This window comes from Bubalus bubalis, chromosome 4 (genome assembly GCF_019923935.1).
Source record: "Bubalus bubalis isolate 160015118507 breed Murrah chromosome 4, NDDB_SH_1, whole genome shotgun sequence".
NCBI lineage: Eukaryota > Metazoa > Chordata > Mammalia > Artiodactyla > Bovidae > Bubalus > Bubalus bubalis.
This window is the reverse complement of record NC_059160.1, coordinates 89610359-89754537: the sequence shown is the minus strand read 5'-3', so window position 1 is coordinate 89754537 and position 144179 is coordinate 89610359. Positions and strand designations below refer to the sequence as shown.

At 42.6% G+C, this 144179-nt stretch overlaps 3 protein-coding genes, 2 long non-coding RNA genes and 1 pseudogene across 5 annotated transcripts; 3 read left to right on the top strand and 3 right to left on the bottom strand.

The window, feature by feature from the left end:
* Positions 1–12650: 12650 nt before the first annotated feature.
* On the bottom strand, positions 12651–20246 carry LOC102405836 (tubulin alpha-1C chain). Its single transcript, XM_025284082.3, has 4 exons — positions 20094–20246; positions 16085–16307; positions 15794–15942; positions 12651–13725 (listed from the first exon to the last, which is right to left on the bottom strand). Exons 1-4 carry the CDS (start codon positions 20094–20096, stop codon positions 12751–12753), a joined length of 1350 nt encoding a protein of 449 aa, XP_025139867.1. The 5' UTR covers positions 20097–20246; the 3' UTR covers positions 12651–12750.
* A 4906-nt stretch (positions 20247–25152) lies between these two features.
* LOC112584592 (tubulin alpha-1C chain) lies at positions 25153–32786 on the bottom strand. The gene is made up of 4 exons (XM_025284083.3): positions 32635–32786; positions 28593–28815; positions 28302–28450; positions 25153–26229 (listed from the first exon to the last, which is right to left on the bottom strand). The coding sequence occupies exons 1-4, from the start codon at positions 32635–32637 to the stop codon at positions 25255–25257; spliced, it is 1350 nt and encodes a 449-aa protein (XP_025139868.1). The 5' UTR covers positions 32638–32786; the 3' UTR covers positions 25153–25254.
* A 1853-nt stretch (positions 32787–34639) lies between these two features.
* LOC102405491 lies at positions 34640–110258 on the bottom strand. The gene is made up of 7 exons (XR_006640963.1): positions 110122–110258; positions 102686–102791; positions 79754–79885; positions 73691–73766; positions 67873–68027; positions 45052–45114; positions 34640–35898 (listed from the first exon to the last, which is right to left on the bottom strand). It is a non-coding gene; the product is annotated as an uncharacterized LOC102405491 (long non-coding RNA).
* LOC123333297 lies at positions 81668–82217 on the top strand. Its single transcript, XR_006550593.2, has 2 exons — positions 81668–81800; positions 82028–82217. It is a non-coding gene; the product is annotated as an uncharacterized LOC123333297 (long non-coding RNA).
* Positions 110228–114460, top strand: LOC102414462 (tubulin alpha-1A chain). The gene is made up of 4 exons (XM_025284081.2): positions 110228–110371; positions 112399–112621; positions 112765–112913; positions 113271–114460. Exons 1-4 carry the CDS (start codon positions 110369–110371, stop codon positions 114249–114251), a joined length of 1356 nt encoding a protein of 451 aa, XP_025139866.1. The 5' UTR covers positions 110228–110368; the 3' UTR covers positions 114252–114460.
* An 8314-nt stretch (positions 114461–122774) lies between these two features.
* On the top strand, positions 122775–124317 carry LOC102399432 (annotated as a pseudogene).
* Positions 124318–144179: the final 19862 nt, after the last annotated feature.

Here is a 144179-nt window from a genome sequence, read left to right as displayed (position 1 = left end):
CTCCCAGTTAGGGAGCACCCTGGGTATCTTTTCCATCTCATCACTTCTCTCTCTATTGTGGTTCAGTCGCTAAGTCGTGTCTGACTCTTTGTGACCCCATGGACTGCAGCATGCCAGGCTTCCCTGTCCTTCACTATCTCCCGGAATCTGCTCAAACTCATGATCATTGAGTCAGTGACCCCATCCAACTATCTCATCCTCTGCCAATCCCTTCTTCTCCTGCTCTCAATCTTTCCCAGCACCAGAATAATTTCCAATGAGTTGGCTCTTCGCATCAGGTGGCCAAAGTATTGGAGCTTCAGCTTCAGCATCAGTCCTTCCAGTGAGTACTCAGGGTTGATTTCTTTGGGGATTGACTGGTTTGATCTCCTTGTTGTCCAGGGGACTCTCAAGTCTTCTCAAGCCCACAATTCATTTCCTATGTGCCAATCACTATGCTAAGCATTTTACACATTATCACTTTTAATCCTCAGAATAATGCTATGACATAAGTATTGACACTATTCCCATTTTACAGTTGAAGAAACTGAAGCATGGAGAGGTTAAGCATCGTGCCCAAGGTCACACAGCTACGAATAGTAAACTAGTAATCTGTTTATATGTCTGACTCTCCTGCTCCCTGACAATACAATATTTGAGGGCAGCAATCAAATCTCATTCACTTTCATGTCCCTTGTGTCTAGTACAGGATCTAAGTCAAACAACTGTTGATTCAACTGAAGGGAACCCAGAGGCGCCTGAAAAAAAATTTTCCCATGGTTGTGGAGTCTGGAAAATAAAGAGGTGTGTTGCTGCCACCTTCTGGCCAGATGCTAGAATGACATGTCTGCAGTCTGAGCCATCCAGGTTTATTAAGTTTAACACTCAAAGCTCAGAAACACTGAAATTTGGAGGATGCTCCAAAACTATTTATCACCTCCTTTTTAAAGATGAGAATTATCGAAGAGTGTGTAAATTAAAATAGCAGCACTGGTATTAGGGGTTCCGAGCCCTGATTTCATTCTTCCCCTGGGCTTTAGAAACCTCTTCTGCACCCCCAGAAGCCAAAAGCCAGGGAAGGAGGCAGTCAGTCCTCAACTCCCCACCCGCCACCATCCTCCACTCTGTTCATTATCTCCAGGCCTGCCCGCATGGTAAAGGAGAACAAGAGAGCAGCTTATGGCCACAGGATGCTAAGGGTTTCCAAAGTGACATAGTGGCAAAGAATCCACCTCCCAATGCAGGAGATGCGGGAGACTCAGGTTCGATCTCTGGGTCAGGAAGATCCCCTAGAGTAGGAAATGGCAACCCACTCTGGTATTCTTGCCTGGGAAATCCCAAGGACAGAGGAGCCTGGCAGGCTACAGTCCACTGGGAATCGCGAAGAGTCAGACATGAATGAGCACGCACGCAATACCCTTTTCCCAGGTTATAACAATTACCAATTGTTAATATTTCCCCATAATTCCTTTGAAAGTAAGTTCCAGACATTATATTTCACCCCTAAATACTTCAGCATGCATCTCATAAGAATGTTTTCCTACACACCCACAATACTATTAATCCACCCAAGAAATTTCACATTGATACAATATCATCTAATATATGGTCCATATTCATAGTTGCCCTCCCCACAAAGATCCCAGTAATGTCCTTCATAATTGTTTTCCCCTGACCCAGGATTCAAAGATGAAAAATTGTATTGAGTTGCCACTTGGGCAAGGATAAGTCTGGGATGAACTTGGCATGTTTGAGGAACTGCAGAAAGGTGAGGCTGGAGTGAGATGGGTGAGGAGGAGAAAAACAAAGGTGAGTTAAGAAGAGTGAGGAGGAGTCAGACCACTTTGGGCTTTTTAAATCAGGGGGAAAAGTTTATAGCTTATTTTATTTGTTTGCGTGTTTCGGCTGCACTGTGTCTTTATTGTGGCCAGGACTTCTCTAGTTTGGTGCTTGGGTTTTAGAGCACATGGGCTCAGTAGTTGTGGAGTGAAAGATTAGTTGCCCCATAGCATGGGGCACTTAATTCCATGACCAGGGATTGAAACCTGTGTCCTGTGCATTGGAAGGCAGATTCTTAACCAGGGAAGTCCCTCCAGCTTACCCTTTTTGTTTCTTTTTTTTTTTACTTGATTTTCATTTTATATTGGAGTGTAGTTGATTTACAGTGTTGTGTTAGTTTAAGGTGTACAGCAGTGATTCAGTTATACATATACATATATCTATTCCTTTTCAAATTATTTTCCCATTTAGATTATTATAGAATATAGAGTTCCTGTGATTTAGAGTGGTCTTTTTTGGTTATCTAATATTTTACATTTAGTAGTTTGTTAATGTTAAGGGTGCAAATTTCTTTTCTTTTACATATGTGTATAGCGACCAATCGGAGAAGGCAATGGCACCCCACTCCAGTACTCTTGCCTGGAAAATCCCATGGACGGAGGAGCCTGGTGGGCTGCAGTCCATGGGGTGGCTAAGGGTCAGACATGACTGAGCGACTTCACTTTCACTTTTCACTTTCATGCATTGGAGAAGGAAATGGCAACCCACTCCAGTGTTTTTGCCTGGAGAATCCCAGGGACGGGGGAGCCTGCCGTCTATGGGGTCACATAGAGTCGGACACGGCTGAAGTGACTTAGCAGCACAGAGACCAATATTTGTTGTTTTTGTTGTTTAGTCGTTCAGTCATGTCCGACTTTTTTGCGACCCCATGGACTGTAGCCAGCCAGGCTCCTCTGACATGGAGTTTTCCAGGTGAGAATACTGGAGTGGGTTGCCATTTCCCTCTCTCTCTAGCTTACTTTATTATTATTATTTTACAGTAAACAACTTAGTCTTTTATTTGCTCAAGGCCAGCTGTTGCAGGCACTGAGGCCCCAAGACTTCCAGAAGGGATTGGGGGGGCAGTCGAGCCATCCTGCCTCCCAGGTGCTGCCTGCCCCATCCTGCTTCCTGCAGGAGATGGGAGAGTAGATAAAGTGTACATCTCTTCAGTTTTGTGTGTGTGTGTCAGTTGCTCGGTCGTGTCCGATTCTGCAACCCAATGGACTGTAGCCCACCAGGCTCCTCTGTCCAAGGGATTCTCCAGGCAAGAGGACTGAGTGGGTTTCCATTTCCTTCTCCCCTCTAGCTTGCTTTAAATACAATGAAAAGACATTGGAGGGTTTTAAGCAGGCAAATGATTTGATCAGGTTTATGACTTTAAAAGGTCTATCTGAAGACAATTTCAGATTTTGGATATTCTATAAGATGATTCCAAGAAAAGTGAGTGTATGAGTTTTCTAGAGATGTCATAAGAAATTACCACAAATGTGGTGGTTTTAAATAATAAAAATTGATTCTCTCACCGTTATGGAGATTGGAAATCAAGATGTTGGTAAGATTTACTCCCAAAGGCCCTAGGGGAGAGTCCTTCCTTGCCTCTTCCAGCTTCCAGTGGCTCCAGGCGTTCCTTGACTGCAGCTGAGAGATCTGATCTCTGCCTCTGCCTTCACATGCCCTTTCCTCCTTTGTGTCTGTGCCTTCCGCTCCTTCCTATAAAGACACATGTCACTGAATCTGGGGACCTAGGTAACCCAGAATGGGCTTCCCTGGTGGCTCAGACGGTAAAGCAGCTGTCTGCAATGCAGGAGACCCAGGTTCGATCCCTGCGTTGGGAAGATCCCCTGGAGAAGGAAATGGCAGCCTACTCCAGTATACTTGCCTGGAAAATCACATGGATGGTGGAGCCTGGTAGGCTACTGTCCATGGGGTCACAAATCTCATGGTCCTTAACTAATCTTGTTTCATTCTTCATGCGTGTGTACTCAGTCATGTCTGACTCTGTGACCCCATGGACTGTAACCCACCAGACTCCTTTGTCCATGGGATTTCCCAGGCAAGAATACTGGAGTGGGTTGCCATTTCCTCCTCCAGGGGATCTTCCTGACCCAGGGATCAGACTTGCGTCTCTTGTGTCTCCTGCATTGGCAAGCAGATGGATTCTTTACCACTGAGCTGCCTGGGAAGCCCAGCTGGTCTGGTAAAGACCCTTTTCCCAAGGTCATATTCACTGGTTCTGGGATGTAGACATATCTTATTTGGAGGGGGAGGGGCACCATTCAGCCCACTATAGTAGGAGATTGTTCTAGACAAGAAACTAAGAGATATAACAACTAAACTCACTGTTCAAACTTAAATTGGATCCTGGATTTGAAGAAGAAAAATGCTACTGGAGAAATTTGGGTAGATTATATGCTATGGAATGACTACTCCTGTTTTTAGATGTGAAGACAGGAATTGGTTGTGTAAGAGAATGTTCTAGTTGTTAAGAGGTGCCTGCAGGAGTGTTCAGGGGTGAAGTGCCATGATGTCCACGACCTTCTTTCTAGAGAGTCAGTTCTGTTGTCCTTTGATGTCACCTAATGACGTCTGATGTCGTCTAAGAGTCAGTCTAATGTCGTTTCAGTACAAGGCAGTGACTCTGGCTCCTGAGTCAGTGTGACCGAGAAGGAGCAGCTGCAGAGTTAGTCACACCGCTCATCAGAATAGAACCCAGGCTTCTCATCCTGGTCTCCACTTGATTCTGCAGCCCTCTTATAAGAGACTGTGTCTGATAAGAATTTCTTGAGCACATGCATGTGCATGAGATGCGCCGGCACAGGGCTCCTGCCCCTCAGGCCAGCCACCAGGAGACTCTTTTCTGCAATCATGACACTCTGCCATCCATGTGCCCCACCTCCTGCAGGGAGAGGCCAGGTGGCAGCTGAACAGACAAGTTCAAAGAGCTTGATGCCCTACAAACTGCCCTGCCTGCCCTCTGCCTGCAGGCCACGCAGGCACTCATCTGATGGCTGAGTCTGGCTGGACCCGAGCTTTCAGAGCCTGTGGGTCTCCCAGCTGTTGAGGGCTGACAGTCCGCCGCTGTTAGACGCTGTCTCAGTCTCCAGCGAATTCTTTCCGCTGCACACTACTGAGCTGACGCCAGAGCAGAGGGAAGGGAGGTGATGGAGGAAATGAGATAGGGAAGGGGGAGGGGAGGGAGAAATGGAAGTGGGAGAGGAAAGATGAGGGTGGGGTACAGAGGGGAGCAGGAGGGGAGAGCAGAAGAAACCAAGTGGGCCAGAGAAAGCCTGAGAGGACCCAAGGGCCCCCCAACACAAGGAAACAACCAGTCAAGTGACCCCTATTCACACCCTGGAGCCCCTAGAGTCTGGCCTGGTTCTTGTGCTAAGAGTCCCCTGCTACCACCCCCTTGTCTCAAAGGGCAGTTCAAAGCACCTCAGGCCCTGGAAGATTTAGGACTGGGCTTCCTGGAGGGAGATGCTCCTTCCAGAGGGGCCTCCTTGCTCTTCTGTATCAGAAGATACCCAGATCTCCGCAGACCAGGCTATGTCTCCATTCCCTGCTGCATGTAAAAGAGAAGGAGGTTTTCTCAGGCCTGCAGATATTCTCTGCGTGCTTTCAACTTGCAGTTTAAGTTCACCCAGAACTCCTAGGAAGACTGAAAAGCAGCAGCAGATCGGTTTGGTTGATCAGGCAGTACAGGCAAAAAAAAAGCCAAAGTAAGGAAGGGAAGCATGGAATCTTTAATCTCCCAGGCCAGTGCTTGCACTGCAAAGGGGAGTGTACCGTTTTATTTTATTAATACTTATTTATTGTGCTAAGAGTACACCCCTGGTGGGCTGCAGTCCGTGGGGTTGCTAGGAGTCGGACACGACTGAGTGACTTCACTTTATTTTTTCACTTTCATGCATTGGAGCAGGAAATGGCAACCCACTCCAGTGTTCTTGCCTGGAGAATCCCAGGGACGGGGGAGCCTGGTGGGCTGCCGTCTATGGGGTCATACAGAGTCGGACACGATTGAAGTGACTTAGCAGCAGCAGCAGCAGCAGCAGCATCCTATCAAGGACCCAGGGTCTTTACATCTTTCTGTTCCGTTAGGCTTGGAATGTTTGCTTTTGTCCTTGTGTTGAAAGAGGACACAGACAGAACAGGCTCCCTCTTGAAAGCGGGACTCCATCTTGGGCCAGACTGTGGACTTTGAGCTCTATGCCCAGTATCTATGGAAACGACATACCAACTGGAAAATCAGGCCCCCTGGATGGAAGAGCCCCAGGGCTCGTACCTAGACTCTCTGTTGCCTAAAAGGATACCCTAAATATCTGTGTAACTGAATAGAATCACAAATTCTATTATGCTTATCGGGGTATGACCACAGGCCTATTGATAATTGTCCACTATTAACTACCTAGGCTTAAAGCGTATGAATCACGGGTTAACTTTGATTGTATCTCTTTTCCTTTGTTCAGACTAGTTTCAGGGAACTTGGGGAGGTGGGTTTGGGCATGTACACTTAGGGTATATAAGGTTTTCAGAAAAACTGGTCAGGGTCCTTGGCTAAGAGGAGACTCCGCCTTGGGCCCGCCGGTGTAGTAAACTGCACTCCACTATCTGCATTGTCCTTCTGAGTGAGTTTGTTTCCCAGAACGTGTGGCTACAACAATGTCAGTTCCCTCGTGGTCACAAGATAACTGCAGCAGCTTCAAGCGTTATATGCTCACAAAATAATGTTAAAGTTTCGAAAAAAGGAAATTGTTTCCCAGTGTTCCTTTTTTTAAGAGCAAGGAAATTCTTCCAAGAACATCTTCCCACCAACCCCCTATCCAGCCAACTTTATCTCACCTCTTATCTGCATTATTGCATCATCTGCTGCTTCCTTAACCAGACCCTGGTGAGGGAATTCAATGACCTCGATCAGCTTAGACTAGGAGTCACCCTGGTGCTGGAGAGGCCCAGAGGTTATGTTGGCAGATAAAAACTACCAGCCAGGAGTGGCTTGGGGGTAGACACGCGATGGTGGCTGCCACATGTGCCTGCCTCTTCTGACATGTGGTCTGTTCTGCCTCAAATTAGGATTGTGCCTTTGTGATCTATCTCTAAAAACTGAGAGGAACAATAAAGCTAAGTATATTCCCTGTAGAACCTAGAATAATGACTTGAACCAGATAGGCTCTTTAAAAATAATGAATGGGAGTGGTGGTGGTGGTGGGAGGAATTGGGAAATTGAGATTGACATATATACACTATTGATGCTATGTATAAAATAGATGGCTTTCCAGCGGTGCTGTGGTAAAGAACTCGCCTGCCAATGCAGGAAACATAAGAGACATGGATTCGATCCCTGGGTTGGGAAGATCCCTTGGAGAAGGGCATGGTAACCCACTCCAGTGTTCTTGCCTGGACAATCCCATGGACAGAGGAGCCTGGTGAGTGGGCTACAGTCCATAGTGTTGCAAAGAGTTGGGCATGACTGAAGCGACTTAGTATGCATGCATAAAATAGACAACTAATGAGAACATATTGTGGAGCTCAGGGAACTCTACTTAATGCACTATGGTGACTTCAATGGGAAGGAGGTCCAAAAGGGAGGGGATATATGTATATGTATGGCTGATTCATTTTGCTGGACAGAGAAACTAACACAACACTGTAAAGTGACTATACTCCAGTGAAAATTAATCAAAAAGTGAATGAGAAGAGAATGGATGTGTGTATGTGTATGGCGGAGCTCCTTCCCTGTTCACCTGAAAATACCACAACATCATTAATGGGCTATACCCAAATACAAAATAAAAAATTTAAAGTTTGAAAAAAAATGAATTAAACTTAAAAACTGCAATAATTTTTATAATGGTACAATTGAACATGATTACCTTTGTCAAAGGCATTTCAGTATCAGCTTACTGTTGAGCTAGACATCTCCCTTGAGCCAAATGAGATATTTGATAAGAACAGAGTGGAGCTGACCCGGGTGGGAGGAGGGGAAAGGTGACAGCAAAGAGATTATGTATTTATACTCACCTTCCCTGGGGGCTCAGAGGTTAAAGCGTCTGCCTGCAGTGTGGGAGACCTGGGTTCGATCCCTGGGTCGGGAAGATCCCCTGGAGAAGGAAATGGCAACCCACTCCAGTATTCTTGCCTGGAGAATCCCATGGACAGAGGAGCCTGGCAGGCTGCAGTCCATGGGGTTGCAAAGAGTCAGATACAACTGAGTGATTTCACTTTCTTTCTTTCTTTCCCAATGAATTAAACTAATTTGTGAATGTAGATAAAATTTTCATGTAATTAGGAATGCTTTATATTCTGTTCTCCTTTTAATCAGAGAGAGTAAAAGAAGTCATCTGGTGGTGAGACAAGTGTTCAAAAGCATTTTCCGTATTATGACTACCGAAGACACAGCTCTAGTTCTGTAAGACTCCTCGCTGCTGAACAGTTCTCTCCTGCTGCAGTCAGAGGGAGCGTTAGAGGAGGAAATAACCATTTTCCAGAACCTGCTCAGGGCTGACAAACTCAGAGGAATGAATGGGGCAGTGACAGGCTAATGAGATGTCAGCCAAGGGGACTTTCTCCACGGGGCTGAAAATGGGAACGTTCCCCACACTGACGCACTGGGTGTATTTTCCCTTCACCTTCGTCTGCCCTGGGCCTCCCAGACAGGAACTCTGGCAGTGGGCTCCAGGAGCCACCTGCCTGGGTCATCCCTGCCAACCTCACAGTGTGGCCTTGGCTGGCAGGAGCTGGCCACCCTGGCCCGGTGCTCAGGGGGCAGTGCTCCGGGTGAGAGCTGTCCTGTCTGGGTGGTGGCTGGCGTCCCATCGGCACAAGTGCAGCCAGGCGACGGCAGCTGCCCTCCAAGGACAAACTCTGTGTCTGTATGATCTGAGAGCTGATTCACTGAGTTCAGAAGAAGACCGGAAAAAGGCCCCCTCACTCAGGAAGCTACAGCCTGGAGAGTGGGGGGCAGCTGACTTTGCTCCTCTGGGTCAATGTGCTCCTCTGGGTCACCCCGTCCCAGGAATGGGGCTCCTGACAACAGCAGGATGAGATCTCTGTTCTCCAACCGTGGCTCCACCCAGCGTGCCACACGAGGGCTGGCCTCCGTGTCCCTCCTCCCAGGGAACTGGGAAGACTGCCAGGCACAGTGACAACCTCCCTGGGGCTGCTGGGCAGAGTGGAGTACTGCTTTGGAGTCAGAGTTCAGGGATTCGATTTCAGTTTGGCTCCGTGCTCTGTAGCCTTAAGTTATATGCTTAATCTCTCCAAGGTTAGATTTCTTCAGCTGTGGAAATAAGTGTGAGCACGTCCTCTCCTCACAGGTGTTTTGAAGATCATGAAACACCCAAGAAGGGAAAGGCGTTCGTTCCCTCTACCCTGACAGAGCTTCCTCCTCCTCCCACAACCCCAGGCAGGGCCTCCACACACCTAGAGGCCTGAAGACACACTCTCTCTGAGCTTAACCCCACCTGGCCACCTCTGGCCTGAAAGGGGCCTGTTTGACAGATTTCCACTGGAGCAGAGACACCTGCCAGCTGCTTCCTGAACACGACCAGCAGACTGGCCAGCATCGCTGGTCCTCCCAGTTACTCTCTCTTCCTCACCCGAACTCGAATCGCAGCTCTGCCAGGGTGTCCACGGGATGGCCCCCAGGGTGGGCAGCCTCCATGGGTTGGGAACAGACTGTTCCATCGGTCAGGTCAGGTGAGAGCTCAGCAGGTTTGATCCCTGGGTCGGGAAGATGCCCTGGAGGAGGGCATGGCAACCCATTCTAGTATTCTTGCCTGGAAAGTCCCATGGACAGAGGAGCCTCGCGGGCTGCAGTCCACGGGGTCGCAGAGAGTTGGACCTGAAGCGACTGAGCGCACACGCAGAGTCTGGCGGTGATTTAGTCATTAAGTCCAGCTCTTGTGACCCATGGACTGTAGCCCACCAGGCTCTTCTGTCCATGGGATTTCCAGGCAAGTGTCAACTGAAAAAAGATGTACAACTTGAGAGTTGTGAGTGAAGTTTTATTTGGGGCAAAATGAGGACTGCAGCTCAGGAGGCAGCATCTCAGACAGCTCTGAGAGACTGCTCCAAACCGGAAGTGGGGGAAAGACAATATATAAGGTTTTGGTGAAGGGGGAATTCAATACCATGAAGCACTCCTTTGAAAAAGGCTTTTTGTTAGTCATGAGAGTCTGATATCACCAAGAAGGGATTTAATGCTTCTCTAGATATGAGGAGACGCAAGGACTGAGATCATAAAATCTGTTCCTAAAAACATTGAACTATCTAAAGACCTGTCCTACCAGATTCCCTGGAGCACAGAGTGCCTCCCTCAATGCTGAACTCCTTCAGGGGTTGTTGAAAGACGAAGCTATAGCAGCATGGGGTTCAATCTCTGTAGAGGCACGTGGCAAATGCCTTTGTTGTTCAGTTGTTGGCAATGCTCTTGTGCCAATTTGTAGTTGACACAAGAATACTGGAAGAGTTGCCATTTCCTTTTCCAGGGGATCTTCCTGACCCACGGATAGAACTACGGTCTCCTGCATTGCAGGCAGATTCTTTACCGACTGAGCTATCAGGGACAGCCAATTTGGGGGCTGCACTCTCTTAGGCTTTCTCCATTTATCCCCATCAAGCCCCGTGGCTTCAGCCCTGGGGGCAGTTCTGAGTGCAGACTTTCCATTTGTGCTCAAGGGCAGATGGGATGGTTGTCAGCCACAAAGCAGTGACAGACCTTGGGGTATATTTGTTCTTGCTGCAGGCTAACTTCTATTCACCCTCTCCCAGCACAGGGGTGGGGGGATCATCACTACAAGGACAGATCCCTCTGCAAGCTCCGGCACTTTGCCCTTTCCAATTCCCCAGGCTCTGTTATACTGGAATCTTTTTTCTCAGCTAAACTCTTCTTTCACCTTCTTTCACCTCCACACCATTGTGGCTGCTTAAAGGTTTCCAGCCCCTTCCACATCTTGGCAGATTATTCACCTGTAAGGCTTATGGAGGTAATTGGAGGGGCTTGCTCCTGGCCAGGGAGGTGCGGGGGGTGGGGATGTGCACTGGCCCCAGGGCTTCAGGCTCTGCAGGTGCTGCCAGGTGCTCCTGAAGGCTGAGGGAGGAGGAGGATAACAGGCAAGCCCTGAACCCCATTCTCAGAGTCTCCAGCTTGGCACACAGGCTCCGAGAATGGACCTTTCAGGTGTTGTGGGGTGCTGTGCTCAGCTGAAGCTGATGATCTGTCTCTTCCTTCTCACACCTGGATGTCCTGTTCCCTCCAGAGCTCGCACTGTAGCAATCAGCAGATACCCCAGGTTGGGAAGGTCTGAGTGCAGCTGGAGTGGCCAGCCTCTCCGAGGTTCATTGTTTCAGCCCAGGACGCCCATGCTCAGGCTGCAGAAGGGATCTAGCCCATCACTTTTGAGTAGCAGTGGCTGGCTGTACTCAAGGATGGGGCGGGTTGGGCATTGTCCTGAAAGTGTGAGACAACGGTTGCTCTCATGGACAACCCTTCCGAGCACAAAGCTGAGAGAGCTCAGGCTGGAAGCTGTGCCCCAAGACAGAACGTGCATTCGAGGGAGGGGGTTGCTGTGCCATGTGCTTTGTGGAATCTTAGTTCCCCAATCAGGGATTGGACCCGCACCCTCAGCACTGAAAGCGCCAATTCCACTGGGCCACCAGGGAACTCCCAGAATGTGCATGTTTCAAATGCTCTCCTTAAAGAGTAAAGGGGCAGAGGTTAGCAATGAGTAAGAGGTGAAAACACCAGTGGGAAAAGAAAGATGGTAGCTGAGCGCCATTGAATAAGCTCAGTCCTGGAGCAAAGGGGAACAGACCTGCACTCACCCTCACCTCCTGTCACTTGCTTGGCCTTCCCTCTCAGGCCAGGACCTAAGCATCAAAAATGGCTCCTCCCTTCCGCGTGACCTGGCCCTCTGATGATCGCTGTCCTCTTGCATTGCTCAGTTCAGCCTCAGAGGCCACAGCACTGGCCCCTGAGCACCAAGCTCTCGGGCCACCCGCGCATTCTTCCCCCACCCTCAGCTTCTCATAGTTGCCTCCTGCCCCGCTCAAGAACCACACAGCTTCCAGCAGCTGCTCAGAAAAGCATCCAAATTCGGGAGCTCTGGTCTTCAATCTTTCTTACGTACATACTCCTTCAATTTTCCTTATTATTCCCCTACTTCACATATTCCCCACGACATACACTGGGTCAGGGACCAATACCGTAACACCCGAGACTACTATACTTTCGTGTCTCAGCCTGCTCTACTTTCTCCAAGCAGTGACTTCTGAAAGCACCGTCCTAGTTTGCCATTGTAGATTTTGGCCAAGGATGAACAATCAGCACAGTTCCAAGCCCTTCCCATATGATTCCAACACTTTATGAACTAAAGACTGCAGTGGTTCTGGCAGTCAGCCTGGCGACTTGAGTTATGGCTCCACCATTTATTAGCTATGTTACCTAACCCCTCGCTCCTCCACATGTGGTCACAGCAGACCAAGAATACCCAGGAGCTTTGGGTGGGATGAGTTGAGAGAGTAGCACTGAAACATAGACATCACCATATGTAAAACAGCCAGTGGGAATGTGCCGTCTGATGCAGGCAGCTCAGACCCAGTGCTGTGTGACAACCTAGAGGGTAGCATGGGGTGGGAGGGTCAAGAGGGAGGGGACATATGTACACCTATGGCTGATTCATGCTGATGTATGGCAGAAACCAACACAATACTGCAAAGCAAATATCCTCCAATTACAAATAAAAACAAAAGAAAACCTGAGGTTTTAAAAAAAAGGCAAAAACCCCCCCCCAGAAGTTAAAAAAAAAGGCTGCATGTTTGCTGAAACTCAACTTCAGACCTAGATTCAGCTCTGATGTGCAAATATAACTTTTATTGACAATATAGGGCCACAGTGTGCAGCTCCACGGAACACAAATAATACAGTTCCAAGATGAAACTGCAGCAGACATGCTAATACTCGTCACCCTCATCATCTCCCTCTGCACTGTCGGCTCCAACCTCCTCATAATCCTTTTCAAGGGCAGCCATGTCCTCACGGGCCTCAGAAAACTCTCCTTCCTCCATGCCCTCACCCACGTACCAGTGAACAAAGGCACGCTTGGCATACATCAGGTCAAACTTGTGGTCCAGGCGCGCCCAGGCCTCAGCAATGGCTGTGGTGTTGCTCAGCATGCACACAGCTCGCTCTACTTTGGCCAGGTCTCCACCAGGTACCACAGTGGGAGGCTGGTAGTTAATGCCAACCTTGAAGCCAGTGGGGCACCAGTCCACAAACTGGATGCTGCGCTTGGTCTTGATGGTGGCAATGGCAGCATTGACATCTTTGGGAACCACGTCACCACGGTACAACAGGCAGCAGGCCATGTATTTCCCATGGCGAGGGTCACATTTCACCATCTGGTTGGCTGGCTCAAAGCAAGCATTGGTGATCTCTGCTACAGAAAGCTGTTCATGGTAGGCTTTCTCAGCAGAGATGACAGGGGCGTATGTGGCCAGAGGGAAGTGGATGCGGGGATAGGGCACCAGGTTGGTCTGGAACTCTGTCAGATCCACATTCAGGGCGCCATCAAACCTCAGGGAAGCAGTGATGGAGGACACTATCTGGCTCATGAGGCGGTTAAGATTCATGTAGGTTGGGCGCTCAATGTCGAGGTTTCTACGGCAGATGTCATAGATGGCCTCATTGTCTACCATGAAGGCACAATCAGAGTGCTCCAGGGTGGTGTGGGTCGTGAGGATGGAGTTGTAGGGCTCAACGACAGCTGTGGAAACCTGGGGGGCTGGGTAAATGGAGAACTCCAGCTTGGACTTCTTGCCATAATCGACTGAGAGACGTTCCATCAGCAGGGAGGTGAACCCAGAACCAGTTCCCCCACCAAAGCTGTGGAAAACCAAGAAGCCCTGAAGACCCGTGCACTGGTCAGCCTGCAAAAAGAAAAAAGTTTTAATTTTAGCCTTGGTGACAGCTGCAGTGATTTCTTTGAATCCATAATCACACTGATCAAGATCTTCAAAAAAAAACAAAAACAGAAAACTTCTGAACAATATTTGCTAAGAAAGCAGACCTAAAGAGCTTTTAAGTGCTAAGTGATTCAGAGAAACTTTCACAATCAACTCTTAGGGGCTGGAGGGAGGGGATCTGTGAAAAGGCTATTTTTAAAGAATTCTTTTCATTTCTGCAGGCAGAGGAATCACGAAGTCTGGAATGGATGCCGGGTACAAGTTTTGGTGACTGGGAGGCTCACCTCTGCTGCCCGTGCCATGACCACAGACCAAAGGCAACCTCTTATCAGTTGGAGAGCTACCAACAGCAGGCCTGAGGCCACACCGGCCCCATACAATGATGTCTTACAAAAATTCTGGCAGCTGCTTTCTGAGCTGGAATGCAACAGCAGAGTGAAGAGCCAGTGCCCTGGTGCTAGAATAAGGCTGTCTCTGGCTCTACCAGTTCCTTGCCATGTGCCTCTGACCAAATTCATTTCTCAGGCTCAGTGTTCTCATTTATTAAATGAGGAGAACAGTAATCTGCCTCAGGTTGCTGGGAATTGAATGAGTACTGGAACAGTGCCTGGCACAGTCAGCACAGGTTAGCAGCAAGTCTCTTCATTCCGGGAAAGGGGATTCACTCTCACAAATCCATGTCCTTGTGTCACGGGGGCTTTCCACCACTTAATTGAGCTCTTCTGGCTAACAAACTGCTCCTCTGTGAAAGGATGATCTTAACCTGACAGAGTATTCTCTGGACAGTCTTCACTTTAAGGTGCTCCAAGATTTGTGGACATTCTCTACTGAGCCCTTAGTCACTTCTCTCCACCCTCTGAATGAGATCAATGCAAGGGGCAGACTCTAGTTTACCCGTTTCCACCCATTGAGACTCTGTGGACACAGTAATAAATACCAGGGACAAATGCAATTGTTCTGGTGGTTAATGAACTTCACTCCAGAACCCTCAATGACTTTCACTAGTTTATTTGTCCCTAAGGCAGGTCCCGATTTCCAAGTCAGTGCTTGTAGCTGAAGCTTCACTTGCAAACAGAGGAACCATTAGCCCAATTTTGCTGCGAAGACTATGATAAACATCTCAAAAAGTATGAAGCCAAGAACAATGTAAGGCCATTATTTTGAAAATAGACCAGTTGTTGCTGGGCTTGGCGTTATAGGATTTTCCTGACAAGCTATTCCACCCAGGCCTTCATTCTTGATTTTACTTAATTACTTACAAGTTGCCCATATGCCTAAGGAACAGAGTCATCTGATTGCCAGACTCTTAATTAAAATGATCTGAACAGCACCCTTTTCAACCTTACCGATGTGAATACAGTTACCTTAGATTTTTCTGCCTCAAGGAAAGGCTAGTCTACACTGCCCTGAGCTCTAGTAGAAAAACAAGGGTACCGCTTTTTGTGGTTATATCTTAATACTTTCAAAGTTCCAGTGACTTATACTTGCTTCTGTAACAAGGGAGCTCCCTTGACTCCCCTTTCAGTGTTGCTGGACGTTTCCAATGGCAGCTAGTTCTAGTCGGTATTACATCAGCTTCTTTTGCTGTAACTTTCCAACATAGGGCAGCTGTCCAATTTTTATGAGTTTGACCAATTAGTTACATTCAGAGCCAGCCACCTACCACTGGACTAAGATGACCTAAACAGGGATGCCTCAGCTTGGAGGCAGGAAGCTGCCTGATTAAGATGAACAAGGATGTTTAATGGGCTTAAGTGTCAGTAAAACTGTTAAGGCTTCCTGGTACTCCCTTGACTTCAGGTAAACTGGCCTCACTGAGTGAGCAACTGCCCAAATCTGCCTTAGAAGACACAGGAGGCGGCCAAGCAGCACCGACTTCAGCCTCAAAAAGTTGTCCCATAGCACAGCACCGTTTGGTTTAGAAGTCAAGTTATAGTGGGCAGTATAAAGCTCATTCTAGTGCGCGAAGAATGATTCTCACAAAACTCTAAGAGAAAACGCTCATCCTTTTTTAAAAAAGTTCTGCGTTTACCAGTTTCCGAACTCGGTCCAAGACGAGGTCAATGATCTCCTTGCCAATGGTGTAGTGACCTCGGGCATAGTTATTGGCGGCATCTTCTTTGCCTGAGATAAGTTGCTCAGGGTGGAAGAGCTGGCGGTAGGTGCCAGTGCGCACCTCATCTGGAAAAGGAAAATGAAGCAGCCACCCATCATTAACAACCCACACAAGTCTGCTCCATCGCAGGGCATCAGTGGAATTCCCAGGACACACCTCCTGTCCCAGATCCCTGGGATCTCACTGGGGTTACCGAGGTCAACTCACCAATGACTGTGGGTTCCAGGTCTACAAACACTGCCCTGGGCACATGCTTGCCAGCCCCTGTCTCACTGAAGAAGGTGTTGAAGGAGTCATCTCCTCCCCCAATAGTCTTGTCACTTGGCATCTGGCCATCGGGCTGAATGCCGTGTTCCAGGCAGTAGAGCTCCCAGCAGGCATTGCCGATCTGGACACCAGCCTGACCAACGTGGATGGAGATGCACTCACGCTGTGGGAAGGAAGAAGGGAAGTGTCAGAATGAGACAGGTCGGATGGGACATTCAGGAATGAGTCACACGGAAATGACTATTAACCTTCCAGACAAATCAGCACCTTTCTGGAGGCCATGCCTGCCCAGGCACTATTTCACAAACAGGCCAATTCAGAGAAAAGGCTTTGGAAAACCACAGACATGTTAATGAACTACTAGACAAGGCCAGAGACCAGACTTTCGCTTTACAGCCACATTAGATATTCATGGTCAGGTTTCTACCTTCAGAATGACACAAGCTACTCGAGCCATAGATTTTCCCCAACTCCTGGGAAATATGCCTGCTGACGCCTTAGAGGCATGCAAAATTCCTCCTTCCAGCTCTGATTCATTCCCTGTGTGACCGTGTGACTACAGCTCATTCCCATCCCTCTTTATTCTGTTCTTTAAACAGCTTCTGCCTCTCCCTTAAAACCAGCTTAAACCAGCAAACTACAGCTGAATGACTCATGGAGAAAACAGCAGATAAGCAGCAGTTACCTGGACTTTAAAAACTGTGGTCACAGGCATCCTTTTATTCCTGTGGAAGTATTTAATCTTAGGGAAAAACATTTTCCTTCACTGCCCACACACCTTGAGGGCAGAGTGGGGGAGGGTCGGCAGATGGAGATAGGGTAACAAAAGCTTGAACTGTCACCAAGACTTCACTAATAGTTTAAGAAATCAGCTGTTTTCTAGTAAAATGTACATCTGTCTCTGGCACTGTGGAAGAAGAGTCTATAATTTCATAAATTTAATGATGTTAGGCAAGCATTTGTTTTCCTTTACTTGCTGAACAGGGTCATTTGTAAGTTACCAAACTCATTCTTGCTTGGCAAAATAAGGCAGTGAACATAGAATCTAAACCCACAGACATAAAAGGAAAACAGGATTTTTATTGTATTTCCATCATAAATCAAATTAGCTGCTTGAGAGTCTTTCAAGTATCCACATCAAATATCTCCTATTACATTTTCTCCAAATAAGAGTTTCAGGGTTCTGAAAGCTGCTAATAGGAATTTAAAGCCTTTGACTGTGTGGATCACAACAAACTGTGGGAAATTCTTAAGGAGATTGGAATACCAGACCACCTTACCTGTCTCTTGAGAAACCTGTATGCAGGTCAAGAAGCAACAGTTAGAAACAGACATGAAACAATGGACTGGTTCAAAACTGAGACAGGAGTACGTCAAGGCTATATATTACCTCCCTGCTTATTTAACTTCTATGCAGAGTACATCATGTGAAATGCTAGGCTGGATGAATCACAAGCTGGAATCAAGCATCCCAGAACTATCAGTAACCTCAGATGATACCACTCTAAAGGCAGAAAGTGAATGAGAACAAAAGAAAAGAACCTCTGGAAGAGGGTGAAAAAGGAGTGAAAAAGCTGGCATCTGGTCCCATCAGTTCCTGGCAGATAAATGGGGAAAATGTGGAAACAGCGACAGATATTATTTTCTTGGGCTCCAAAAATCACTGCAGATGGTGACTGCAGCCATGAAATTAAAAGATGCTCGCTTCTTAGGAGGAAAGCTATGACAAACCTTGATAGCATATTAAAAAGCAGACATCATTTTGCCAACAAAGATCCATATAGTCAAAGCTGTATTTTTCCAATAGTCATGTATGGATGTGAGAGTTGGAGTGTAAAGAAGGCTGAGCACCGAAGATCGATGCTTCTGAACTGTAGTGCTGGAGAAGACTCTTGAGAGTCCCTTGGACTGCAAGGAGATCAAACCAGTCAATCCTAAAGGAAATCAACCCTGACTATTCATTGGAAGGACTAATGCTGAAGCTCCAATACTTTGACTACTTGAGGCAAAGAGCTGACTCATTTGAAAAGACCCTGATGCTGGGAAGGATTGAAGGCAAGAGAAGGGGGAGGCAGAGGGTGAGATGTTTAGATAGCATCACCAACTCAATGGACATGAGTTTGAACAAACTCCAGGGGACAGTGAAGGACCAGAAAGCCTGGCATTCTGCAGTCCGTAGGGTCGCAAAGAGTCAGACATGACTTAGCAACTGAACAACAATAGGAATCTAAAGAAAATTCAACATCACCTAAGATGTCAAAGGGCCTAGTCTCATAACCCCAAGACAAAACCTCCAATTACTCATAACCTTGGACTTATGGTTCCCTCCTTCTCACCATATTCCCCATAAAGCAATTATTTTCTGCTGACCTCATCAGCATGCTCACTATTACATGCATCTACTTGCCCAGCTCTAAGGCTGTGGGAGAAAGGGGAGTTATTTCTGGTGCACCTATGACTTTTTACCACTGCATTGTGTTTACCTTAAACTGGGCTTTGGACATTTCACAGCCCTAGAAACCAAGAAAGAACCAGTCATTTGCACATGACATTTGCCCATGACAAACCAGGAAAACCAGTCATTTGCCCATGACAGTCCCAGGTCCCAAGGAGATACAGTATCTGAGAAGACCCTGCCATCGTAATGAAGCACTTCCAATGAAGCCTTTTGAGTTCAAAAACTTTTCATATTGTGCAACAGTATGGCTTAGGCTGTGGCCACTGCTTGCCCTCCACTCTCCCCTGGCCACTTGGAAGATGAAGTGAGATACCGGTGATGGTGTCACAGTCTAGCCTTAACGGGATAATCAGCACCTGTCCCTTGTGAAATAAGAGTCTAACCAGTGTATGTCTTAATAGGTTTGTTGCTACTGCTGATTTCCTGCCCTTTAAACACTCCCACTATTTTCTCAATTACACATTTACCAGTGTCCTTTGGTCTGGCTTAGTAAAAAGCACTCAAGCAATTGTTACAGTCAGACATCCTTTGATAACTGAAGTAGTCCGTAAAAAAGGTAACTATTTATTCACTATATTCCTTTTTAAAAAAAGGTATTCTGATACATGTGATACTCATGGCCTGCTTTAGGTAGACCTCCAGCGGATGTTTCCTAAGATACTTGTTTCCAAAACCTCTGACAGCTAAACAGAAAATACTCAAGTTGTGTGTAATTTCATGTTTCTTTAAAAGTAAGACTACTTTGTCAGAACTAGTTTACTCTGTGACTTTATAAGTAAATATCTCTTTTATGGACTTTTAAAAACCTGTAAGAAGAAAGTTTCAGCTATTAAACACCCCACTACATTAACACTAGAAACACTAGAAATGCAGGGTTAAATACGGGACAGTAATTTCCTTCAAAGGAGGAGCCTGCCTTCATCCTTCAAGTGGACTGGTGCAATTTCAAGAGCTCCCCTCGCCACCCAAACCCCGCCATCCCGGCCACAGGTGGCGATGCTGCAATTGGAAACGTCCCAGTCTAGCCACAGGTGGACTCAGCACCAAATCACAGGGCACAGGAGAGGGGTCGCTAGGAAACGTCTGCACCTACTATGCTGGAGCACACGGGATGCTCCAGGGGTCCTTTGAGGAAGGCTGTGGGAAGGTGAGATCACTTCAGGAAATGGGAGGGATTTGTAGCTTTCACAAGTCCTTGGGAGCCAGTGCGAAGGTTCTCCGACCTTCCTGGGGCAGTAGCGGCCCCGAAGGGATCAATGAATGGCCCCTCTCTAGGATCAAGTGGCTTTTCCACTTCCACTCAAGGCAGTACCCAGGCCGCGTCTTCGAGCCCGACGAGGAGTCAGCCAGGTGAACTCGACTCTCCGAACACGGCCACCAGAAACCAGTTTGCCCGGAGGCGTGGACGTGGCTGCACTCGCACTGGGGTCCCAACGCCCCTTCGGACTCCGCACTCTGCCCCCACACCACCGCCCGGGGACCCCCACTCACCATGACGGAGACTTGTACGGTTCTGCGGGGCTGGAACAGGGGAGGGGACGGCCGCGAAGATCTCCCACTGACAGACTACTAAGGAGTCCGGGGGAGAAGTAGTGAGAGGCCTGGGGCCGGGAGGGATCCTATAAACCTCTACCCGGGCCACGTGTCAGGAGGGCGGGCACCCGACCCCGCCCCGGCCTCCGAGGCCCGGCCTCCCAGCCCTACGCCGGGTTTTACCCTCCCTGCGGAGAGAGGAGGGGCGCACGGCGCTCATTGATGGGTTCAAAAGTTCAAAGCAAACTCTACGGAACCAGCCAGAAGAACCAGGAAAGGGAGGAGGAATCCAGGGGCCGCAAAATGGGCCGGTGGGGTGAGGAAGAGGATGCACTGGGCGACTGGAAGGAGAAGCGGGGCGAAGGGTGGGGACAGCAGTGGGCCACGCGTAAGCCAGGAGGGGCGCCAGGTAAAGGGAGGCGCGGCCACGGAGCCGTGGGGGCGCGGCTCCTCTCGCTGCCCGCCCGGTCCCCGGGCTCCAGACCCCCTACCCTGCACTGGAGGGCGGCCTAGGTGGCCTTCAGCCAGTTCCAGCCGCACAGCCCCCAATCAGGACCTCCCACACGATCCGGTGCTTCCACCGCGGGTAACCCCGGCGCCCGCAGCTCTCGCAGTTGAGGGACTTCCAAGAGGGAAGACCTATGGTTCCCCATTCCAGGTCCTAATCACCGCAAACCAACCTGAAATCTTGAATCTCACCTTTTTTGTTGCTTTTTCCCCCTTGTTTTCCTACCTCCTTTTAAATGAACCTTTTCGTTCCCAACAGCAAACTCCTTCCAGTTGGTGCAAAAGCAGTTTTTACCCGGCCTGGAATTAGTTATACTAACCCCAGCTTCCCAGGTGGCGCTAGTGGTAAAGAATCCGCCTGCCAATGCAGGAGAGGGAAGATAAGCATGTTTGATCCCTGTGTGGGGATGATCTGCTGGAGCAGGAAATGGCAACCCACTCCAGTATTCTTGCCTGGAGAATCCTACGGACAGAGGATCCTGATGGGCTTCAGTCCTTGGGTGTCTCTTAAGTCTGACATGACTGAGCACACGTGCATATAATAGCTTTCACTTTTCAGATGCTTACTATGCAGAGTTGTTTGTTTTTCAGACAATGTTAATCACATGTCATCCATTAGACAAATGCTGTGCTTTACCCCCGTTTTTACAGATAAAGAAACTAGGGTTTAGAGTAATTAAACTAGTTGCAGGTCACACAGCTGGAGCGAGTTAGGCCCTCACTGCCTTGCACTGCCTTACTCTAAGTATACCACTCTTTGTTATGGAACCCAAGTTCCTGTGTCCCTGGCACACTGAAGCCAAACAATCCAGAACCTGGGAGTTTGGTGCAGAGAAAGATTTATTGCAAAGGCTAAAAGCAAGAATAGATGTCGGGTGCACAAAAGACCTAACCGTCCAATCACTTTTAGACAACTGTTATGGAAAACGGTCATAGATTGCTTGACCAGCTCCTGGACCTTCTCATTGGTTGGTGGTGAGGTAACAGGGTGGTGTTTCCAGAATCTCAACCTTCTGGTTCCAACCAGTCTGGAGTCTGTGTGCTTGTGGTGGACTTGTAGTTACATCCTCCTTGGTGGTGGGGTCTTAGTTTTTGTGGAACAGCTCAAAGATAATGCATCAAGTTGTTATCTTTATGGCTTCAGGAAGAACTAGGTGTCCTGTGACTCTGTTGTCCTAATCAATAACTGCTTGGGCTTGCTCTTTTTCACTCAAGAAAGGCCTGGGAAACTTTTTTCTGTTTTCTATAAATAAGATACAAGGGATATGGAGGGCCTTTTGAAATTGGGCAGGACCTGCAAGGTCCAGCTTAGTTTCACTCTGACCTTCCATACAACGATTTATTCCTCAGAAGCATCCTTTATTTCATTTGATTTTCTTGTTTGTAGGATATAGGCTTCATTCAGCCTCCTTGACTTTCCCTGAATTCCAAAGGGCGGATTCAAACAGTTGATTATCAGGGAAGGGAGGGGATGCAGAAATAGAAGTAAAAAAAAATAAAAAAAGAAAAGAAATAGAAGTCAACTGGTTGTACAGCCTTGGAGCCTGGTTCCTACTCAAGGAATATGCATAGCAATGTTTCTGAGTTCTGCAGAACCAGGGCCCCTACCCAGGTGGAGGATGGTAACTTCAGGTTGAGCACAAGATTCCTGGAGCACTGCCCTATTACCTCACCACTAACCAATCAGAAGAAAGTGACACATTCTGCATTTACCACATTCAAAATTCAACTCATATTTTGCCTGCCTTTTTGGGCCCTGTTAGGCCTCCTGTGCATGCCTACGCCCACTTGTGCTAAGTTGTTTCAGTTGTGTCCGAACCTTAGCGACCCGATGGACTGTAGCCCGCTAGGCTTCTTCGTCCATGGGATTTTCCAGGCAAAAATACTGGAGTAGGTTGTATTTCCTTCTCCAGGGGATCTTCCCGACCCACGGATAGAACTACGGTCTCCTGCATTGCAGGCAGATTCTTTACCGACTGAGCTATCAGGGACAGCCAATTTGGGGGCTGCACCCTCTTAGGCTTTCTCCATTTATCCCCATCAAGCCCCATGGCTTCAGCCCTGGGGGCAGTTCTGAGTGCAGACTTTCCATTTGTGCTCAAGGGCAGATGGGATGGTTGTCAGCCAAAAAGCAGTGACAGACCTTGGGGTATATTTGTTCTTCCTGCAGGCTAACTTCTATTCACTCTCTCGCCAGCACAGGGGTCAGGGGATCATCAATACAAGGACAGATCCCTCTGCAAGCTCCGGCACTTTGCCCTTTCCAATTCCCCAGGCTCTGTTCTATTAGAATCTTTTTTCTCAGCTAAATTCTTCTTTCACCCCCACACCATTGCAACTGCTTAAATGTTTCCAGCCCCTTCCACATCTTGGCAGATTATTCACCTGTAAGGCTTACGGAAGTAATTGGAAGGGCTTGCTCCTGGCCAGGGGTCTGCGAGGGTGGGGGAGGCGGTGTGTGCACTGGCCCCAGGGCTTCAGGCTCTGGAGGTGCTGCCAGGCTCTCCTGAAGGCTGAGGGAGGAGGAGGATAACAGGCAAGCCCTGAACCCCATTCTCAGAGTCTCCAGCTTGGCACATAGGCTCCGAGAATGGACCTTTCAGGTGTTGTGGGGTGCTGTGCTCAGCTGAAGCTGATGATCTGTCTCTTCCTTCTCACACCTGGATGTCCTGTTCCCTCCAGAGCTCACACTGTAGCAATCAGCAGATACCCCAGGTTGGGAAAGTCTGAGTGCAGCTGGAGTGGCCAGCCTCTCCGAGGTTCATTGTTTCAGCCCAGGACGCCCATGCTCAGGCTGCAGAAGGGATCTAGCCCATCACTTTGAGTAGCAGTGGCTGGCTGTACTCAAGGATGGGGCGGGTTGGGCATTGTCCTGAAAGCGTGAGACAATGGTTGCTCTCATGGACAACCCTTCCGAGCACAAAGCTGAGAGAGCTCAGGCTGGAAGCTGTGCCCCAAGACAGAACGTGCATTCGAGGGAGGGGGTTGCTGTGCCATGTGCTTTGTGGAATCTTAGTTCCCCAATCAGGGATTGGACCCGCACCCTCAGCACTGAAAGCGCCAATTCCACTGGGCCACCAGGGAACTCCCAGAATGTGCATGTTTCAAATGCTCTCCTTAAAGAGTAAGGGGGCAGAGGTTAGCAATGAGTAAGAGGTGAAAACACCAGTGGGAAAAGAAAGATGGTAGCTGAGCGCCATTGAATAAGCTCAGTCCTGGAGCAAAGGGCAACAGACCTGCACTCACCCTCACCTCCTGCCACTTGCTTGGCCTTCCCTCTCAGGCCAGGACCTAAGCATCAAAAATGGCTCCTCCCTTCCGCGTGACCTGGCCCTCTGATGATCGCTGTCCTCTTGCATTGCTCAGTTCAGCCTCAGAGGCCACAGCACTGGCCCCTGAGCACCAAGCTCTCGGGCCACCCGCGCATTCTTCCCCCACCCTCAGCTTCTCATAGTTGCCTCCTGCCCCGCTCAAGAACCACACAGCTTCCAGCAGCTGCTCAGAAAAGCATCCAAATTCGGGAGCTCTGGTCTTCAATCTTTCTTACGTACATACTCCTTCAATTTTCCTTATTATTCCCCTACTTCACATATTCCCCACGACATACACTGGGTCAGGGACCAATACCGTAACACCCGAGACTACTGTACTTTCATGTCTCAGCCTGCTCTACTTTCTCCAAGCAGTGACTTCTGAAAGCACCGTCCTAGTTTGCCATTGTAGATTTTGGCCAAGGATGAACAATCAGCACAGTTCCAAGCCCTTCCCATATGATTCCAACACTTTATGAACTAAAGACTGCAGTGGTTCTGGCAGCCAGCCTGGCGACTTGAGTTATGGCTCCACCATTTATTAGCTATGTTACCTAACCCCTCGCTCCTCCACATGTGGTCACAGCAGACCAAGAATACCCAGGAGCTTTGGGTGGGATGAGTTGAGAGAGTAGCACTGAAACATAGACATCACCATATGTAAAACAGCCAGTGGGAATGTGCCGTCTGATGCAGGCAGCTCAGACCCAGTGCTGTGTGACAACCTAGAGGGTAGCATGGGGTGGGAGGGTCAAGAGCGAGGGGACATAGATACACCTACGGCTGACTCATGCTGATGTATGGCAGAAACCAACATGGTACTGCAAAGCAGTTATCCTCCAATTACAAATAAAAACAAAAAACCAGAGAGCTTTAAAAAACAAAGGCAAAAGAAAAAAATGCAGTATGTTTGTTGAAACTCTACTTCAGACTTACAGATTCAGGTCTGCTTTTTAAAATCTACAGGAGATTCACATCCATGTTAAAATTTCAAAAGCACTGGCCCAATGAGCCTGTTGCCTCACTTAAGATTTTATCTCCAGTCATCAGTTCAGGTCCTAGAGAAATAGACAAACCCCTTAGCACAGTACACAGAAACCACTAGAAACATTGAACAAATGATCAGATGGAAATTGCCAGCCTCCTCCATCCCAAACTGGCCTTCAATAAGTAAATATTTACTATGATACATTGTGACCTTGGAAGTGGAAATATCACCTTTATTGATAAGATAAGGCCACAGTGTGCAGCTCCACGGAACACAAATAATACAGTCCCAAGATGAAACTGCAGCAGACATGCTAATACTCGTCACCCTCATCATCTCCCTCTGCACTGTCGGCTCCAACTTCTTCATAATCCTTCTCAAGGGCAGCCATGTCCTCACGGGCCTCAGAAAACTCTCCTTCCTCCATGCCCTCACCCACGTACCAGTGAACAAAGGCACGCTTGGCATACATCAGGTCAAACTTGTGGTCCAGGCGCGCCCAGGCTTCGGCAACGGCTGTGGTGTTGCTCAGCATGCACACAGCTCGCTGTACTTTGGCCAGGTCTCCACCAGGTACCACAGTGGGAGGCTGGTAGTTAATGCCAACCTTGAAGCCAGTGGGGCACCAGTCCACAAACTGGATGCTGCGCTTGGTCTTGATGGTGGCAATGGCAGCATTGACATCTTTGGGAACCACGTCACCACGGTACAACAGGCAGCAGGCCATGTATTTCCCATGGCGAGGGTCACATTTCACCATCTGGTTGGCTGGCTCAAAGCAAGCATTGGTGATCTCTGCTACAGAAAGCTGTTCATGGTAGGCTTTCTCAGCAGAGATGACAGGGGCGTATGTGGCCAGAGGGAAGTGGATGCGGGGATAGGGCACCAGGTTGGTCTGGAACTCTGTCAGATCCACATTCAGGGCGCCATCAAACCTCAGGGAAGCAGTGATGGAGGACACTATCTGGCTCATGAGGCGGTTAAGATTCATGTAGGTTGGGCGCTCAATGTCGAGGTTTCTACGGCAGATGTCATAGATGGCCTCATTGTCTACCATGAAGGCACAATCAGAGTGCTCCAGGGTGGTGTGGGTCGTGAGGATGGAGTTGTAGGGCTCAACGACAGCTGTGGAAACCTGGGGGGCTGGGTAAATGGAGAACTCCAGCTTGGACTTCTTGCCATAATCGACTGAGAGACGTTCCATCAGCAGGGAGGTGAACCCAGAACCAGTTCCCCCACCAAAGCTGTGGAAAACCAAGAAGCCCTGAAGACCCGTGCACTGGTCAGCCTGCAAAAAGAAAAAAGTTTTAATTTTAGCCTTGGTGACAGCTGCAGTGATTTCTTTGAATCCATAATCACACTGATCAAGATCTTCAAAAAAAAACAAAAACAGAAAACTTCTGAACAATATTTGCTAAGAAAGCAGACCTAAAGAGCTTTTAAGTGCTAAGTGATTCAGAGAAACTTTCACAATCAACTCTTAGGGGCTGGAGGGAGGGGATCTGTGAAAAGGCTATTTTTAAAGAATTCTTTTCATTTCTGCAGGCAGAGGAATCACGAAGTCTGGAATGGATGCCGGGTACAAGTTTTGGTGACTGGGAGGCTCACCTCTGCTGCCCGTGCCATGACCACAGACCAAAGGCAACCTCTTATCAGTTGGAGAGCTACCAACAGCAGGCCTGAGGCCACACCGGCCCCATACAATGATGTCTTACAAAAATTCTGGCAGCTGCTTTCTGAGCTGGAATGCAACAGCAGAGTGAAGAGCCAGTGCCCTGGTGCTAGAATAAGGCTGTCTCTGGCTCTACCAGTTCCTTGCCATGTGCCTCTGACCAAATTCATTTCTCAGGCTCAGTGTTCTCATTTATTAAATGAGGAGAACAGTAATCTGCCTCAGGTTGCTGGAAATTGAATGAGTACTGGAACAGTGCCTGGCACAGTCAGCACAGGTTAGCAGCAAGTCTCTTCATTCCGGGAAAGGGGATTCACTCTCACAAATCCATGTCCTTGTGTCACGGGGGCTTTCCACCACTTAATTGAGCTCTTCTGGCTAACAAACTGCTCCTCTGTGAAAGGATGTTCTTAACCTGACAGAGTATTCTCTGGACAGTCTTCACTTTAAGGTGCTCCAAGATTTGTGGACATTCTCTACTGAGCCCTTAGTCACTTCTCTCCACCCTCTGAATGAGATCAATGCAAGGGGCAGACTCTAGTTTACCCGTTTCCACCCATTGAGACTCTGTGGACACAGTAATAAATACCAGGGACAAATGCAATTGTTCTGGTGGTTAATGAACTTCACTCCAGAACCCTCAATGACTTTCACTAGTTTATTTGTCCCTAAGGCAGGTCCCGATTTCCAAGTCAGTGCTTGTAGCTGAAGCTTCACTTGCAAACAGAGGAACCAACCATTATCCCAATTTTGCTGCGAAGACTATGATAAACTTCTGAAAAAGTATGAAGCCAGGAAGATGTATGGCCATTATTTTGAAAATAGACCAGTTGTTGCCGGGCTTAGCGTTATAGGATTTTCCTGACAAGCTATTCCACCCAGGCCTTCATTCTTGATTTTACTTAATTACTTACAAGTTGCCCATATGCCTAAGGAACAGAGTCATCTGATTGCCAGACTCTTAATTAAAATGATCTGAACAGCACCCTTTTCAACCTTACCGATGTGAATACAGTTACCTTAGATTTTTCTGCCTCAAGGAAAGGCTAGTCTACACTGCCCTGAGCTCTAGTAGAAAAACAAGGGTACCGCTTTTTGTGGTTATATCTTAATACTTTCAAAGTTCCAGTGACTTATACTTGCTTCTGTAACAAGGGAGCTCCCTTGACTCCCCTTTCAGTGTTGCTGGACGTTTCCAATGGCAGCTAGTTCTAGTCGGTATTACATCAGCTTCTTTTGCTGTAACTTTCCAACATAGGGCAGCTGTCCAATTTTTATGAGTTTGACCAATTAGTTACATTCAGAGCCAGCCACCTACCACTGGACTAAGATGACCTAAACAGGGATGCCTCAGCTTGGAGGCAGGAAGCTGCCTGATTAAGATGAACAAGGATGTTTAATGGGCTTAAGTGTCAGTAAAACTGTTAAGGCTTCCTGGTACTCCCTTGACTTCAGGTAAACTGGCCTCACTGAGTGAGCAACTGCCCAAATCTGCCTTAGAAGACACAGGAGGCGGCCAAGCAGCACTGACTTCAGCCTCAAATAGTTGTCCCATAGCACAGCACCGTTTGGTTTAGAAGTCAAGTTATAGTGGGCAGTATAAAGCTCATTCTAGTGCGCAAAGAATGATTCTCACAAAACTCTAAGAGAAAACGCTCATCCTTTTTTAAAAAAAGTTCTGCGTTTACCAGTTTCCGAACTCGGTCCAAGACGAGGTCAATGATCTCCTTGCCAATGGTGTAGTGACCTCGGGCATAGTTATTGGCGGCATCTTCTTTGCCTGAGATAAGTTGCTCAGGGTGGAAGAGCTGGCGGTAGGTGCCAGTGCGCACCTCATCTGGAAAAGGAAAATGAAGCAGCCACCCATCATTAACAACCCACACAAGTCTGCTCCATCGCAGGGCATCAGTGGAATTCCCAGGACACACCTCCTGTCCCAGATCCCTGGGATCTCACTGGGGTTACCGAGGTCAACTCACCAATGACTGTGGGTTCCAGGTCTACAAACACTGCCCTGGGCACATGCTTGCCAGCCCCTGTCTCACTGAAGAAGGTGTTGAAGGAGTCATCTCCTCCCCCAATAGTCTTGTCACTTGGCATCTGGCCATCGGGCTGAATGCCGTGTTCCAGGCAGTAGAGCTCCCAGCAGGCATTGCCGATCTGGACACCAGCCTGGCCAACGTGGATGGAGATGCACTCACGCTGTGGGAAGGAAGAAGGGAAGTGTCAGAATGAGACAGGTCGGATGGGACATTCAGGAATGAGTCACACGGAAATGACTATTAACCTTCCAGACAAATCAGCACCTTTCTGGAGGCCATGCCTGCCCAGGCACTATTTCACAAACAGGCCAATTCAGAGAAAAGGCTTTGGAAAACCACAGACATGTTAATGAACTACTAGACAAGGCCAGAGACCAGACTTTCGCTTTACAGCCACATTAGATATTCATGGTCAGGTTTCTACCTTCAGAATGACACAAGCTACTCGAGCCATAGATTTTCCCCAACTCCTGGGAAATATGCCTGCTGACGCCTTAGAGGCATGCAAAATTCCTCCTTCCAGCTCTGATTCATTCCCTGTGTGACCGTGTAACTACAGCTCATTCCCATCCCTCTTTATTCTGTTCTTTAAACAGCTTCTGCCTCTCCCTTAAAACCAGCTTAAACCAGCAAACTACAGCTGAATGACTCATGGAGAAAACAGCAGATAAGCAGCAGTTACCTGGACTTTAAAAACTGTGGTCACAGGCATCCTTTTATTCCTGTGGAAGTATTTAATCTTAGGGAAAAACATTTTCCTTCACTGTCCACACACCTTGAGGGCAGAGTGGGGGAGGGTAGGCAGATGGAGATAGGGTAACAAAAGCTTGAACTGTCACCAAGACTTCACTAATAGTTTAAGAAATCAGCTGTTTTCTAGTAAAATGTACATCTGTCTCTGGCACTGTGGAAGAAGAGTCTATAATTTCATAAATTTAATGATGTTAGGCAAGCATTTGTTTTCCTTTACTTGCTGAACAGGGTCATTTGTAAGTTACCAAACTCATTCTTGCTTGGCAAAATAAGGCAGTGAACATAGAATCTAAACCCACAGACTTAAGAGGAAAACAAAGAGGATTTCTATTGTATTTCCATCATAAATCAAATTAGCTGCTTGAGAGTCTTTCAAGTATCCACATCAAATATCTCCTATTACATTTTCTCCAAATAAGAGTTTCAGGGTTCTGAAAGCTGCTAATAGGAATTTAAAGCCTTTGACTGTGTGGATCACAACAAACTGTGGGAAATTCTTAAGGAGATTGGAATACCAGACCACCTTACCTGTCTCTTGAGAAACCTGTATACAGGTCAAGAAGCAACAGTTAGAAACAGACATGAAACAATGGACTGGCTCAAAACTGAGACAGGAGTACATCAAGGCTGTATATTACCTCCCTGCTTATTTAACTTCTATGCAGACTACATCATGTGAAATGCTAGGCTGGAGGAATCATAAGCTGGATCAAGCCTCCCAGGAGAACTATCAGTAACCTCAGATGATACCATAAAGAGAATGGGAACTAAAGAAAAGAACCTCTGGATGAGGGTGAAAGAGGAGTGAAAAAGCTGACATCTGGTCCCATCAGTTCATGGCAAATAGATGCGGTAAATGTTAAAACTGAACATTCAGAAAAACTATAATTATGGCGTCTGGTCCCATCACTTCATGGCAAATAGATGGGGAAAATGTGGAAGCAGTGACCGATTTTATTTTCTTGGGTTCCAAAATCACTGCAGACGGTGACTGCAGCGATGAAATAAGACACTTGCTTCTTAGAAGGAAAGCTATGACAAACCTAGACAGCATATTAAAAAGCAGACATCATTTTGCCAACAAAGGTCCACATAGTCAAAGCTGTGATTTTTCCAATAGTCATGTATGGATGTGAGAGTTGGAGTGTAAAGAAGGCTGAGCACCGAAGAATTGACGCTTCTGAATTGTGGTGCTAGAGAAGACTCTTGAGAGTCCCTTGGACTGCAAGGAGATCAAACCAGTCCATTCTAAATGAAATTAACCCTGACTATTCATTGGAAGGACTGATGCTGAAGCTCCAATACTTTGGCAACTTGAGGCAAAGAGCTGACTCATTTGAAAAGACCCTGATGCTGGGAAGGATTGAAGGCAAAAGAAGTGGGTGGCAGAGGGTGAGATGTCTAGATGGCATCACCGACTAAATGGACATGAGTTTGAACAAACTCCAGGAGATAGTAAAGGACCAGAAAGCCTGGCATTCTGCAGTCCGTAGGGTGGCAAAGAGTCACACATGACTTAGCAACTGAACAACAATAGGAATCTAAAGGAAGTTGAACATCACCTAAGATGTCAAAGGGCCTAGTCTCATAACCCCAAGACAAAACCTCCAATTACTCATAACCTTTGACTTATGGTTCCCTCCTTCTCACCATACTCCCTATAAAGCAATTATCCTCTGCTGACATCAGCATGCTCACTATTAACCTGCATCTACTTGCCCAGCTCTAAGGCTGTGGGAGAAAGGGGTGTTTGTTCTGATGAACCCATGACTTTTAACCACTGCATCGTGTTTACCTTTAACTGGACTCTGGACATTCCACAGCCCTAGAAACCAGGAAAGAACGAGATATTTGTCCATGACAGTCCCAGGTCCAAGGAGATAAGTATCTGAGAACATCCTGCCATCGTAATGAAGCACTTCTAATGAAGTTTTTGAACTAAAAAACTTTTCATATTGTGCAACAGTATGGCTTAGGCTGTGGCCATTGCTTGCCCTCCACTCTCCCCTGGCCACTTGGATGATATAGTGAGATACCGATGATGGTGTCACTTAGTCTAGCCTTAAAGGGATAATCAGCACCTGTCCCTTGTGAAATAAGAGTCTAACCAGTGTATGTCTTAATAGGTTTGGGGCTATTGCTGATTTCCTGCCCTTTAAACACTCCCACTATTTTCTCAATTACACATTTACCAGTGTCCTTTGGTCTGGCTTAGTAAAAAGCACTCAAGCAATTGTTACAGTAAGTCAGACATCCTTTGATAATTGTGGTAGACCCTAAAAAAGGTAACTAAATAATTTGCTATATTCCTTTTTAAAAAAAGATATTTTGATACATTTGATACTCATGGCCTGCTTTAGGTAGACCTCCAACTGGCTGTTTCCTAAGACACTTGTTTTGAAAACCTGTGGCAACTAAATAGAAAATACTCAAGTTGTGTGTAATTTCATGTTTCTTTAAAAGTAAGACTACTTTGTCAGAACTAGTTTACTCTGTGACTTTATAAGTAAATATCTCTTTTATGGACTTTTAAAAACCTGTAAGAAGAAAGTTTCAGCTATTAAACACCCCACTACATTAACACTAGAAACACTAGAAATGCAGGGTTAAATACGGGACAGTAATTTCCTTCAAAGGAGGAGCCTGCCTTCATCCTTCAAGTGGACTGGTGCAATTTCAAGAGCTCCCCTCGCCACCCAAACCCCGCCATCCCGGCCACAGGTGGCGATGCTGCAATTGGAAACTCTTCCCAGAGTCTGGCCACAGGCGGACTCAGCACCAAATCACAGGGCACAGGAGAGGGGTCGCCAGGAAACGTCTGCACCTACTATGCTGGAGCACACGGGATGCTCCAGGGGTCCTTTGAGGAAGGCTGTGGGAAGGTGAGATCACTTCAGGAAATGGGAGGGATTTGTAGCTTTCACAAGTCCTTGGGAGCCAGTGCGAAGGTTCTCCGACCTTCCTGGGGCAGTAGCGGCCCCGAAGGGATCAATGAATGGCCCCTCTCTAGGATCAAGTGGCTTTTCCACTTCCACTCAAGGCAGTACCCAGGCCGCGTCTTCGAGCCCGACGAGGAGTCAGCCAGGTGAACTCGACTCTCCGAACCCGGCCACCAGAAACCAGTTTGCCCGGAGGCGTGGACGTGGCTGCACTCGCACTGGGGTCCCAACGCCCCTTCGGACTCCGCACTCTGCCCTCATGCCACCGCCCGGGGACCCCCACTCACCATGACGGAGACTTGTACGGTTCTGCGGGGCTGGAACAGGGGAGGGGACGGCCGCGAAGATCTCCCACTGACAGACTACTAAGGAGTCCGGGGGAGAAGTAGTGAGAGGCCTGGGGCCGGGAGGGATCCTATAAACCTCTACCCGGGCCACGTGTCAGGAGGGCGGGCACCCGACCCCGCCCCGGCCTCCGAGGCCCGGCCTCCCAGCCCTACGCCGGGTTTTACCCTCCCTGCGGAGAGAGGAGGGGCGCACGGCGCTCATTGATGGGTTCAAAAGTTCAAAGCAAACTCTACGGAACCAGCCAGAAGAACCAGGAAAGGGAGGAGGAATCCAGGGGCCGCAAAATGGGCCGGTGGGGTGAGGAAGAGGATGCACTGGGCGACTGGAAGGAGAAGCGGGGCGAAGGGTGGGGACAGCAGTGGGCCACGCGTAAGCCAGGAGGGGCGCCAGGTAAAGGGAGGCGCGGCCACGGAGCCGTGGGGGCGCGGCTCCTCTCGCTGCCCGCCCGGTCCCCGGGCTCCAGACCCCCTACCCTGCACTGGAGGGCGGCCTAGGTGGCTTTCAGCCAGTTCCAGCCGCACAGCCCCCAATCAGGACCTCCCACACGATCCGGTGCTTCCACCGCGGGTAACCCCGGCGCCCGCAGCTCTCGCAGTTGAGGGACTTCCAAGAGGGAAGACCTATGGTTCCCCATTCCAGGTCCTAATCACCGCAAACCAACCTGAAATCTTGAATCTCACCTTTTTTGTTGCTTTTTCCCCCTTGTTTTCCTACCTCCTTTTAAATGAACCTTTTCGTTCCCAACAGCAAACTCCTTCCAGTTGGTGCAAAAGCAGTTTTTACCCGGCCTGGAATTAGTTATACTAACCCCAGCTTCCCAGGTGGCGCTAGTGGTAAAGAATCCGCCTGCCAATGCAGGAGAGGGAAGATAAGCATGTTTGATCCCTGTGTGGGGATGATCTGCTGGAGTAGGAAATGGCAACCCACTCCAGTATTCTTGCCTGGAGAATCCCATGGACAGAGGAACCTGGTGGGCTTCGGTCCTTGGCGTCTCAAAGGGTCTGACATGACTGAGCACACGTGCATATAATAGCTTTCACTTTTCAGATGCTTACTATGCAGAGTTGTTTGTTTTTCAGACAATGTTAATCACATGTCATCCATTAGACAAATGCAGTGTCTTATCTCCGTTTTTACAGATAAAGAAACTAGGGTTTAGAGTAATTAAACTAGTTGCAGGTCACACAGCTGGAGCGAGTTAGGCCCTCACTGCCTTGCACTGCCTTACTCTAAGTATACCACTCTTTGTTATGGAACCCAAGTTCCTGTGTCCCTGGCACACTGAAGCCAAACAATCCAGAACCTGGGAGTCTGGTGCAGAGAAAGATTTATTGCAAAGGCTAAAAGCAAGAATAGATGTCGGGTGCACAAAAGACCTGAACCCTCCAATCACTTTCAGGCAAGACTGCGAAATGGGTCATAGATTGCTTGACCAGCTCCTGGACCTTCTCATTGGTTGGTGGTGAGGTAACAGGGTGGTGTTTCCAGAATCTCAACCTTCTGGTTCCAACCAGTCTGGCGTCTGTGTGCTTGTGGTGGACTTGTAGTTACATCCTCCTTGGTGGTGGGGTCTTAGTTTTTGTGGAACAGCTCAAAGATAATGCATCAAGTTGTTATGTTTATGGCTTCAGAAAGAACTAGGTGTCCTGTGACTATTGCCCTATTAGTAACTGCTTGGGCTTGCTCTTTTTCACTCAAGAAAGGCCTGGGATACTTTTTTCTGTTTTCTACTAATAAAGTAGAAATAAAGTCCATTTGTGACCCAATGGACTGTAGCCCCTAGGCTCCTTCATCCATGGGATTTTCCAGGCAAAATTACTGGAGTGGGTTGCCATTTACTTCTCCAGGGGATTCTCCCCCCCGCCCACCCCCCCCACCCCCAGCCCAGAGATAGACCCTGGGTCTCCCACATTGCAGGCTGATTCTTAACCAACTGAGCCACCAGGAAAGCCCCAGCTCAGTTGGCAAAGAATCTCAGCAGGGAGTAATTACAGAAGAAAGAGACCTCTGCCTTGATTACCAAGAAGCATCTTGAGTATGCAGTGTCTGAATGGGGAGGTGTTAAGGGAAATACTGACTGGAATCGCCCTCCTGGCCAGGAACCATAGTAACCATTCATGTGAGTTACTTTACCACAGGAGGTCCTGGTAAGGAACAGGAAACTAAGCCACCACCAACCCGGAGAATTCAGGAAAGTTCAAAATTTCAAAAGGAGATGCCTAGTGTCCTACCAGCCTCCCAGGATCCTCCTTGCTGGAATCCATCCTGACTGAGTGATGTGCGCACCACCAGGAAGGACCCTGAGTCAAAAACTAATCCCATTACTATAAAATCCGGGTTGTGAGCCATGTGTCAGAGCAGACCTCCTGGGTTCCCTTACCCTCCTGCTCTCTGCCCAGGCACCCCTTCTCAATAAAATCTCTTTTTGCTCTATCAGCATGAAACTGAGCATGACCCTATGATCCTTCCCCCCAGCCATGTCTTCTGCCTGCCTGTTGTCTGTGGAAAACTTTAGCATTAAGAATACATTTCATCAGAGAAGTGAGAAATGCAGAAACAAAGGAAAACTGTCAAAGGAGATGAAATAATAATAATGTAGTCACTAAGCATGGTCAAGGACCTTTAGTTCCTTCTCAAGGACTACAGATAATATTCTGAGCCATATCCTGTGAGCTGTCTTACAGATACTGAAACCTCAGGTGGAAAAGTTAACTACATAATGACCAGACTGTACCCAGGACATGAGCTGCCACAATTCCAAGAACTGTTCTCAAACAAATGGGAACAAACAGACTCTGGAACTGAAGATTAACTGTACCTAAAACAATCAAGATGATGCTAGTCAGACTACCAATGACCAATCTGAAGATGACTGTCAGAGCTGACTATGCTGTTTCTGTATGTAGCCAAACCCCCTCCCTACTCTCTCCTGCTTGTCAGGGGGTGGGAATCAGCCTTTGGACAGATGTCCGCCCACCCACCCCCCACCCCCCTGCCAGCATCTGAAATAAAGCAAACTTTCCTTTCCACTAACCAGGCCTGTTTATTGACTTTTGGGCAGGGAGCAGCCAGACCCTACCTTTCAATAATAAGTACGTGTGTCTCCTTGGATGATTCATTTCTCAGTGTTAGACTGCTGGAAGGGGTTCCACTTCCTGCAACCCTTTCATCATGTTATCCTAATTCTTAAATTCCTCAGCAACCTCTGAATGATAGAATTTATGGAAATACTCAGACACAGACATAGAAAACAAACTTATGGTTACCTAAGGGGAAGGGAGAGGAAGGACAAATTAGAAGTTTGGGATTAATAAGTACACACTATGGTAAAGAATCTGCCTGCAATACAGGAGACCTGGATTGGTCCCTGGGTTGGGAAGATCCCCTGGAGAAGGGAATGGCTACCCACTCTAGTATTCTTGCCTGGAGAATTCCATGGACAGAGGAGCCTGGTGGGCTACAGTCCATGGGGTGGCAAAGAGTCGGACACGACTGAGCGACTAATACTTTATGTACAAAATGGATAATCAACAAGGACCTACTGTACAGTACAGGGAATTATACTCAATATGTTGCAATAGCCTGTAAGGGAAAACAATCTGAAATATATATATATATATATATGTAACTCAAGCACTTTACACCTGAAACTAACACAACATTGTAAATCAACTGTACTTCAATTTAAAAAAGAAATATTCTACTGAATAGTAGAAGAATATGTTAAAGAGCTTTTTCCTGAAGTAGAAAACGGCAAAATGAGTTTCAGATACTGAATAGGCAGAACTCAAGATACAATCCAACTCATACACACAAAATGGATGCTGTGGAAATGTGTGCAGAGATTCCTTTTCAAATTACAGTACATAATTCCTTCATTCATCAAATGCTTATTGAGCACCTATTGTGTGGCAAGATATTCTGAAATTTGGAATAACTAGCACTTTAGTCTGTTGTTAGATATTTTAGTCTTAATTAGTAGTGCTTTCCCATTTTTAAATTCATTCCACATATATATATTTAGCAGAGTTTCTAGGTGCTTGGAAATAAGTATGTGAACAAAACAGGTCTTTGTGTCATGGAGTGAATGTTCTAGAGCAGGATAGGGAAGAAAGATAAACAATGAACATAAGTAAACTATAGAAGAAAAGAGCAAAGTAAAGTGGAATGAGGGTGCTGGGAGGGGAGAGTGTGGGAGGAGGCTGCAATGTAAGCAAGATGGTCAAGGTTAGCCTTAATGTAAAGTGAGATGTTAACAGAGTTGACGATCTTGAGGGGCTAGTCAGGACCCTGTGAGAAGAGCAGTACCAGAATACTGAGAAGCTGGAACCAAGGCCCCCCAGGCAAGGGTGAGAGTTTAGTGTTCCTGGAAGGAGAGCAGGAGGCCAGCTTGACTGGAAGAGATGAACAGTAGGAGGTGAGGGTTGGAGAGGCAATGGAAGCCAGATCTTGTGGCTTCATATAAGCTACTAGAAAGTCCTGGGGTTCTAGAGAGAGTGCCATAGAGAGTGAAGTAAGTGAAAGAGAAATATAAACATTGTAGAAAGTGAAAGTGAAGTCATTCAGTCATGTCTGACTCTTTGCAACCCCATGGACTGTAGCCTTCCAGGATCCTCCGTCCACGGGATTTTCCAGGCAAGAGTACCGGAGTGGGTTGCCATTTCCTTTCCCAGGGGATCTTCCCGACCCAGGGATTGAACCCAGGTCTCCCACATTGTAGGCAGACACTTTGCCATCTGAGACACCAGGGATTGTATAGTAACACATATATGAGGAGAGTGAAAAAGCTGGCTTAAAACTCAACATTTAAAAAACAAGGATCATGGCATCCAGTCCTACTACTTCATGGCAAATAGATGGGGAAACAATGGAAACAGTGTCAGACTTAATTTTCTTGGGCTCCAAAATCACTGCAGATGGTGACTGCAGCCATGAAATTAAAAGACGCTTGCTCCTTGGAAGAAAAGCTATGACCAACCTAGATAGCATATTAAAAAGCAGAGACATTACTTTGCCAACAAAGGTTCATCTAGCCAAAGCTATGGTTTATCCAGGAGTCGTGTGTGGATGTGAGAGTTGGACCGTAGAGAAAGCTGAGCGCCAAAGAATTGATGCCTCTGAACTGTGGTGTTGGAGAAGACTCTTGAGAGACTCTTGGACTGAAAGGAGATCAAATCAGTCAATCCTGAAGGAAATCAGTCCTGAATATTCATTGGAAGGACTGATGCTGAAGCTGAAGTTCCGATACTTTGGCCACCTGATGTGAAGAACTGATTCATTGGAAAAGATCCTGATGCTGGGAAATACTGAAGGCAGGAGGAAAAGGGGATGACAGAGGATGAGATGGTTGGATTGTATCATCCACTCAATGGACATGAGTTTGAGTAAGCTCTGGGAGTTGGTGATTAACAGGGAAGCCTGGGTGCGCTGCAGTCCATGGGGTCACAAAGAGTCAGACACAACTGAGCGACTGAACAGAAGAGAATGTGGAATCTAGAAAAAATGGTATAGATGATGTTATTTGCAAAGCAGAAATAGAGACAGAGACACAGAGAACAAATATATGCATACCAAAGGGAAAAGGGGGTGAGATGAGAGGAACTGGGAGATTGGGACTGACACATTTACACTATTGATGCTATGAATAAAATAGGGAACCAATGAGAACATACTGTATAGCACAGGAAACTCTATTTAATGCACTGTGGTGACCCTAAGGAGAAGGAAGTCCAAAAGGGAGGGATATATGCATATGCATGGCTGATTGATTTTGCTATTCAGTACATAAAGCAACAAACCGAGAAAAAAAAAGTCCCGTGGTTTTACCCCTGACACAGGGAGCCAAGGTAGGGTACAAAACAGTGGTGACATGATCTGACTACCTTTTTTTTAAGATCCCTCTGGTGTGTTGAGAACAGATTATAGGAGGGTACAGGGAGAAGGAGGATGGTAACTTATTGCAGTGCCCTTTGAGAGATAATGGAAACTCAGACCAGAGTGGTAGTAGAGAAAGTGGCAGAAAGTGGTTACAGTTGGTTACATTCTGAAGATAGGGCCAAAATGATTTCCTGAAGGCTCACATATGAGGGGGAAGAAAAGCCAAGCATTTTTTCAGGATTTGTAGCCTGAATGAGTAAGAGATGATTTTGCCATCAACAGATGTAAAATGTTGGGAATGGGGCAGGCTTGGAAGGGGATGTTATCAGGGGTTTGTCTTTGGTGATGTTAAATCCAGACGTTGAGATGTCCATGTAGAGGTGGAGATGCTCAGGACATAGCTAGATATGAGAGTCTGGATCTCAAGGGAGAGAGATCTGCGTAGAGATATATATCTAAGTGCCATCCTAAAGGCATGACATGGGGCGAGATCACTAAGGAAATGAGTATAGAAACAGGAGAGAAGAGGAGCAAGGATTGAGCTCTGGGAGAGGAGGCAGATCCCATGAAAGACACTGAGAAGGAACAGTCAGTGAGTTCAGAGGAAACCTGAGAGTGTGAAGTCCTGGAAACTAAGGAAGGAATTATCAGCAGTGTCATATGCTACCAGTAGGCCAAACAAGATGAGAACTCAAAAATGACCAAGGATTTAGCCACACAGAAGTCACTAGTAACCTGGATGGGAATAGTTCAGTGTGGTGAGTGAAAAATTGACATTTAGTTTGGGGGAGAATGGATACATGTATTTGTATGGCTGAATCCCTTCTCTGTTCACCTGAACTGTCAGAACATTTGTTTGTTAACTGGCTATACTCCGATACAAAATAAAAAGTTTAAAAAATATATATTAATAGGCATTTTATTTTTAGATTCTGTTTTCATATGATTCATTAACAAAATACTTTTTCTTCCTCTAACTCCCTACCTCCTCACATTCAAGCAGATTGCCACTGAGGAATCACACTATCTTTAAGGGCTTTATAGTCCTGATTACCTTGTTTTGGATTCTGGCATTTTTTGCTTTCTAGCAAATTTTGCTTCAGCAAATTTCTTAATATCTCTGAATTACCTCCCTTATAAAATGGGGACAATGTATAACTCATAGGTCGATACACTGTTGTAGGGACTAAATGAGATACATAATACAGAGTGCATACACCTAGTAAGGCACCACGTGGTTCTAAGGTGGTGGTGGTGGCAGACAAATTCAGAGATGAAGCTGCATCTTGCATTTGAAAATCATTTTAAGCATCCATATTTAAGTTGGGATCCACATTTAAGTTTTCTGCCCCCTGCTGGATTTTATTTTTGGAGGGGTGGGGAATCTTTTTCCTGCGTGGACAGTTAAAATTTTAACCTTTATGTAAACAGGTCTTTATGGGTCTAAAAATTACTGCGTGAGGAAAGGCTTACTTTCTAGCTGACAGTTTCCAGAACTGATCACAAGCATATTGAGTTATTAAGAGAGAGCCAGTGCTCTGCCATTTTTGGCACTATAACTTTGGACAGGCACTCCTCCTCCTTGGACCCCAGGCTTTGTGTGTGCAGTATCAGGGGCATGGGCAGGGTCATCTCTAAGGCCTCCTCCAGCCCTAATATTCTGAAATACTCTGACTTGAGACTTCTGCTGTACATGAGAGTTGTACAAAAATGAGCAAAGTTGAAAACATGCTTCAGTCAGGGTCTTCTTGGAATCACCAGTACATTAGATACATTCTTATATATTGGACTTTTGTTGGAGTCTTACAATGCTTTAGGGAAAGAAGTGCTGAAGCTTGGGCTTTATGTCACCATATATAGGATCCACATATAGTAAAGAGAAGTGAATTCAGATAAAATCAAACCTTGAGTTTTTTAGTGTTTTCTCTGCTAGGCTACCAGTAATACTGAAGAACTTATTTCTGTCCAGTTACAAATTACATGTTACAAGTAATGTATACGGAGAAGGCAATGGCAACCCACTCCAGTACTGTTGCCTGGAAAATCCCATGAATGGAGGAGCCTGGTAGGCTGCAGTCCATGGGGTCACTAAGAATCGGACACTTCACTTTCATTTTTTACTTTCATGCATTGGAGAAGAAAATGGCAACCCACTCCAGTGTTCTTGCTTGGAGAATCCCAGGGACGGGGGAGCCTGGTGGGCTGCCGTCTATGGGATCACACAGAGTTGGACACGACTGAAGCAACTTAGCAGCAGCAGCAGCAGTAATGTATAGGGATATTTTGTGCTCATATAGCAATTTAGAACAAAACATTTCCTATTCCAATTGTGCCTTCAGTACTCAGCTTTCTTTATAGTTCAACTCTCATATCCATACATAACTACTGGGAAAACCATAGCTTTGACTAGACGGACCTTTGTTGGCTTTTTAATACGCTGTCTAGGTTGGTCATAACTTTTCTTCCAAGGAGCAAGCGTCTTTTAATTTCATGGCTGCAGTCACCATCTGCAATGATTTTGGAGCCCAGAAAAATAAAGTCAGCCACTGTTTCCAATGTTTCCCCATCTATTTGCCTTGAAGTAATGGGATGTCATGATCTTACTTTTCTGAATGTTGAGTTTTAAGCCAACTTTTTCACTCTCCTCTTTCACTTTCATCAAGAGACTCGTTAGTCTTCTTTGCTTTCTGCCATAAGGGTGGTGTCATCTGCATATCTGACGTTATTGATATTTCTCCCAGCAATCTTGAGTCCACCTTGTGCTTCATCCAGCCCAGCGTTTCTCATGATGTACTCTGCATATAAGCTAAATAAGCAGGGTGACAATATACAGTCTTGACGTACTCCTTTTCCTATTTGCAACCAGTCCGTTGTTCTATGTCCAGTTCCATGTCCAGAGCACCAAAGAACTGATGCTTTTGAGTTGTGGTGTTGGAGAAGACCCTTGAGAGTCCCTTGGACTGCAAGGAGATCCAAGCAGTCCATCCTAAAGGAAATCAGTCCTAAATATTCATTGGAAGGACTGATGCTGAAGCTGAAACTCCAATACTTTGGCCACCTGATGTGAAGAACTGACTCATTTGAAACCATCCTGATGCTGGGAAAGATTGAAGGCAGGAGCAGAAGGGGACGACAGAGGATGAGATGGGAGTTGGTGATGGACAGAGAGGCCTGGCAAGCTGCAGTCCATGGGGTGACAAAGAGTTGGACATGACTGAGTGACTGAACTGAACTCAACTCAATAGTGCCTTGGAAAAGTTTTCAAAAATAAGTTTTTAACAAGGATATTTATTTGGAACTGTGGGAAATAAGGTCTTGAGACTTGAAATAATTTACTCTGAACCACAAGAGGTGGAACCCAGAACAAATGCCTAAAATGGCAGTTGCCTCTTTTACTTCTTGGCCCTATGTTAGCCTGCTGCTGGCACCAGTTCACAAGGAAAGGACGTCCTAGAAGTCATTTGTTGAATTTTTCTTAAGGCAAGGCTAATATAATAAGAAAAAGAGAATCTGTCCTACTTTCAAGACCTCCAAAGAACAGCCAAGATTCCTCAGTTATGTCCAACCACCTTCTTTATGATAAGCATTTTAAAAATCTTGGAATTTCCCTGGCCCTCCAATGGTTAAGACTCTGTGCTCCCAATGCAGGGGGCATGGGATCCCTCTACATAAAATAATAAATAAAATAAAATAAATGTATTTTGAAGCATTTTTTTTCCCTTCTTCTCTTTACCCTTTGTAAATAGAGAAGAGCAGGACATTATCTTCTAGGTAATATGGGAAAAATAATCCTCAGATCCTTTAACTTTCACTTACTGTTCTCTGCAAATATTTTCTTTTGAATTTCTCCTTCCTCATGACTGGAGCAGGGTTTTGGCCTTCTCTTCCATTAGGACTTTATGTGAAATGTAAGCTCCATTCTGTGAGACTACCACAGAAGACTGGCTTTCATCTCTGAAAGTTCACATTTTATTTCCACTGAGACATCACATGGCTTTTTCAAACCTGCCTTACAATCCCTAAAAATACTGTATTTGGGGGTCATTTCCTCACACTGACCAAATGAAGCAACTGAGTAGGTTGTGTTTCCCCTGTATTCCCACTTTATACCCCAGAGCCAATCCTTCTTAAGCTTTTTCTGATCTTTCCTGTAATTAATACCCATTTCCATGATTCTCCTCCCCTGTCCCTTCAGGATAGACAGGTAATATACTCTTGCAGAAAATTAAAAAGAACTACTCACATTCTCCAATCATCTACATTATTATTTCAGTAAGTGGACCATATCCTGGAGCCTGGAACTCTTTTCTATTTATAGCAATGTTTATTTAATAATTTTATTTATTCATGTACCTAAAAAGCCCCTGGCAGCCCAAAGTGGAAAAGCCCCTGAGAAACTTCTTTCCTTGTGACTGCACCTCCTTGCCAGCAGCTGAGATGGTGGGGGCGGTTTACTCAGAGACTGTGAATCTTAGGATAATCTTTCCTCTTTCACTTTCCTGCTATCTTTTTACCTCCTCCTAAGACACAGAGCCAGCCATTTTCAAGTAGACCAATACTTGTTTTTTCCTACCTAATTAGTCCAGTAGTACCTCAATTCCAGGGAGTCACTGCATAAATTGTACACAGTTGGGAAATTTAGAGGTAAAACAGTCTCGTGTTACTCAGGTGAAAAAGTGAAATGAAAGTGTGAGACCCCATGGACTACAGCACACCAGGCCCCCCTGTCCATGGAATTCTCCAGGCAAGAATATTGGACTGGGTTGTCATTCCTTTCTCCAGGGAAATCTTCTAACCCAGGGATCAAACCCGGGTCTCCTTCATTGCAGGCAGATTCTTTACCATCCGAGCCACCAGGGAAGCCCATAATTGGTTTAATTTGGCCGAAAGCATTTGGCCTTTTCCAGTGTCTGTTTCCGGAGAAGGCAATGGCATCCCACTCCAGTACTCTTGCCTGGAAAATCCCATGGACAGAGGAGCTTGGTAGGCTGCAGTCCATGGGGTCGCTAAGAGTCGGACACGACTGAGCGACTTCACTTTCACTTTTCACTTTCATGCATTGGAGAAGGAAATGGCAACCCACTCCAGTGTTCTTGCCTGGAGAATCCCAGGGATGGGGAGCCTGGTGGGCTGCCGTCTATGGGGTCGCACAGAGTCAGGACACGACTGAAGTGACTTAGCAGCAGCAGCAGTGTCTGTTTCTCCCACTTCAAGTCAGTGGGCTGCTTCCTAATCTGAACCCCATATGATTCTTTTGTAATACTAATCCTCCTACTCATTGGTGTGTGAGAGAGCCTACTAGAGCCCACAATTTAGATTTTTAGGAATTTGGTGAGCCAGTTAGACATCGCATTGGGCAGCTGAAATCAGCAATGATGGATGTATTTACATCATGGAAACTGGTGAATACTACAAATTAGGCTCTCATCTCCACTGTCAGCTGGTTGTTAAAACATTTTTCCATTGCCCCTACTTCCACTCTAGTCCAAATCGGGACATTTCTCTTAGTTCTTTAGAGCTCTGATATTGGAAAAAAAAAAAGGACTTTTTTTTTTTTTTTGGTCTCAGAGCTTGATTCATTGCTCTCCTCATAGCCAGCCAAAGCCCAGAAGCCCAGCTTGGCTTCTCCTCCCAATTTCAGCTTTCAGAATTACGAAAGGGTTACTACCTCTTAGCCCCTCCAATCCCAATCAACATCTTCTTTTCCAGTGTTTTCATTTCTTTGATTATAGAAGTCCCCAACTCCTGTTTAGCCACACTCCACCCCAGCATCCCACCTCCAGGACCAGTGTCTCCACTCAGCTTCCACCCTCAGGATGAACAGTTTACACACCATCACTTGTTTACCTGTCACAATAAGTCTATGAGGTTATGAGGTAGAAACTACTGTTACCTCCACTTTACAGAAGAGAAAATTGAGGCTCGTGGGTTGAAGTAACTTATCTAAAGGCACATGCCGGCCCATGTTGCCTGCAGTCCAGCCTTCCTCGCTGGGATCCTCAGCCCTTTCCTCAGGAGGTTGGTTTTAAAGCTCTCATGTCTTAACCACTGTTCTTGTCTCTAAAAACATCCATATGAAACCACTTTTATATCTACAACTTTAATTACATGTTTATTTCTCCAAATCATCCAAACCTGTAATGATCCCATTCAGTTATAAGAATACAATGAAGGAAAGAGGCTGGTACAGAGTTCTAACAGACACAGGCCATACTCAGAACTCTATTTTTACAGCACTTTAATATTTTGATCCTCTAGTCTGTGTTCTTTTTTCCTTACCCTCCAGCAATATTCTGTTGCAATACAGTCAGGAATATAAACCATTTAGAAACCCTGGAAGGTCTTTGCTTGTTTCTGATCGATCAAGAGTTCCTCATTTAAAATTACACACCTCTTTGTTTTGGTAAGCTGTGGTCCCTACTGACCTTGTAAATGGGTTATGTGGAACAGCCTGTAACTACAAAAATCAGCTTGCTTACCCTTTTCCTTCAGCAGCTCCGTTTATTTGTACTGAACCCAAGGGACAGAGCCAGGTTCACACACTGTGGGAAAAAGAAAAAGAGAAGGAGGAAATTCTTTGTGTTCAAAACAAAGAAACAAATTTTATATTCAGGCTGCTCTTTCCCTTTATTGTGCCTGAAACAACTGATAGTAAACCACAGTTGTTTCAAAGAGGAAAAAAAATAACCTGGAACGTAGGTCACCTAACAAGCCATGAAACCTGTTTCCTTGATGCTGGTTTGCTTAATTGAGGGGTTTCATGGCCTCTGATCAGGGCCCAGGGAGCCTGCAATGGACTGAATGTATTCTGTCCCCTGCCCCTCTCCCCCAACCAACCCCAACCTAATTCATATGTTGAAATTCTGACCTTCACTGTAATGGTATTTGGAAGTGGGGCTAAGGGGGAATAATTAGGTCACGAGGTGGAGCCCTCATAAATGGAATTAGTGCCCTTATAAAAGGGACCCAGAGAGCTCTCTTGCCATTTGAGAGGATACAAGGATAAAATGGCAGTCTACAACAGGGAAGAGGGTCTGCACTGGAATTTGACCACGCTGGCACCCTGAACTTGGACTTCCAGCCTCCAGAACTGTGAGAAATAAATTTCTGTTGTTAATAAGCCACCCTGTTTATGGGATTTTGTTAGAGCAGACTGAACAAAGCCACAGCCTAACCCCAAGCACATTGTTGTGTGCGTGCTAAGTCACTTCAGTCATGTCCGATTCTTTGTGACCCAAGGACTGTAGGCCACAGACTCCTCTGTCCATGGGATTCTCCAGTCAAGAATACTACAGGGGTTGCCATATCCTCCTCCAAGGGTTCTTCCTGACCCAGGGATTGAACCCATGTCTCTTCTGTCTTCTGCACTGGCAGGAGGCTTCTCTACCACTAGTGCCACCTGGGAAGCCCAAGCTCATTGTTATGGAAGTCAAAGAAGATGAAGACCAAGTATAAGAAAAAGTTCAGTTCAGTCGCTCAGTCTTGTCTGACTCTTTGCAACCCCACGGACTGCAGCATACCAGGCCTCCCTGTCCATCACCAACTCCTGGAGTTTACTCAAAGTCATGTCCATTGAGTCAGTGATGCCATCCAACCATCTCATCCTCTGTTGTCTCCTTCCCCTCCCGCCTTCAATTTTTCCCAGCATCAGGATCGTTTCAAATGAGTCAGTTCTTCGCATCAGGTGGCCAAAGTATTGGAGTTTCAGCTTCAGCATCAGTCCTTCCAATGAATATTCAGGACTGATTTCCTTTAGGATGGACTGGTTGGATCTCCTTGCAGTCCAAGGGACTCTCAAGAGTCTTCTCCAACACTACAGTTTAAAAGCGTCAATTCTTCGGCACTCAGCTTTCTTTATAGTCCAACTCTCACATCCATACATGATTACCGGAAAAACCATAGCTTTGACTAGACAGTCCTTTGTTGGCAAAGTAATGTCTCTAAAGCTTTTTAATATGCTGTCTAGGTTGAAAGTAGTGGTTATTTATTAATGCTTAGACAGCAACAATAACAGGAAAACAATAGAATGAGAAAGACTAGAGATCTCTTCAAGAAAATTAGAGATACCAAGAGAACATTTCATGCAAAGATGGGCACAATAAAGGTCAGAAATGGTAAGGACTTAACGGAAGAGAAGATATTAAGAAGAGGTGGCAAGGATACACAGAACTGTCCAAAAAAGATCTTCATGACCCAGATAACCACGATGGTGTGATCACTCACCTAGAGCCAGATATCCTGTAATGCAAAGTCAAGTGGGCCTTAGGAAGCATCACTACGAACAAAGCTAGTGCAGGTGATGGAATTCCAGTTGAGCTATTTCGAATCCTAAAAGATGATGCTGTGAAAGTGCTGCCCTCAATATGCCAGCAAATTTGGAAACTCAGCAGTGGCCACAGGACTGGAAAAGGCCAGTTTTCATTCCAATCCCAAAGAAGGGCAATGCCAAGAAATGCTCAAACTACCACACAATTGCACTCATCTCACACACTAGCAAAGTAATGGTCAAAATTCTCCAAGCCAGGCTTCAACAGTACGTGAACTGAGAACTTCCAGATGTTCAAGCTGGATTTAGAAAAGGCAGAGGAACCAGAGATCAAATTGCCAACATCCACTGGATCACTGAAAAAGCAAAACATCTACTTCTGCTGTATTGACTATGCCAAAGCCTTTTACTGTGTGGATCACAACAAACTGTGGAAAATTCTAAAAGAGACGGGAATACCAGACCACCTTACCTGCCTCCTGAGAAATCTGTTTGCAGATCAAGAAGCAACAGTTAACTGGACAAGGAACAAGAGACTGGTTCCAAATAGGGAAAGGAGTACATCAAGCCTGCATATTGTCATTCTGCTTATTTAATTTCTATGCAGAGTATATCATGTGAAACGCTGGGCTGGAAGAAGCACAAGCTGGAATCAAGATTGCTGGGAGAAATATCAGTAACCTCAGATATGCAGATAATACCACCCTATGGCAGAAAGCGAAGAAGAACTAAAGAGCCTTTTGATGAAAGTGGAAGAGGAGAGTGAAAAAGCTGGCTTAAAACTCAACATTCAGAAAACTAAGATCATAGCACCAGTCTCATCACTTCATGGCAAATAGATGGGGAAACAATGGAAACAGTGACAGACTTTATTTTCTGTCTTTGATAAAATCACTGCAGATGGTGACTGCAGCCATGAAATTAAAGATGCTTGCTCCTTGGAAGAAAAGTTATGACCAACCTAGACAGCATATTAAAAAGCAGAGACATTACTTTGCTAACAAAGGTCTGTCTAGTCAAAGCTATGGTTTTTTCAGGAGTCATGTATGGATGTGAGAGTTGGACTATAAAGAAAGCTGAGCACCAAAGAATTGATGCTTTTGAACTGTAGTGATGAAGACTCCTGAGAGTCCGTTGGACTGCAAAGAGATCAAACTAGTCCATCCTAAAGGAGATGAGTCCTGAGTGTTCATTGGAAGGACTGATGCTGAAGCTGAAACTCCAATACTCTGGTCACCTGATGCGAAGAACTGACTCACTTGAAAAGACCCTGATGCTGGGAAAGATTGAAGGCAGGAGAAGGGGACGACAGAGGATGAGATGGTTGGATGGCATCACTGACCGGATGGACATGAGTTTGAGTAAGCTCCGAGAGTTGGTGATGGACAGGGAGGCCTGGCATGCTGCAGTCCATGGGGTCACAGAATCGGACACAACTGAGTGACTGAATTGACTGAGACAGCAACAGAATCATTCTGACCTCTAGAGACAAAGACAGAGTGAAATGCAAAGTGAAAGACGCTGGCAGGTTGGGGAGGCAAAGATTAGAATAACAACCTATTGAAGTAACAACTTTATTGACTCCTCACTGACAAGAATGTAAACTCTCAAAGCCATTATAACTACTAGGAACTGGGAATTCTGGTTTCTAGTGTGAATAGATAAGATGACCTTTGGTAAGGTCCCTTCCTATATTGCATCTGAGTTTCCCCATTGGCAGTGTGAGGATAATAACTGATCTAAAACAAATCTCTGAATAAGTAGATCCCTGGATTGAGGGTTGGGAGATCTAGATTCTAGTTCTAGTACAACTTACTGAATGGATCTTAGTTTCATCATTTGTAAAATAAAACATAGCTTCTAAGTTTCCTTATACAATTTAGTTACTTTACATAGTGCCCTGAAAACATAAAGATTTTCTAGAAATGCAAAATTACATTATTCTGTTTTACACAACATATATTTATCTGGCCCCTAGTGTGTACTAAGCACCGTACTAGGAATTAAGGAAAAGACAAAGCCTCTGAGGAGATCATACTGCATTTGCTGAAGAGAAGTGACGTAGGAAGAAAAATGAAACCTAGTGAGGATGCTAGAGAGTAATGAGTGCTGTTTTAGCTAAACACGAAGGCCTCTCTGACTTGAAGGAAGAGCTGAGCCATGTGACTGTCTGGGGGAAGAGTGTTCCAGGCAGAGGAAATGGCTAGAGAGTGAGAATGAGGGGAAAAGCAGCAGAAAAGGTTAGAGAGAGAGGGGAGTCCAGACTGTGCAGGTCCTTAGAGGCTACCATAAGGAATTTGGCTTTCTCTCTGCATGAGGTTGGAAGTCATTGGCCCAACATCATGATAAAATTAGACTTTTGTTTTAACAGGGTCACTCAGGCCTCTATGCTTAGAATAGACTCTAGGGAGCTAAGAATGGAAGCAGGTGACCAATTAAATGGCTACTGTAATAATCTGAGCAGGAACCCAGGGCAGCAGCTGAGGAGATGATGAGATGTGGCCCAATTCTGGTTAGGAGTTTCTGATGGATTGGATGTGGGTTGTGAGAAAACATTCAAGAATGATGCCCCCTAATCGGGGCTTCCCCGGTGGTCCAACAGTTAAGAATCCACCTTGCAGTGCATGGGACATGGGTTTGATCCCTGATCTGGGAAGACCCTACATGCCACAGGCAACTAAGTCCATGTGCCACAACTACTGAGCCCATGCTCTAGTGCTCTCCAGCCACAACTGGGGAGCCTACAGGCCCTAGAGCCCATGCTCTGCAACAAGAGAAGCCACCGCAATGAGAAGCCCATACACTGCAACTAGGGAGTAGCCCCTGCTCGCTGCAACTAGAGAAAACCCATGCAGCAACAAAGACCCAGTGCAGACAAATATAAATATATAAAATAAAATTGTAAAACTTTAAGAGTGACCCCAAGGGTTTGGGTCTGAACAACTGGAAAAGTGGAGTTGATACTAAGATGAGGAACAGTTTGCAAGGAGCAGGTCTAAGGGTGGTAAGGAACAGGAAGTTCATGGTTTGCTTTGAACATGGTGAGGATGAGATGCCTAACAGACATCAAGTGGAGGACTTAAGGAAGCAATGAATCAATATGCATAAGAATCCTAGGGTGGAAAGGGACCAGGACTTCCAACACGAATTCTCAAGTTTCTACATTAGGGAATCTAGCCTCGGTAGAACTAGGAGTGCTTGACAACAGCCCAGTGGCAGAAAAGGATCAGATCAGATCAGATCAGTCACTCAGTCGTGTCCAACTCTTTGCGACCCCATGAATCGCAGCATGCCAGGCCTCCCTGTCCATCACCAACTCCCGGAGTTCACTCAGACTCACATTCACCAAGTCAGTGATGCCATCCAGCCATCTCATCCTCTGTCGTCCCCTTCTCCTCTTGCCCCCAATCCCTCCCAGCATCAGAGTCTTTTCCAATGAGTCAACTCTTCGCATGAGGTGGCCAAAGTACTGGAGTTTCAGCTTTAGCATCATACCTTCCAAAGAAATCCCAGGGCTGATCTCCTTCAGAATGGACTGGCTGGATCTCCTTGCAGTCCAAGGGACTCTCAAGAGTCTTCTCCAACACCACAGTTCAAAAGCATCAATTCTTCAGTGCTCAGCTTCTTCACAGTCCAACTCTCACATCCAAAAAAGGATACTGAGACTCAAAACCGTCAGCAGAAAAGGATACTGAGACTCAAAACCGTCTTGAGGAAAGAAGTCTAGACTAGAGATGTATTTTAAGACATTTCAAGTATTAATACATTTCAAGTATTTTTTTAAAGTGTATGTTGTTGTTTCTTTTCTTTCTTTAATATTTATTTTGGCTGCACTAGGTCTTAGTGGCAGCATGCAGGATTTTTAGCTGTGGCGCATGGGATCTATTTCCCTGACCAGGAATCGAACCTGGGCCCCCTGCATTGGGAACTTACTGTGTTAGCTGCTAGACCACCAGGGAAGTGCCAAGGCCCCATGTATTGATGTGAGACCACATATTGTGCTCCTGTACAAATTGGAACTGGAGACTGTAAGCCCATTACAGTTTAGCCATCCAAGGAATTTGATCTGAGAGTTAGTTTCCCCTATGCCTGAGTTAGAACATAACTAATCTGCCTCATTCCCTTATGTCCCAATGTGGCATATGCAAACCTAAGATTCTGGACAGTGTCAATGAAAAATTAATCAATCAATCTAAGAAAGGAATGGAAAATTTTATTTGAGCCAAATTTGAGGATCATAACCCAGAAAGCAAAACTCAGAAAGCTCTGAGAACTCTTCTGTCCATTAGAAGTCAAGGCACAGTTATGTAAGTTTTTTGAGACAGAGGGCTGTACACTAAATGAAGTATTACTGACAGTTTACATGATCTAGATCTAGGTGTCATTGTGGTGAGTCATGTGACCCCTCACAAGCTCAAGAAGGAATATTATCTTTTAAGGAGTTGTCTTGTTGATGCTAGGAGAAGGTTTCTCTTTATGGTTGAGCAGGTATTCCTGCTGATGGGGGAGGTTTAGTCAATCATGATGTAGATATAAAATGCACAGTGGGAGGGGAGGACAACAGGCAGAAAGACTTTTTTATGTTTAGATTTTTCTTGTCTTGACATAAAATATGAATGTTATTTCACAACAGTTTATAAGTAATCCCAATAGGAGCATCAAACTTTTAGAGGTGTTTACAATGTAGAATTTGTAGAAATTAGTGTCTAATTGGATTGGGGAGTGAGGGATAGGAAAAGGCTCTGAATTTCCTATCTCGGGAGCCTAGGTTGGCAATCATAATAGGAAATACCAGAGGAGGTGGGGGTAGGGGTTACTTCTGTTTATTTATTAATTTATTATATAAGAGGCTGAAGCTAGATTGCTTTTGGCCTTCCAGTAGAGTGTTTTGGACACCATCAGAACAAACAAGTAGGTTTAGTAAGTAAGGGGGTCTGTATCTGGAGCTCAAGAATGATTTAAAGTACCATTGTTTCTATGTGATCAATTTTATAACCTGTTGCTGCTGCTGCTAAATCACTTCAGCTGTGTCCAACTCTGTGTGACCCCATAGATGGCAGCCCACCAGGCTCCCCGTCCCTGGGATTCTCCAGGCAAGAACACAGCAGTAGGTTGCCATTTCCTTCTCCAATGCATGAAAGTGAAAAGTGAAAGTGAAGTCACTCAGTCGTGTCCGACTCCTAGTTAACCCATGGACTGCAGCCTACCAGGCTCCTCCGTCCATGGGATTTTCCAGGCAAGAGTACTGGAGTGGGTTGCCATTGCCTTCTCCCTTTATAACCTGTTACATTATATAAATCAACCCATAGAAGTAGCTCATTGTGCTTTCCACCTTTACAGAGAGACACAGGAAGATAAGCTAATCTATCCCCTTCCTCAAAGACTTGAACTTCTCTCAGTCTTCACTCCTCACTGCTGTATAACTCTTATCCATCTTTTACTCCTTTCCCAAGGAAAGAGGTGCTTCCAATTGCTTCTGTATCCTTCAAGCTCCTAGTCTTCATTTACCTGCTCAGTCCCCGCAGATAACCTAGATTCCTAATGTAGTGATAGGATTAAAGAATTCAATCTGAGCTCCAATAGCTTTCATCCCATCCTCCACAAACTGTTTGTCTTTCTTGTTCCTTATATTATTCTCTCTCTTTTCTCACTAAGGTCCCCTCCAATTTTATTAATACTAATCCCTCCCACTTGAGCCCTAGTTTATATTCCTGCTGACAGCCTCTGGGAACTCGCTTTATTAATTAACCCCTTTGCTTGACCCTTAATTCTCTTTGTTTACACAAATTACTCCTAAACCACCATAGTGTCATTTCCTGTTTGAGTAACTATCCTATATCTCTTCCCTTTTATTCAAATTTGTGGGTTTTTCCCAGAGAAGGCAATGGCACCCCACTCCAGTACTCTTGCCTGGAAAATCCCACGGACGGAGGAGCCTGGTAGGCTGCAGTCCATGGGGTTGCTAAGAGTCAGGCACAACTGAGCGACTTCACTTTGACTTTTCACTTTCATGCATTGGAGAAGGAAATGGCAACCCACTCCAGTGTTCCTGCCTGGAGAATCCCAGGGACGGGGGACCCTGATGGGCTGCCATCTATGGGGTCGCACAGAGTCGGACACGACTGAAGCGACTTAGCAGCAGCAGCAGCAGTGGGTTTTTCCATCCGCGGTCAATTTTTCCATTTTAAGCATCCCACCATCCAATTACCATCTCCACCTTTCCAGTAAGAGAAAACCAATCCCAACAATGCTTCCCCTTAAGGAGGCTGAGAGACGCCGATCGTGCCACCGTTTTACTGTCCTTTACCCTCTGTCCTCACACCTCTCCTCGCACAGTCCATCACTATAATCTTACACTCTTGCTTACACCTGCAACTCCCTAGTTCCGTTTTCTTTGTCGTGTTCACTTAGCAAAACTTCAAACCTAATTAAATCTCTACCTACCCCATGCCTACAGGCATGGCTGTGGCGAGCTGACAGATCCACTTAAAATTCATGATCACTAACCTCCAGGGGGCCTTCCATTGCTTAGCTATTATATTTCCCTAAGTCCCTTCACTTTCCCATTCTCCTAAACACTTTTTAAAACGTCTTCTTCAGGATCCTCAAACCCTCCAAAGTTCTTCCCATTCTCACGTTCAGTTCATAACTTTGCATCTTTATTCACTGGGAAAATAGAACCAATCAAAAGAGGCTGTCCACAAGCTCCCAATATTATGCTTTCCTTGCTAAAACATAATTTTCAAAAAGTTAAAATCATGGGACTTCCTAGTAGTACAGTGGCTAAGATTCCAAGCTCCCAGTGCATGGGGCTTGGGTTCAATCCCTGGTTGGGAAACTAGATTCTGCATGCTGCAACTAAGACCTGGCACAGCCAAATAAATAAATAAATATATTTTAAAAAGTTAAAATCATAACATATATATAGAGAATTAAACATGTGCTCAAGATTTACTGACTAAGGAACCAGTAAAATGATAAAGTTGGTGCAAAGAGCATTTAAGGAACAGGAGTTGTTATATTTCATCAGGAAAGGTACCTTAAAAATATTAGAATAAGGCTGCTAGGTAGAAACAAAACTGATAATGCCCTTCAAGGGAAAACAAAAAAATCATAACCTGTGAGGCTATCTTTTCCATAGGGCAAAAACCATTTGTATTTCTCTCGGATGAACAGTGTGCATCACTGTTAAGTTTTCTGTAAGAAACAGGATTGTTAAATATCCTAATCAGGACTTCCCTGATAGTCCAGTGGATAAGAATCCTCCAGCCAATGCAGGGGACACAAGTTTGATTCCTGATACAGGAAGATCCCACACGCTGCAGGGCAACCAAGCCCATGCGCCACAACTACTGAAGCCGACCCGCTTAGAGCCTGTGCTCCGAAACAAGTGAAGCCATCCCAGTGAGAAGTCTGCACACAGCAAAGAGTAGCCCCTGCCTGCCGCAACTAGAGAAAGCCCGTGCACTGCAACGAAGACCTAGCTCAGCCAAAAATAAATAAATATACCTTTAAAAAAAAAATCTAAAAAAACAATCCTAATCAGTAATAAGTAGAAAGTCAAGCAAAGGTGGCTGCCCTTAGAAAATGAGACAATCCCCAGAGGGCCTGCTGGACAGAGCCCAGCTCTTCACTAAAAAAATACCCGGCAATCCTGTTAGCATGATTTCAAAATTTGGGATAGTTCTTCTTAACCATTTACCTATTTGTGATTGTCCCACGCACTCCTGCCTGTCTTCTAGCTTCTGACAATAAACTGTCCATGCTCTCATTCAAGGTCAATATTTCCATTTGTATATGAAAGGCAAAGATATACCCAACTGAATTCAGAGTTCCAGAGAATAGCGAGGAGGGATAAAAAGGCCTTCTTACCTGAACAATGAAAAAATGTAGAGGAAAACAAGAATGGGAAAGACTAGAGATCTCGTCAAGAAAACTGGAGAGATCAAGGGAACATTTCATGCAAGAATGGGCATGATAAAGGAAGAAATGGTAAAGACCTAAAAGAAGCAGAAGAGACTAAGAAGTGGTGGCAAGAATTCACAGAAGAACTAAACAATAAAGGTCTTAATGACCTGAATAACCACGATGATGTGATCTGGGTCTGTGCCTAGACCCAGACATCCTGGAGTGTGAAGTCAAGTAGGCCTTGGGAAGCACTGCTACAAATAAAGCGAGCAATTTCAACTCCTAAAAGATGATGCTGTTCAAGTGCTGCACTCAATATGCCAGCAAATTTGGAAAACTCAGCAGTGGCCACAGGACTGGAAAAGGTCAGTTTTCATTCCAATACCAAAGAAGGGCAATGCCAATGTTCAAACTACACTGCACAATTGTGCTCATTTCACACGCTAGCAAGGTAATGCTCAAAATTCTTCAAGCCGGACTTCAGCAGTAGGTGAACCAAGAACTTCCAGATGAACAAGCTGGGTTTAGAAAAGGTAGACGAACTAGAGATCAAATTGCCAACATTCGTTGAATCATAGAGAAAGCAAGGGAATTCCAGAAACACACTTATTTCTGCCTTATTGACTACACTAAAGCTTTTGACTATGTGGATCACAACTAACTATGGAAAATTCTTAAAGAGATGGAAATAACAGAGCACCTTACTTGTCTCCTGAGAAACCTGTATGCAGGTCAAGAAGAAACAGTTAGAACTGAACATGGACCAACTGACTGGTTCCAAATTGGGAAAGGAGTACTTCAAGGCTGTATACTGTCACCCTGCTTATTTAACTTCTATGCAGAGTACATCATGTGAAATGCTGGGCTGGTTGAATCACAGCTAGAACCAAGATTGCAGAAAGCGAGGAGAAACTAAAGAGCCTCTTGATGAAGGTGAAAGAGGAGAGTGAAAAAGCTGGCTTGAAACTCAGCATTCAAAAAACTAAGATCATGGCATCCAGTCCCATCACTAAATGGCTAATAAATGGGGGAAAAGTGGAAGCAGTGACAGATTTTATTTTCTTGGGCTCCAAAATCACTGCAGACAGTGACTGCAGCCATGAAATTAAAAGACACTTGTTCCTTGGAAGAAAAGTTATGACCAACCTAGACAGCATATTAAAAAGCCAAGATATCAATTTGCCGACAAAAGTCCATATCGTCAAAGCTATGGTTTTTCCATGAGTCATGTATAGATGTGAGAATTGGACCATAGAGAAGGCTGAGCACTGAAGAATTGATGCTTTTGAATTATGGTGTTGGAGAAGAGTCTTGAATCCCTTGGACAGCAAGGACATCAAGCCAGTCAATCCTAAAGGAAATTAAACCTGAATATTCATTGGAAGGACTGATGCTGAAGCTGAAGCTCCAATACTTTGGGTACCTCATGCGAAGAGCCAACTCAGTGGAAAAGAGCCTGATGCTAGGAAACACGGAAGGCAAAAAGATAAGAGGGTGGCAGAGGATGAAATGGTTAGATTACATCACCAACTCAATGGATACGAATTTGAGCAAATTCTGGGAGACAGTGAAGGACAGGGGAGCCTGGCATGCTGCAGTCCACAGGGTCACAAAGAGTCTGACACAACTTAGCAACTGAACAACATTATATCCCATCCACTTTTGCCCACTCAAGGATTTTACTCTAGTGATTCTCTTTTCTGTCTTCTGCATCAATTTCCCACCTCTAGTCTATGTTTTCTTTTAGCATTAAGACCTGCTCCTCCATCTCCAAAACAACCTCTCTCGATTTCACTTCTGCCTGTGGCTATTATCCCATTCTCCTTATCATCATAGCAAAAAATTATGTACCAACAATACCTCTAGTTTCCACCCCTTATTCCTCGAACCCACTGGAATCAGCCTTTAACCCTCATCACTTCTCCAAAGGTCACCCATGACCCCAAGTTTACCAAATCTAATGGTCAGTTCCCAGTTATTTTACTTAAAATATCAGCATCATCTGACACTGTGAAACACTTAACACTTTCTTCATTTAGTTTTTTTTTCTGGTTTTCTTCCTGGCTGTAATTTCTCAGTTGCTATTGTTGTTTCCTTCTTGGTTCCTAAACTCTTCCAACAATTCATTATTATTATTAGCTGCACCGCATGGCATGTGGAACCCTAGTACCCTGACAAGGTAGCAAACCTGTGCCCCCTGCAGTGGAAGTGTGGAGTCTTAGCCACTGGATCATCAAGAAAGTCCCTCCTAAACTCCTAATGTCAAGGGTTCAAGGTCTCCTTTCATTTCTATGTACAGTGACTCCTTACTCATCTAGTCTCTTGCTATGAGGGAGGTTTGTGATATTATATAGGAGGCAGTGATCAAGACTATCCCCAAGAAAAGGAAATGCAAAAAGGCAAAATGGCTGTCTGAGGAGGCCTTACAAAGAACTGAGAAAAGAAGAGAAGTGAAAGGCAAAGGAGAAAAGGAAAGATATACCCATCTGAATGCAAAGAATAGCAAGGAGATATAAGAAAGCCTTCCTCAGTGATCAATGCAAAGAAATAGAGGAAAACAACAGAATGGGAAAGACTAGAGATCTCTTCAAGAAAATTAGAGATACCAAGGGAACATTTCATGCAAAGATGGCCACAATAAAGGACAGAAATGGTATGGACCTAAATACCATTCTTCTCTTCTGGGACCTAAATCCCAGAAGAGAAGATATTAAGAGGTGGCAAGAATACACAGAAGAACTATCCAAAAAAGATCTTCATGACCCAGATAACCACAATGGTGTGATCACTCACCTAGACCCAGACATCCTGGAATGCAAAGTCAAGTGGCCCTTAGGAAGCACCACTACAAGCAAAGCTAGTGCAGGTGATGGAATTCCAGTTGAGCTATTTCAAATCCTGGAAGATGATGCTGTGAAAGTGCTGCACTCAATATGCCAGAAAATTTGGAAAACACAGCAGTGGCCACAGGACTGGAAAAGGTCAGTTTTCATTCCAATCCCAAAGAAAGGCAATGCCAAAGAATGTTCAAACTACAGCACAATTGCACTAATCTCACACACTAACAGAGTAATGCTCAAAGATTTCCAAGCCAGGCTTCAACAGTATGTGAATTGAGAAATTCCAGATGTTCAAGCTGGATTTAGAAAAGGCAGAGGAACCAGAGATCAAATTGCCAACATCTGCTGGATCATCAAAAAAGCAAGTTCCAGAAAAACATCTACTTCTGCTTTATTGACTATGCCAAAGCCTTTGACTGTGTGGATCAACAAACGGTGGAAGATTCTTCAAGAGATTGGAATACCAGACCACCTTATCTGCCTCTTGAGAAATCTGTATGCAGGTCAAGAAGCAATAGTTATAACTGGATGAGGAAAAACCGACTGGTTCCAAATTGGGAAAGGAGTACATCAAGGATGTATACTGTTACCCTGTTTATTTAACTTCTATGCAGAGTACATCATGCGAAATGCCAGGCTGGATGAAGTACAAGCTGGAATCAAGATTGCTGAGAGAAATATCAATAACCTCATATACACAGATGACACCACCCTTATGGCAGAAAGTGAAGAGGAACTGAAGAGTTCTTGATGAAAGTGAAAGAGGAGAGTGAAAAAGCTGGCTTAAAACTCAACATTCAAAAAACTAAGCTCATAGCATCTGGTCCCATTGCTTCATGGCAAATAGATGGGGAAACAATGGAAACAGTGACAGACTTTATTTTCTGTCTGTGATAAAATCACCGCAGATGGTGATTGCAGCCATGAAATTAAAGACGCTTGCTCCTTGGAAGAAAATTATGACCAACCTAGACAGCATATTAAAAAGCAGAGACATTACTTTGCCAACAAAGGCCCATCTAGTCAAAGCTATGGTTTTTCCAGTAGTCATTTATGGATGTGAGAGTTGGACTATAAAGAAAGCTGAGTGCTGAAGAATTGATGCTTTTGAAGTGTGCTGTTGGAGAAGACTCTTGAGAGTCGCTGGACTGCAAGGAGATCAAGCCAGTCAATCCTGAAGGAAATCAGTCCTGAATATTCACTGGAAAGACTGATGCTGAAGCTGAAACTCCAATACTTTTGCCACCTGATGCGAAGAACTGACTCATTGGAAAAGACCCTGATGCTGGGAAAGATTGAAGGCAGGAGGTGAAGGGGACAACAGAGGCTGAGATGGTTGGATGGCATCACCGACTTGATGGATATGAGTTTGAGCAAGCTCTGGGAGTTGGTGATGGACAGGGAAGCCTGGCGTGCTGCAGTTCATGGGGTTGCAAAGAGTTGGACACGACTGAGTGACTGAACTGAACTGAACACCAATAGAAATTTAAGTCGCCAACTTAGAATGCTTTCCAGAATTGCAGACCCATGTATCCAACTGCCTGTTGGAATTCTCTGCTTAGATATCTAATAGATTCTTAAACCTAAATTCTTAATCTTCTGCCTAAACATGCTCCTCCCTTTCCCATCTCAATTAATTGCAATGTCATTTTTCCTGTCACCTGGGCCCAAAACTTTGGAGTCATCACTGACTCATCTTTTACTATCACTCCCATCAGTATGTCAGCAAATCCCATTAGATCTACCTTGAAATATATCTACTGTATTTCCACTTTTCATTATCTCCACTATAGCCACTCTGAACCAATGCCACTTTTGTGTTAAATAAATATTTTTAGTGTGCCATTTAAGTCTTATGTAGGTTTACCATATATTTTAAAATTATTTTCTTAATGGTTACTATACAGATTATGAAACACATCTTAACTCACTACTATCTATTGCAGATTAATCCTAACTTAATTTCAGGAAAATATAGAAACTTTGGTCCAATATAACTCTACCCACACTTTCCTTTGTGCTATAATATATATCTCAAATATATATTCATATTAACACTTAATATTATTTATCATATAGTTATATCTATACTACTCAATATATTATTAGGTATTTTATTATTTCACATTATGACTCATCAATATAGTGTTATAATTATTGCTTCATACAATTTCATATTTTTAAAAGATGTTTTGTGAAGAAACAAGAAATATATATTTATATTGTCTTTTTTTATTCAAGTATAATTGATTTACAATGTTGAGTTAGTGTCAGGTGGACAGCAAACTGATTAAGAAATATACATACATATTCCTTTTCAGATTCCTTTCCCTTATAGGATATTATAAAATATTGAGTACAGAGCTATAGCACTATATAATCCTTTATATTAACCCATTTCCAGTGCTCTTCATTTCTTTTTAAAAATTTTTATTTATTCATTTCTTCCTTTGGATTTGGGTTATTAATACCATCTGATATCCTTTCCTGTCAGCCTGAAGAACTCCTTTTAGCATTTCTTGAGGGCACTTTCCTCAAAATTGTTTATCTGGGTATGTTTTAATTTCTCTTTCATTTTTGAAGGAAGGTTTGTGGGATATAAAATTCTTGGTTGAAAAAAAATTCTTGGTAGATAGTTTTGTCTTTCACACTTTGAATATTCCATTCCACTGCCTCCCAGCCTTCATTGTTTCAGATGAGAAATTAATAATTACACTGATGTTCCATTGTGCATGATGGTGGTTTTCTTTTGATGTCTTAAAGATTTTTTGTTGTGTGTTTTTTAGCAGTTTGCATGCTGTGTTTAGGTGTGGATCTCTGTAGTTATCCTAGTTGGGTTGGTTGAGCTACATGCATGTGTAGATTAATGTTTTCAATCAAATTTGCCAAGTTTTCAGACATTATTTTTTCAAGTATTTTTTTCTAACCTTTTCTTTCCTCTTCCATTACACGTATGTTGGTCTGTTGCCCCAGAAGTCTCTGAGGCTCCGCTCACTTTTGTTCCATTCTCATTCTTCCTGTTCTTCAGTAGATAATTTGTTGCTCTCTCTTCAAATTCACTGCTTCTTTTTCTCTGCTATCTTGAATCTGCTTTTCAGCCCTTCTAGTGAATTTTTCAAGTATTTTTTCTACATTTTTAATCATTTAAAATTTTTTAAATAATGTGTTTTCTTATTGAGTATCTTCATTTATTAATATTACTGTCCTACTTTCTTTTGATTCTTTAAACACAATTTCTTTTAGTTCTTTGAACATAACTGCTTTGACGTCTTTGCCTGCTAAATCCAACTTCTTGGGACACTGAGAGAGAGTTTCTACTGATTTTTGCTTTTCCTCAGAACGGGTCATACTTTCCTATCTCCACATATTTTATTTGAAAGCTAGATTTTTAAAAACTGTATTGTAGCAACTCTGGATTCCAATTTTTCTCCCTCCAGGCTATCTTCTGCATTTGTGTGTTTAGCAAGTTGCTTTAGTTAAATCAATTAAATCTGTCCCCTTTGAAGGGTATGGCTATTGATATCTCTGCTCAGTTTATTTTCTCTTCTTTTTACTTTTTAAGTCTGGCTTCCTAGGGGTCATTCCTGTGTCTAAATAGCCTAGTGGTTAGCTAGTGTTCAGACAGAAATTGGTTCTGTCCTCTGGTAATGGGTGTGTGGGCAGGGGAGCACATTTAAAGTTCAGGCTGTTTTCAATCCTATTTGAGTTTTTACTTTTACTTGCCATTGGGCCCTTTCATAGCTCCTCCATGCACAAATCCTCGCGGTCAGCCAGGAGTATGCAGCTATCTTAGGCCCTCTGTTCTCAGCTGCAAATATACACACTTCAGCCAGGAATACTCTTTCCCCAACCACAACTAGAACCTTGCGTTAGTAGAACCATTGGTCCTCTCCTACTCCCTATTAAGTGAGCCCTCTGACTCTGGCAGCAAAGCTGCCAGTCCTCACAGTATCCCCACCTCTGGCAAAATCTCCATGGTGACAAGGCTGGCGGCAGGGCTGGAAAACGGGAGCATCCTCAAGCAAGCGTGTCACAGATTCCCACTGTTATTACTACATTTCAGCAATTGTTCAAACACAAACGCTACTCACATTATTCTGTGCCTTTGGTCGATTTTCAGGGTGCTAAAATGGTTGTCCTCATCCATTTTTTCCAGCTTTGTAGTTGCTTTTTGGGAGAGTTGATTTGCCCACCTCCTCCCTCTACCACACCTAGAAGTCCCACCCTCCTCAATAAATATTTGAATAATGAGTGACTAAACCCTGTGTTGGAGAAGGAAATGGCAACCCACTCCAGTGTTCTTGCCTGGAGAATCCCAGGGACAGGGGAGCCTGGTGGGCCGCCATCTGTGGGGTCACACAGAGTCGGACACGACTGAAATGACTTAGCAGCAGCAGCACACCCTGTGTTATCTGTCCTCTACTCTACCACACTACTGAGACTCTCCCATCAAAAATTATCAGTTGCCTCCCAGGCAGTCAAACAGGCTTTGAGTAAAACAGACATCAGCTGAATTCTAAGTCTGCCACTTAGCAATTATGTACTCGGGAAGTATATTTATCTTGCCCAAGTCTTGTTTTTTTTCTTCTGTTAAATGGCTAAAACAACGCCTATGGATACATAATAATGCACTTTAGGTACAGAGTTCTCGGGTAGGAAGGATAGGACTAGACAGAGATGGGATGGAATGAATCTACCTGGGAAACTAACCCAGGTTTCCATATTATTATTTTGCCTGTTTCTTAAAAGATCTCTCATCAGGGGTCGCTGCAAGTTTTGTGAATGTTTCTGTTGCTGGATTTACGGTTAAATGAAGCACGTAGCTGAAGGATGAACTTTCTGAGTTTTCACACTGTCCCAGATTTCTCTTTGCAGAACTTTAAACCTTAGGCCCTGGTTGGTTCATTGTGTTAAATCCATTATGAGAATGTTATTTAAAGCTGTACTATAATTGCAACCTCCACTAATTATTCAATACTGTAGCAGCAAAGTATTATTTGTAAGAATTTGATTCTTTTCATATTTATATCCACTATATCTGCCATTCTAATCTGTAAAATGATGCAATAAAATGAATATCATTAAAAAAATAATACCTATGGTGTTACTGTGAATAGGGAGGGGTAGGAGTAAGCATCTGGATGAATGTTTCAGGATTCTTTTCCAACAGTGTTTTTGTTTTTCAGGAAGTCTAAGCTTCCATTCAGATGGAGCCTGGGACTCTTTTGGATCTCTTTTATCACCTTCACACTTCAACAGAGACATAACTGGTGAGAATACAAGGATAATACCATGAAAATCCTTTGAGAGTGCATCTATTATACACAACTATTAAGGTATCATTATGCCTTATGATGATGTTCTTTGGGAACTTTTAAAAATGCCTCTCTCTCTGGGAACTTCTGATCACAGTAGAATTTCTAAATATGGAGAAGCTACTGAAATTACTCCCCTAACTTCCTTTTTCCCTGGACATTTTAACTATTATGTTGATATCTTCTGAAAGACCAACACAATAGATAAACCCTTCTTAATCACAAACTCTCAGCTTTTAGGTATTTCTTCTAAGAACAGAAGAGCACGATTCCCGCCCCAATCAGAAATAAAACATAAATTTTGTGGTTCAAGATGGAGAAAAAGGAAAGACTAAATAGAATGCTTGGGATTTGAAATGAAAATAGCATGGCAAGGCTTCCCAAGTGGCTCAGTTGGCAAAGAATCTGCCTGCAATGCAGAAGACCCAGGTTCTATCCCTGGCTTGGGAAGATCCCCTGGAGAAGGAAATGGTAACCCACTCCAGTATTCTTGCCTGGAGAATTCCATGAAAAGAGGAGCATGGCTGGTTACAGTCCATGGAATCGCAAAGAGTCGGACATGACTGTGCAACTAACTGTCACTTTTTTTCACTTTCTAAGAACAGAAGAGCATGGTCCCCCCAGTCAGAAATAAAACATCAATTTGGTGGTTAAAGACAGAGAAAAAGGAACGACTAAACAGAATGCTTGGAATTTGAAATGAAAATAGCAAGGCAAGACTATCACCATCTTAGGGCTTTACTGAAAATTCAGCTCTTTCTGTAGGAAATACTTGTTTAAAAACAATAAAAAAAACATTTACTCTTTCCACATTCTTTTATCTTTTAAAAATTATGTATTTATTATTTTTGGCCGAGTTGTGTCTTTGTTGCTGTGAGGGCTTTTCTCTAGTTGGGGAGAGCAGGGGCTACTCTAGCTCAGGTCTCCTGCTGTGGTGGCTTCTCTAGCTGCAGTGCATGGGCTCTGGGTGCGTGGGCTCAGTAGTTGCGACACACAGGCTTAGCTGCTCTGAGGCATGTGGAATCTTCCCAAGTCAGGGATCGAATCCGTGTCTCCTGCATTAGCAGGCGGACTCTTTACCACTGAGCCACCAGAGAAGCCCCTCCACATGGTTTTAAAGTGATGCCTTTTTGTCCTCCCTTTGCTTAGCCAAGCACTCACTATTGTTACTTGCTTTTGCACCCGTCAGCCAGGCTGCCAGCTCTGAAGGAGGCAGTACCTCCATGTGTCTCCCTGGATGCCGGGCACTGCTCCTCGTTCTCAGATGCAGGCAACGATGGTGCTCATTTTCACTCCCTTACTTGGGAACCTTCAGTGACTCTGCACTGTCCCTAAAAGTAGTTCACAGGCTTTTTTAAATTGCATGTGCCTACCGGTAGACTAATGTTTGCACATCCTCTGATACACACACATAATTTATTTTTAAATTATTTATACACTATTACACTTCTACTTTATACAAATCATAAACATCTACCAATATAGAGAGTTTAAGAGGATGACATTTAACAAGTAGAATTTGTAATATTTCCTTTCTGTACCTTTTATATACTCCACTCTGGAGACCACTGTTCTATAGGATAAAATCCAGGTTTTTTTAAAAACCATAGTCTTCAGGGACTTCCCCGGTGGTCCAGTGGTTAACAGCCTACATTCCCAATGCAGGGGGCCCAGCTTCCATCTATTCCTGGTAAAGGAATTAAGAGCCCACCCTCATGCTGCAATTAAAGATCAGGCATGCTTCAAGGAAGATCCCACGTGCTGCAACTAAGACCCAGCACCCAGCCAAATAAATAATGAAAACAACAACAATGAAAACAGAAACACAGCCTTCAAGCTGGGATCTAGGTACCCTTAGGGTACATACCATAGATGGTATAAGAGGCTCCATTTCCAGATTCTGAGCTACCAAATGTGTCCTCTCCTGGAAGTGATCTGTCGGGGCACGGTTGACATGGAGCTGACTTCTCTTTTCCAGTCTCCTCTTTCCAACTGTTCTGACCCTTCACAAGAGAAAGGTACTCCTCAGCCACCTTGAACTCTGATTTGTTACCAAAGGAAGGGATGATTTGCGAATGTACTATGCCCAAGGCAGAGTCTCTTGAGATCCCGGTAAGAAATGCCAAAAAGGGCAGAGCCTTATTTCATCCCCTGAACAGATTCCCAGCAACCCTCTGTGCCCTGGACAGTGACTGTCTTAGAATTAGAAGTCACAAGTGAGGTGCTGGAAGACCTTAAAGTAATATAATGTTCTTAATTTAAAAACAGAGCTAGGAAATCACCAAAAATTACCAAAGAATTTTTTTAAATGGAGGCTAACTTTTCCTAATAGAAAATAAGCCTACTTAACTGCCTAGTTTGATCATGTAGACCAGTTTTGCCAACATAGTGGTATTTTTCATACGGGAAATGGGCTAGCTCTGTGACTCCTCCTTGCTGATGAAAATACACGTACAGTACTTATCTGATAGACAATACACCAGAAATGTCATCATTCGCAACTATTTCAACTTCTGATGACCACTGCCTTAAACAAACATTCACAATATTCGTAACCACCTCAGACTCTTTCCCACCTAATCTCCTCTTAGCCTTTGCCTTTAATTTAAAAATGGAGCTAGGGGCTTCAGGCTTTGGCCAAACCACACTCAGGCTTTGGCCATTCTTCCAAGTCTACACCTGTGTGTGTTCACGTTAGTCCCTCCATCAGAAATACCCTTCCTTGTCATCTCTGTATGCTGAATTCCTATCTAATTATCTGCTTGATCTGAAGCACTAATTAGGCATTGAGGATGCAAAATAAACATAATAATAGCCTTAACCCTGTCTTCACAGGATTTAAGAGTCTGTTATGGGAGACAGATAAGCAATGACAGTATGCTATGACAGAACGATGACGTGGAACCACAAGGGGAGGGGAGCTCAGCAGGGGCACCCTCCCTTCACCCAGGGAAGTCAAGGAAATCTTGGAGGAAGTAGCCAGAAAGACAAGACCCACTGATGAGCAGGCATTAGCCTGACATTTTGCAGGGAGGGAGGAGAAGACTGACTGGTGCTGAGAGAACAACAGTGAGTTGAACTGACGTTGTTAAGGCAAGTCCTCTGTGAAGTCGGGATTTTCATCACAAGAGACACACTTACCTAAGCCTAAGGTCCAGACAGAAACTTCTACTAAGCTCAATCTGTTTCATGTCTTTGAACGAAGGATCACATTTCTCTCAAAAGCCCAATTTAGAACAGGCTGAAAGTCAAGGGAGAGGTCATCTCTAGAAAAAAATTTCCCTTGTGTTTCTTTTTTTTTTTTTTTTTTGCCAAACACAAAATATTTGAATCCCAAGCTCAACTGCTGGGGGAATGGGTAGACTTTTTATATTGGCTTCACCAGAAATAGTGCCCAAGGAATACTCTTGAGACATCTGTGAGGAAGGCCAGGGCAGGCTGTATATGTGGCTCTGTTCTGAGGGTGCAGGCACCCTCTAAACAAACAAGTTAATGAAAGAAGAAACACCATAGAAGAGAGAAATTCAGTTTCTAGGGACTGCTTTGTGTCATGCAAAAGGAAGGGACCATGAGGGCTTAAACTGCCTGGGCCTCAGTGCTCCACCTCCACTGCCCTCCTGCACTGTTCCAAGCCAGAGACCGTGAAAGCACCTTCACCAAGAGATGCTCAATTCCATGGCATGTCACCACTCACTCTACTGATGTGTTATAAGTTGTTTATTTCTATGAAAGACTCTCCTCAACAAATGCCGTAGTAGAAGCGAGGTCTAACAGATGCGGCATCAGCCATTAAATAATTCCTCTACTGGTGACAATTTGACACCCAATAACTCTTTGCTCATTCAAAATAGAAAATATACTGAATCTTCTCTGATACAGTCCTTTCTTACACCATCACAGTGGACTGTCATTTTATTTCTCTTCCTGATTTCCTAGTTTATTTTCTTCCAGCATCCACTTGGAGGGTTAACATTGTCTCTGACACTATTCACTATGGCAGTACAATCAGGTAGGTCTCCTACACGAGGGCTTAGATATACAAGCACCAAAGGATGTCTCTATAAAACACTGACTGCATACGAAAGTGACATGACATGGACCCCAAGAACTACATCACCAGTTAGGTTCCAACAGGTTTATATTGTTGGTAAAGCTACTTCATCTTTTTCAGGAAACCCATTATGAGCTCATCCCAGAAAACAAAAACTCATTTTTGTTAGAATGTTATTATCAAGCTCTGGAGGGTGAGGACTATGTTTGATAACATTTTCCTATTATAAATGTTTCCTATCAGTGACACCATATTTTTCCAGATGGGTGAGCCAACTGTATTTCTGCTCTAAATCTTGCTTTCACCCAGTTCCCCAGGAGTTTTCTGATTGTGGCCTTTAGCAAAGTTACCCAGCAACGGTAAATTGAGGTTTGTTTTGGAGTCTGTATATAAATGTGTTTGCAAATAGGTTTAGATCCTGGTGTGGAAAAAGCCTACAGTCTCCTAAATAGAAAAATCATCAAGTAAATCAGAACTGACTCAAGAGTTTGGAAAATGGTAGTGCGTCTTAGTGACCTTGTATCAAACCATGGCCAAGGCCACATTCCAACACATCCCCACTCCCAGATTAATTTAATTTCTGTCACCCTTTTCATCTTTTAAAATTCCTTCCATTCAGCAAAATCAGTTCCATTCAACAGAACAAATACATTGTGACTTCTGCACCTTATACCTCCTCATGTGCACTGATGGGAAATACGGTTTTAGTTTTCAGCGTTGCACCGGAGAATATGGCAGGGCTGGGGGCTGGGTAATGAAATGAATTAAGCCTCCTCTTCTCGGGAAGTCCCAGGTTTTCCTAACACCCATATACCATATGCCAGTTCATTTAGGCCGGAGGGTTCCTCAAAACTGAGGCCATTTTCTTGCAGGGTCAACTTGGTCTCTTTTTAGACAAGCGGACTGCATTTGAATGTTACCTTGGTGTCAGAGCCTTCTCTGGGCAAAGGGCCGGACGTTCACCTGCAACGCGTCTCCTCCTTCCCCGGCAAGCTCCTTGCAGCGTCGCGGCGCTTCCAGCAGATGGCGCCGCAGCTGAATTTTCGCGACCCGCTCTCTAAACCAGGAGAAGCGTCTGGAATAAACAGGAAGGGGAATTTGTTTTTTAAAGCATTGTTTCAACATATATTGCCTTCTTTGTTGAGTCAGCAGCTTTTTTTATTTGACTTAAATTGAAATGCATTTGAGATGTTTAAAAAAAAAAAATCAGCGATGACGCAATCCCAAATATGAGTTTGGGGCGGGGGGTTGTTTTGTTAAGAATTTCCACTCTCACAAATGATTCAGGAAGGAAGTTCTCAAGTAGCATAAACTGTCACAAGGGCACAGTGGTTCAGAAACGCTAGCAGTGTGTGCTAGGTAAAGAAAGGCAGCCTCAAACAGACCAACAAGGAGTGGCAGGAGAGAGCCTCGCTGGGCCGCAGCGGAAGTGACCTTAGAGGCGGGCGGGGCGGTGGCCGTGAAAAACAGCGCCGCCTGCTGGTCGAAAGAGAAAAAGCTCGGATCTTGCCAGAGGCTGCGGCATGGCTCCCTGGACAGTTACTCCCCACAGACATTTACAGTCAAGATGCTGCACGTTATGCCCCTTCCCCAACAAAACTGAAAGTAATGGGCACAACCAGATAAGTCTTCTGTAGAGAAGAGAAATCTTAGAGGCCCGTTGTGGTTTCGGAATACAGTGTTTCAAAGACCTTCACTGTTGTTAATACTTCCTAAAGCTAAAAATGGTGGATTTTATTATTATGATATAATTGTTAAAGCAATCCATAAAGGAGAGTGAAAAATAGAACCCTATAAGGGCTCTCTTTCATTTATCCCACCCTGCTTTATTTACAAAATAATAATAAAAAAAAAGGTGATCAGAAGCAAATTGGAAAAAACCGGGCAGAAGGTTGAATTTCAAGGTGATGGTGCTTATCATTTCTCATTATGGCCCCTCATTTTTATTCCAGGGTTGTTGCAGTTTCATTTCTAGAGTCCCTCCTCCTCTCCCCACTTCCTTTTTCTCTTCACTCATTTGACAGGAGCCTCCGCAGTCATCGGCCTAGAATACGTCATCGTCATCCACTGGGAGAGAAGTGTGGTACCACCTTTCTCCCCCTATGGCTGAAGCCCGCGGAAAGAAGATGACGGTTGCGTTTCTGCTCCTGACCCAGCGCGATTGTTGGGAACTGTTAACCTGCAAGATGATGCCAAAGCGCAGCCTCCTTCTTTTTATGCTGTATAGAGTTTTAGGTTGCCCTTCATTAAGCTGATGCTTTCCCCTACAGAGCCCTGTCCTTCACGTTGCCCAAATGGTGTGCTAATAACCTTCTCCTCCCTTCTACTTGCAGAGATTCAGTGCATTAAGCCTAAGAGTTGTACATCCCCCTTTGTCTTCTTTTAAGGGAGTGAAGACCCATAGGTGGACAATTTTATTTAGATTAGTCATGCTGTTTATCAGGTCGATGTTCTCTTGGCATGAAAATTTCCATCTCCCATCAAGGCATAGCTGCAGGCATTTATTATAGGCTCTGGTTCAAAGCAGGCCCTCTCTTTTGAGCAGTAGCACCAGAAATTAGGAACCTGACTGGAAGAGAAGCTTCGTGAGGGTCCAGAAGGAAAGCTGGGCCCCCAAGTCCTGTTTATGACTACTGTAGCCTTCACAGTCTGGATCCAACCAAATGAACACTGAGAGCACAGTGTCTGGAGGACAAAGAAGAGTAATGGGTATACAGTAACTTGACTGAGTCAGGGACAGGATCCAAGACATGCCTGACATTTGTTAATCTGCAGAAAAACAGGAGTAAAGGAGGAGCTGTCTCCCTCAGTGTTACTGTTACAAAAGTGTCCTTCGGGTCGAGGACACAGGAACAGGGCAGCTGATAACATTAATACTGTGCGGGCGAGCACACACCTCCCCATCCCCAGGACTGCTGAACCATGTGTTAGTAAACTAATCAGCAGGGACACAGCTCTGAGCCTCTCCTGCCACAGTCCTCAGAGGGAGTCGGCTCAGACAAAGCAAAGTGGCTTTTCCGAAGGGGAGGGGTGCCTGCTTTCTCTTTGTTCTTCCTTGGAAAATAGGCTCTCTCTTAAGTCTGATAACCAGCTGCTTTCATCTCTCAGAGGAAGTTAATTCCCAATAAAAATTTGGACAGCATATTTTTCAGAGCCCTGAACTCTGACTGTGAAATGCAGGGGCAAACTCATTACAATTCTAACACGCTGTAAGTTTTATTCTGGGTTTCTAGGCAAAAATTTCAGAAAGGTGCCCCTCCTTATCAAATAAAAATATAATAAAAAGGTCATCTTCTGAAAGGGGTAATAGAGACAGTGCTTTGAATCCTTCTTAACCTAATAATAGATGTCATGCACTCTATTCTTAAGAATCTCTTCCTTACAGAGGTATGATTTAATGAGCATATTCCTTTGTCTGCTAAGAAATACAGGCTCTCTGAGAAGTCACACTTTTTTATACTACAAGTGATTTTTTTTTTCTCATAAGAATGATTTAATATAGCTCCTTTAAAGATAAAAACGTTCAGTATTGTCTGCCCCTGACTTATGCGTGGAATTAAGAGAAAGGATGTTTGTTCTTGTACCAGGAATAGGCCTGCCACACCCCAGGCACTCGGAGCATCTGCTCCCTGGACTGATTCTTAAACCAAAGCTACACATGGCTTCTGTGCTTGACAGCTGAGGTGGCCTTTTCTATCCAGTCGGAATTTCTGTCTGGGCGTGCTTGAATGGGTTTGCCCACACAACAGAAAATGGGCTCTGTTGGTCAGAGGAAGCTTAATGGGCTGAGGACTAGGCTAATATTTTGGAAATGCTGTAGGTTCATTTCCTCCCAAAATAAAGTATCTTCGGTCCCTTCAAGTGGCATCCTCAGGCTCTTTAAGACAGTTCCAACTTTTGGGGATTTTATGTGCTCACTAAATATCAGGTATTTTGTCCAGAGTAACAGAATATCTGCACATTTGTATTCAATCCTGGGGCCCTGTGGAGAGCAGCTCTCTACCAGCTCCTGGGGAACCTTGCTCTTTCCAGCAGGTTAAAGAGAAAGTGAGAACGACCTCCAGCCAGGGAACCAGCCCAGTGTAAGTACGTGATCTGATGGCCCAAGTTCTACAGCTAAGCTTCTAAAATGATTCTGAAGCTAGACAAGAAATGAATGAGCAGGTGTTAAAGGATTATATATACCTTTGTAATTAACAGAAAAATTGGATAAAATAGCACTGGGCATGTATAGTCGTAATACTACCCTGTGTTTAGGTTATTACCTGTTACCCAGAGAGTATATTACAGAACGCCTTTCATGTGACCGGTTCAAAGTTCTTTGCAGTGTTAACCTCATACATTAAGGCATTTCGATTTAACAACTAATAAGCACTTTGTGGGCAAGAGCCATGTCTTGCTTGCACTGCCTTTATGTTTTGCACAGTGTGTCCAGCAGGTATTAGACAGTAGGTGCTCAGGGAATTCTATCTTTAAAAAAAAAAAAAAAATATAAAAAATATATATATATATATATATAGGCTGTGCTTTAATCCTGAGATTAGGCCTGCCTTTTTTGTCACATCTGAAGAAAATGGATAGTGGTACTTTGTGGACAGAAAATGAAAGTGGGGATATTGCAGCTTCTCTGATAATGACCATAGCAGCTGACTTTGCTAGACCAGAAACTGTATAAATACGTCACACAAATTATCTCATTTAAACCTCACCACAACCCTACAGGCTCAGTTTATTATTATTACTATCGTTATTTTACATATGACAAGGCATTATTCAAGTCACACAACTAATAGAGAGTCACATCAGGGACTTGAATCTAGAGAGATCCAGCTCCAAGGTGCATGCTCTGAAGTACATTCCTGCTCCAGAATATCTAATAATGACACTTCTAGTTCCATTTACTACCGTCTTTGAGGGGCTGCCTCACAACATAATATCTGGAGTGGGAGGGAGAAAGGGAAGAAAGTAAGCAGACACAGTTCATAACGTACACATTTCAGTTTGCGTGGTTTTGATGTTCTTTCCTGTATGTTATCTCATTTAATCCCCATAGCACTGTCAAGTATGTTACTACTGTCTCTTATATATCTCTGGATATATCTCAGGAATATATCTCTGGAGAACGGGCTAATTTTTTAAAAAGTAAATGCTAAACTGAGAGGCAACAAATCTGATAACACTGTCTTTGCCCTAAGCATCTCACCTCCGCTGAGAGTGTTGGTACGAGTTCTTCTTATGTTTCTTTCCTCTCTTACTAACACTCCAGTGAGCCATAAAGCTTATGCTTGTTTCTACTTGTCCCACACATGCAGATACAATTAAGTGTTGACTCACTATGGAATAAGCCATTTCAAAAGCTGAGGCAAGGTAGAGAGGAAAAAGTAAAAGGAAAATGCTATGTGATGTAACAAAAAGAATGAATTAGATTTAAATGTGGCTAAGAAAAGATCTCCACAAGGCATAGTAAATTAAAAAAAGAAAGAAAGGCGAGCAAGCTGCAGAATTAAAAGTACAACAATGGTACCATTTATGTTTTAGATACGAAACAGTGTAATACGAATATACACACATCTATGCAAACACACACAGAAAACAATTGGTTACACCTCAAATCGATAATAGGTTTATCCGGAGAGAGGACTGGGTCCAGGCTGAGGTGCACAGTATTGGCAGACTTCTTTGTTATCTTTTTATTAAATAATTTATTCAAATAATGTGTATATAAGAGAAAAAAAAAAAAGGACAGAAAAGAAACAAGTGATACTGTTGGAAAATGAAAGGTTAGCAACAAAAAGTAAATGATACAAATACACAAACTAAAATCCACTGCCTCATTCGTGTCCATAAGAGACCAATAGATTAGAAGAGAGTCCTCGTGCTGGCATTATCATGATCAATTGTATGGTTTTTTAAATGTAATGTTTCCTGACTCTACCAGAACTACAGGGCTGTGAAGTACACTAGGCTTGGAGCCAGATGACTGTGTCCAAGGCCTGACTCTGCATTTCTCTGTAACCTTGGGCTAATTTCTCAGGGCCCTAGTCTCCTTATCTATCAAGATAATAGTAACATACTTCAGAGGGTGCTTTGAGGAGTAAATGAAATAATGCTCAGGAAAGAACAGCAAAATCATGCAGACTGACATTTATAAATGTGTTTGTGTTTTTCTTCCCATTCTCTCTCCTCCACTTCAGACAATGATTATTTTATGTACCTTTAGATGTCTGAATGCCCCACAATGAGGCAGAGTTAAATTAACAAACCATTAATCTTCAGATAACATTTGCTAATAATAGGCCTCCATTACTTGAAGCTATAGTTATGCACATGTGTAGTTTTTAAGCTTAAATAACCTGTTTTCATGTATTTATTTTAAGGAATATATCTGTTTGATTCCATCTATAAAATATATTCTTTTCTTATAAAACCTACTTTTGATACAAAAACTACAATATCCAAACAGAGAGGCCATTTAAAGTATAAGCCAAAAATGCATTATACTTTTTTTTTTGCATCTTAAAATGTGCTTATTTGTGGTCCTACTAAAATTTCAGGCTGTTCTGAAATTTGAGTAGCCAATTATAAACCTTATAATAAAAAGGATTGCAAAAATAATAAGAGAAATACTATCACCAGTATAATTAAGCACAAAAGAGAAACATGAACACATTAATAAATATCAGTTGCCTACCACAGCAGCACGCCGCATGATCTAACTATTTTCAATTACAGCCTCACCTTTGAAACAGAGCCAGGTTCTCATCTGCTTTTGCTGGATGTGCCTATGTTCAAAGGCGCGGGGACCTGAAGATTTCTAGTGAAGTAAGTAAGAATCCAGTTTAAGTTGTTTTGCAGTTTGAGTTCAGAAGGGATTCATATTTAAAGGAACCAGTTCCAAGCAGACAAAGCACGCCTCCCTCCCAAGCTCCTCCACACCATTAAACTGGGCTGTCATTTTAGAGGTGGGCGCTCATTGTTCACTTTCTTCTACTCTAATTAGACTTGACAGATTGCTCTTTCTAGCTAGACTGGCTATTGCCAAGAACAGAGAGGAAGAGATGAGGCCAACCTTGTCTTTATGCCCTTGGAATCAGCTCCCCACCCCCATTCCCAGTCCACAGACACAGAAAGGCATCCCCAGCCGCTCAAATCTGGGGCTAGATTAGAGCCGCTCCTCTAGCCTCCTTCTTACTTGGCCCCTGGCAGTCTCAGCACCACTGACTTTTCTTACTTTCAATACTGTGAGAGTCAAACCCTCATAGGCTGTGTGAGTGGAATAAGTGTACACTAACATTTAATTTGTATCTTTCATATTAATACTCTTTTTTTTTTCTCCTGCAGGCCTGGGGGGGAAACAGACCAGCTTACTAAAGGGAAAGACACTGCAGTTCTACCCAGGAGCAGCAAATACTCATTGCTTCATAAGACAGAGCTCTAGAAGGATTCAGGCCCTGGCACTGCGTCCATGGTTCTGAAGCAAATCCCTCGCCCCTGCCTTCAGTTTCCATTTCTGTAAAATGCCATCGATAATTCTTGAACCTTTATCATATCATGTTACACTGGTATTATATAAGAATTAGATAATAAAATTTTAGGACTGGAAAGAATCTAAGAGATCATCTAGTCTAGTATCTTTCTTTGGAAGACTGAAAAACACAGGCTGAAAGGAGGAGGCGACAGGCGTAGTGTTATGAAATTAGTTCACAGGCTTCAAACACATGGTGCTGAACAATGGCTTGCTAATCAGCTTTGTCACTAACATGCCTTTTCCTGGTTTAGCCTATGCTTGATAAGAAGCTTTATTGGCCGGAAAGCAACTTTCTTTCTCCAAGGAAGAAATTCCCCTCACCCAAGAGCTATGTTTTCAGAAATGCTTCCCTTTACTAAGAACCAACCCAATGCCAGTGGTCTTGTAATAGAACCTGAGTCACCCGATGCCACATGCCTCTCACAGTGGCCCAGGATGACACTCAATAGGCTGAGGTCTGGGGCCCTGCTCTCAAATAAGAGTGGGCCTGTCTTTGACCTAAGCCTGGCTGTGTCTACAGCCTCAAGAACTGTGAGCAGTAGAGACTGTCAGGAATTTCTTCTTGGAACAAATCTAGTGTTTCTAGGTTGGAATGTAAATCCCTTCATTTATCATTCATTCACTTACAACCTTTTAATAAAAGCCCATGTTTTGCTAATCCCCTGAAAGCTGATAAGACTACTACAATGAGTAGGACCCAGCCTCAAGGAGCTTTAGAAAGAACCAGAAGTGTAAATTGCTTAGGTGCAGTGGAGCACGGTGGGAACCAGGATGGAAGGAGGAGATGGTCAACTTCCCTTGGTGGGGGTTTAAGGAATCAGAAAAATGTCATATAAGAGGTAATACTTGAGCTGAGCTTTGGGACATGAAGGTTATTTTCCAGGTGGAGTGAGGCAAGTGCATAGCATTCAGATAGACAGTGAGTCCGGTGCTTGGTGGTGGTGATGGGGGAGGAAGCGGGGTTTTTTCGGTCTGCTTAGTATGAGGAAGTATCGCACTAAGCTGGAAATTTAGGTAGAGATCAGTGAAAACATTATATGACCAATGAAGAAGCTTAGATGTTATTGTGGCAGCTCATGGGGACCTTTGAAGAGTTTCAAAGAGGGGAGTGCTGCTAAGTTGCTTCAGTCATGTCTGACTCTGTGCGACCCCATAGACGGCAGCCCACCAGGCTCTGCTGTCCCTAGGATTCTCCAGGCAAGAACACTGGAGTGGGTTGCCATTTTCTTCTCCAATGCATGAAAGTGAAAAGTGAAAGTGAAGTCACTGAGTCGTGTCCGACTCTTTGCGACCCCATGGACTGCAGCCTACCAGGCTCCTCCACCCATGGGATTTTCCAGGCAAGGGTACTGGAGTGGGGTGCCATTGCCTTCTTCAAATAGGGGAGTAACATGATCCAAACTGCAGTTTTGAAAGATGGCTCTGATGGCAGCGTAGAAGATAGAACGGGAAGAGGTAGGAAGAAGCAAGACTCAAGACAGAAAGACAATGCAAAAATTTAGTTAAGACAAGACAGCTAATTCAATCTCTTTAAAGAGCCAGGAGGGGGACTTCCCTGTGGTCCAATGGTTAAGACTCCATACTTCCACTGTAGGGGACCCAGGTTCAATTCCTGGTACAGAGACTAAGATCCTGCAAACCACAAGGTATGGTCATGGTAAAATAAATTAATTAAATTTTAATTTAATATTAATTTAAAAATTAATTTTAAAAAGATTTCAATGGGAAGGATCAAGGAAGGGGAACTGTTTTACTTTCCAAGAGGCTTCAACTACATGCAGTGTGTGGACCTTGTCTGGATCTTGATTCAAACAGGCCAGCTGCAAACAGAACATCTGGAAGAAAAACACAGTATTAGATAATATTACAGAGAAGGCAATGGCACCCCACTCCAGTACTCTTGCCTGGAAAATCCCATGGACGGAGGAGCCTGGTAGGCTGCAGTCCATGGGGTCGATAGGAGTTAGACACGACTCAACGACTTCACTTTCACTTTTCACTTTTATGCACTGGAGAAGGAAATGGCAACCCACTCCAGTGTTCTTGCCTGGAGAATCCCAGGGACGGGGAGCCTGGTGGGCTGCCGTCTATGGGGTCGCACAGAGTCGGACACGACTGAAGCGACTTAGCAGCAGCAGCAGCAGATAATATTAAGGCGTTCTTGTTAACTTGGTTAAGTGTGAAAATGCTACTATGGTAGTATAATACAACAGCATACTGAAATGTTTATGAGTGACATGTCATGATGTCTGGATTTGCCTCAAAACATGGTAGAAATAATAGATGAAGTAGCTATGGCAGAAAGTTAATAATTATTCAGCTCAGATGATGGATATGTAGGGTTTTATTACACTCCATGTATATCTGAAAATCTTCAAAATAAAAAGCTAACATTTTGGTAAAGGATCATGAGATGCTAAGGCTTCCCAGGTGGCCCAGTGATAAAGAACCCACCTGCCAATGCAGATGTGGGTTTGATCTCTAGGTTGGGAAGATCCCCTGGAGAAGGAAATGGCAACCCACTCCAGTATTCTTGCCTGGAAAATCCCACGGACAGAGGAGGTTGGCAGGCTACCTACCATCCATGGGGGTCACAAAAGAGTGGGACACAATTTGGCAAATAAACAATGAGATGCTAAATTATAGCATAGCATTATAAAGAAATTATAATGAGAATGGAGAGGAGAGAGCTATGAGAAATACTAAACAGGCAGAATGAACAGTACTCAGTGACTGATTATAAGTGGTTAGTGAAACTGAAGAACTGCAGTGACTTTCAGTTTTTTGCTTGGGTGGGTGGTGAGATAGCAAAGAGTTTACTCTTTCAGGGATGCAGAATTGGACTTTCAGTGAAACATCAACTTAGTGCTGTGTAGTAGACAATTGGACACCCAGATTTTTAAAGCTCAGGAGAGCACCTGGGGCTGGTGGTGTGGATTTGTGAGCTGTCAGCTCACCAGCAGTTGGGTGATGATTCAAAGCACTGAAGGAGCATGGCAGGTGAGAAGGGAAGATGGTGGAGGAAGAAGCCCAAGGCATATTTACATTTAAGAAGTGGGGATAGGGAGACTTGCAAAAGAGATTAAGAAGAATGGCCAGAGGCGTATGAGGACAAACAGGGAAAAATAATTTCTGGAGAATCTGTGAAGAAACAATGGGTCAATAGAACCAAATGTCCCAAATTAAAACATGAAACCCATTGGATTTAGCATCTAAATAATAATTGCCAAAGAACATTCACTAGAGTATAATTTGAAGAGGGGAGAATAAGTGAAGCCTGGAAGATGAGGAGGAGGGTTGGATGGTCCTCATGGCAAGAGGGAGGTGGCTAGAAATGGTTTTTAAATGGATTAGTTCTAGTCCAATGGGATGATCAATTACCTCTGCTCAAGGGGGTCAGTAGAAGTGAATTCTTGAGAGAAGAAAACAAAACAAAAAACAAATTTTAGTTAAGGCAAGGAAGAGAAGGGTATATTCTGTAGAGATTAAGAATGTAGGGTTGGTCCAATAAAGCAAAGATTTTAGATGGCATTAGGAAGAGCGTTTACAAGAAGATCAGCAGTGTCTGAGAGTCACGGGGGCAGAAGGGGACTCTTGACTTCTGGTTGGCATACTTTAGCAACCTCTTCAACAGTCATCCATATATAATTCTTTCTGCTCTCTGCCATTGTGGAGGTATTGAATCTGGAAAATGTTTATAAAGTATAGCTTTGGTCAGGTCAAACCCTTGCCCTAAAATTTTCATTAGCTCCTAATACCTACTGAATTAGGTTTAATACAGATATTGAAAGCCCTTCCATAATCTGATTCCAACCTGTTTTTATTAGCCTGATCTTTTGGTGTTTGTTTGCTTGTTTTTGTTATGTTTTATTTTTCTTCTCATGCACCTTCCTTCTAGGATGCTAGGTTATTTGATATTCTCTGATTATATCAATTATATGAAATATTATAGGAAAAGGGCTGAGAAGTGTCTAGCATATAGTAGCATTCCACAGATGTTAGTTTTGGGATACTGAACTATTTATAATTCCCCTCTAACCATTTCATTCTGTTTTCTTTACCTTAAAGTCTCTTTCCACCTTCTTCAAGTCATATAGCAAGATTCAGCTCATGTGTCATTTATTCTAGGAAGACTTTCCAGGGTTCTCAGGCTGTGAGTGCCCTTGTCTAGGCTTCTGCAGCAAGCCCACATCTCCTGACACTCAGCCTATTAGACCTGTTTATATGCCTGTTTCCTCATTAGAATATAAATTTCCTGATGGCCAAGGCTGAATTTTTTTTTAACATATTATAGCATCAGTACTCAGTACAGTACAAGGCATTATATATGCTTTTTAAAAACTGATGTACTTAACAAAGGGCTTCCCTTGTAACTCAGTCAGTAAAGAATCTGTCTGAAATGCAGGAGACCAGATTCGATGCCTGGGTTGGGAAGATCCCTGGAGAAGGAAATGGCAACCCACTTCAGTATTCTTGCTTGGAGAATCCCATGGACAGAGGAACCTGGCAGAGGAACCATAGAGCCGCAAGAGTTGGACACAACTGAGCGACTAAACTACCACCATATTGAACAAAACTTCACTTCCTCTCTTCTTTAAGTACATTTATGTGATGTGTGATATGGTTTCTTCTATGATATCTTCGCTCTCCTGAATGGAAGTGGACATTATTTTTGTCACCACAGTGTCCCTTCCTGTTCTTTTGGCAACAGGCTTGATTTTCTTCCTGAATTCTCTGCTCTCGAGGTTTGTGATCTGGATGAGGCTTCCCCAACACCCTGTCCCAGGGTGGAGGAAAAGACACAGGCCTAAATCAGCAAGTTATTGTCTGTTTCCGGTGGCCTAACTGGTTTAGGGGAGCCATGTGCTCTGAGCCTTTCCAATCATAGTAAATCTCAGGACTTTCTTCAGTTACTAGAAGAGGAATTCTTTTCTTTCTCTCCCTCTTTCTTCCACACATGGTCAGTAGGGCACAGGGCTAGTCATTTTCATACCACAAGAGATAAATCTGTTTGAAAATAAAGGCACTAGTTGGAGAGAAGACAACCAAGAGAAAGAGAGAAACAAAATCTTGGTGATGGAAACAGAAAGGAATTCAGCGATGTTTGGAAAGAAAACTATTGCTTGTCAGTTTGTGTTGGGTTTTCTGTCATTTGCAACAAAACCACCTTCACTAATATTTATGGGTAACAAGTACACTACTTGACACATGAGACTATTCAACAAATGTGTGTTTCGTAGATAAATAAGTTGTGAGGAGCCTCAGTTACTTACTGCGATTTGATCATCCTTCTGGAGATGGATAACCGTGATGTATTCACATCCACGTGAATACACTTAACACCACTGAACTGTGCACAGAAAGATGGTTAAAATAGTTAACTTTATGCTGTATGTTTTACTCCACTGAAAAAAAAAAAGAATAAGAGAAAGGAAAAGATCATCATTGGTCTGGAAATAAAGGTTTACAGCCCCTTTATCACATGAAAACATAGGGAGAGGAAAGCTTGCTGCATTGTACCAGTAATACAGGTAATCATTCTCTGCTTTTAGACATGCATCCTAGGGAAATAACTAGGTAAGTATACAAAGCATGTCTATCTGAACATTATTTGCAATATCAATAGGGACTAGCTAATAAAATTCTATTCAGAGAATAGAATATTATATAGTCATTAAAATAAGGTAGACTTATGTGTCACTTCTTATGAATATATATGTCAGAGTGCTATTGGAATTATACTAATGTCAAATAGTTTCACAAAAATAATGTAAGACTTTTATGAGATTTAAGGACTTCCCTGATAGCTCAGTTGGTAAAGAATCCGCCTGCAATGCAGGAGACCCTGGTTCAATTCCTGGGTCAGAAGATCCGCTGGAGAAAGGATAAGCTACCCGTTCCAGTATTCTTGGGCTTCCCTTGTGGCTCAGCTGGTAAAGAATCCACCTGCAATGAAGGAGACCTGGATTCGATCCCTGGGTTGGGAAGATTCCCTGGAGAAAGGAAAGGCTACCCACTCCAGTATTCTGACCTGGAGAATTCTATGGACTGAGCAACTTTCACTGTTATGAAATTTATGAATTAGAACTAAATGGTTGGAAGGAAGAACCTCATTCAGTGGATGGCAGGAGGTAAAAAAGCTCACTCAAAAAAGAACTTACCAAAAAAAAAAAAAAAAAAGAACTTACCATATTTCACTGAACTTCAGATACCACTGTTTGTGAGGTACTTCCTGATTTCAGAGATATTAAAATATGAAAAACTATACAGCAGAAAATTGTGCATAAAGATAAGTGGGATGAAGGGAAATAAAGGACATGAAAATCATTAGATAAAGTAAACTCAAAAGCCAAAATGTTATAAGATTTATGGAATAAAATTATTTCATACGTAGTAAAAGGAAGCTTTGAGGAGGAGAAGGCATGGCAACCCACTCCAGTACTCTTGCGTGGAGAATTCTATGGACAGAGGAGCCTTGCGGGTTAAGTCCATGGGGTCACAAAGAGCCAGCCATGACTGAAGTGACTTAGCACACACGCACGTAAGATGGCCACAAAACCATGCACTGAAGACTGATTTTGTAACTAAACTAAATTAGGAAGCAAGCAACTCTCCCTGGCTGTTTTGAACACTGCATATTAGGTAATAGTGAGTGTTAATTCATTTACATTTGTGAGGTTTCTTTCTCTACTTTTTCTTAAGTGGAGGCCAGGCTTATAATTTTAGCTTCGCCTTCTCCCACTTTAGGAAGGAGTTTGGCAGCTGAAGAGAGATAAAGAGGAATGGGAGTGACGAACTGCTAATACTCAAAGAGAAGGTCAAATGTCTACATTTTTCTTGTAAACAGAAAGTACGGAACTCAAGACTTCCCTAAAAGTGTTCAGTATCTCTTCCCATCTTGTTTAAAGTAGCCTCACAAGTTAGGAATTTGACCAGCTGTCTAGGGGGAAATGGGCTTTTAAAACATCAAGTATTCTCTCTCCATCTGCCTCTCTCTCCCTCTGTCTCTCTCTCACACACACACATTCACAGATTTCAGTGCTTAGCAACACCCCATATGTATGCTATTTACTCACATAGCTTGTTCCTTGTTTTCAGTTATTTCTGTCCTCGGTAGAGAGGGAAGTATTTGGGAAGGCAAATTGCTCTTGGTTATTACTATGACTCACAATGAGTCAAGTCAGGCCCCCAGGACCACTGCCACCAGCAACTGCTGTATCCAGAGCATCATCACAAGGACCTCACATTGGATGTAATTACTGACCACAGACAGAGGGACTTCACAAAAGGCACAGCTATGGGTCTAGGCAAAATGCACTGGTAAATAAAGTTACCTCATAGGATGTCATATCTGAAGGAAACCTAAAGAACACGTAAGCCCTGAAATTCCTAACGCCTGTCAAGCAACAAACTCACCTTAGAAGCTTTTGAAATATCTTGGGGTGAGATCCCAGGATTGCTTATTTTTCAAAAAGCTTCACATGCAATTCTACTGTATGTTAAAGGTTAAGAATGGCTGTTCTAATTCCATTCCTCTTATCTTACAGATAGTGACCTGGGGCCCAGAGAGGTGCTGCCTTGCTCAGGATCACACACCTCATTAAGAGCAGAAAAAAGACAAGAACTCAAACCTCCTGATTCCTGGCCTGGAGTCTTTATCCTTACACTACTGTCCTGCCCCACTGACTGTTTTCTGAATATTTACTATTATTACTTCCTAATACAATTGAAAATGTATAACCATTGGTTATTTAATGACAAATCATGAAGTTGCAAAATCTAGCATTTATAAAAGAAGTCAGTCACAAAAGATCACATATTCTATGAATCCTTTTATATGAAATGTCCAAAGTAAACAACCCCACACTGATAGGAGTAAACTAGTAAATTACCAGGAGCTGGCAGAAAGGGTAGAAATGGGCTTCTTTTTTTTTTGTTTTTTAGAAATGGGCTTCTTTGGGGAGGTGGTGAAAAATGTTCTAAAATTAATTGTGGCAATGTTTGTGTAACTCTGAATATATTACCACTGAACTGTACACTTTCAAGATATGAATTGTATGGTATATGAATTATATCCCAATAAGATTGTTTTAAAAAAATCTAGCACTAACTTCTCACTGGATTCTGAAAGATAATTTAAATTGTTTACTTAATTTATTTTTCAACATATCTCTAAAATAATACATAGTTTCCAAATGGATCTTATCCTTTAATTTAGTTTATCCCTACTTAGGTATATTTCCCAGCACCCCATACCCTCAAAGAGATTAATCTTCCCAGAGCTTAGTCTGGCATTTAGGATCCTTGTTCTTCTTGCCACCAAACATGGTGCCTTTGCCAAGATTGTTCCCTCCACTGAGAAGGCCAAATTGTGTGTTCAAGGCCTGGCTCATACATCATCTTTTCAAGGGCAACTTTGTATCCCCCACACTGGAGGCTGTCTGTCTTCCAGGGTGTAAGAGGTGACTTTTAAAAAGAAATATATGTATTTACTTATTTTTGGCTGTACTGGGTCTTTGTGCTATGTGCAGACATTCTCTCTAGTTTCGGGGAGCAGGGGCTACTCTCTAGTTTCGGTGCATGGGCTTCTCATTGCAGTGGCTTCTCCTGTTGTGGAGCATGTGCTCTGAGTCACACAGGCTTTAGCAGTTGTGGCATGTGGGCTTAGTTGCCTCACGGACCAGAGAACAAACCTGTGTCCCCTGCGTTGGCAGGTGGACTCTTAACCATTGGACCACCATGGAAGTCCTAAGAAGTGACATCATGATCTAATGTTTAGATACCACATAACAAGGTCATCAGTTTTCCAGCCTGAAATCTTTGGGCCCTCACCAACCACTAGTGATCCCTGTCACTAAGTTAACACCACCTTTAATTTTTCTTATTGCATCGCTTGAGGTCTAGCACTAAATTCTGTGTCTGTTACTTTGTTTTTTGCTTTCTTCTGCCCATTATGCTATCCCTTTCTCCCCCTCCATCTTATTCCCACCTTCTCAATCCCATCCCCATTCCTAACTCCTTCCTTCAGTTCAGTTCAGCTCAGTTGCTCAGTCGTGCCCGACTCTTTGTGACCAGCATGCCAGGCCTCCCTGTCCATCGCCAACTCCCCGAGTTCACTCAAACTCATGTGCATCAAGTCGGTGATGCCATCCAGCCATCTCATCCTCTGTCGTCCCCTTCTCCTCCTGCCTCCAATCACTCCCAGCATCAGGGTCTTTTCCAATGAGTCAACTCTTCGCATGAAGTGGCCAAAGTATTGGAGTTTCAGCTTCAGCATCAGTCCTTCCAATGAACACCCAGGACTGATCTCCTTTAGGATGGACTGGTTGGATCTCCTTGCAGTCCAAGGGACTCTCAGGAGTCTTCTCCAACACCACAGTTCAAAAGCATCAATTCTTCGGCGCTCAGCTTTCTTCACAGTCCAACTCTCACATCCATACATGACCACAAGAAAAACCATAGCCTTGACTAGACGGACCTGTGTTGGCAAAGCAATGTCTCTGCTTTTGAATATGCTATCCAGGTTGGTCATAACTTTCCTTCCAAGGAGTAAGCGTCTTTTAATTTCATGGCTGCAGTCACCATCTGCAGTGATTTTGGAGCCCCAAAAAACAAAGTCTGACACTGGTTTCCACTGTTTCCCCATCTATTTCCCATGAAGTGATGGGACCAGATGCCATGATCTTAGTTTTCTGAATGTTGAGCTTTAAGCCAACTTTTCACTCTCCTCTTTCACATTCATCAAGAGGCTTTTTAGTTCCTCTTCACTTTCTGCCATAAGGGTGGTGTCATCTGCATATTTGAGGTTATTGATATTTCTCCCAGCAATCTTGATTCCAGCTTGTGCTTCTTCCAGCCCAGCGTTTCTCATGATGTACTCTGCATATAAGTTAAATAAGCAGGGTGACAATATACAGCCTTGACGTACTCCTTTTCCTATTTGGAACCAGTCTGTTGTTCGTTGTCCAGTTCTAACTGTTGCTTCCTGACCTGCATATAGGTTTCTCAAGAGGCAGGTCAGGTGGTCTGGTATTCCCATCTCTTTCAGAATTTTCCACAGTTTATTGTGATCCACACAGTCAAAGGCTTTGGCATAGTCAATAAAGCAGAAATAGATGTTTTTCTGGAACTCTCTTGCTTTTCCTTCCTTCATACCTGGCAAATTCTTACTAAATATTCAGAACTCTGGAAAAATGTCATCTCTTCCAGGAAGGCTTCTCTGACTCCTCCCTTCTCCCTTAAGATGGTAGGTAGCCAAACTAAAGTAATGGCAAGGAAGTATAAAGAAATAGACAACTGTGAAAAGTATTGTAGAGATCGAATTGGTAGAACTTGCTCATGTGAAATAAGTATAAAAATAAATCAAAGATTATACAGAATAAACAGTGAACTTGAGAATAAGAATTGGTAACAATTTAGAGTAATTTCATACATGTTTTTCTAAGCTTTGTGTTTATCTTTAATTGGTGGATTTTAATAAGAGGGATCTTCTATATCCTGCCAAGCACATCTTCCTTAAACATTCTTTTTCTAATGGGATATCCCCATATGGTTTTATTGATCCAGGGCCTTTAATGACTCCCTCCCTGCTGCCGCACAAGCCTAAACTCTGCTCTGCTTTAAAGGACTTCATAGCCAGTCCAGCCCCTCCCTTCAGCCCCACACAGCTGTGGTCAGGCTGAGTGCTTCCTCCTCCTGCACAGGTCTTGCTCACTCTTGCTTCCAGCTCTTTTGCCTCCTTCTTGCCTGAGGTGGTCTTTTCTCTGTGCACATTTCAGAGACAATTCAAGGCTCAGCTTCAAGAAACCCTGCCTGCCTGATCCATGGCTCCCTGTGCCTCCTGAACTTCTGAAGCATTCACAGTTGACAGCATCTAATTTAGCTCTTGATTATATATGTGCATCTAACATAATTTACAATCATTTTAATGTGTGTTAGACATGTTTCACCCAACTGGACTATAAATTTACTGAAGGTGGGAATCATGATGTATAGTTTCTTAAGATCATAAATTCTGGAATCAAACTATGCTCAAATCCTGGCTGTCCCACTTGCCAGCTGTATGACATTGGGCAAATGACTACCTTCTCTGTGCCTTAGTTCCTAATGTTTAAGATGGACATGGTAACGGGACCTATCTCACAGGAGTGGCTATAAGGGCAAATGAGGCAGCTCACATGCTAATGCTCAGCTGATGCTTGGCACGCTGTAAGAACTCAGTAAACACCAGCTATTACCATTAACCTCCCTACTACTAGGCGTATCACTGAACACTGAGTCACTGCGTCACTGAGTGCGTGCTCAGTCGTGTCCAACTCTTTGCAACCCCATGGATGGTAGCCCGCCAGGCCCCTCTGTCCAAGGGGTTTCCCAGGCAAGAATACTGGAGTGGGCTGCATTTCCTTCTCCAAGGGATCTTCATTGGCAGGCAGATTCTTTACACTGAGCCACCTGGGAAGCCACTGAGTAGATGCCTAAAAATTAATTTTTGCTGACTTAGTTGGTCACATGTAAATTTCTTCTTTTTATTGTCTTTTATTTTTTGGCCATGTGACATGTGAAATCTCAGTTCCCTGGTCAGGGATCAAAATCGGACCCCTGCAGTGGAAGCACGGTGTCTTAACCACTGGACCGCCAGCGAAGTCCCTTACATTTCTTTTAGATTCCTGAAAGAATCAGAAATTCTTGTGTTGAGGCAAAAGGGTGTATTTATACAGACATTAATCATTTTAAAACATTTATGTGGACAATTTTACCTCTCCAGTTTTGAAGAATATCTCATCATTTCTCCATATATGCCCTCACCTAGGTCCTGGAGACCAGGTGAGGAAAGCAAGAGGATTACCTCCCTTCCTCTATAAGGAAACAGGTAATAAGCATTGGATGACAAGATACAACTCAGACGCCTGGAGGATTCTGGGTGCTAGCTACCAGCCATCTGCTAAGAATCCAAACTAAATAGTCCCCATTTGTGTCATTCTTGTGTTTGACTGTGTGTACCTCAAAGAAATAAACATAAATTACTGTATTGGCCTGTTGGTAGTTGAGGCGACAGTATGTCTAGTAGAGTACAAGATGATGATAAAGGTGAGAAGAAGGTAATTAAAGACCCAAGGCTGAGCTCTAGACAAACACTATTATTATGTTTTATATTATACCAATTACCATGAATGCCCCTCCCCCAGTGTTCTACAAATTAAATGGTTTCAATCAGTTTATCTGGAAGAGCCATTACCTTAAGTCCTTTGTGGTCCCTGGACTGCATTCTGGTAAAATCCTTGGGACTCAGGTTACTACAAAGAACAAACTTATTGCAGGTGGGGGAGGGGACATGAGACTGCAGCAGATGATACTACAAGTGTTGGCTATGTGTGGATCCATACCATAATAAAAGATCATAGAATGTGAATTGTTTTGTAAAAATATTCTTTAGGGCTATTCCTCTTCTTTTATACTTAAGTGTCATATTTTCCAAATGAAATATTAAGAAAATAAGAGCTGGTGGAAAAACAGAATTGATTTACTTATTTTAGGATGAGATGATATAAGACAGAGGCTGGAAGGTAATTGTACTGAGTCAGAATCCCACCTGCTAATTGTTCCCTTTGTCCAAAACCTCTGATGGATGAGGGGCCAGAGCTGTCAGGCAAGGTGGGAATCACACACAGATGGATGGGAAGTTAGGGTTTCGTGATAAGAGTGAGCACCTGCCTTCCAGCCCTGTTGCGTCACCACTTGGCACTTCCTCTTTGGACAGATCGCTCCACTTTTCCTCATTAGTAAAATGACCAGTGAAGGACAGGAAAATCATCTCTAGAGCTCTTTCTAGCCCCACCATCTTAGGATTCTGTTGTGTCTAAGAAGACCTATGTCTTACTCCACATTGTAGATTTGCTGTTGTTTAGTCACTAAGTCCTGTCCAACTCTTTTGCGACCCCATGGACTGTAGCCGGCCAGACTCCTCTGTCCATGGGATTTCCCAGACAAGATTTCCCCTCCAGGGGATCTTCCTGATCCAGGGATCAAACCCACATCTCCTGTATTGGCAGATTCTTTACTGCTGAGCCACCAGGGAAGCCCATAGTGTAGATTCAGTTCAGTTCAGTCGCTCAGTCGTGTCTGACTCTTTGCGACCCCATGAACCACAGCACACCAGGCCTCCCTGTCCATCACCAACTCCTGGAGTTTACCCCAACTCATGTCCATTGAGTCGATGATGCCATCTCATCTTCTGTCGTCCCCTTCTCGTCCTGCCTTCAATCTTTCCAAACATCAGGGTCTTTTCAAATGAGTTAGCTCTTCGCATCAGGTGGCCAAAATACCAGAGTTTCAGCTTCAGCATCAGCCCTTCCAATGAACACCCAGGACTGGTCTCCTTTAGGATGGATTGGTTGGATCTCCTTGCAGTCCAAGGGACTCTCAAGAGTCTTCTCTAACACCACAGTTCAAAAGCATCAATTCTTCGACGCTGAGCTTTCTTTATAGTCCAACTCTCACATTCATACATGACTACTGGAAAAACCATAGCCTTGACTAGACGGATCTTTGTTGACCAAGTAATGTCTCTGCTTTTACTCTTCACCTAAAAACTTGATCTTTCTCTCTCCCCTCCCCTGCTCTCTTTCTTCTTCCCCAAACCTCCCAGCATGCACACACTGTCCCTTTCTCCCTCTGACTTACATTTCAGAATCTGAAAAATATTCCCTAGCCTGTAATTACTGGTTAACAATGTTTTCCCCTGGTGGTTTCTAGGAGGCATTTGCTGAAAGTTTGAACTTAAATCTGTAGTTTCCAAGGAGGAGGAAGATGATGGTACTGAATGTCTGGCCATGTAGAGCTGTCTCAGGGCAGTTTCTCTACAGAAACTGAACAGTGGTTCCACATAAAGCTAATATACCAATTCACCACTTCCCTTTAAATGGTCCCTTGGAATTAGGATTGCTCTAACGTCTCCATAATTGTCTTAAATCACTGGGTCTTTCAATACCGTTCTCTGATATAATTTCTAAGTAGGCAGTCAGCATAAAAAAGGACTAGGTCAGCTCTCTTTGTGTGTCAGGACTTGGCAGCCCAGCTCCTCTGTGATGTGTCTCCTGGCAGCCACCCAGCCTAGCTATCAACAATAAAAGCTTCTGTTTGTGATTCCAGTAAGTCACAAATAAATCTCCTCAATCCCACCTGCTTTCTGAGAAGAGCTTCAACCGTGTCCTTTATCTTGGGGTTAAAAGAGAGAGACATGATTGTAGCCTTAGGAAAATAGGTTTTCAGTGTCCGCTAAGCAATTGTTCCTTTTCATTGTTCCCTACTCCCAATGTTTAGATGTGTGATTTGAGCTGCAGTCCGCTGGCTGCCAGGTTTTTGAGACTGGACTGCTTTCCCACTTAATGTTAATTGCCTTTTTGAAGCTGCTCAGCCCTAAGTGACCCTCCTGGGTATGGAGAGCGTTCCTTATGGAAAAAGGGCTCAGGACCCCAGAGCAGGAAAGGCATACCCTCCAGTGGCAACCACGCAAGGGGCAGAGGGGCAGTGACCTGCCTCGCTATGACTTCAGGAAGCCTCATTATCACCTTCAGGTGAGAGGGCCAGGACTATTGGCCTCTGAGGGAGTACCAGGCACCCAGGCCGGTACTAAAGGAAGAGCAAAATAGAATTCCTGTTTAGCTAAACAAGAAAACAGTTGACCTCAGTTGCAGCTCAAACAGGTTGAATTTCTTAAATACCACTCATCAAAAACCTCCTCTGAAACATTAAGCCTCATATTACTGTTCTGAGGTAAAACACTAATCCTATTTTCTGGCAAGATGGAGAATGAGGTGAATCACATTGTTTTCCACTGCAAGTCAACATTTTGGAATTAAAGAAATCTGAATCTCTTCTCAAAATTACATAAATGAGTCATTTCAGGTGTTCATCATTGAGTTCATATGAGCAACCTGTTTCCTGAAGCATTGTGAATGGAAGCAGGGTTCCCCCCGACCATGTCGTGTTCCACTGGCCATTAAGGACGCCCAGAAGGACCAGAAGTGAATGTTACCAAGAAAGTCTCCTATGTGTACTTCGGTCCTTATAAAAGGAAACAGATTTCTGTGTTTGCCCATACTTCCTTCTCTTGTTATTATTGTTCTCTTTTTTTTGGCTGTGCTATGAGACATGTGGGATCTTAGTTCCCCAACTTCCCAGCCAGAGATTGACTCTGCGCCCCCAACAGTGAAAGCACAGAATCTTAACTGCTGGATCTCCAGGGAAGTCCCCATACTTCCTTCTCTTGTAATGCCAAACTCTGCAAGAGAACTTTGCACGTGTTCCCACAATTCAGATATGTCCAAGTTTCCCCCTTTTATAAGAATCCCAGGGGATGAGGGCCCACTCTAATGACCTCGCTTTAATCCTCCTTAGAGACCCTATCTCTAAGAAAAATCACCTTCTGAGCTACTGGAGGTTAGGACCTCAACATATGAATTTTAGAGTGGGATACAATCCAGCCCATCAGTTCAGTTCAGTCGCTCAGTTGTGTCCGACTCTTTGCCACCCCATGAATCGAAGCACTCCAGGCCTCCCTGTCCATCACCAACTCCCGGAGTTCACTCAAACTAACATCCAGCCATCTGATTCTCTGTCGTCCCCTTCTCCTCCTGCCCCCAATCCCTCCCAGCATCAGAGTCTTTTCCAATGAGTCAACTCTTCGCATGAGGTGGCCAAAGTACTGGAGTTTCAGCTTCAGCATCAGTCCTTCCAATGAACACCCAGGACTGGTCTCCTTTAGAATGGACTGGTTGGATCTCCTTGCAGTCCAAGGGACTCTCAAGAGTCTTCTCCAACACCACAGTTCAAAAGCATTAATTCTTCTGCACTCAGCTTTCTTCACAGTCCAACTCTCACATCCATACATGACCACTGGAAAAACCATAGCCTTGACTAGACGGACCTTTGTTGGCAAAGTAATGTCTCTGCTTTTGAATATGCTATCTAGGTTGGTCATAACTTTCCTTCCAAGGAGTAAACATCTTTTAATTTCATGGCTGCAATCACCATCTGCAGTGATTTTGCTGCTGCTGCTGCTGCTAAGTCGCTTCAGTCGTGTCCGACTCTGTGCGACCCCATAGACGGCAGCCCACCAGGCTTCCCCGTTCCTGGGATTCTCCAGGCAAGAACACTGGAGTGGGTTGCCATTTCCTTCTCCAATGCATGAAAGTGAAAAGCAAAAGTGAAATCTCTCAGTCGTGTCCAACTCTTCGCGACCCCCTGGACTGCAGCCCTCCAGGCTCCTCCGTCCATGGGATTTGCCAGGCAAGAGTACTGGAGAGGGGTGCCATTGCCTTCTCCAGCAGTGATTTTGGAGCCCCCAAAAATAAAGTCTGACACTGGTTCCACTGTTTCCCCATCTGTTTTCCATTAAGTGATGGGACCAGATGCCATGATCTTAGTTTTCTGAATGTTGAGTTTTAAGCTAACTTTTTCACTCTCTTCTTTCACTTTTACCAAGAGGCTCTTTAGTTCCTCTTCACTTTCTGCCATAAGGGTGGTGTCATCTGCATATGTGAGGTTATTGATATTTCTCCTGGCAATCTTGATTTCAGCTTGTGCTTCTTCCAGCCCAGCGTTTCTCATGATGTACTCTGCATATAAGTTAAATAAGCAGGGTGACAATATACAGCCTTGACGTACTCCTTTTCCTATTTGGAACCAGTCTGTTGTTCGTTGTCCAGTTCTAACTGTTGCTTCCTGACCTGCATATAGGTTTCTCAAGAGGCAGGTCAGGTGGTCTGGTATTCCCATCTCTTTCAGAATTTTCCACAGTTTATTGTGATCCACACAGTCAAAGGCTTTGGCATAGTCAATAAAGCAGAAGTAGATGTTTTTCTGGAACTCTCTTGCTTTTTCCATGATCCAGCGGATGTTGGCAATTTGATCTCTGGTTCCTCTGTGTAAAACCAGCTTGAGCATCTGAAAGTTCACGGTTCACGTATTGCTGAAGCCTGGCTTGGAGAATTTTGAGCATTACTTTACTAGCGTGAGATGAGTGCAATTGTGCGATAGTTTGAGCATTCTTTGGCATTACCTTTCTTTGGGATTGGAATGAAAACTGACCTTTTCCACTCCTGTGACCATTGCTGAGTTTTCCAAATTTATGACATCAGACTGTCACAAATAGGATTCCCAGGGAAGCAGACTCTGAGGTGGAATTTAGCATGCACAGTGCTTTTTCTTATTTTTATTTACTTATTTATTTTAAAATAATTTTATTTATTTGATCTGTGCTGGGTCTTCGTTGCTGTGAGGGTTTTTCTCTAGTTGTGGTGAGCAGGGGCTACTTTCGTGCTGTGTAACACAGGCCCTAGGGCACAGGCTCAGTAGTTGTGGCACATGGGCTTAGTTACTCAACAGCACGTGGGATTGTCCCAGACCAGGGCTCGAACTGGACTCTCCTGTACTGGCAGGAGGATTCTTTACCACTGAGCCACCTGGGCAGCCCTGTGTTTTGTTTTTAAATTTATTCTATTGATGTATAGTTGATTTACAATGTTGTGTCAGTTCTTACTATCCAGCAGCGATTCAGTTATCACACATATTCTTTTTCATATTCTTTTCCATTATGCTTTATTACTGGATATTGAATACAGTTCCCTGTATTATGTATAGTAGGACCTGTTGTTTATCTATTCTATATATTAATATAATAGTTTGCACCTCTAATCCCAAACTCCCAATCCATTCCTCTCCCACTCCTTCTCTCCCTTTGGCAACTATAAGCCTGTTTTCTATGTCTGAATATGTTTCTGTTTCATAAATATGTTCATTTGTGCCATATTTTAGGTTCCCCTCGATATCATATAAGTGATATCATACAGTATTTGTCTTTCTCTTTCTGATTTACTTCACTTGGTATGATAATCTCTAGGTCCATCCTTGTTGCTACAAATGGCATCATTGCATTCTTTTTTATGGCTGTGTTCCATCATATATACATATACTACATCTTTTGTATCCATTCCTCTGTCTATGGACATTGAGGTTGCTTCCATGTCTTGAGTTTTGTAAGTAGTTAATGCACAGTGTTTATTGAGACTTGTCCTTGGGCTCAACATCTAGAGAAAGGAAGCAGACAAGATCAATAGAGGGATGTCATGTCATCATGCAGACTCCACAACTGCCTTAGCCAATCCCACAGGGTTCTCTGGAGCAAGAATGATCCTTCAGAGTTGTACTAAGTTGGGCTGAGAGGGCCAGGGCTTTATACTGCCACATCAGTCAGTCATTGGAACTTGCCACCTCAAAAAGTGGTATGACCCTGGTCAAGGCAGCTCTCTACAGCTGAAGCAATCTCTGAAGGGGCTGACAGCTGAAGGCATCAGCCAGGTCAAGTCCTCAGTAAAGGGAGATCTGGGCAGTGTATCATAGAGCCCACCACACTGGCTACAAAAATGGAATATGATGTATGTCTTCTGCTCTGCAACTTGCTCTTCAAAAAGATTAATGATTATTTTCAAACATATTCCAAATAGAGGGAAGAGTATAATTAACAGCTATATATCCATCGGGCTTCCCTGGTGGCTCAGTGATAAAAGAACTTGCCTGCCAGTTCAAAAGAGGCAGGTTTGATCTCTAGGTTGGGAAGATTCCTAGAGAAGGAAATAGCAACCCACTCCAGTATTCTTGCCCAGAAAATCTCATAGACAGAGGAGCCAAAAGAGTTGGATACAGCTTAACAACTAAACAACAAAAACAACACATTATTTAGATACTTCGATTATCAAGATTTTGCAACACTTGCTTCATCTATCCCTTTCTCTTTTTTGATTCATTACTTTGAAGTAGGCTTCATATCATTTCATCCTTGCAACTTCACTATCCATCGCTAACAAATATGAACATTTTCTTACATAACCTCAATGCCATTTTCATACCAAATAAAGTAATAACAATTCCTTGGTTCATATTCAGATTTTCCTAATTATCTTTTAAAATTCATTTTTATAATAAGCTTGTTTTAATTAGAATCTATATAAGGGGAACACATTATTTTGGTTACGTCACATTTCTTTGAATCTAGAGCCCTTCCTTTTCCCTATGCAATTGTCTTGTTGAATAATTAAAAGAGTGTGAGCCATTCTTATTTATTTGCTTCTTAATGGTTAACTTAACTTGTTCCTCTATCCTCCATATTTCCTGTAATTTTAAGTTAGCTCTAAAGCTTGCTTAGATCCAGGTTCAAGGACCATAGGTAACAAAGAGTGAAGAAGTGCCATTTGGTTGCCTGAAACAGTCCATATGGAAAAGATAGGATAAAGCTTAATTCTTTCCCTTTATATTGCCAATTTTCAGAATATATAAGAATGTTTTTCACTTTCTCTGTAAAATCTCTTATGAGATCATGATTTGAAAAATATGTTAAGTGCATTCCCATCGATTGCTGTAAATGTTCTTGTGAATGCTTATGGTGTCCAGTTTTTTTACCAAGAAGAGTCTCTTTGTGCCAGCTCCCTATGTCCTTTTGACATAATCCAGCAGATTTTTTTTGAGAACTTCCTTGCTTTCTAGAATAACAAGATGCTTCAGGCTTTTACTGTACATTTTTTATTCCTCAGACCAGAAATTAGCCATTTCTCCAAAAAGCTCTGCTTCTTTTTAGTGGGAAATTGGCTTTTTAAAACAAACTTTTTGTTGTGGAATAGTTTTAGATTAAAGAAAAATTGTGGGGATAATACAAAGAAAAATCTCATATACATCATACAGTTTCCCTCATTATTAGCATTATTAGAGTGGTATATTTGTCACAATTAATGAACCAATACTGCTGCATTTTTAAAAAATAATTTTACTTATTATTTACTTATTTATAGCTATTATTTATTTATAGCCGTGCTGGGTCTTCATTGCTGTGCCTTTTCTCTGGTTGCTGTGGGTGGGGGCTACTCTCTAGTGGCAGTGCGCAGGCTCCTCATGGTGGCGGCTTCTCTTGTTGCGGAGCACAGGTCACAGACATGTGCACTTCAGTAGCTGCAGCTCCTGGGCTCTAGAGCACAGGCTCAACAGTTGCGCTGCTCGGTCCCACACGCTCTAAGGCATGTGGGATCTTCCCAAATCAGGGATCGAGCCCATTTACCACTGAGCCACCAGGGAAGCCCTGCTGCATTATTATTAACTGGAGTCCATACTTTACTCAGATTTCCTTAGCTGTTATGTAATCTTTTTTTTTTGTTCCAGGATACCATCGATAATACCACATTACATTTAGTCAACAAGTCTCCTCAGGCTTTTCTTGGCTGGTGTTTTTGACTCAGTCAGCTTCTCAGACTTTCTTTGTGATGACCTTAACAGTTCTGAGGAATTCTGGTCAGACATTTTATAGACTGTCCAACAACTGGGATTTGTCTGATGTTTTTCTCATAATTGCCCTGGGACTGTGCAGCTTGGGGAGGAAGATCACAGAGGTAAAATACAGTTCTCACCGCATCCTATCAAAGGTTCATGCTATCAACATGATTTATCACCAATGACGTTAACCTTGATCGCCAGGCTGAGGTAATACTTGTCAGGTTTTTCCCACTGTAAAGTTACTCCTCTCCTCCCTCTTCATACTGTACTCTTTGGAAGTAATTATGCACAACCCACACTTATGGAGTAAGGTATGTTCCTTCTCCTTAAAGGGAGAGTATCTATATAAATTATTTGGAATTCTTCTGCATGACAACTCTGTTTATACTCCTCCATTCATCCATTCAATTATTTATTTATTTATAACACTATGTACTCATAGATACTGATTTTATATCTTGAGTTTTAATCCAATATAACTTTATTTATTTGTGCTCAAGTTGCTCCAGTTTGGGGCATTGAGCTCTTTCAGTTGGCACCTGTGTCCCTTTGATATAATTCTACCATTGCAGTTTTCTTGAACACTTCACTACTTTCTGGCACTACAAGATGCTCTAGGATCATCTTGTATATTTCTTGCCCTAGTGTTAGAATCAGCCATTTCTCCAAAGAGCTCTGGTTCCTTTTACTGGAGAATGTTATTAGAAATACAAGATAGGGGTGCTTGCTGCTATTGGAGTGCGTCATTGCTTCTAGGCACTCTCAGCTAACAGAAAGAAAATACATGTATGTATACTAACCTTTATATATACACATGGACATATTTATTAATATTTCTATATATAACCATTATATCTATATCAAGCTAAAAATAGGTTCACACTGATGTCCCCAACTCTAATCCATTATCACATGGATCATTTAGCTGCTTCTTCTTGCTTTTCTGTAACTTCCAACTCCAACACTAAGAAAGAAATCTTACTCTCACCATCCTCCATCCATTTACTTGATTGTTCAGTTCCAGTATGGATGTATACTGGTTTCAGAATTGTTTATCTGTACCCTTGAGGGAAGCATCTTTATTGACTAGAGTACAGTACTTATTATGTACAATTCATTTCACTTTTAGTCATACAGACTCCACCCATTTCCAAAGTTACTGAGGTCAGCACCTTTTCTCTCCATCCTTTTCAGAGAGGTTGGTTCATATGTTTGTCACACAGCTAAATTCTTTCATCACATTCTATTCTAGGATTCTCTGACCTCCTAAACATTTTGGGAATAGTTTGTCAAACTTACAATCTTGGATTTTATTACCTCTTGGATCTTTTAAAATCATGTGTTCATCTTCAAGTGACTTTGCTATTAATACTAGACCATAGGGTAACTGGAAAGGGAATGAGAATACTGTAGATTCCATTTTAAAATAAGATACCAGTAGCAAACTTAGCCATGGCATGGAGCCACATATACAAAATTCTGGTTCAGTGAATTTCAAAGAGTAGGTTTACTATCCGTTAGTAAGTCAAGAAATCAATTTAGTGAATTGTGACCAGCATTCAAAAAGTGAAGTAGAATAGAATTTTAGGTAGAAAATACTAGATGATATTATGCATAGCAAGCATATTATTCTGTTTTGGATATATAATATGAATGCAAAATGTATTTTTTACAATGGATTGATGGTCAAAGGTTGAAAACACTGAACTAGTGTATTCCATATGTTCTTTTAAACCTAAATGTTAATCTTGATCTATATCTAACATAAAAAACATACCAGAAGGCCTATAAAGGATTAGAACTCAGACTTCTTGGGTTTGAACTCTGGCTCTAATATTTACTTGGTGACTTTCAGCAACTTATAAATATTTTGTGTCTCAGTTCGGTCATCTGTAAAATGGGCAGGCATACTTATACTATCTCTCTGTAAGAGTTACAAAGAGGAATAAATGAGTTAATACAAAAAGCACAAAAAGCATCTAAAACAGAATCTGGCACAGAGTAATAAATTAAGAAATGTTAGCCATTATTATAAATATTCTCACATCATTTAGTAATGGAAATCAGGATTTTAAAATTCCATGTTTCTAACACGTACCATTTTAAGTCAGGTCATAGGCTTCTCACACATTGGCCAATCATCTATAGACTAGGCCTGTCATTTATAGATTTCAATAAAGACTCTTTGGGCAATCGTCTCAGAATCTTCCCAGAGCAGAGATTGAATCCGTGTCCCTTGCATTGGCAGGTGGATTTCTAAACACAGGACCACCAGGGAAGCCCTTTTCTTTTTTTGGCCACACTGCACAGCTTGTGGGATCTTAGTTCTCCAATCAGGGACTGAACTCAGCCACGGCGGTGAAAGCGGGAGTCCTAACCACTGGACTGCCATGGAATTTCCTCTACCAAGTATTGTGATTGAAGGGCACAAGCTGTATGCCCTCATTTAAAACCTGTACTGTGCACATCACTGAGCTGAGGACTTCCTTCATTTATACAATATAGGGGAAGTCCAGCAACATAATGCCAGTAACACAAGGATTGCTAGGTTTCACCAAAGTTAAACAGCTGATGCACTGCTCTTTGAGAACTTCTCTTAGTGGTTTTTTAGTAAATGTTTAACAACTAGCTCTCAGAGTGGGAAAAAAGCCCTGATTTGTAGTGCTGGCTGATTTCCATGATATAAATGGTTCCCTTATGACCAATTTCAAGCTACCAATGTGAATCACTGAATGCAGAACTGTGGGAACAGGTGTATACAGTCAGTTCTCATGAGCCTTTACAAGCAGACACCACCACTTGCATGTAACTGTTTCATGCCTTTTTGCGTATGGAAGAATGAAAGGTTTTTTAGATAAAATATTTTTAAATCATCAAATGTTTCTTTGTTTTGAAGTATCAAATCAATGGACTCCTTGGTCCTGCAAAGAGAAGGGAAATATTTATTCTGGAATGAAGATTTTGAGACAATGTGACTCCAAGACACTGAACCACTCTTTGAATAATGTAAAATGTTACAGCTCTCCAGATTGTTCCTTTGAAAAGTTTTCTTTTCTAAATTAGAATTCTGCCCAAACAGCCCCTAAAAATGATCTCCTGTTCTTATTAGATAAGGAAATGAGAATACGCAATCAGATGAATGCAGGAAGGCTGTAGGGGCAAGTCTGCCTCACACTGAAAAAGAACTGGCAGCTTGACTGGACTAGGACTGCAGAGCTCCCTCTGAACCATCCATCGAAAGATCCCTCTAGGTGTTCTCATTACATATTGAATAACCTAGATTTGGGGAAATGCAAGGATGGAGAAGTTCAGGGTTCTGGAGGACTGTCCTGGAAGAGCCATTATGACAAAGCCAACCACAGAGGGAGCAGACATTCGAGTTTCAACTACCCTACAAGGGGACAGAAGAATTCCAGAGCCTACATCCTTCACCCTGACACAATGATGCTGCGCTTAGTTGCTCAGTCATGTCCAACTCTTTGTGACCCTATGGACTGCAGCCCACCAGGCTCCTCTGTCCATGGAATTCTCCAGTCCAGAATACTGGGGTGAGTTGCCATGCCCTTCTCCAGGGGATCTTCCCAACCCAGGGATCAAACCCAGGTCGACCGCATTGCAGGCGAATTCTTTATCGACTGAACCATCACAATTTATTCCCATTAAAAAAAGCATTCGCTATTAAATGAAAACATAGAACAGTAGTTTAGAGCCAAACACTGGAGCAGAATAGGTCCTGGTGTGAATTATCATTTTGCCATTTATTAGCTGTGAGAGACCTTGAACATATCATTTAATTTTTCTGAACTTCAGTTTCCTCAACTGAGGAAAAAAGGGAATATAACTGTACCTACCTCCTAGAATTACTTTAAGGATTAAGTTAGATAATACATATAAAGTACTTAGCCTTGATTAGGTGCTCAAAAATTAGTACTAATAACAATAATAAATAAATCTCAGTCCTACTTTTGGAAGCTAGATGCCTGATGTAGTAGACACTATACTATTTAAGTAGATACTATGTCTTAGCATCATAATAAATCTCACCCCAGATTTATAATTGTTTCCAGGTAAATTCAGAGCTAAAACTGTCTATGACTGGGCAGGAGTTGCACGGAAAAGAAAAATTAAAGCCTGCATCTGTACACGATGCCTTGAGCAAGTCGGATGTATTGACTGTGAGGTTCATCTAAGAGCTAATGGTTAATTTCAAGAGAAGATGTCAGTTATTCTGGGGATGATACTGACATGGATCTTTTTTTGTTTTAATTAAAGTATAGTTAATTTACAATGTTTCAGGTGTACAGCAAAGTGATTCAGATACACACACACATTCTTACAAGATGCTGAATATAGCTGGCATGGATCTTTGTCAAAATCTTCCAGATTTCGATTTAGAATGGTGCCATCGTTTGTACCACAGCTTCTGTGGGCAGTACGGTGTCATACTGTCAGCAAACATTAAAGGGACCATCCTACCTCAGAGCAGGAAGTCACCTAAATCTATCAAAATCATTCTTGTCTGCATTCCCTGTCTCAGTCTCTTCCTTACATATTTAGTCAAAGCTGGTGACACCAGAATATAAACGTATTTTAATTAAACCATCCCCCAGTGTGCTTTAGTGCTCTGCACCGAGAGCACTAGCAGTCATGAATAGGAAGCTGAGGATGAATTCTTTGTGTGAGGTCTCCATTTTATACTGATTTTCACTGAACACAAGAGGGACTGTTTGCAGCAGGATCATTGGGGACAACAGGCACTGGAATCTGTGCAATGATTTCTATCTCTGGTCTTTTTGGCATTGATTGAGGTTTCAGGCAAACAGAGGCACTGAGGACCTAGCAACAATCGCTAGGGAGCTTCCTGGTTGCCAGCAACAGTAAATACCACAGAGACACAAAGACTCAACCTTTCACATGCGCACAATGAAACCTAGAGCCTGGTTTCTTATTTCAGATACAACAGAGTCCTCAAAGTAGAGCACAATAGCTTATTCTTTCCCCTCTTTATATTAGATCTGTTTAATTCTGTACAGAAATATATACTGCCAGGAGCCTAAATGACCACCTTGTTTCTAAGTTTGTCTAAGAATATTTATATTATAATCTCCCTCTCAGTATTATCTTCTTTTTTTTTTTTTTTTTTTTTTACTATTTTGAGGGAGAAATGGAAGGAAATAGTGTTGTATATCTGACTTTGGAATTTTAAATAATGTATGACTTGTTTAATGTGTTTGTAACTGTCAGTCTTCTGTAAGAGTTACAATTGATATCCACCTTTCTGAAAATATTCAGGAATAATATTTGAAAGATCTTCTTCTCCAGTTTACTGTCTCATTTGTTTTTAGAAAAGATAGAAAGACAAAGAATATGAGCAATTTAAGGTTTTTTCATGACTCATTCAAGGAAATTGCATAATAGCCTTCCTCAGCCAAGTTCACATACTCTTCTCAAATACCTTGCTGTTTTCTTTATTCTGTTTCTTCAACCTGATCTCTTTTTCCATCCTTTCCATGGGCCATTAACTTTTCTTTCTTTTCTCTAAGGCTGTAAAACTCTCTAGTGTATAATCATGTGGTTTGCAAGGTGATAAGGGGAAACTGAACTACCCCAAAGCTTGCCAGCCTGTCTCCTAGCAACTGTATAATACGTTGCTTAGTAACATGAAGGGTGAGAATGAAGTCTCTCTTACATACCTAAAAATATTGAAATCATTTAAAAATATTAATCCTGGGCTCATTTACTAAAATATACAAAATTCAGAGATACTCTTACCATGAGGAGGATCTTATTTAAGGCCATGATATCTTGAGTATATCTCTACATCTTATAATCTACATACAAGAATAAAAGATTGCTGTTCTTATAAGCAGATGAAAAAAAACCCCAAACCTGCAGCATTTTCTAATCCTTTCTCTTCAACACATGCATAATCAGTGTTTAAGGGGAATGGAGAAATGATCTTTCAGGCTGAGCAGATGAAGAAAAATGCAGCCTTTCCTCTCTTCTGCACATGTATAATTGCTTTTTAAATCTAAAGGAAGATGGGGAAATGTTTCCCAAAACCTTTTTCAGCTGGACATCATTGAGGATTGTGTTTTTCAGGATTACAACTGTCTGAAGAGTAATTCTCTGTCAATTTATCCAGGAGCTATCAAAATTTAGAAAGAACTGAATCACACTACCGCAAAGCATTAAAACCCTTTAGTTTCAAATGGTAAATTATTAATTATAAGAGGTTATTATTTATTGAATTAGACCTGCTGCATCAGATTCTTCAGTTCAGGAACTAGCACCCTAGTTACTTCAGAACATCAGGAAACCCTGATGCAGGGGATGATTTCCATATGCTAAAAGGGTTAGCTTCTACTATTCTCGCTCTTGGATTTATACATGTAATGCTTAAAGAGGAAAATTCAAAGACCAAGTCCTAAATATTCTGCCACGTCCTCCCTTTGAACTAGGCCCCTTGGCTAATAAAATTGGTCAAGTTTTAAATCAGTCATTTCTTCATTCTGCAAATATTAAGACAATTTTGAAATATAATTGACAGAATTTAGTGATTAGTTGGGATTAACTTAAATCAGTTAATAACATACATAAAGTGCTAAGGACAGAGCCTGACACATAGTAGATATTATATGAGGTTATTATTTTCAACTAATTTGATCAACTGGAAGGATGGTGACAATGAACTTGATATTGAGAATATGGAACAATTGAGAGTATAGAATATTGAGGAGGATAATGGAGAAAAATAATTAATTTCATTTAGATATATTGAATTTGAGATGCCTGCATATTATCCAGGGGGATAAAAACAAATAAGAAAAATAAATCTCAAAGTTGGCGGCATATTGTACAATACTTAAAAAATATTACTTAAAAATAATACTTATTTTTTAATACTTAAAAAATAAATTCTTACTCTCTGTGTGGCTAGCTCTACATAAAAATGAACCAGTTATAATTCATCAGTATTTTACTTCTAACAATATCAATGCATCTATAAACACTTATGGAGGCAGTAAAAAATTTTTCTCACTAGTAAATCAATCTCATCCTGATTTATCCATTACATGGAGTTAATTAAGACAAGGACTTGAGAGGAAAAGAGAAACACACACTTGGATGACTGGGGGAAGGGACCCTGGAGCTTCTTTTGATTGCTATTAAATCCCTGAAGCCAGTACACCATGGCAACGTTCCCAGTCTGCCACCTAATTTCCATCTGCTTTGAGTGAAAGGAGGGGCAGGACTGAGGCAGTTCAATGTGCATTCTTGTGAGCATATGTAATTGGGGTTAATGAAATGCAACTAAATAATAAATTGTGTTTCATGGAAAACTGAGATTATCCACTGTCTTTTATACTTCCTTCTCCTTCTCTTCTCAGGATGCCTTTGAGCCTCTTCCAAGTTTTGTCCCTTTTTCCAAATGTCAGATTTCATTCGTAGATGTGGGGAAACCACCTCTTCAAGGTACTACAGCAAAATTACAAATTAAAATTTGTATCTCAGTACATAAATATTATGTTTAAAAGAATGGTTCAGTAAATAACTGAACATCAGTGAGTGACCTCAAAGCATTGCATTACAATACCAGAGGTATATTTTTCATATTATAGAGTACATGTACTTATTATGTTATTATGTTACAAGTCTTACTTCTGGAACAGAAATTCATTAATATTTATTTATCTCTGCCATACACACAAAAGTCCTTCCCAAAATAGATGAAACTCAGTTACCAGAATCACCACAGATAATTCTTACCATTGTTATCCAGAAAAAACTATTATTTAGTAATAGTGCATTTGTTGACAAGAGGTTGAAAAGGTGAATGTTAAGCTTTAAATAAAATTCTGAATTCAGATGTGGGGTCATATTCTTACCTAAACTTTTAACATTAAGATCTGGCCAAGAGGGATGCAGTAGATATTCCTTAAAGGCCATACTTAGTAAGAGTCAATTCATTCAATATATTGATCAGTGCTGAACCTGAAAAATAAAGATAAATGTAAATTCAACATGTCAGCATAATCATATTCATCTCCTTGCTTAAATTAAAATTTGAGGTGTGTTTTTGTTGTAGAATTTAAGGGAAATTTACTTGTTTGAATTTATCCATTTACAATCAAATTTGCCTGAGGAAGACTTCCCTGGTGGTCCAGTAGTTTAAGAATCTGCCTGTCAATTCAAGGGACATGGGTTCTGTCCTTGGTCTGGGAAGATCCCACATGTCGTGGGGCAACTAAGCCCATGTGCCACAACTACTGAGCAAATGTATCACAACCACTGAAGCCTGAGCATCTAGAGCCTGTGCTCTGCAACAAGGAAACCACCGCAATGAGAACTCCGCGCACCACAATGAAGATTCAGCACAGCCAAAAATAATAAAGAAATAGTTTGTAAAGTAAAAAATAAATAAATAAATGAAAGTTTGAGTCACACACACACACAAAAAGTTTATGTGGCACACCAAGATGTCTCTAAGCCTAATAAAAACATTATTAAAATGAGGGGAAAAAAAATAGAAAAAAAATAAATTTTTTTTAACCTGCATGAGGGAGGCAGCATGAGGTGACAGGTATTTTCATTTCACAAAGGATGCAGAGGCAGTGATGACCTGGTGTGAGACAGGGCACACCACAGCAGGATGAAGTGGGGAAATGTGACACACTTCTTTGTGTCTGAAAGCTCCTGCACTGACCTCTCTCACAGCATTCAACATAGTTTCCATCCTCAGGACCTTGAACTCTGGCCAGAAAACACGTTTTGTCTTTTGTATCAAGCCCTTGCTATATACTCATTTCCTGGTAGCCAAATCCAGTATTTGATGCTACTCAGCACTCTATCCGGAAGTGGTCCTTCCTTTGTCTCTGTAACATCAATGTCCAGCTTTTTCTCCTCTTTCTTGGCCACTGCATCAGTGTTTCCTTTTCTGACACTTCTTTCTCTCAAAGTCTTTTACTGTTTTTAATTTATTAAGTCTATTCCCAAATCTGGTAAGTCAACCTCCAAAATATCCCCCACAGGTATCACTTTTCTTGCAATGCAGATCATTCCTTCTATCCCCATGGCTTTCATCCTAAAGCCTGGATGATTCCAAGTGAAAGTGTTAGTCGTTCAGTCATGTCCGACTCTTTGTGACCCCATGGGCTGCAGCCCGCCAGGCTCCTCTGTCCATGGGATTCTCCAGGCAAGAATACAGGAGTGGGTTGCCATACCCTTCTCTCCAGGGGATCTTCCCAACCAAGGGATCAAACCGGGATCTCCTGCATTGCAGGTAGATTCTTTATGGTATGAGCTACAAATTAGTCTCCTTGTCTTTCATCTCAAATGCTTCCAATCCATTATGTGATAGATACATGATAAACTCTCACTAAATGGCTACAGTGAAACAGGATGAGGAATAACTCTCCCATACTGCTGATGGGAATGTACATAATCACAACCACTCTGGAAAAATTAGTGTTTTTCTACTAAAGTGAACATATATTATCACCCTACAATTCCATTCCTAGGTATACAGCAGCGAAAATTTGTAAATATATTCACCCAAACATGTGTAAAAGAATGCTAATAGCAACACCATTTGTATTAGCAAAAAAATTGGAAACTAAGCAGATATCCATTAACCTTGGGAAATAGATGTAAATTATGGTATAATAGAAGTAAATTATGGTATAATCATACAATGGGGCATTACATAGAAATGAAAACAATGTAAAGAATCTGCCTGCAATGCAGGAGACCTGTGTTCAGTCCTCAAGTTGGGAAGATCCCCTGGAGAAGGGAAAGGCAACCCACTGCAGTATTCTTGCCTGGAGAATTCCATGGACAGATCATGGGGTTGCAAAGACTCAGACATGATGAAAATTTATGTATGTATGTTATTCTTCAATAAAAAGTTCTCAAATCAAAGAATAAAAAAGGAAGTCTTTTCACCTGGTGAACATAACTGTACCTGAATTGTGTTGCCTGTTGAGCAGCATAACTTGAAATTCTGGGTTACACGTGGAGAATTCTACTCTTATACCATACTGCTGGCACATAATACTGTTGTCATTAGGTTCCAAATGTACAGTGCTGCTGCTGCTAAGTCACGTCAGTCGTGTCCGACTCCGTGCGACCCCATAGACGGCAGCCCAACAGGCTCCCCGTCCCTGGGATTCTCCAGGCAAGAACACTGGAGTGGGTTGCCATTTCCTTCTCCAATGCATGAAAGTGAAAAGTCAAAGTGAAGTCGCTCAGTCGTGTCCGACTCCTAGCGACCCCATGGACTGCAGCCTACCAGGCTACCACTCCGTCCATGGGATTCTCCAGGCAAGAGTACCCAAATATGCATTGTCACCCCTCTAATGCTGACCTTTCTCTGAGCAGTGCCAACTGCAGATTCCCTGTGGCCTCTATGACTTCTCCACTTGATTCACCTACCACCTCAAACAATGTAACATTCAACTTGTAAGATCACATTGACTGATGGGTCCTGCCCTTAATGGGCTTCCCCAGTGACTCAGCAGTAAAGAATCCACTTGTAATACAGCAGACTCAGGAGAGGTGGGTTCAATCCCTGGGTCAGGAATATCCCCTGGAGGAGGGCATGGCAATCCATTCCAGTATTCTTGCCTGGAAAATCCCATCGACAGAGGAGTCTGGCAGTCTACAGTTCATGGGGTCGCAAAGAGTCAGACACAACTGAAGTGACTGAGTACACACGCACCCTCAAGGCCCTCCTCAAAACACATATACAGGGACGTCCCTGGTGGTCCAGAGGCTAAGACTCTGTGCTCCCAAAGCAGAGGGCCCAGGTTTGATCCCTGCTCAGGGAACTAGATCCCACATGCTGCAACTACAAGATCCTGCATTACATAACTAAGACTTGGCTCAACCAAAATAAAATAGATAAATATTTTAAAAACACACACAAACACATTTCCTACTTAAACAGGCATTCCTTTTCAACTTCCCCGTTTCTGTAAAGAGCACAACTAGCATTTCATTCTCTTACTCCTCCAAGTTGAAAACTTCAAGGGTTAATGTTGACTCTTTCCTTTCTACCTCATGTCCAATCAATCACCACTGGGATTCATCCTTTGGGTGGTCTCTTCTACTATTCCTTTCTACCCATTCCCATGATGATTACAATGGTTTGACACGTTCTGCTTAGATTATTACAATAACCTTCTTATTGGTCCACTTATCTGCAATCTCTTTCCCTACTCCACTACCCTGTCAGATTAATTTTACAGAAATGTTGTTCCCTTCCCTTCATTCCTTTCTATGAGAATACAAAAGCTTCACATTGTCTATGTGTGTGAACTCAACCCAAACTCCTCCTTCAGACTGGGGTTCAAAATGCTTCATTAACTAGCTCCACTCTCCCTATATAACACATCACCCACAATTCTCTTGCATGCCCTAATCAAGTAAATTTATTTGCCCTCCCTTATATAGGTACCATTAACTTTGGCATAGTCAATAAAGCAGAAATAGACTTTCTTTTTCTGGGCTCCAAAATCACTGCAGATGGTGACTGCAGCCATGAAATTAAAAGACGCTTACTCCTTGGAAAGAAAGTTATGACCAACCTAGATAGCATATTCAAAAGCAGAGACATTACTTTGCCAACAAAGGTTTGTCTAGTCAAGGCTATGGTTTTTCCTGTGGTCACGTATGGATGTGAGAGTTGGACTGTGAAGAAGGCTGAGCACCGAAGAATTGATGCTTTGGAACTGTGGTGTTGGAGAAGACTCTTGAGAGTCCCTTGGACTGCAAGGAAATCCAACCAGTCCATCCTAAAGGAGATCAGCCCTGGGATTTCTTTGGAAGGAATGATGCTAAAGCTGAAACTCCAGTACTTTGGCCACCTCATGCGAAGAGTTGATTCATTGGAAAAGACTCTGATGCTGGGAGGGATTGGGGGCAGGAGGAGAAGGGGACGACAGAGGATGAGATGGCTGGATGGTATCACCGACTCAATGGACATGAGTTTGAGTGAACTCCGGGAGTTGGTGATGGATAGGGAGGTCTGGCGTGCTGCGATTCGTGGGGTCGCAAAGAGTTGGACATGACTGAGCGACTGAACTGAACTAGTTCAATTCGGTATATATGTGAGAAACCTGGCTAGAGACTGGAAGTTTACTATAAGATCTGGATCTAAAAGGAGATGTCAAGAAGTCATCGGCACACAGAAAGGATCTGCAGTCTTGGGAATGAACGCACTTACCATCCACCAGAGTAGGATCCACAGTATAAAATAAGGAAAAAGTCTAGAACCAAACCTTGAGGAGCTCCAATATTTAAAGATTAAAAGAAGAAGAAGAATCAGAAACTGAGAAGAAACAAAAAAACGTAGGAGGGAAACCCAGAAAATAAGAGAATTTTGAAGCCAAAGGCACACAAAGTGTCTCAAGAAACAGATAACAGTCAACTGTGAGAAAGCGTATCACAGGTCAACAAGAACCCAAAAGTGTCCAGTGGATTTAGCAACAGAGAGGGCATTTGGTTTCAAGGAGTGGTGGGAGCAGAATCCAGACTGAAATGTATTTAGGGTTAAATAGGAGGTGAGAAGTAGAAAAGAAGAAAAAAAAAAAGTAGGAAAAAGAAGTGATAAATAACTCCCTTGTTTCCTACAGAAGTTATGATATTTGGGGCCATTCAACAGATTCTACAAGTCTCCTCCCCATACACACACAGAAACACATGCCATTCTCAAACTTATATACATGTACTTGTTTTATTTCTTTAATTGGAAGAATCTAGAGAAAAGAGACCTTTCTACTACCTCTGAATTCTCTAAGCTATATAGGATGGTCCAAGGCTTATTGTAGACAGCGAGTAAATGCTTATTAAATAAAAAAGGAAAATGCTTTATTAAATACCTCTAAACTACTAACCATGAAAAGTTAATGAAAATATGCACAGAAAGAAATCATTCATTTAATTCAACAAACATGTATATAATGTCCACCATATGCTAGGCAATTTGTCAAGGACTCGGATTCACATTGTAATAGAGGAAAGATACAGACCATCAAATAAATAATTTAAATTCCAAAAATACTATGAAAGAAAAATGTTTTATGCTAATTTTACTGTCGATGAGAAATAATACATTAGTAGAATATTTATATATGCATGCTGATGTAAGTTAAAGTTGACAGTAAATATAAAAAATGATGTAGTAAAAAAATGTTTTTTTTGTTTCCCATAGTTTGCATGCTATTAAGCCAGATAATGAGGAACAAAAATAATAGATTATTATTTCCCCTCATCTTCCATTTATATATTTAAGATTAACGGTGTTCATATATTTGATTTCTGACCTAGATCTTACTGTTACTTATGGCCAAGGGGAGGGGAAAAAAAAGCCACATTTCATGAATGGTTCTGAGATAGAATTACAAAGAATCAATTGCATGAACTCGCCCCTCTTTTATTGAATCCTCTGTAAATTGCATAAAGAATGGAGGCTGTTGGGGAAATGACATATTTCTTTTATACTATAAAGAAAATCAAATTCAAAACGGTGTCTCTCATTCCAAAAAAGGAGATTTTTATACTGTATCATGGTCCAAAAGTGTGTGATTGATTTCATTATTAAATTTTTGAAAGAAGTATTTTCAATGAGCTACTTATTAATCCTTACACTTCCCTACGACATTTAATTCCTATTTTTGTTAAGTGTATCTCTGGGTTCAAAAAAAAGCTTCAAGTCATCCTTAATCCTCTATCTCTTTACTGAAATACACTTCTATTTGCAAAAAGGGTGTATAAAGATAAGATAATAAAGACTATTTTTCCTATAAAATATGCAAGAAATAGGTAAAACTATTTGTGTTGGGTCTTGTTTTTTCCTAGAGAACACTACTGCAGCAAATTTGAACAAGTAAAGCAGAGCTGGGGCTGGCAGGCTAGAAAAATCCATGGCTGCCACTGTCACACCACAACCGGCAGCAGCTGTCTCAAGTCCCTCCCTCCCACGCCCAAGCACTGCCTGCCAGCCCAGCAGGAATGAATGGATTCTGCAGAGCACTATAAATGGTGCTGCAGATCCTGAAAATCTCTTGCTAAAAACCAAAAGGAAAAATCATCTGCCAAAATACATATTTTCAACTTCGGGGGCCATAGCAAACCTCTTTACCTCTGAAATTTCATTAGCAACGTCAAATGGTACCCAGTCCAGAGTCATATTCTGCATTGTACATCTTTGTTGATAATGGAAGCTTTCTGAGTAGCAAAAGAATGTTACTGCAGTCCACTTCCTTAAGCAAAGCCTTTTGTCCCAAGAGGCAATTGAGCAACCACCAGAGTCTCTAATTGAATAGCAGCTGTATGAGGCTGGCTACAATTCCCACAGTTAGAAGCCCAATCTTAGAGGAGGAGAATTTACTGAATTCACATAAGATTTACATTTAAAAAAAAAATGCAGTTATTGAGGTGACATCTACACAGCTGTCCACGGGAGGAGACAATATTACAAAATGGTCTTCTTTTTTACACTATACAACTCTCTTCCTTTCTAATGTGGTGTCCCAGTAATTTTTCTCTTTCCAGAAGAGAGAACAATGCAGAATATAACTGCATGCACAGGTAGTACTAGCATCTAAACATAATTCTCTCTCCTTGTATTTTCTCAATTCTATATTAGAAAAGATGATTCATTTTAAGGAACAATACACAACATAAAATATATTAACATAGACTTCTGGAATATTTCTAGTAGAGTAAGTATGGTATGTTCATTATATCTGAATTATCTTCATGTTAGAACTACTTGTGTGCTTCCATAGTTAGTATGATTGTTCTTTTCATCTACTGTTTTTGTTTAGCTTTTAGGGAGAGGGTGGCAAAAGAAGGTCTGAAAAAAAATTACTTGAACCTAAGAAACCATTTTGGATGGTTATTGAATAATTTTTTAATTAAAACACACACACACACACATTTACCCAAGCCATTTTAAGCATCATTCCCATCTTCTCTTCTACTTTATTTTTAAAGCATTAGAGATACTGAATCTTCACAGAATGTGGGTTTAGTACACTTTGAGGGAGAAGCTGAAAGTAATTTTCCATTAAAATATTTCATCTCAAATTCTGCGATTAAATGTTGGGAGGAAAATCTTTACATTGATGATTTTAACTGCAGTTTGAGGTTTAAACAATATAAAATCACCCAACTCCAGTTCTCTTTCTCTCCCTCCCCCCACCCCTTCCCAACCCCACCCCGTAATGGATGCTCGGCTGACTGTTTTTGCTCGGTCTCTTTGTCTGAAGGATGCAAGCAGTCTATGGATGCTAGGGGAAAAGGGTGGGGGAGAGATTACCTCATCCCATGTCGCATGCACCAATCACCACTCTTCTGTCGTGGCTCCTCTGGGCAGATTGAGGGGTCTGGACCAACAGGAAAAGGCCCCAGCCCATCCCCATGGTGACCGAGTTGTATATAGGGAGCCGCAGACGCCCATGTGCCGCAGGTTCTCTTACATCGACCGCCTAAGAGTCGCGCTGTAAGAAGTAACAACCTCTTCTCCTCCTCTCCGCCATCTGCTCGGCAGCCGCAAAACAGCAACTATGGTAAGAGTGTCTCCTCCGGCTCTTTGTGACGCTGGGTGGGATCAGCCTCCCCAGGGTCTCCTTGGAAAATCTTAAAACCTTTGTCCTTTACAACTCTTTTGCGTAAGAGTAGCTTGACACTTTATTTGCGAGGTTTAGCTTTGTCTGCGGCCGGGCTCCCCGCCGCAGTGCGGGGTGCAGGAGCCCCGCCACGACTGAGTCCAGGGCGCGGCTGAGCCGTGAGGGGGAACAAAGGCGGCGCCTAGGGAGGTTTTGTTATCCGAGCCCCTGGCAGCCGCATGCAGCAGCCCATCTGTCGGTCATGAAAGGGGCTGGAGCAGGCAGGGCGGTCTTGGCGTCGCCTGCTCGGCCCCCGTCTGCGCACGATAGTCGTGTGACTCGGAGAGGCCCTTCCTCGCGTTGTTCCCCGGGGACAGGGAGAGGCGTAGTCGACCGAAAAGACGGGGGTCGGTGGGTGTAGCTGGGAAGAAGACTAGGGGAGAGAAGGAAAGGGACAAAGCGGAGCCTGGGGTTAGTATTAAAAAAAAGGATCCCTCGCCAGTTCGTTGGTGTTTTAGAAAGACACCCATGTATTAACAGGGAAAATGGTTAGTTTCTGTGGCGGCCGGCGTCGAGGCGGCGCAGGGGCGGAGTTGTTTGTTTCTGCTTCTCTGGCCTTGGAGCCGCTAGGCGGGGTTCGTCCTCACCAAGCCTCCTCTGTCAGAAAGACTTTTAACAAGCCTTTCATCTTTGCAGAACCGTAGGCGGTAAAAGGTTTTTCATTCACTGTCAAAACTTAGATTTTTTTTTTTTCCTTGAGGAGCGAAGTCACAATTCACATGACAAGCCCTTTAATATCTGGTCTGGGGCCGCCCCGACATGGCTGACTCCTGTGTGTGTCTGTCTTGATCGCACGTTCAGCGAGAGAAAAAGCCGATTTTGTGAGCCAGGTTGCTCTAATGCGGAGGACCCAGGGAAACGCCCTTCCCCGCTCCCCGCCCCGCCCCGCCCCCGTTTGTCAGTGACTAGACAATGGACAGACAAAGGAAGTTGTAACCGTAAAGGCTACGGAGGGGACACTCTCTACTGAATGTAATGAGTATGAGTATTCTGTGGTGGGTACGAAATTTCAGAGTGAAAACATTATTTTGTTGTTTTATATAAATATTTCATTATTCTTTCACTGGGCTTTAAGCTTGGTAGCTTTTCATGTTCTATTTATTTCTAGTTTAGGAACTGTTGTTTTAAAGATACTAATAACTTTTCAGTTTTTTGCAGTGGAGAAGACTCTGGGAAAACTTTTTTAAATAATGAAAATGCTGCAGACAAAGAAGACTTACACTCTTGTGTAGCTGTCTTTTGTTCTAGTGCATCTCCTTTAATTCATTTCAATTTAGGCATATGGTCCCAGGCTGGGTCAGAAGAGGAAAACTGGCAGATAGCACAATGAGATCATGTAGGCAGTTGCTGGAAATAGAGCTTGCTCTGTTAAATAATGTAGCAGACAGTACAGGCTGGCACCAGGCACAGCAAATGCAGCGATGCAAGAGACAGTCCTTGTTTAGCTTCTATCCCCTAATACTGATGGATTCTGCAGATAGACTGCAGAAGGGTGTGGCTTATAGCCTCATCTGCAGTACAGATGTCCATATAGAAATACCAAGTCCTATCAGAAAAAATGTTCATCTTTAAAGGTGAAGGAGGCAGTAACAATGATTCCAATTAACTAGTGATTGAATTTACTTCATTTTACAAAAATTTTGTGCTTGACTATTTTTTAAATATGAAAAATCTTATATTAAAGTATGGCTGTTGGAACAATTGGCTTGCACCATGTGCTTAACTGTGCAGCCTTATTATTCAGACCACACCCATCTGCAGCATTTGTAGCAAGTGCTTTTCTTTAACTGTTTCTATTATGTTAGGGATATGACCTTAAATAAATTTGAAGAATACTTGTATATTACTAGAAATTGTTTGGAAATTTATTGAAAATTGAAAATGCTAATATAACTAATTTGACAATTTTTCTCTTTTCCTTCCCACAGCGTGAGTGCATCTCCATCCACGTTGGCCAGGCTGGTGTCCAGATCGGCAATGCCTGCTGGGAGCTCTACTGCCTGGAACACGGCATTCAGCCCGATGGCCAGATGCCAAGTGACAAGACTATTGGGGGAGGAGATGACTCCTTCAACACCTTCTTCAGTGAGACAGGGGCTGGCAAGCATGTGCCCAGGGCAGTGTTTGTAGACCTGGAACCCACAGTCATTGGTGAGTTGACCTCAGTAGCTTCAGTGAGAATCCTGGGGGTCTGGGACAGGAGGTGTGTCCTGTGGGCTCCACTGATAGCCTGGGGTGGAGCAGACTTGGGTGGGTTGTTAATGATGGGTGGCTGCTTCATTTTCCTTTTCCAGATGAGGTTCGCACTGGCACCTACCGCCAGCTCTTCCACCCTGAACAGCTCATCACAGGCAAAGAAGATGCCGCCAATAACTATGCCCGAGGTCACTACACCATTGGCAAGGAGATCATTGACCTCGTCTTGGACCGAATTCGGAAACTGGTATGTGTAGTCTCAAGAATAAAGTAAATTAATGAACCAAAGAGAGATATTTGAAATATGCTTTTTTTAAAAAAAAAAAAAAAACAACTGAAATGCAATAAAGAGTGAGGTTAATTATTCCTTTATAGTTTTTTTTAAAGTTCAATTAAAATATGTACTATTTGATGTCATTTGATAAATATTCATGAAGATATTTTTAATAAAGAAATGCTGAGTAATTTAAGGAAGGTCTACATTTTAAAAGTTTCTGTCAAAATGCAATCTCATTCTTTGGAATTAATGTGAAAAGTGAAAATCTTTACTATGATGACATCACAAAGAGCAATAACTATGTTTTTTCTATTCCTCTTTTAACAGGCTGACCAGTGCACAGGTCTTCAAGGCTTCTTGGTTTTCCACAGCTTTGGTGGGGGAACTGGTTCTGGGTTCACCTCCCTGCTGATGGAACGTCTCTCAGTCGATTATGGCAAGAAGTCCAAGCTGGAGTTCTCCATTTACCCAGCCCCCCAGGTTTCCACAGCTGTCGTTGAGCCCTACAACTCCATCCTCACCACTCACACCACCCTGGAGCACTCTGATTGTGCCTTCATGGTAGACAATGAGGCCATCTATGACATCTGTCGTAGAAACCTCGACATTGAGCGCCCGACATATACTAACCTGAATAGGTTGATAGGTCAAATTGTGTCCTCCATCACTGCTTCCCTGAGGTTTGATGGCGCCCTGAATGTGGATCTGACAGAGTTCCAGACCAACCTGGTACCCTATCCCCGCATCCACTTCCCTCTGGCCACATACGCCCCTGTCATCTCTGCTGAGAAAGCCTACCATGAACAGCTTTCTGTAGCAGAGATCACCAATGCTTGCTTTGAGCCAGCCAACCAGATGGTGAAATGTGACCCTCGCCATGGTAAATACATGGCCTGCTGCCTGTTGTACCGTGGTGACGTGGTTCCCAAAGATGTCAATGCTGCCATTGCCACCATCAAGACCAAGCGTACCATCCAGTTTGTAGACTGGTGCCCCACTGGCTTCAAGGTTGGCATTAACTACCAGCCTCCCACTGTGGTACCTGGTGGAGACCTGGCCAAAGTACAGCGAGCTGTGTGCATGCTAAGCAACACCACAGCCATTGCTGAGGCCTGGGCTCGCCTGGACCACAAGTTTGACCTGATGTATGCCAAGCGTGCCTTTGTTCACTGGTACGTGGGTGAGGGCATGGAGGAAGGAGAGTTTTCTGAGGCCCGTGAGGACATGGCTGCCCTTGAGAAGGATTATGAGGAGGTTGGTGTGGATTCTGTGGAAGGAGAAGGAGAGGAAGAAGGAGAGGAATACTAAAGTTAAAATGTCACAAAGGTGCTGCTTTTACAGGGAAGCTTATTCTGTTTCAAACATTGAAAAGTTGTGGTCTGATCAGTTAATTTGTATGTTGCAGTGTATACGCTCATATACAATTACTGACCTATGCTTTAAAACATGATGCTTTGTTACAGACCCAAGCTATCCATTTCTCTGATGGGTTTGAATAAAGTATTCCCTGTCTTAAATGAGCTCAGTCTTGTGTTTTCTATTCAGGTGTCCGGAAAATTTTCATCTATTCAGTACATTGAGAAGAAAGAATAACTATTGACTGTAGTTTATACATATTCTACACAGCAACTTGCTTTTTAATTTTAAATTGTCCTAGTATATTATAAAACAAAATATAAAATACATATCTAAAAATTATCATTAGATGTAAATCAACTGTACTTCAACTTTAAAAGTTGGTTTTTAAAAAAGGTGAAGAATACCATTAGATAACATCCATGCTACTCTTAAGTTTTGACAAGCATAATAGTTAAATTCCTAGTTCTTTGAGAATTTATATCTAATGCACAACTAAAATCTGGTTGACTGCTGAGTCTCATGCAACTAAACAGATAAAATGGTGACTATTCCAAATGCATTGTGGAGGGCTTACAAGCCGATTTTCCTGTGCCTCATCTCCTTGGCAAGCATCTCGTGCCATCACGCTTCCTCTGCCCTGGGTTCTAAAAAGGTGTCTGTTCTCTCCAAGCAGTTTCCTACTATACTAGACCTCGTTCTTTACTTTCTTCTCTCCAAACTTATTTTCAGCTGAATATCACATCGGAAAAGCCTGAAACACTTATTCACTCTAATGTATTAATTATATACCTGAACTTTAACTCTCAGAGGATTTTCTTATTTTAATATGAGCCAATAACTTCAAAAGACAGAATTCTAATAGTGTAATTGTAGGCGACAACCAACATGGTGAAAGAAAGTTTTGGACTAAGGACTTCAGCAACAGAGGTCAGCTGCCAGTCCAACTGACGAAAAGGCTAAGAACCCAGGAACAGCAAGTTGTCTTGTGCCATCGTGTTACCTTGTTCTGGGACAATACCCAGTGACGATGAAATGATTTTCTGGTATTAACTACCTATTTAATCTATTTTTTTCTTTGGCACTGCAAACTAAAGGGTGAATTGTATTGTAGTACTATAATCAGTTTAATGTAAGTTAATAGAAATAAAAATAGATCAACTAATTTGAAAGTCAATTCAGTATTCCTTAGCAGTTTTTTGTTTTTTTTTTAATATTTATCTGGCTGTGCTGGGTTTTAGTTGTGAGATCTCCGATCTTCGTTGTGGATGTGGGATCTTTAATTGCACGGGGGATCTTTAGCGAATTCATAGTTGAAGCATGTGGGATCTAGTTCCCTCATCAGGGATCGAACCCTGGGTCCCCTGTATTGCACAGAGTCTTAGCTACTGGACCAAGAGGGGACTTCTGCTCAGCAGTTTTAACTAAAGCTAATGGAAACAGATCTGATGCACAAATGTAAAAGGTTTTGCTCATTCAGATAAAAAACTAGTGTGGAAATGAGATCAAATGTCAGCGTTTAATTTACATTCCCAGAATATAGCAAAATATGATACACAGTAGATGTACAATGGTCATTGGCTAGAAGAGTAAAGTGTAAGATAAAATAGGAACAAATATAAAAATCATAGAGTTAAAAGCCCTGTGATCTTAATCTCAATCGTAAATATCAGAACCAGGACATTTTAGAGAAATGACTGATTCCAAGCCTGGAGCAAGAAATACACAAGTTCAGCCTTGTTTTTTTTTTTCTCATTCCAGAAAGCAGAGAAAATATAAAAGACCAAAGTGAAACCAAAAAGACACAGGAGTCAATTGAAGAGGCTCTCACTGATGATACAATGTGAGTATTGAAAACTATAGTAACTGCAATGAATTTAACTATACAAAATATGTTAAAATCCATGAGCTCATTACAGTTTTTGTTTAGCTTAAAAAAATTAATCTAAAAATTACTAAAAACATTGAATAGAATTACCATATGATCCAGAAATTCCATTTCTGGGTAAATACCCAAAAGAATTGAAAGCAGGGACTCAGATATTTGTATACCCATGCTCACAGCAGCATTATTCACAATAGCCAAAAGGTGGAAGCAGCCCTAATATTCATGAATTGATGAATGAACAAAATATAGGTAATGGAATATTATTCAGTCTTAGAGAAGGAAATTTTGACACGTTATAACATGAATGAATTTTGAGGACATTATGCATAAGCCAGACACATAAAAAAACAAATATTGGTTCTTTCCTGGTGGCACAGTGAATAAGAATCCACCTGTTAATGCAGGGAACACAGGTTTGAGCCCGGGAGGATCCCACATGCCACGGAGCAACTAAGCCCGTGTGCCACAGTTGCTGAGCCGGAGCTCTAGAGCCAGAGAGCCGCAACTACTGAAGCCCGCTTGCCTAGAGACGGTGATCTGCAACAAGAGAAGCCACTGCAATGAGAAGCCACATGAAGAGTAGCTCCCACTCACTACAACTAGAGAAAGCCCAAATGCAGCAATGAAAACCCAGCACAACCAAAAATAATTTTTGTAAAGCAAATATTGTCTCATTCCACTTATGAGATAACTAGAATGGTCAAATTCATAGAGACAGAAAATAGAATAGGAGTTCCCAGGGCATGGGGGGAGCATATAATGGGAAGTTATTGTTTAAAGGATACACTGTTTGGAATGATGAACAGTGGTGATGGTTGTACAACAATGTGAATGTACTTAATGCTACAACTTCAACTGGACATTTAAAATAGGTTAAAATGTAAGCAACAGGGATATATTGTATAGCACAGAGAAATATAGCCATTATTTCATAATAACTTTTATTTTTAGTGAAGTGTAGTTGAATGCTGAAGAATTGATGACTTCAAACTGTGGTGCTGGAGGACTCCTCAAAGTCCCTTGGACAGCAAGGATATCAACCAGTCAATCCTAAGGGAGATCAACCCTGAATATTCACTAGAAGGACTGATGCTGAAGCTGAAGCTCCAGTATTTTGGTCATCTGATGTGAATAGATGACTCATTGGAAAAGTCCCCAATGCTGGGAAAGATTGAAGGCAGAAGGAGAAGAGGGCATCAGAGAAAAAGATGGCTGGATGGCATTACCCGATGCTATGAACATGAAAACTCTGAGAGATGGTGAGGGACAGGGAGGCCTGGCATGCTGCAGTCCATGGGGGTCACAAAGAGTCAGACATGGCTGGGCAACTGAACAACAAAAACAACATAGTTGATATAATATAATAACTTTAAATGAAGTATAATCTGTAAAAATATTGAATCTCTACATTGTACACCTAAAACTTCTATAATATTGTAAATCACCTATATATCAGGATTTTTAAAAGGTTAAAATAGTACATTTAATGTTTGTAATATCTCACCATGATTAAACAAACAAACAATGGAAGCATAAACCAAAACAAATTTTTTAAATTACCTGTAAGGGAAAGGAATATGGTCTAGCCAGTCTTCTTTGAATGTATTTGTTGTATCATTTGACTGTAGAAACATGTAACTGTATTATGTATTATACAAATGAATTAAATCAAGGTGGAAAAAATATCTACCAATCAAAAGCAAAATGAAACAAATCAATCTAACCAAGTATGAAGTTGGTGGCTTATTTACAAACTGGAGGATTATTTCAAGTGACTTTAAATCACAGTATTTTGGGAATTCGCTGGTAGTTCAGTGGTTAGAAGTCCGTGTTCTCACTGCTAAGGGCCCAGCGTTCAATCCCTGGTTTGGGGGATCTAAAATCCCACACACTGCAGGGGGTGGCCAGAAAAAAGAAATAATTTGATTGTATATCCATTGTAAGTATATAGTCTAAGGAAGAAAAGGAACTCCAAAAAAAAATCTGCTTTCAGTAATCATATTTCTATTAATAGTATTGATATTGTTATTTAGAAAGTATTATATACCAGAATAAATTAAATAATTCATTAATATTATTAGTAAACAAAAATCTTCAGTTCAGTTCAGTCGCTGAGTTGTGTCTCTTTGTGACCCCATGAATCGCAGCATGCCAGGCCTCCCTGTCCATCACCTACTCCCAGAGTATACCCAAACTCATGTCCATTGAGTCGGTGATGCCATCCAGCCATCTCATCCTATGTTGTCCCTTTCTCCTCCTGCCCCCAATCCCTCCCAGCATCAAGGTCTTTTCCAATGAGTCAACTTTTCGCATAAGGTGGCAAAGTATTGGAGTTTCAGCTTCAGCATCAGTCCTTCCACTGAACACCAAAGACTGATCTCCTTTAGGATGGACTGGTTGGATCTCCTTGCAGTCCAAGGGACTCTCAAGAGTCTTCTCCAACACCACTGTTCAAAAGCATCAATTCTTCAGTGCTCAGCTTTCTTCACAGTCCAACTCTCACATCCATACATGACCACTGGAAAAACCATAGCCTTGACTAGATGGACCTTTGTTGGCAAAGTAATGTCTCTGCTTTTTAATATGCTATCTAGGTTGGTCATAACTTTCCTTCCAAGGAGTAAACATCTTTTAATTTCATGGCCGCAGTCACCAACTGCAGTGATTTTGGACCCCCCAAAAAAATAAAGTCTGACACTGTTTCCACTGTTTCCCCATCTATTTCCCATGAAGTGATGTGACCAGATGCCATGATATTCGTTTTCTGAATGTTGAGCTTTAAGCCAACTTTTCCACTCTCCTCTTTTACTTTCATCAAGAGGCTTTTTAGTTTCTCTTCACTTTCTGCCATAAGGGTGGTGTCATCTGCATATCTGAGGTTATTGATATTTTTCCCGGCAATCCTGATTACAGCTTGTGCTTCTTCCAGCCCAGCGTTTCTCATGATGTACAGCATAGAAGTGAAATAAGCAGGGTGACAATATACAGCCTTGACGTACTCCTTTTCCTATTTGGAACCAGTCTGTTGTTCCATGTCCAGTCCTAACTGTTGCTTCCTGACTTGAATATAGGTTTCTCAAGAGGCAGGTCAGGTGGTCTGGTATTCCCATCTCTCAGAATTTTCCACAGTTTATTGTGAGCCACACAGTCAAAGGCTTTGCATAGTCAATAAAGCAGAAATAGACGTTTTTCTGGAACTCTTTTGCTTTTTCCATGATCCACTGGATGTTGGCAATTTGATCTCTGGTTCCTCTACCTTTTCTAAAACCAGCTTGAACATCAGGGAGTTCACGGTTCACGTATTGCTGAAGCCTGGCTTGGAGAATTTTGAGCATTACTTTACTAGCGTGTGAGATGAGTGCAATTGTGTGGTAGTTTGAACATTCGTTGGCATTGTCTTTCTTTGGGATTGGAATGAAAACTGACCTTTTCCAGTCCTGTGGCCACTGCTGAGTTTTCCAAATTTGCTGGCATATTGAGTGCAGCACTTTCACAGCATCATCTTTCAGGATTTGAAATAACTCAACTGGAATTCCATCACCTCCACTAGCTTTGTTCGTAGTGATGCTTTCTAAGGCCCACTTGACTTCACATTCCAGGATGTCTGGCTCTAGGTCAGTGATCACACCATCGTGATGATCTGGGTCGTGAAGATCTTTTTTGTACAGTTCTTCCGTGTATTTTTGCCACCTCTTCTTAATATCTTCTGCTTCTGTTAGGTCCATACCATTTCTGTCCTTTATCGAGCCCATCTTTGCATGAAATGTTCCCTTGGTATCCCTAATTTTCTTGAAGAGATCTCTAGTCTTTCCCATTCTGTTGTTTTCCTCTATTTCTTTGCACTGATCGCTGAGGAAGACTTCTTATCTCTCCTTGCTATTCTTTGGAACTCTGCATTCAGATGCTTATATCTTTCCTTTTCTCCTTTGCTTTTTGCTTCTCTTCTTTTCACAGCTATTTGTAAGCCCTCCTCAGACAGCCATTTTGCTTTTCTGCATTTCTTTTCCATGGGGATTGTCTTGATTCCTGTCTCCTATACAATGTCACGAACCTCCGTCCGAGGTCAGGGGCGGCGGCTGAGAGGAGCAACCCCATATCCAAGGAGTAGCAGCTACGTGGGCGCAGGAGGGCTGAGAGGAGCTACTCCACATTCAAGGTCAGGAGGGGCGACTCGTCCAAGGTAAGGAGCAGCAGCTGCACTTTGCTGGAGCAGCCATGAAGAGATATAACCATGTCCAAGGTAAGAGAAACCCAAGTAAGATGGTAGGTGTTATGAGAGGACATCAGAGGGCAGACACACTGAAACCATAATCACAGAAAACTAGCCAATCTGATCACACGGACCTCAGCCTTATCTAACTCAATGAAACTAACCCATGCCATATGGGGCCACCCAAAACGGACGGGTCATGGTGGAGAGGTCTATAGAATGTGGTCCACTGGAGTAGGGAATGGCAAACCACTTCAGTATTCTTGCCTTGAGAACCACATGAACAGTATGAAAAGGCAAAATGATAGGATACTGAAAGCGGACTCCCCAGGTTTGTAAGTGCCCAATATGCTACTGGAGATCAGTGGAGAAATAACTCCAGAAAGAATGAAGGGATGGAGCCATAGCAAAAACAATACCCAGTTGTGGATGTGACTGGTGACAGAAGCAAGGTCCGATGCTGTAAAGAGCAATATTGCATAGGAACCTGGAATGTCAAGTCTATGAATCAAGGCGAATTGGAAGTGGCCAAACAAGAGATGGCAAGAGTGAACATCGACATTCTAGGAATCAGCGAACTAAAATGGACTGGAATGGGTGAATTTAACTCATATGACTATTATATCTACTACTGTGGGCAGGAATCCCTTAGAAGAAATGTAGTAGCCATCATGGTCAACAAAAGAGTCTGAAATGCAGTACTTGGATGCAATCTCAAAAACGACAGAATGATCTCTGTTCGTTTCCAAGGCAAACCATTCAATATCACGGTAATCCAAGTCTATGCCCCGACCAGTAGTGCTGAAGAAGCTGAAGTTGAACGGTTCTATGAAGACCTACAAGACCTTTTAGAACTAACACCCAAAAAAGATGTCCTTTTCATTATAGGGGACTGGAATGCAAAAGTAGGCAGTCAAGAAACACCTGGAGTAACAGGCAAATTTGGCCTTGGAGTACGGAATGAAACAGGGCAAAGGCTAATAGAGTTTTGACAAGAGAACGCACTGGTCATAGCAAACACCCTCTTCCAACAACACAAGAGAAGACTCTACACATGGACATCACCAGATGGTCAACACCAAAATCAGATTGATTATATTCTTTGCAGCCAAAGATGGAGAAGCTCTATACAGTCAGCAAAAACAAGACCAGGAGCTAACTGTGGCTCAGATCATGAACTCCTTATTGCCAAATTCAGAATTAAATTGAAGAAAGTAGGGAAAACCACTAGACCATTCAGGTATGACCTAAACCAAACAAAAATCTTAAAAGTTATTATAATTACATGACATATGTTCAAGAAAGTAGAGATACAGAAAAAACTTCTGGAGATGAAAAATATATCTGTGATTTCAAAAAAAATAGTAAATGGGATAAACAGAGAACTTACGTCGTGGCCCAGTGGTTAGGATTCTGCACTTCACTGCAAGAGGCAGGGGTGGGGGAATGAAGATCCCACATACTACACAGTGTGACCAAAAAAAAAAGCTGAACAGTAGATTAGACACCACAGAAGAAAAGGTCAATGAATTGAAGATATAACAATAAAAAGTATCTAAAATGAAACAGAACAACAAAAACAGAGGGAAAAAATGAACAAATATATGGATGTTAATTAGCAGGAGCACACTGAAAGATGACTAAGCATTTTTAAACAGTTTGTAAACTGTCAAGAATGAGATTTTAAACCTTTTGCTTTTATATTTTCTCAATTACAAACTACTTTTAACATAACCTGCAATGCTATAAATACATTTAAAATAAATTTTATAAATTTATAAGGAAATACTTTTAATATTAGAATTTAAATAACTTTAAAACACTTTATTTTTATATACTATTTATTTTAATTAATTTTCTTTTTTTTTTTTTTTTTTGCCATGAGAATTGTGGACTCTTAGTTCCCCAACCAGGAATTGAACCCCCAGAGAACTCTCAGTGTTACTTTATTTTTAATTGTGGTAAAACACACATAGAATAAAATTTACTATCTTAACCATTTTTTAAGTATACAGCTCAGTAGTGTAAAGTGCATTCACAGTTATGCAATCTCTTGAATTCTTTTCATCTTGCGAAACTAAAATTCCATACCCATTAAACAATTACCAGTCCACCCTCCCCCACCCTCCGGCAACCACTGTATAAGGAAAGAACAAATCTGGACCATATTGGACCTGTTTCTTTTACTTTAACCTTTGTATTTTACTGCTGCTGCTGCTAAGTCGCTTCAGTCGTGTCCGACTCTGTGCAACCCCATAGCCCACCAGGCTCCCCCGTCCCTGGGATTCTCCAGGCAAGAACACTGGAGTGGGTTGCCATTTCCTTCTCCAATGCATGAAAGTGAAAATTGAAAGTGAAGTCGCTCAGTCGTGTCCGACTCTTCGCGACCCCGTGGACTGTAGCCTACCAGGCTCCTCCGTCCATGGGATTTTCCAGGCAAGAGTGGGGGTACCATCCCCTTCTCGACCCCACTGGAGTGGGGTGCCATCGCCTTCTCCTTTTGTATTCTACTACTTTTGCTATAAGTTAAAAATGTCATGGGAATTCCCTGGCTGTCCAGTGATTAGGACTCTGCTTTCATTGCTGAGGGCACAGGTTCAATCCCTGGTCAGGAAACTAAGATCCCATAAACTGTGCCATGTGGCAAATAAACAATGTTACCTATATCCTGAAATAGACACAATATTTCATTCTCTAGGCTCTGACTTTTAAAGATATAAATCTTTTCTATTCATATAGAGAGAAAAAGTTTCAGAACAAAATATACAAATAGCTCATACAGCTCAATGACAAAAAACAAACTAACCCAACTGAGCCTGCAGGGCCCAAAAGAGTCTGCAGGGTCTTGAGCACCTCCCCTGCTGACAACCTGGGGTCTGGAAGTGGAGTGGGAGTCTGAGCTGCCTCTCAGGCTCCAGGTGGCCCCTGGGGAGATTCGTCCCGCTGTGAGCCCCGGCTGGCAGCAAGGCAGCCCAGGCTGCCCAAGGCTGGCAGCCCTCACCCAAATCCACTGCCATTGCAATAGCAGCCCAACCCTTTGGGTCTGGAAACTGGGGCAAAAGGTGGGAGGTCTACACCTGTGGCCCCCAGTGGGGACTCTGACCCATGCTCCCTACTCAGGATGCAGTGCCCAGGCTTCCTCCTCCTTGCCCTCCTCACTCTGCTGGTGCTCACCTCAGAGGTGGCCAAAAAGAAAGACAAAGTAAAGATGGAAGGCCCAGGGAGCTAGTGCATGGAGTGGACCTGGAGGCCCTGCAACCTCAGCATCAAAGACTGTGGTGCCAGTTGCTGCCAGGGCACCTATAGGGCCCAGACTCTGTGCATCTGGTGCCAGGTGCCCAGATGCACTGGAAGAAGGAAAGAGGAGTTTGAAGCCTACTGCAAGTACAAGTTTGAGACCTTGTGGGGGATGTGATGGGGGCACAGACACTAGAGCCCGCCACCCTGAAGGAGGCACAGTACAATGCTGAGTGCCATTAGACCATCCATGTGACCAAGTTCTGCACTCCCAAGACCAAAGCCAAGGCCAAAGCCAAGAAAGTGAAGGGAAAGGGCTAGCAGCCAGGCCTGGATGCAAAAGAGCCCCTGGATTTCCTGGGAGCCCCAGCCCACACCCTCCCTCCACAGGCCCAAGATGTAACCCATCAGCACCTTTTGCCTCCTAGTAAGCTTTATCAATCATGCCCTGTTTCATCCCTTCACTCACTCACACCCACCCCAAGTGCCCAAAGTAGGGAGGGACAAGGGATTCTGGGCAGCTTGCACATCCCCCAAAGGGATCTGATTTCCCTGGACCCACTTCTCTTTCCTTAGTGATGCCATTACTAAGAATTAAATAAAGTAAGTGTCCTTCCCCCACCCCCAACCAATGAAAGCTTTTCTGTTAATTAAAAAAAAAAAAAAAACCAAAGTGTTAGTTGCTCAGTCATGTCCAACTCTTTGGGACCCCATGGACTGTAGCCTGCCAGGCTCCTCTGTCTAAGCAGAGGACCTAAATAGATGTTTCTCCAAAGAAGACATATAGATGGTCAATAGGCATTTGAAAAGATGCTCAATATCACTATTAGAGAAATGCAAATCAAAACTACAGTGAAGGGACTTCCCTGGTGGTTCAGTGGTTAAGAGTCTGCCTGCCAATGCAGGGGACATGGGTTGGATTCAATTCCTGGTCTAGGAATATTTCACATACACAGGGCAACTGAGCCTGAGTGCCACAACTACTGAAGCCTGTGTGCTCTAGAGCCCATGCTCTGCAACAAGACAAGCCACCAAAAGGAGAAACCTGAACACCACAGTTAGAGAGTAGTCCCTGCTTGCTGCTACTAGAGAAAGGCCACATACAGCAATGAAGACCCACTGCAGCCAAAAATATATTTTAAAAAATTAAAAAAAAAAAACCCTACAATGAGGTACCACACCACACCAGTCAGAATGGCCATCATTAAAAAGGCTACAAATAACAAATGCTGGAGAGAGTATGGCAGAAAGGGAACCCTCCTACACTGTTGGTGGGAATGTAAATTGGTGCAGCCACTATGGAAAGCAGTATGGAGGTGAGTTTGAGCAAAATCCGGAAGACAGTTAAGGACAGGGAAGCCTTCATAGTGCAGCCACTATGGAAAGCAGGATGGACATGAGTTTCAGCCAAATCTGGGAGACAGTTAAGGACAGGAAGCCTAGTGTGCTGCAGTCCACTGGGGTAACAAAGACACAACTTAGTGACTGAACAACGACAACACTGGAGGTTCCTTAAAAAATTAAAAGTAGAGTTGCCATACAATCCAGCAATCCCACTCCTGAGCATATATCCAGAGAAAATTCTAATTTGAAAAGACGCATGCACCCCAATGTTCAAAGCTGCACTATTTGCGCTAGCCAAGACATGGTGTGTTGACCCATGGACTACAGCCCACCAGGCTCCTTTGTCCATGGAATTCTCCAGGCAAGAATATTGGAGTGGGTTGCCATTCCCCTCTCAAAGGGATCTTCCTGACCCAGGGATTGAACCTGGGTCTCCTGCATTGCAGGCAGATTCTTTACCATCTGAGCCACCGGGGAGGTCCAAGCTTCTGAAGCCCGAGACATGGAAGCAGGCTAAATGCCCATCAACAGATGAATGGATAAAGAAAACGTAGTGTATATATGGAATACTGCTCAGCATCCCCTCAAAATGAAATAGTGCCATTAGCAGTAACATGGATGGACCTAGAGATTATCATACTAAGTGACGTAAGTCAGGAAGAGAAAAACAAGGGAATTCGCAGGTGATCCAGTGGTTAGGACTCAGCACTTTCAATGCCAAGGGCCTGAATTCAATCTCTGGTCAGGGAACTAAGATCCCACATGGTGTGGCCAAATATTAAAAATAAAAAATTGAGACTTCCCTGGTAGTCCAGTGGTAATGAATCTGCCTGCCAATGAAGGGAACCATGGGTTCAATCCCTGGTCTGGGAAGATTCCACATGCCATGCGGCATTTAAGCCTATTGCCACAACTACTGAGCCTGAGTTCTAGAGCCAAGAAGCCGCAACTACTGACAAAACATAGAGACAGAAGGTAGCATAAATTGTGTTACTGGATCTAAGCTTGTACTGCTTGCCGCACTCCAGGACAATAAATCAAGAGACAAGTTGTTGGGGCAAGGAATAGTGACTTTATTCAGAAAGCCAGCAGACTGAAAAGATAGTGGGCTACTGTCCCAAAGACCCACTTTCTCCAAGTTACAATTCAAGCTTCTTTTGAAAGACAAGGGGGTGTGGTTGGTCACTGCAAACTTCTTCATGGCAGAATTCTTTGTTCTTGCAACTGTCCACATAGGTCTGGTCACAGTTTTCCTATAAACCTCTGACAAGGCAAATGTTATTTTGTTTATCCATTCATCCCTTGATGAACATTAGGGTTTTCAATATCTTTTGGCTATTGTGAATAATGCTGTCATGAACTTGGGTATATAAACATCTCTTTCAGATGCTGCTTTCAATTTTTTTAGTTTTATACCCAGAAGTGGAGTTGTTGGATCATAATATATGATAACTCTATGTATGGTGTTGTTTTGGTTTTTTTTTGAGGAGTCCCCAACTATTTTCCAAAGAGACCAAACCATTTTACTTTTCCAACAACAGTGTATCAGATCAGATCAGTCGCTCAGTCATGTCCGACTCTTTGCGACCCCATGAATCACAGCACGCCAGGCCTCCCTGTCCATCACCAACTCCCAGAGTTCACTCAGACTCACATCCATCAAGTCAGTGATGCCATCCAGCCATCTCATCCTCTGTCATCCCCTTCTCCTCTTGCCCCCAATCCCTCCCAGCATCAGAGTCTTTTCCAATGAGTCAACTCTTCGCATGAGGTGGCCAAAGTACTGGAGTTTCAGCTTTAGTATCATTCCTTCCAAAGAAATCCCAGGGCTGATCTCCTTCAGAATGGACTGGTTGGATCTCCTTGCAGTCCAAGGGACTCTCAAGAGTCTTCTCCAACACCACAGTTCCAAAGCATCAATTCTTCGGCACTCAGCCTTCTTCACAGTCCAACTCTCACATCCATACATGACCACAGGAAAAACCATAGCCTTGACTAGACAAACCTTTGTTGGCAAAGTAATGTCTCTGCTTTTGAATATGCTATCTAGGTTGGTCATAACTTTCCTTCCAAGGAGTGTCTTTTAATTTCATGGCTGCAGTCACAATGTGCAGTGATTCCAACAGTGTATAAAATTTCCAATTTCTATATATCCTTGCCAACACTTGTTATTTTCTGGTTTGTTTTTTTTTCTGCCCCCCAGGAATTGAACCCAGGCTATAGCAGTGAAAGTGTGGAATCCTAACTACTAGACCACCAGAGAACTCCCCTTGTTTTTCTTTTTTTATAGTAGCCATTCTAGTGGGTGTGGCACTCCACTCCGGTACTCTTGCCTGGAGGATCCCATGGATGGGGGAGCCTGGAGGGCTGCCGTCCATGGGGTCGCTGAGGGTCGGACATGACTGAGCAACTTCACTTTAACTTTTCACTTTCATGCATTGGAGAAGGAAATGGCAACCCACTCCAGTGTTCTTGCCTGGAGAATCCCAGGGACAGGGGAGCCTGGTGGGCTGCTGTCTATGCTGCACAGAGTCGGACACAACTGAAGTAACTTAGCAGCAGCAGCTAGTGGGTGTTAGGTGGTACTTCATTCTGGCTTTGATTTGCATTTCCCAAAAGATTACTGATGCTTAGTATCTTTTAATGTACTTATTGATTATTTGGATATCTTCTTTGGAGAAATGTCTATTCAAAGTCCTTTGCTCACTTTTAAATTGGATTGTTAATATTAAAACATTTATCTAGCTACTTAATCTATGAGGTTACAACAATCTTGAGAAAATAAAAATTTAAAAATTGATGGTAAAAAGAATATTTATCTTGAGACATCATATAAATTTTACAATTACCCTGTATGTAACAATTTCTTCATATTAAAAAGTAAAATAATAATAATAGTGGTTATGGTGCTCATCTTATCCTTTTCTCTATCTTTAATTGGATGTTACTCTTGGCCTTGAGACAACACGTCTTATAATTTTTAAAATCAAATGTATGGAAAGGATATATCTCAATGTAAGAATTTCTATATTATTTACATAATGTTAAGAATTTTTGTCAGAATGGATATTAAATCTTATTAAATGTGTTTCCAGTAATATTTGGAGACTGACATGATTTTTCTCCTTCAGCACATTGTAATGAATTATTCTAAAAGCTTTTCTAATGCTGGGTCATCGTTGCATTTCCAGTACAAAACACTTGATCATGGTGATTATTCATTTTTCTAATGTGATACCAGATTCTATTTGATGATGTGAGTTTTCACTCCCACCAGCATTATATTTAGTATAAGTTCACTAGAGTCCTGAGAATGGGCTGAAGGTAAAATATTTTCTCCCTGGGTTTTTACCAGTCTCATCTTGTGCCACTAAGCCTTGAATGGTGTTTCCAATTGTCCTCCTTCTGGAGGGGGCGGGGGGTGGGGAGGATTTTGCAGCTCCTTAACTGAAAAGGTCTGTGTGTGAGCATCTTTCACATTCATACATTGTCCTCTATTATCTTTTTATTTAAGTTGGGAGTGTGGAAGGTGGTGGGTGGGAAAAGGAGGGATGGGAAGGCTTCACTGTCTTTGAAATGAGAGTTTCCTTTTACTTTCTTCTATTGTCTCTGAGAGCTTTGGATCTGGAAGCCTGACCACTAGGCCATTGGTTGACTGAATGTAAAGCCTAAAGATGGTAGATGATCCCCAAGTCACAGACGTTTTGTCTCTGGAAAACTGCCTTCTTCAGAGAGGACATAGGAGGATATGAATTGGTTATTAGTTTCTGAATTTTGCCAAATAAAATAGAATCTAAAAAGAAAAAAAAAACTCATTTGAGTTATATTATATACTTTTCAATGTAGACTGTACCTCACAATAGTAGGCATAATGTTAACTGTCAGGTTTTCATATATGCCCTTTATCAGATTAAAGTTTCTTTCTATTCCTAGTCTGCTGCTGATTTTTTTTTATAAATGGATATTGGATTTTGTCAAATCTTTTTCTGCATGCATCTACTGAAATGATCGAGTGAGTTTTTTTCTTTTATCCTACTATTACTAATACAGAGAACTGGGTTCATTGCCTTTTGAATATGAAACCAAACTTGCATTTCTGGGATACACTATACTTGGTTTATATTTTAAAGCTGAGATTCTTAACCTAGGACTTTGACAAGCATAGATACTTCATAGGTGGTTCTCATGGGTTGATGAACTCCCTGATGTTATATGCAAAATTCTGTGTGAATATGCTAATGGTAGATTGTCACCAAAGATAGTCACTAACCATTTATTCCATCCCTGTTGGTACACGCTATGTCTCCCATCAAGAGGTGGAGTCTAAGCTCACTCACTCTAAAGCCCACAAGCCACAACTACTGAGCCTGTGTGCCACAACTACTGAAGCCTGTGCGCCCTAAAGCCCATTCACCATAACGAGTAGCCCTTGCTTGCAGCAACTAGAGAAAGCCTGTGCAAAGTAATGAAGACCCGCTGCAGTCAAAAATAAATAAATAAACAAAAAGATCAAGGATTAGTTACATAGGGTCCAGTGAGCTGATGAATACATCATAAAAAAAAAAAGTGGGGTCTATTCCTCTCCGCTTATAACTCAGTCGGACTTATGACTGCTTTGACTAATAGAATGTGACAGAAGAGAAGCTATGAGGGATCTAGGTCAAGCCCTTAAGAAGTCTGGCAGCTTGTTTTTGTTCAGAGAGGTCATGTGGAAAAAAAAACAGGACACCCCATCCAACAGCAAACATAAAGACCCCAAACATGGGAATGTGAACATCCTAAGCAGTCCAGCCCCTGCTAAAATCCCAGCTGGATGCAACTATTACATGAGTTAGCCAGATGACAGACACCATGTGGAACAGAACTGTCCATAACTCAGTTAATCATAAGAAATAATAAGTGATTTTTATTTTAAGTCGATAAGTTTTGGGGTAGTTTGTTATACAGCAATAGATATCTGAAACTGCTTACCCACACATCTGGAGAGAAAACATCAGTTCAGTTCAGTTCAGTCACTCAGAAAACATAGTTTTTTATCAGATCCTCCAAAACAGTTAAAACCACTAGAGGAATGAAAGAGTGAGTATTCTTTAGGAAACACCTGGTAATTTTTCTTTTTTTTTTTTTTTCAGTGTTTTTGATAGATATTAGCAGCAATGTGCTTAAGATTATAATCTTTTGCCCTGTATTAGATGATAACTACTGAATTTGGCAATTAAATGAAAGGTCATATGCTTTACAATCTAATGCAACTGACAACCTAATGTGAAAAGTGAGAAAACTTATGGGACCATCCCTCCTCTATTCTGAAACAAGTTCAAGGACTACTTTAAAGTTCTTCAAAACACCTTACCAAAAAACATACATATGAACATGTGGAATAATACACACAAAAATTATATGCAGAGGAGTGAACAAAAGCAAACCAAAGTTCTATATCATAAAGTATAGTAAAAATATATTTGCATACATAAAACAGCTGAATGTATTCAACTGTAATCATAACTAGTGTACCCATGGTGGGAAGTGAGTGTGATTTGAAACTGAGCTACAACCTACCTGGGTAGAATCTGGGTAAAAATTGACTGAGACATAGGGCATGGTTTGCATCTGATAACTGAGATGGGATAGAGAAGAAGGTTAGAAGGAGAATGGTAATATTGTAGACAACTAGTTCCTATCAAATAACAGGCATAATGCATCAGAAGGGTCCAAGATAATATGGGAAAGAGAAGCTGCAGCTGTTGCTGCTTAGTCGCTTAGTCATGTCCGACTCTTTGTGACCCCATGGACCTTAGCCTGCCAGGCTCCTCTGTCCATGGGATTCATACTGGAGTGGGTTGCCATTTCCTTTTCCAGGGGATCTTCCCAACCCAGGGATCAAACCTGGGTCTCCCACATTGCCAGCAGATTCTTTACCACTGGGCCACCACAGGAGAAGCTAACCCTAGAAAAAGAAACTTGAAAAGATCAGGAAAGGTACCCAGAGAGTTCAAAGAGAATACCCAGGCAAGGCTTGCTAGGCAGACAGTCTGGCTCCTGTGTTAGGCATTACTTAGGAAAACAACAGCTAGATGTTTTATCAAGTGTCCAGGATATTGAGAAGGCCAAGACATCCAAGGTCTGACCTACAGATGAAAGACAAACCCAGGATTCTGGGTGGCGTTCATAGAAATCCTTGCTGCAGCATATCACAGAAGGAATGACACAGACCAGTGACAATATACAAGAGAATATACCAAATGAGTTAATACTGGAACTCATGGGAAAAACTTTGATGAAGCAAACAACAGAAAACAAGAACCGAAGAAGCTGATCAATTGTAATGCCATACTAGAAAGACTAGAGCAACAAGCAGATGAGAGGATGAAGTGAGTGCCAGAAAAATGAGTGCAGCCAAGATGGGTTGTACTAGAAAAGATTTCTCATGAGGTTTCAGTCATGCTGTTGGCCAGGGCTGCAGTCTAATCTGAAGACTCACCTGAAAGAGGATTCTTTTCCAAGCTCACTCCCATGGTTGTTGGCAGAATTTAGTATCTAGACAGGTATTCAATCGAGGGCATCAGATCCTTGCCTCTTGGCTAGAGACCTCCTGCATGCAGTTTCTTGACACATGGACCTCTTCAAAGGGCAGCATAACATGGCAATTGGCTTCCCTCAGAGTAAGTGAGCAAGAGAGCAAAAGAGAAAAAAAAAAAAAGAGAGAGAGAGCAAAAAAGAGCCCTCAAAGTAGAACCCAAAGTCTTTCTCCAATCTAATCTCACAAACAACACCTTATTACTTTTGCTGCAGTCTGTTAGGAGTGACTCATTAGGTCCAGCCTATAGTCAAGGGGAAAACATTACATAAGGACATGACTCCTAAAAGGAGGGGTACAATAGGGAACCCACCTTAGAAGCTGTATATTATATTATGCAGCTCTAAAAACTCTATCTCTATATTTAATTGTCACAGATGTCAAATTTCTGATAGGGAGGATCTGACTGGACCAGTTTGGGTTAGGATTTCTCCTGTGGGTCAGTTAGCCTTGGCTAGATGTGGCAAGATCATGAAATAAATTTTATTATTGTTAGATATTTCTAGAGAATAGGAAATTGTTAAAGGCTTTTTAGTTAAATGAAAGCTTGTTACAAAGATACACTATCAAGTTATTATTACAACTATATAAAAACTAAAAAGAAAAAAAAAGAAAAAAAAAACTAAAAAGATTACTTGAGATTTAGTATTGGGAAATCAAGCTAAGGAATGTTTTCACTCAGTCTCATTGATGATTGGCTTATTCTCTAGAGCTAAAGGGAGACAGTGAGCCATAATTTTATCACCTGCCAATACAATTTAATGGAACAATTTAGACACATCTTGCCTGAGTCAAATTAGAGACTCAGAATTATGAGGGAAGTAGTGGGGGAAAGAACAAAGAAAACAGTAAATACGGTAGAAATAAGACCAACAAGAAAAGAAATTCTTAAGGAAAAATTCACTTGTTGCCCTTAAAAGTCAAGGCATCTCAAAGGTAAATAGAACACAAACTTTGCTGACATTGATGCAGTGTTTACATAAAGGCAAATAACTTAAGGTAGGCTCTGAGTATCATTGTCTTGCATCAGTTGTCTTATTTTGAAAGTTATTCTGTAGCGAGTTCTGCTCTCAGTAAGGGTGCAGTTTCTTGCATACCAATTTTACAGCAAAAAACAACTGGAAAACATGAACAAAATTTAAAATTAAAACAATCTATTTGTAGATATCAAAGAGGGACCAAGGCAGCAAGGACTTGAGGGCTAAAATCTCAGACAGAAAAGGAGTTTGAAGAGATAAGCCTAACATTCAGTGCTTCTTTTCCTTTCAAGGAATTACTGATTCAAAAGTAGTAACAAGAGGTTGAGAAGGTGAGCAGAAAGCAGTAGCTAAGTAGCTGAGAAACTAAATTGGTCTTCCCTGGTGGCTCAGAGGTTAAAGCGTTTGCCTCCAATGTGGGAGACCCGGGTTTGATCCCTAGGTCGGGAAGACCCCCTGGAGAAGGAAATGGCAACCCACTCCAGTATTCATGCCTGGAGAATCCCATGGACGGAGGAGCCTGGTAGGCTATAGTCCACGAGGTCACAAAGATTTGGACACGACTGAGCGACTTCACTCACTCACTTCACTCATAGTCTTACAGAGCTTGCAGGGAAAACCTGGAAGTTCAGGACCTAATAAGAGAGAGGCACCCTGGCAACCACTCCTTACTTTTAATTGAAACCCTCAAAGGCCTAAACCAAAGGAGAGACCAGCTCCTATAAATACTAAAATTCAACTTCTCATCACGAAATCCCTGATTAGATTAAAATAGTCAGACCCTTGCAAGAAGAAGACTATACCATCCACAGCCTCAAATTATCTCTTTGTGAGAATGCTAAGTCACTTCAGTCATGTTCAACTCTTTGCGATCCCATGGACTGTAGCCTGCCAGGCTCCTCTGTCCATGGGATTCTCCAGGCAAGAATACTGGAGTGGGTTGCCATTTCATACTCCAGGAGATCTTCTTGACCCAGGGATCGAACCTGAATCTCTTGTGAATCTCCTGCATTGGTAGGCAGATTCTTTACCACTGTGCCAACCACAATGAATAGGTTTGGTAAATTAAATGACAAAACAGACAAATTCAGTAGAGGAAACTGTATGAAGTATAAAATGGAAATTCTAGAACTGAAAAATAATCACATTTAAGAATTCAACAGGGCTTATATAACAGCACACTGCACACAAAAGTGAAAGTGAAAGTCACTCAGTCTTGTCCCACTCTTTGCAACCCCATGGACATAGTCCATGGAATTCTCCAAGCCAGAACAACTGGAGTAGGTAGCCTTTCCCTTCTCCAGGGGATCTTCCCAACCCAGGGATCAAACCCAGGTATCCCACACTGCAGGCAGATTCTTTACCAGCCGAGCCACCAGGGAAGCCCAAGAATACTGGAGTGACACACAAATGAAAGGTACTTTGTGAACTAGAAGCAGGTGAGAAAAATCAGACTGAAGCTTAAGAGATTAAAAAAAGAAAAAGAATGAGAATTCCCTGGTGGCCCAGTGATTAGGAATCCTTGCTTCCACTGCAGGAGGCCCAAGTTCGATCTCTGGTTGGTGAACTAAGACCCTGCAAGCCACACTGCAGGGTCTGAAAAAAGAAAAGAAAATACAGGGAAAAAAGCATAAAATATGTTAAGAGACACTAAAAACAAAAAAACAAACAAAACTAACACAGATATAACTAGAGATCAAGAAGACAAGAGAGAAACAACGGGCTAGGAATATTATTTGAAGAAAAAAATGACCAAAAATGCTCAAAACTAATGAAAGTCACAAATAAGAAATCCTATGAAATCAAGCAGGATAAATACAAAGAAAAGCACATTTAGATATAGCATAATGTAGTTGCTGAAACCAAAAGATAAAGAAAAAATCTTTAAAAAGTGGAGAGACACAGTCAGGAGTGAGACACATCTTCGAAGGAACAGCAGTTGGCTAACAGTTGGCTTCTCAAGAGTGATGAAAGCCAAAGATAATGGAATGACATGCTGGGCTGTAGGATAATAACTGCCAAGCTAGCACTCTAAACTCAATAAAAAATACCTTTCAAAAATAAAGTAAAAAGAAAAATAAAAATTAAATACATCTTCAGACAAACAAAAACTGAAGAGAACTCACCACTTGGGAGGCTTGTATTAAAGGAATACTAAAGGGAATTCTTCAAGCAAAAGAAAAAGAATCCTAAATGAAAGCACGGATATGCAAGAAGAAATTTAGCAATAAAAAGGGTAACTAAGAATGTAAATCCTAATGAGTAATGAGCTGACATTTAAGGATATATGAGAATAGGTAAAAGTAAAGAATTTATAGAAAAGCTATGGTCGTTCAAGAAAACAACTTGCAGATGAATTAAAGGATAGAATGTTTACTGTTGAGATCTGAATTGTGGCTGGAAAATTAAGGAGAAGAACTATCACAAAGCAAAGAACTGAAATATAAACAGAAATCATGATAGAAAATACAAGACTTAGAGGATAGATCCAGGAAACCTAATAAGCAAATAATGGCAGTTCCAGAAGAGAAAAGAGAACAGATGGCAATACTTTAAAAAATACTATAACTTGCTGGATATAAAAGTCAACTACATTTTTCTATATCAAAAAAAGAGATTTTAACTTTACAAAGGATATTGTTCATAACAGTATCAAAAAACATATAAAAGTGCCTAGGGATAATATTACAAAATATGCAAGACAAATTTAATAAAACTTTATTGAAAAACACTAAAACACACTTAAATACATGGAATTATATACTTGGTGAGTAGAAGGGTCACATCATAAAATACGAAAAGTGAAAATATTAGTCACTCAGTCGTGTGTCTGACTCTTCGAGACCACCATGGACTGCGTCCTGCCATGCTCCTCAATCCACGGAATTCTCCAGGCAAGAATACTGAAGTGGGTAGCCATTCCCTTCTCCAGGGGATCTTCCTGACTCAGGGTCAAACTCAGGTCTCCTGCATTGCAGGTGGATTCTTTACCATCCGAGCCACCAGAGAAATCTTGTCAAATCAATCTATAGATTCAATGCAGTTCCAATCAAACTCACAAAAGATTCTGTGTGTGTATGTGCACATGTCATCTAAGCATGCTCTAGACAAAGAGCATATATCAGAGATGGCATCCTACCAGATTTTTTTCTAATACAGAATGAATAAAAGTCTCGGTGGACTATTTTATACAACACTGGGAACAGTGGTGTCATGAGACAAAGTACTTCCAGGGGATGTTCTCTTTTAGAGCAAACCTCTTCATCCTTCCAAGGCTTGAGTAAATATCACTTATGTAGGCACTACATTTATTTAGACACTATGCTATAAATTGCCTTTCTCTGCTATAAAGCTGAAGGATAAGAATATTTACTACTCAGAAAACTAGATACAGATTTTTTTTATCTGCCTATTCTGGATAAGGTGAAGGACTTAGTTAAGATTAAATTTGACTATGTTCTGTTCTCTGTTTTCAGACTTTCTCTGATATAACAATTTTCTTGACATATCACATAAAGAGACAATGATTTTGTATGTGTGTGTTTGAAAACTATTATGCCACTAGTCTACCTTTACCATTCAAGACTTGGGATAATAGCAAAACTTTTATAATATGATCTAGAGAATTAAAAATCCCAGGGATGGCGGAGCCTGGTGGGCTGCCATCTATGGGGTCGCACAGAGTTGGACACGACTGAAGCAACTTAGCAGCAGCAGCAGCAGCAGAGAATTAAAAAAGAGAGTCACAAATAGGTTCATTAACTGATTTTCATTAGTTTATAAGTTGTACCTGCATTAATCAAATAAGCTATTAAGATGATCTTACTAGCTTTATCCTCAGTTCAGTTCAGTCCCTCAGTCATGTCTGACTCTTTGCAACCCCAAGGATTGCAGCACACCAGGCTTCCCCATCCATTACCAACTCCTAGAGCTTGCTCAAACTCATGTCCATTGAGTCAGTGATGCCATCCAACCATCTCAACCTCTGTTGTCCCCTTCTCCTCCTGCATTCAGTCTTTCCCAGCATCAGGGTCTTTTCCAATGAGTCAGTTCTTCACATCAGGTGGCCAAAGTATTGGAGCTTCAGCTTTAGCATCAGTCCTTCCAATGAATATTCAGGGATGATTTCCTTTAGGATAGATTGGTTTGATCTTCTTGCAGTTCAAGGGACTCTCAAGAATCTTCTTCAACATCACAGTCCAAAGTCCATCAATCCTTCAGCACTCATCTTTCTTTATGGTCCAACTCTCACATCCATACATGACTACTGGAAAAACCATAGCTTTGACTAGATGGACCTTATATTTGTTGGAAAGTAATGTCTCTGCTTTTTAATATGCTGTCTAGGTTGGTCATAGCTTTTCTTCCAAGGAGCAAACGCCTTTTAACTTCATGGCTGCAGTCACCATCTGCAGTGATTTTGGAGACCATAAAAATAAAGTCTGTCACTGTTTCCATTGTTTCCTCATCTATTTGCCATGAAGTGATGGGATCAGATGCCATGATCTTTGTTTTCTGAATGTTGAGTTTTAAGCTAGCTTCTTCATTCTCCTCTTTCACTTTCATTAAAAGGCTCTTTAGTTCTTCTTCGTTTTCTGCCATAAGGGTGGTGTCATCTGCATATCTGAGGCTATTGATATTTCTCCCGGCAATCTTGATTCCAGCTTGTGCTTCATCCAGCCCAGCATTTCACATGATGTACTCTGCATAGAAGTTAAATCAGCAAGGTGACAATATACAGCCTTGATGTACTTCTTTCTCAATTTGGAACCAGTCCATTGTTCCATGTCTGGTTCTAACTGTTGCTTCTTGACCTGCATACAGATTTCTCAGGAGGCAGGTAAGGTGGTCTGGTATTCCCATCTCCTGAAGAATTTTCCACACTTTGTTGTGATCCACACAGTCAAAGGCTTTAGTGTAGTCAATGGAGCAGATGTAGATGTTTTTCTGGAATTCCCTTACTTTTTCTATGATCCAGTGGATGCTGGGAATTTGATCTCTGGTTCCTCTGCCTTTTCTAAATCCAGCTTGAACATCTGAAGTTCTTGGTTCACGTACTGTTGAAGCCTACTTTGGAGAATTTTGAGCATTACTTTGCTGGTATCTTAGCTCTTTATTATTTACTATTATATTTACTATGATATCTTAGCTCTTTACTATTATTAACTTTAAAGATTTATCAAAGAATACATGTACATAGTTTAAAAATGAAATATTCTTCATCTCAACTCTAATTTACACAGGTTTGTTCACTTTAGGTTAATTTTTCAAACTATACTTTTACAAGCTGCACCATTTTCTGTATTTAGGTTGTTATATATATGTTATATTTCAATTAAAAAAATTTATGAAAACCACAAATCAAGTACTATTATTTTAAAACAACAACAGTTTTCCTTCCTCATTCCTCCTCTAACCTAGACCTTTTCACCAGAGGCAATTACTCCCAATTCAGCTATTTCCTTTGGAATTAACCTACTTATTTCTAAATAATATGCCTATGCTGGAATGTCTTGATTTCTCAGTTTTAGACATTTTTTATCTTTCACCATATTGGTTGAGAACTTAGTTCTTTTATACTTGTCACATTTCGCTTCCTGGCTATTATCTCACTGACAAAGTTTCAATTTAAACAAGCTGGTATTTATGCTACTATGATTATTTAAGTATTACTCATTGCTGAAGCAAACAGTGTATTATAATCATGCTTCCTTCCTCACACAAATTTTTATTTTGCAGAATTTCATAACTGCCTTTTTTGATTTTCCATATAAAATTTTCAAAATGTTCCCACATCTCTGCCAAATGCCCATTAGTCTATTTTTTTTTTTAGTTCATCTGGATTTCCCTTCTCTATAACTGAAATTCATCATCTCACAAACCCCCAGCAACTGAAAAAAGCTTAAATACTACTTTTACGATAAATCAGTTACTTCCTATTTAGAATAGTCTCATTTGAGTGAATATTTGATCAAAATCAAGACTAAAACTTTTATCGTCTCTTTCTCTTATTTTCTAAAGTGATTTAAGTTCCTAGAGGGACTTGGGTATTATTCTTAAATTGGAGGAAGGGAATCTGACTCCTGTACTATCTTCTGTCCTTGCTGGCCTTTGCTGAATTGTAATTCAGCACACCTGTCTTTAGACTTCCTGTGCTGATATCTCGGGTTCCTGCCTTGGCCTCTAGTCTAAGTCCTTTTTACTCAACTTTGAAATCTCTTTCAGATTGCCAGCCATCTCAGAACTTCTACATCCCACTGGGTACTTGGGATCTCTCAGCTGCTTTGCCCATCATGGTAGGGTATGGGGAAGGAATTTGTAAGGTTGCTTTTAGTCTGCCTAGGCACTTCCCTCAGCTGTGGCTACTTCCCTGCTCAGGCACTACGTTGTACTTCTTTAAGAGATTTGCAGTTCTCCATGCTATACCCTAGAAAGTGAAACACAAATTTTATCTGCTTAGAACATCTCCTCAACCAGCTAATCTACCCTCACCTTAACGGCCAGGGTCAAGGCCCAGTGGAGTAAGATATAAGAACGCTGGATCTTGTCACAGTAATCCATAAGCAGCTAAACATTAATCATTCTGCCTTAGATTCACCACTTCCTATCTGTTGGTTGAATTCTTTCTTCTTTTTGGAGAGATAATGATTTTTTTCACCATCATGCATTCTTCACATTTTTGTGGATCCTCGCAGGAACTTAAAATATGAAGTCCTGCTACACTAGTTCCTTCAAATCCACAAAGCCTTAACAAAACCTAGTTCCTGCAAATAAAGGCCTTGCTTTCAAAATATTACTAAATCATGATATACCTATGACAACAGAGTACTCTGTAGATGAAAAATAAAAATAATGAGACTATTCACCAGGTGTTGATAGGAAAAGATATCTAGCATATACTGACAAGTGAAAAAAAACAAGGTAGAGGGGACTTGCCTGGTGGTCCAGTGGCTAACACCCTGAGCTCCCAATGCAGGTGGCCTGGGTTTGATCCTCAGTCAAGGAACTAGATCTCACTAGTTCTAAAGATCCTGCATGCCACAACTAAGACCTGGTGCAGCCAAATAAAATAATTTTTTCTAAAATAAAGCAAAGTATAGAACAGCATGCACAATAGTTTGCTACTACCCTTTTGTATCTAAAACAGAATGAAATAAGAATAAACAGATCAATCGTTTGGTAATATGCACTTTCATAAAGAAACACCAAAAGAATTCACAACAAAGTAATACAAATGCTTATCAATAGTGGACAGAGGGGAGGAATAAGATGATTGAGCACATTAATATGTATTTTAGTGAGGATTCTCTAGAGAAACAGAACTGGTATTGAGGTGGGAATGAGGTTGAGGAGAGAAAGAGAGAGAGATTTTATAAGGTATTGGTTACAGAAACAGAGAAACCTCTGCTGTCCATCTACAAACTGGAGACCCAGAAAAGCCAGGGATGTAGTTCAAAGGTTGGAGAGCCAAAGATACAGATTCCTATTCAGACCCGAAACCTGAGAACCAGGAGCACAGAGGTCAGGAGGAGATCCCAGCTCTGTCAGAAGTCAGGCAGAGAGTGAATTCAACCATTCTCTGCCTTTTGGTTCTATTTAGGCCCTCAACAGATTGGATGGTGCCCACCCATATTACGGAGCGTGATCTGCTTTTACTCAGTTCACCAATTCAAATGTTTATCTCTTCCAGAAACACCCACACAGACACACCCAGAAATAATGTTTAACCAGTTATCTTAGCATCCTGTGGCCCAGTCAAGTTGACATGTAAAATTAACCATCACAAGGTAGGATCAAAACTTCTCAATATATCTTTTCATTTCTTCAATTTTTGAATCATGGAAATTTTTATCTATTAAAAATGTGTTTAAAGTTTTGTTTTCAAGTCTATGTTTTCATTACATGTTCTTAAAAATCCAGTAAGTTATTCAGCTACCTTTCCAGTGACTCAACTCTACCTTGTCTTCTGTTTCACAGTGGTGACCTAGTAGTTTTAGCAAAGCACTGTTCCTAGATAAATCCAACTCTCTACCTAAGCAGCTGAATCTGACTAGAGAAAAATATAAGCAGGATGACTGATATCACTTTATACTTACAACTACAAATGCCTAAAAACCCTACTATACCTTCAACAATACCTGAAAATTCTACTCTATTTCCCTAGTTAATTTACTCTTCCACTCTCACAGATGACTAATTTATACATTTTCTCCCCTCAAACTTCCAACACTCCCTCTCCAATCCTCACACAGCCAATGACCTCTCTCCTCTTATTTTATTTTTTAAAAAAGAAAAGGAAAATAAATTAAGAAGGAAAATTCCACACGGTCCTACCACCACATCAGTTATGAAGTACAAGCAGCTGCAAATAACAGACACACACACACCCAAAAAAGGGGGAGGGAGGAAAAAAATTAGTAAAGTGTAAATAAATTGTTTTATTTTCTACCATAACGAGAAGTCCCAAGGTAGGCAATCCAGGTTTTGTGGGGCAGCTCCACAATGTAATCAGGGACCTAGAGTCTAACTTCCTCTGTCCTTAGCAATGGCTTAAGATTATTTTATCATAGATGGTCGCTAGAACTCCAGTCATCATGTTCATATTCTAGGTAAGACAAGGACAAAGGGCAAAGACATATAACAGCTCAGTTAATCCTGTTTCTCAGAAACCTCATCAAACCACTTCCACTAATAACTTACCAGAATTTAGTCACATGGATGTCCATGAAATAGTTGGAACAGAAGCTCAGCACCCTGCTCTCAACAAAATCAGGGTTCTGTTCTTATAAAGAAATGAGGGGAGAATAAGGACAAATTACCTCTTCTCTTATTTCACTGGGTAGGGTAGAGAAAAGAAGCAATTAGAGGAGAAATTCCACTTATTCCCACCACCAAATCTAACTGCCAACCTGAATCCAAACTCATATACTCTGGTTTCCCCCCAGGTCAGTGGATGAACTATCAAAGTCCTTTCTCTCCAGGGCTAGCCCCTTCAGTCATGCACCCATTTCACTACTTAAAACTTGGCTCCTTAAACTATCCCCTTTTCTCCACACCATCAGTTTTCCCTCTCTTTTGTTTATTCTCGTTAGCAAACAAACATGCTAAAATATGTTTTTTTAAATCTCTCCTTATTGAATATCCCTATCCAGCTATCCCAGCTATATAACCCTTTGCTTTCTTAAAGCAAAATTCCTCAAAAAAAAAAAAAAAAAAAGATTTTTATTCCATTTTCTCCACTTCCTCGCCTTGCATTCTCTCTTGAACCCATCCCAATTAGTCCTACATTCATCCCTACCATTCCTTCCACTGAAGCCACTCTTGCCCAAGTCACCAGTGACCTCCACAATGCCACATCTTCTAGCTGGTTCTGAGACTTCATCTAACCCAGATTCCCAGAAAAAAATTGACATGGTTATCACTTTCCTGCTTGAAACACTTAGTTCATTTGATTTCCAGAACACCACATTCTTCATGATTTTCTTTCTACACCACTATCTGGTCCTTCTCACTTTCAACTACTGGATCCTCTTTCTAATCTTTAAAAGCTGGAGTGCTCCAGGATTTAGTCCTGGGACCTCTTTTAATCTATACTTTCTTCCTCGGTGACCTCATCCAGTTTCTATTCTGATGATTCCTAAACTTATCTCCAATGTGACTTCTCTGCACTTTAGCCTTTTGCCTAATCATTGTCTATACTGCATCTCAAACTTAACATCCTAAACTGATCTTTTGATTCCTTCCATTTCCCTATACCTATTCCTTTTTCAGTATTCCCCAGTGTTGCTCAGGCCCAAACCTTTGGAGTCATGATTGGTGTCTCTCTTTCTTTCTCATCTTCATCCAGTACATTAATAAATCCAGTCACCATCACCTTGAAAATATATCCAGAAACCCACCACTTTCTACCACCTCCCCCACTGACTGGTCCACTGGTCCAAGCAATCTTTTATCTGCATTATTGCAATCCCTTTCCAGCTCCTATTCCTTACTCCACTATTAACCCCCTATAGTTTATTCTCACAACAACCAGAATAAGCCTTTTAAGATAAGGCAGAATATGTCATATCTTTGCTCAAAGCTATGTAATGGCTTCCCATGGTTTTTAGAATAAAAACATGGTCTTTCTTCAGCTAGTATGAAAGACCCCAACATGATCTAGACTATTTACATGGCTACTTCTCTGACCTCATTTCATAACACTCTCCTCCTTATTTACTCTGCTCTGATATCATTGACTTTATCGATGCTTAAAAATGATGTACACATTTAACATCAGAGCTTATGTACCTGATGTTCCCTTTGCTTGAAATGCCCACTCTGTTATTTCATCCAGGTCTTTGTTGAAATAACTACCTCCTCAGAGAGGCCTTCTCAAATCACTCTAACTAAAATAGCACTCCTCAAAAAACTAAAATAAAATAGCACCCTTCTGTAACTTCAATCTCTTTTCCAGACTTACTTTTCTTCACAGCACCTACTAGTACCTAACATATTTCATCTCTTTGCTATATGTTCATTTTCTTTCTCCTTCTTAGAATATAAACTCCATGAAGAAAGGACATTTTATTCATTGTTTTATCTGTGTGCTTTGTGCTCAGTCACCATAGCATGTCCGACTCTTTGTGACCCCCTGGGCTACCCCTGGACTGTAGCCCACTAGGCTCCTCTGTCCATGGGATTTTCCAGGCAAGAACACTGGACTGGGTTGCCATTTCCTTTTCTAGGTGATCTTCCTGACCCAGGGATCTAACCTTTGTCTCTTATGTCTCCTGCATTGGCAGGTGGATTTTTTACCCACTGAACCACCTGGAAAGCCCAGGTTATAACTACCTAACACTTAAAAGGAGTACCCGCCATCATATGCTCTCAATATATATTTGTCCCATAAATAAATAAAAACAGAAACCACATTGTTTTCTACAAGCACACAATGTACACTTTCCAGTCTTTAATTAACTTCTCTGCAGCATTTGACATTTTGCTACTTCTCTGTCTTGAAATTCTCTCCTTGGATTGTGAAACTCCCCTAGTTATCCCTCACTCATCATTGCTTCCCAGACTCCTATTAGAGGACCCTTTTCTCTACTTCAAATATGATCATTCTTCAGATTCCCTACTAAAGCTAGGTTCTCTATTAAGACCACAACTCTCAGGACTTCCCTGCTGGTCCAGTGGCTAAGACTTTATATTCCAAATGCAGGGGGCCAGGGTTCAATCCCTGGTCAGGGAACTAGATCCCACATATCACAACTAAAAGTTTGAAAGCCACTACTAAAGATCCTGCATGCCACAACAGTGGTCAAAGATCTCATGTGCCACAACTAAGACCCAATTCAGTTCAGTCACTCAGTCATGTCTAACTCTTTGCGACCCCATGGACTGCAGCACGCCAGACTTCCCTGTCCATCATCAACTCCTGGAGCTTGCTCAAACTCATGTCCATTGAGTCAGTGATGCCATCCAACCATTTCAACCTCTGTCGTCCCCTTCTCTTCCTGTCTTCAATCTTTCCCAGCATCAGGGTCTTTTCCAATAAGTCAGTTCTTCACATTAGGTGGCCAAAATATCAGAACATCAGCTTCACCATCAGTCCTTCCAATGAATAGTCAGGACTGATTTCCTTTAGGATGGACTGGTTGGATCT

Coding starts and splice junctions, on each gene's coding strand:
- LOC102405836 (XM_025284082.3), bottom strand. Junction 15,943..16,084: donor CCTGGAACCCACAGTCATTG/GTGAGTTGACCT, acceptor TTCCTTTTCCAG/ATGAGGTGCGCACTGGCACC. Junction 13,726..15,793: donor TGGACCGAGTTCGGAAACTG/GTAAACGCAGAA, acceptor TTCTTTTTGCAG/GCTGACCAGTGCACGGGTCT.
- LOC112584592 (XM_025284083.3), bottom strand. Junction 28,451..28,592: donor CCTGGAACCCACAGTCATTG/GTGAGTTGACCT, acceptor TTCCTTTTCCAG/ATGAGGTGCGCACTGGCACC. Junction 26,230..28,301: donor TGGACCGAGTTCGGAAACTG/GTAAACGCAGAA, acceptor TTCTTTTTGCAG/GCTGACCAGTGCACGGGTCT.
- LOC102414462 (XM_025284081.2), top strand. Junction 112,622..112,764: donor CCTGGAACCCACAGTCATTG/GTGAGTTGACCT, acceptor TTCCTTTTCCAG/ATGAGGTTCGCACTGGCACC. Junction 112,914..113,270: donor TGGACCGAATTCGGAAACTG/GTATGTGTAGTC, acceptor CTCTTTTAACAG/GCTGACCAGTGCACAGGTCT.